The sequence below is a fragment of the Meles meles genome, chromosome 7 (genome assembly GCF_922984935.1).
Source record: "Meles meles chromosome 7, mMelMel3.1 paternal haplotype, whole genome shotgun sequence".
Taxonomy (NCBI): domain Eukaryota; kingdom Metazoa; phylum Chordata; class Mammalia; order Carnivora; family Mustelidae; genus Meles; species Meles meles.
Genome location: NC_060072.1, coordinates 124936781 through 125057867, shown reverse-complemented (window position 1 = coordinate 125057867; position 121087 = coordinate 124936781). Strand labels below are relative to the sequence as shown.

The 121087-nt window shown below is 38.4% G+C and overlaps 5 protein-coding genes across 12 annotated transcripts; 1 reads left to right on the top strand and 4 right to left on the bottom strand.

Moving 5' to 3' along the window:
* Positions 1-1862: 1862 nt before the first annotated feature.
* Positions 1863-25388, bottom strand: SUV39H2 (SUV39H2 histone lysine methyltransferase). 7 transcript variants are annotated; one of them, XM_046012173.1, is made up of 6 exons: positions 24805-25388; positions 22403-22548; positions 8661-9332; positions 6507-6653; positions 4979-5108; positions 1863-4180 (listed from the first exon to the last, which is right to left on the bottom strand). In XM_046012173.1, exons 1-6 carry the CDS (start codon positions 25235-25237, stop codon positions 4074-4076), a joined length of 1635 nt encoding a protein of 544 aa, XP_045868129.1. In that variant the 5' UTR covers positions 25238-25388; the 3' UTR covers positions 1863-4073. The 7 variants fall into 7 exon arrangements, with proteins under 7 accessions (XP_045868129.1, XP_045868131.1, XP_045868130.1 ...); XM_046012175.1 differs by having other exon boundaries at positions 9201-9332; XM_046012174.1 differs by having other exon boundaries at positions 25207-25388.
* A 5499-nt stretch (positions 25389-30887) lies between these two features.
* On the bottom strand, positions 30888-73167 carry HSPA14 (heat shock protein family A (Hsp70) member 14). Of its 2 annotated transcripts, none has more exons than XR_006819645.1 (14): positions 73010-73167; positions 71591-71671; positions 71435-71517; positions 63071-63119; positions 62830-62935; positions 61935-62025; positions 60842-60946; positions 59600-59761; positions 57679-57834; positions 55646-55748; positions 38151-38363; positions 37367-37491; positions 33405-33475; positions 30888-32560 (listed from the first exon to the last, which is right to left on the bottom strand). XR_006819645.1 is itself a non-coding variant. In XM_046012313.1 (14 exons), exons 1-14 carry the CDS (start codon positions 73064-73066, stop codon positions 32482-32484), a joined length of 1530 nt encoding a protein of 509 aa, XP_045868269.1. In that variant the 5' UTR covers positions 73067-73164; the 3' UTR covers positions 30888-32481. The 2 variants fall into 2 exon arrangements, 1 of the variants encoding a protein (XP_045868269.1); XM_046012313.1 differs by having other exon boundaries at positions 37367-37540; positions 73010-73164.
* LOC123946670 (zinc finger and SCAN domain-containing protein 20) lies at positions 64791-71643 on the bottom strand. Its single transcript, XM_046012314.1, has 4 exons — positions 71591-71643; positions 71435-71517; positions 68683-69388; positions 64791-68169 (listed from the first exon to the last, which is right to left on the bottom strand). The coding sequence occupies exons 3-4, from the start codon at positions 69380-69382 to the stop codon at positions 67646-67648; spliced, it is 1224 nt and encodes a 407-aa protein (XP_045868270.1). The 5' UTR covers positions 69383-69388; positions 71435-71517; positions 71591-71643; the 3' UTR covers positions 64791-67645.
* Positions 73168-73476: 309 nt separating the features above from the next.
* On the top strand, positions 73477-97489 carry CDNF (cerebral dopamine neurotrophic factor). Its single transcript, XM_046012558.1, has 4 exons — positions 73477-73684; positions 89911-90038; positions 91328-91469; positions 96835-97489. Exons 1-4 carry the CDS (start codon positions 73570-73572, stop codon positions 97011-97013), a joined length of 564 nt encoding a protein of 187 aa, XP_045868514.1. The 5' UTR covers positions 73477-73569; the 3' UTR covers positions 97014-97489.
* On the bottom strand, positions 78854-89152 carry LOC123945918 (protein SET-like). Its single transcript, XM_046010897.1, has 2 exons — positions 89148-89152; positions 78854-80241 (listed from the first exon to the last, which is right to left on the bottom strand). The coding sequence occupies exons 1-2, from the start codon at positions 89150-89152 to the stop codon at positions 79374-79376; spliced, it is 873 nt and encodes a 290-aa protein (XP_045866853.1). The 3' UTR covers positions 78854-79373.
* Positions 97490-121087: the final 23598 nt, after the last annotated feature.

The following is a 121087-nucleotide window of genomic DNA, read 5'->3' as shown; positions in this document are numbered from 1 at the left end:
AAAAAATCAGCCCCTTATTTATCTCAAAAGACGTATCACTTAAGAATGCTGGTGTGAATACAATGACAAATGTAAGTGGAAAAATTAGGACCGGAAAGAAAATAATTAAATGGCAAAAGCATACGCGTGTTCTGGGAGTCGTTTGATTTCCTTCAAGTCCATCAGTGGGTTACATTTTTGCATAGTTCCCTGTTTCACACAGTCCTAATAACAGATTTTCTCCAGCACTTTGCGGTATGCTGGCATTTTACAGACTAAGGAAGCAAAGGGAGAGATGGCATTTAAAACGAGTTTAAGTGGCATCTCTAAAACAGTTTGCAGATCCATTAAACTAAATGATATGCAGTACCGCTAGGCTGCACTGATCCTTTTTCTAGCTCAGCAGCTACTCCCAGCTTTTGATGAAACACATTCCACAGATTCCGTATGTCCGGAGTAAAAATACGCGGATCCCATTTTGCCCCTCTCTCCTATAAGTACTATACCTAAATGCCAATGAATATAAAATCACTAAAGACCAGTAGAGGTTGCAGATCATTGGTTGAATATCACCTCATAACTACAACAGGCCTAGTACAAAAACCCAGAGACTTCATTTTTTATTTACAGCTCTAAAAATTGGTTACACTTCATTGTTACAAATCATATAATTGAATGTAACTCTATGTTCACTGACACCAAAGACTTCATCTTAACAGTCTAGCTTATAACCCAAGGTGGGAACTCAAAACATGCCTGGACACATTCTGCTGAAGTTTTTAAGCACTTTAGAATCACAGCGCCAGTTTACATTACACAGTGCTATGTTCTCACTGTTTTCTAGGTCAACCTGGCATAATAAATGCCAGCTGAAGGAATTTCAGGGTTAGGAGCACTCGAACAAACTTAAAAAACACCACCACCACCTTGTAGTGCTCACCCAAGACTGTAAAGTACAGGCTGGCAGTACAGAATAACTAGCAGACACATACAGCGCTTACTCTGTGATGATGCTCCATTCTCTTACACACTGGATATCAACTCCTTTATTCCTCACCAACACCCTTTGAGGTAGATAAATTTATTCTCCCCATTCACAAATGAGGAGGCTAAGGCACAGAAGGTTAGTTCACACAGCTGGGAAAGCCGGGACTGAAAACGCAGGCAGTCCAAGCTCAGAGTCTGCACGCTCAGCCGCTGGGCAATGCCTCTCAGAGAGAGCACAGGACTGGGCAGGACTCAGTATAGTGGCTATTTGATTTTTACTTTAAGAACTGTAAAGTAGAAAAGACAATGTGAAAAAAAGTTTCAAAATGCCAAAATAGTCCTAGAAACAGTGCTGTGGCTAGACATTTGCCTTACAGAGGAATCCAAGAGTTACATGTTTGTTTAAACAAATGGTACAGAATTGAGGACCTTTTAGTCAGGTAGTTTACTGGCCTGGAGCTGGGTGATCTTGGGCACGTTACTGTTACCTAACTAGTCTAGACCCCCTTCCCTCTGCTGTGGTCCAGAGTTGAGAGCACCAGCCTTACCAGTTTATGAGGAGCTCAAAGAATAGGAGCTTTAATTGAAAATTCCCTTACAGTTCCAGGCAGTTTTTATTTAGCACAATGTGTTTAAGTAACCTGGTGACTAATAATGCTCAAGACATTTTACAAGTATCCATCCATATCCATTTTAGGCTATGTAAAATCCTACTATAATAGTCAAATGGATTAACCATGACCATGATAAACTTTAAAGGAACGGTATAAAAACCTTTGGCTAATCTCAAAAGCAAGTAGTCCGGAATGCACCAGTGTTTTTTGACCCTTTTGTACAAAGCCTTACTGGAAATGACAGTAAAACAGAAACAAAGCTAAGCCACGATAAATAGAAAATCAAATGCCAAACTAAATTTATTTCGCTGAAGAAAAATGAACTGTAAAAAAAATAAGTGCAGTCTAGATTTTGCACAGAGGGGGAGAAGACCCTGAGATTACCAACTGTTTTTCATGATCCTTGTGTAGGTTCTGAAAACAATATCAATAAAACTCGCACAGTGGATTTACTCAACCTAAATATTACCCTTGAATATTGGCTATCTATATTTATACTGAGAGAACAAATTCTGACAACTTGGGAAACTAAAAAAGCTAAATGTTGACTTAAAATAGTTAAAGGCTTTTAAGAGCTGCATGTAGGGAGTTTCTATTTTACTGACTAGGTCCAGCTTTTTAATAACGGTAACACAGGTAATTAAACTCTCAAAGACCCATTAAATTTCTAGTAATACGGACAAAATGAAACAGATTTACTGAAAATAGCCATTCCCTTTGCCCTCCTGTTTTACATTTGTTTTTACCACAAGAAGTAGACAAGAATAACTGGATAGTAAAACACAGACTTCTTAAGACGAATATTAAAATTACATCTTTAAATCTGTGAGAATTATAATTCAGAGTAAGCTTGGCCATTGAAGCACCTGTAAATCTGTGATGCTTTCTTACCACAGACACCATGTGACTATTTTCTCATAAAGAAAACCTAAGAAATGGCACCCAAAAAAATATTTTTCCTTGACACCTGCAGATTTTGGTTAATACACTGAGACTCCAAACATGTAAAAATTTACCCTATATTAAAAAGTCATGTGGTAGCAGTATAATGCATAATAAAGATGCATTCTCCCAAAAAAGAGGCTCAAGGTTAAGAAGATATTTGAAGTGCTGCATTCTTGAAGTCAGATCGATTTTACCCAAACTTATTTTAGGTCATTAAAGCAATGGGGCAATGAGCTTAGGTATAATTTATTTAGGAATACTGAAAGCCAGATTTACTTGCTGCGCTTACCTTTATGTTGGACACCATGATTACAAATGCCGCAATGAGAGATGAAAACACATTTTTTCCCGATTGAGGTTTTACTATGCAGGAAAATAAAAACAAAAACCAAACAAGGAATATATTCCATTTCAGTCTTCATAGTTCAAGTAAAAAAAGTTCTCATTATTCAGGTACATACTTTGGCCAAGCCAAGTTTAGCTTTATCACATTTAAAAAATTCATGTATAAAAAATAAGTATCAGTTCAAAATATAGATTATTTTAAGAAGGGCCTGCAGGAAATATAAAAATAATTAAATTTGGTGGAAATGTTAAAACTGCCTGAAATTCAGAAGATGTAATATGAATGTATTATATGAAACATTATTGTTACGTGCAACTGCACTCAGGGGTAGCTCGTTTTACTGTTTATGTTTAGACCAGAGGTACTCAACATGGATCTCTTAATTCATGTCACTAAGAAGGGCCCTTCAAGTGCTCCCTTTCCTCTGCCTGGCACTCCAAAAAACCCTCCCGTGGTCCCATTGCCCCATCCTTTCAAAGCGGCATAATGGTCAGACATGCTACAATTTGAGAGCTTTTTGGAAATTTTTCTTTTAAGGGAATAAAAGTCTTTAAGAATTATTGGTTCAGACATACATGCCTCATTATAATAGCTTAGATTGCTTCAAAATATAAAACTGAGCTGTAATTAAATTCTTTTATATTTAATTTTAAACTTAAATTTCTGTATCAGCAAGACCCAATATTTTCATGAAAGTAGAAAAATAGTATAATTTAGTATCATCTGTTTGTCTCAAATACAAGTACAGTAAGTGATAATGGGAATGACAATAGAACAGAAATAACACTTGTATATATTTGCCCAAACTAGATTACCTTTCCCTAAATTCAAGGTGTACGCAGGTTGAATGTTTGATCTGAGTGACTGTTCACTATCAGTTCACTATCAGTTCAATGCTTAAACACCGAAGGAGGCATTTCTTTATTCCCACAGACTTTGTATGTATGTATATGCTCATCTGTAAATAGTTTTCATGTTTGGTATCTCATTACTAAATATGTGTATTTCAAATTAGTCTATGACCCTGTGTTGTTCTCGTCAGAAGCATCAGTAATACATTTGGCCAATAGTTTGAAACATGAACTGTAAATTAACAAAGCATATAGTCTTGATAATATGAAAAAAGTCCCAAATACAATTTTTTGAAATGTCAACATTAGAAAAAAACAAAACTACAATCATCAACTCTATTTCCTGAAAATTCAGTTGAGGTAACCTCTGCAAGTCACAGCTCCACACTTGCACACAGTTCTGATCCTCTTTTTGGCTGGGCTGTGGTCAACAGAATCTGAAGATATATCTCCAGAACCTGATTACATAGAAAAAGAAATACGGAAATAAGAGTTAAGACAATTCAGAAGGAAGTTCAAATTTTCTATCACAGTTTTAAGTAAATGTGAATATTCAGAAACAAATCATTGAACTATTTTCAAAGGATTGTGTGGGCTAATAAGAGATAAAAGCATACGCTATTAGCCCATATTTCTAAGAATAGCTTTTGGAAATGATGGGAATTAATGGGAAAATCTGATACACATTTAGTTTCATACATAACTATACATGTATGAACATACATGGCCATACAGATATGTATGACATACATGGCCATAAAGTGAGGCCAAATAGCAACAACTTGCAATTAATATTTGGAAAAAAAACAAAGGAAAGAAAAAACATATTGTTACAATAAAGCAAACAAAAGTACCATTTTTCTTTTTTTTTTAAAGCCAAATCCAAGTAGGAATGGATTAAGTTCACTTGTGATTTAAGTTGTATTTTCAATCTTTTGAATATACATCTCTTAGTAAATATTCAGAAATGTATGCATTACAATTTTAAAATACAAGTAATATTGAGAAAAGATGTATAATAAGCTCTCATAATAGAACTTATGAAAAAAGCAGGTGGCAACGTGATACAGAGAAAAGAGCATTACTCAGCTTAAGGTCAGGCAGACCAGGATTCTAGTTCTACCTCTGTCAGAATAGCTTTGTGACCTCGTTTTTTCTCTTCTTTAATATTTGCTTGGTTCAGATCTTTTGGTTCAGGTCTTTTACTACTCTGATTCTTCAACAACCGAACACCAAACTGTACTTAAAAACCATACCTTTCATTTGATAATCAAAAGTGAGCTCTTCTCCAGCATATATAGTTCTTGTGGAAAATAATGCTATTCGGGGAAGACGGGTGTCAAGGTTGTCAATGAAAACATTGAAAACCTGAAGATTTGGGTCACACTAAAAAGGAACATTAGAATCAATTTATGTAAAAAATGACGTGAACAGGCTCTTCTATGTACCATATAAAATATTTAATTTCTTGACTATTATTTTAAGTTCTATTAGAAATTACATTATTGTTCAGCAGTCTTTGAGGCATGCAGATTAAAAAATACTGTTTTCACTTATAGAAAATCTCAGACATACACAACACTAGTAAAAATAATCCACATATATTCACCCTGCAGCTTTAACATTAACATTTTTACCAATCCTGTTTCATCCAGTCTCAACTTTTTAACTTCTCTGAGGACTTGTCATACAAACCCTAGATAACATTATCATTTCACCTGTATGTAGTTCATTTCAATAAGGCATAAAGGAATAGGATATAACTATTTAAAATATTTAAAATATTAAAATTTAATAACTATTTAAAATACAACTATTTAAAATATCAAAATATCAAAAAAAATTCAGTCAGCATTATACAACTCAAATTTCATACTGCATACAGTTTCATTGCTTTAACTTCTATTTGGAACTCTTAAACATTTTGAAAATTCTACATTAAATTCTGGATAATGCAAGAAGAAACATTTAGTGAAGCATCCTAAGAAATCAAAGTTAAGTGTTTACCTGTTTAGAATACATCTATTTTGAGAGTATCTCAAATTTATCATTAGGAAAAAAAATTAAAGCAAAAGTTTAAGTCAATCAAAAAAACTAACAACAAAGGAGTCAGAAGGTCTCTGACATTTCACTATTTAAACATAAACTAGTTTCTCAGTATAAAATCCATCAAAAGTTTAGCATGGCCTACTTCCTTAGATGGGCAGCTACATAACCTACTCTTATCTGTGGGCACTTAGTAGGTACCCAGTAACTATTCATCTCCCTTATTTTTACAAATAGTTTATAGAGTATAAAATTCTACAGTTAGAATTCCAGCTGTATTCTAAGTTCGTTTCAAACATGAATTAAAAATACATAATTTAGAAAAACAGCCCTAAATACTTAAGTACTCTACCAGTTCTTAAATTTTAAATATGTATTAACATGTTACATGTTAACCTCTCCAGCTGCATGTGATTCCTAACCTTTCTACCTGCTTAATTCCTCCACTAACTTCATCCTCTACATTAAGACAAAACCTAACTTACGATGTTATGGAATGATTAAATGAAGTAGCATACATAAAAACTCTGCAAAATGCATGGTATTTGGCAGGTACCTCAGTGAATTTTCCTAATACAGCAATAATACCATAACCTAACCTAAGAGGTTTTTATATTAAAATACTCTGGAAATATTAAAAGGGTAAGTAATTTAAAGATAATTATTCCTCAACTATGGAAAATCATTAAAAACAATGCTAAGTTGATTTGTTCTGTCTATTCTTTAAGTGTCACTTACACTGTGATTCACAAAATGAGAGACATTTCCATATCGGGCTGCATCCACTGTGAATTCATCAGATTCATAATCCAGATCAAAGAGATATGTGATTCCCTTGTTGTCATATAACTGCCCCCGTCTTTCAGCTTCTTCACTTGTGATTACCTAAAAAGAAAAAACTATAGTATATTATATAGCTATTGTTGAACTGAAGAAACACTCATCCATAAATTATTAACATACTAATGCCTACAAAGGTTTAAAACGAAATTAAAGTGTCATCAAGACAAATATTCACACAAACTAGAAGAGCTGGATGAAAAGATGTGGGAAACTAAGGGTAGAAATGACTGCAAAAGAATCAAGGCTGTTTAAGACAGGAATTAGGACAAACCACAATTAAGACAGTACTACTTTCATTCCAATGTATTCAGATTTTCAAAACGCTACCCAATTACAGCTTCCATAGGACACGGAATGTAAAAGACTAAAATTCACAAGTAAAGATACTCCTTTGCAACGACACAGATGGAACTATATGCTGAGGGAAATAAGTCAATCAGAGATCTCACTGATACGTGGAATTTAAGAAACAAAACAGAGGATCATAGGGGCAAGAGAGTAAAAAATAAAACAAGATCAAACCAGATGGGAACAAACCTTAAGAGACTCTTAATCAGAGGAAACAAACTGAGGGTTGCTGGGGGTGAGGGGGAGGTGTAGAGGGATGAGGTAACTGGCTGATGGACATTAAGGAGGGCATGTGATATAATGAGCACTGGGTATTACACAAGACTGAAGAATCACAGACGTGCACCTCTGAACCAGTAATACATTATATGTTAATTAAAAAAAAAAGTAAAGATACTCTAAAAGGTTATTTTTTCCTGGAACTAATCTGTGCAGTTACAAATGTAAATTTGTTACAAATATAGGAAAGAAGGCATGCTAAATTTGCAGTCAACTGTATGGACAAAGTTTAGTTTTGCTGAATCAGCTGTTTTAATGAAATTCTGTAGCTCAAAACCATCATCTACAGTTCTGTTCTAAGAACATAGCTTTACCAGATGCCCAGCTTAGGAAACCAAAAATGTCTAAAGTGATTCATGGTGTCAACCAGACTTAACCACTGCATTCAGTAAGCCAAAACAGAGAATTTGATTATACAAGATCTGGTATACAAGATCCCGAATAGTGATTTACAATAATCTGCTGTTGTCTAAAAACTGAAGGATCGAAGTAGGGTTCCAATTTAATCTCAGGATTCTAGATGAATACAGATAATTATACATGACCTAATTCCACATAACTTTTAAAATGTCAGATGTGACAACCGGGGATACATAAGTCACACTTGTATTTTCTAGTCACAACTTAATCCTTCACCCAGTTTGAGGAAGTGTAGCGCAGGGGCAAAGCACACTCATCTCAGAGACTTGGTTTTGAATCCTGGCTCTTCTTCACTACAACGTGACCTTGTGCAAGTTGTTCAACTTCTCTGTGCCTGTTTCCTCATCTATAATAATGGAGATAACACTACTACCTCCCAGTTATTGAAAGGATTAACAAGTTAAAACATAAGGTGCTCAGAATAGTATGTGGTACATACAAATACTATTTTTTCTACATTTACATTATACATACAATAAATTTGTTCAGTCTTTAGCAATTTAGAGAAGAGTCTCTTGCTGAGCTACAAAGAATTTGGATTTTCTGGTGGATGCAATAAATGCTTTTAAGTTTTATTTTACAACACTTGCTCAGAGAGCATTTGTCTACAGTATCTCTCATGTTGATATGTTTACTTTTGCCAACTACACTTAACTGTATTTAGTCAAGTGGATGAAATATAATCTAAAAGTTTTCAAAGTCAGCAGATGTTTAGATCTGATTTTCTTCTTAGGGCTGTTATGTAAAATTGTCATATTTTACAAATTCCAGTCTCAATGACTATTAATGGATGGTTCTGAAAGAACCAATTTTTTCATTATATATATATATTTTTTGTTCATATACAAGTTTGTATTTCTAACTATGCCAGTGAACCCTTCTCTCAAACCTGAAATTTTTACATACTTGCAAATGGTAATATAAAAATATACCAATATTTGTTACTGATGTTAAAAAAAAAAAGCATAAAACCTTCCATTGTTTGTTATAAGGTGAACATACCTCTCCAACATATTCCATGACAAAACTCATCCTTTTAATCTTCACAAGGGTTTTTACACCCCAGCCACAACCATTGCTAGTTCGAAAGATGCAAAGTGAATACTGGGTGCCTTTTTGTACAATCCTATTGGGACAATCAGGTCCACATTGACACCTTGAGTTGCATTCATAAATGGGGGTACCAGGTGGGATTTTAATTTGCTGGTTTTTATTATAAGCCAAAAGAACTCCAGCTTCAGCAGGACAACATTTCTCAAAGAAGCAATCTGTACATGAACAACCAAAGGTAGCTTCATTGACTAAGCTGATTCCAGGAGCTGGTTTGTATTCATTAATGTAGTAGAAGTCTGAAGGTGGGCCCTCTAAGTCAACAGTATTTTCAACAAAAATCATTCCTTTATGATTCTTTCTTCTGTTGAGTTCATCTTGCCATCTCTGCAGAGCTATCCTTTGTTTAGCCTTCTTTACAATGTACTCAGCAATGGCAGGTTTCAAAGCTTTGTTATTGTCTTTTATAGATATTGCTTTGCCTTTGTTTACCTGAGATAAATAATTATGCTTGTCATTAGAGAACTGCTGAAGTAGTAATGGGCACTTGAGATTTTGCAAAGGTTCCCAAGTATTTGTAGAATCTGGCCATCCTTTCCATTTTACAAGATAATATTCCATATCCTTAAAATATAAAAGAAAATTAAAATCAGATGACAGTCCTAATTAAAATAATTTAGTATCTTAAAGAGTAAGGTAGCCATTATTCTTCTTCTTAATAAAGCTCAGAATATATTAAGTCAGAGGTTTCTAGTGGATGAAATACAAAACGTAAAACATTTTTCTTTATATCACATAAATTATGTACAGAATTTAGTTGTGGCATCGTATGTTTGAAAGCATAGGTGAAAGAACTGTACATGAAGATAAGAGTACTGAAATTCACAAATATGTTACCAGTCATTGTTAAAGTCATATTTCTTATTTATCTTGATCCTGGAAATGGTATTCTCAAAACTAATAATTTATGACCTACAGTAGTGCTTTACCCGGCCACCACAGATGGAGGCATCCTCTAAGGTAGGGAATTTTAATATTTTACATTGGATATAAGGCAAGTTCTATTTCTCAATATCATGGGCACACATCCCTTAGATATTCTAGAGAGACAATGTCCAATACAGTCATTCCTAGCAGCATGCAGCTATCAAGCACCTGAAATGTGACTAGTCCAAATTGAGGTGTGCTTTAAATGCAATACACACTGAATTACAAACACTAAACACACAAAAAACTAGAATACTTCTTAATGTTTGAAAAATATTGATTACATACTGAAAAATATTGCTTTTACTGGATTAAATGCATTATATTTTAAAGACTGAATTGTTTAAACAACTCTCTGTGCCCAACATGAGGCTAAAACTCACAACCCTGAGATCAACAGTCACACACTCTACCGACTGAGCCAACCAGAAGCCCCCAATTAATATATTACTGAAAGCAGTCTCACCTGTTTCATTTCACCTGTTTAATGTGATTACTAAAAATTTAAAATTATATTTATGTAGCTTATACTATTTTACTGAACATCATGAATCCAGAGAATTCTTACCTTATTTAGACTCACCCGTGAATGGAGAAGGTAGCAGGCACTCAACCCACTAAAGATCAAACATTTTGATCTAGCTCTCACACTGCTGTTGGTCCCTAGAATTTTGCCTTCCTACCCCAGCGACTTGACTAGGTTCTCCTCCCTTAAAATCAGGGAATGCCATGCTAAGTTCTTTTTAAAAAGGTAGTTAAGTGTGTATAATAAACAAAATTCCAAAGTCCTTCAATTTTTTCTTTGTCCTCCAGAATAACTCACATATATCCACATTCTAAAATATGAAAGGGATTAAACTGTATATTCTACAGTTTTTAGTTATTTTAAACCATGGATGTGGATTAAAAACCTAATTGGGATACATCTGCTTTTCCCTGAAATTTTTATTAAAGAATTTTAATTTTTATTAAGTTTTTACTATAACGGATACGTATAACACTTGTTTTACTATTCATAATTTATTCATGCCAAATAACCTGGAACATTTAGGAAATGCTGCTGAGCCACAAACTGGGGTACAGGAGCCCCCAGGTAGCTTTGCTGAAGCAAGTCACTCAGCCACTGAGTTAGCTTATTTTCTTCCCACTGATCTGTCTCAATGTTTTAGCATATTCTACTCAATAAGCAATACTGCTTGTGAGTTAAAGGAACTTTCCTTCTTTATGAAAATGGTCAAAATATGCCTTACCGGTTTAAAAAATGTGGTTAAATTAAGGTGTGAGGATATGCACAAAAACTGTACTCTTTTGAAAATACATATTCTGGGGCGCCTGGGTGGCTCAGTGGGTTAAGCCTCTGCCTTTGGCTCAGGTCAAGATCCCAAGGTCCTGGGGTTGAGCCCCGCATCAGGCTCTCTGCTCACAGGGAGCCTGCTTCCTCCTCTCTCTCTCTGCCTGCTTCTCTTCCTACTTGTGATCTCTGTCTGTCAAATAAATAAATAAAATCTAAAAAAAAAAAAAAAAAATACATATTCTGATTTCAGGGAAAAAAAGGAAAAGCTTAAACATATTGAAATGTTAGTCAAACTGGCTTACTAAGTGTTACATAGACTTCTCCCTCCTGTCAGGTAACTACTACAATTTAGGATTTATGTTAGTAGGTATCTGCTCAACAACAATGTGACCCACATAGGAGTATCTAATGTATTTTTTCTACTTCTTAACTAAGACAATTTTTAATTTTTCTGACTCTGGAATAAAGCAATGCAACTCTGACTTTTTTTTTTTTTTTTTTTTTTGCTACAGTTTTCCTACCATAACCCTGGATTATGCCAAAAGTTTTCAGCAAATAATGGAAGAAAGAGAAACACTGGCTTCAAATCAGATTAAGCTAAATTATCATTCAGCAAAACCAGTAACATCATGACACTGAAGTCAGGCTCCAAAGTAATATATCATATTGTTTAGTAATGAGCCAGCTGCATTGTTAGTGAATAAGTTTTGTATGTTAACTCCATCAGTACCTACTTAATTTACAGATGGTAAAGATGTTTATAAAATGTGAGTGCCTTTGGCAAAATAGTATAGAAATACTAGTAATATTTATTTCACTTGTAGACTTATTTTAGTAAGTGCATTTTACTTTAAATCCCAAAAAAGATATTTCCACCTTGAAAAATTAGTTTGGCCTAACAAATTTAATTAATTCATTAAAAATTCCAAATAAAAGCCCAGAAGTTCCTAAGCCTCATATATATCAGTATTTTATTCTGATATTCAATCAACTCTTGATTACCCATAGAAATGGAGTACGGCTGTAAAATGATCCATCAATCACTCCTGTATCATTTAGAATGCATCATAAGAATTTTTTCTTAAACACATTTCCCCCTACTATATTTGGCTTAGGTTAAATTCATTCAAATATTTTAGTATTTAAAATAAGTCCATGAAAGCTCAGCCACTAGGGGGTGTGATGAGATGTAAGGTACTGCTAGTCTTCAGGAGTAAACTCTCACTGGGAAAAGGCGACAATAACATATAAAGTAAGTAGCAATGCAAGGCGGTACAATTTTAAATGACAAAACAAGACAGTAATTACCACTGATATAAAGGAGGAAATCAATATAGCTAGAAAGGAGCACAGAGAAAGCAGAACAAACTAAACTGTGAAAGACTGCTAGGATTTGTTGGGGAGGGACCAGGGCAGGCAGGATGAAAAATACCAGCAAAAGCGTGGGGCTAAGATTTGTATGAAGTATCCAGAAAACAGTGAAGAGATGGCTTTGGCTCGTTCCGAATATTGAAGCGAGAGGTTAAACTGTAACAGCAAGGCAAGAGCAAATTTTAGCCCTGAACACTCGACAGAGGCATTTGAACGTTTTTGTAAGCCAATGGTTTTGACAATTCTTAGAAAGCCATGGGGGTTCTGTGGGAAGCTTCATTACATACAAATACATCTGATTCCATCTTGTTTATTAGAAACAATTTACAATTTTTCTAATTGCCAAGCCAATGACTCTTCAGTCTACATGTTACTTGACTTGGACTTTGACATCACACTTTTCTCTTCACTCTTGTTCCTTTACTGCCTTCTTGGCTGAGACTACTATCACTGCCCATCACTTAATGAAGATACTCGGGGCTCTGTCCTAGGCCCCTTTTCACACCAAGTAAGTATTTATTGCTTTTGAGAATCTGAAGAAAGCTGTGGACCTTCCCCTAACCAAAGTCACTATTTATACTATTTTGGATAATGGAGAATATTTGGATTCCAGAAGTTAAGAATCCTTGCTCTAAATGCTCTCTGGGCAACCTCATCACTCCAGTGGTGTTAATTAAATACTGATGATTTCCAAAATTTTATCAGCACACCCATGCATCCAATAGCCTACTGGGGTCCAACAGGTTCTTACATCCATCTCTCTCCATGGAACTCACCACTGTCCTTTCTAAATGGATTTCCCCCACTGTTCCCCATGAAGGGTAATCTTACCCATCATCTACCCAGTCACATGAGTCACAAACTAGGAGCTCAATATAGATTCTTCTTCTCAATCCGTCACCGAGTTTCTTCGGATACTTATTACTGTCCATTTTATTACCACAGCTCTAATTATTTCAGGCCTTCAATTCTTTCTGGGATTACTGTATTAATCTTCTAATTTGTTTCCCTACCTCCAAACTGATGACACTCTAATTTATCTTTAAGTTTTCTTATAAAAATAAGAAATCCATAGCACCAGTCATTCTGTAACTTTCTTAAGAATTTTAATGGCTCCCCCACTGCCTAAAAAATGAAGTTCAAACTTCCTGTTATAACAAAGATCATTCTTGATTGGGTCCTTGATGCCTAACACAGTCTTCCGTCATGGCCCCATTCAGATAACCCTCTCTAGCCATACTGAACTATGGCTGCTAATATTTGAACTTGCCAGGCCTTTTCACCCCTTTCTCTACAAAGTTCTAATTAAAATGGCCTCTTACATTTCCTAATGAACTTATTTTGGTCTCATTTTTTATGTATGGAAAACTTATTCATCTTCAGAAGTCAGTTCAAATGTCACCTACCCTGTGAAGTCTTTCCTGTCTCTCTTGCCCAGGGAGAACTGACTACGCCAATCCTCTTGTGTTCCCATTTCTAAACTTAACCAGAGACGAAGAGGGATGAAATCTTATTCTTCACAGCCCCCAAACCAAGCACAATTGCCTACTATATCCTAGGCTTTGACTAAATGTTTCTGAATGCAAAACAAAAAATATGACTACCAACATGTATGCAATAAAAAAAAAAAATCACAACAGTAACCATATTGATTTTTAAAAGAAATACAACCTGTTAAGTTTGATCTGGATAGTAATTCGTGTTTTTTTCAATATTTATTCTGTCATCAGCGGTTTATAGCCAGTAAGTGGTAGCAAGCACAAAAACCTAAAATATATATATCCCATATATATATATGGGAGAACAAAAAAACAAAACTATCTTCCTGTTAGCTAATTTTCCGATCCAGTTTTGAAATCATCTTTTTCAGTATTAGTGGTAGAACAGCCTGAATCTAATTATGAAAACACTAGGGTTCCATGGAAAGTCACTGGATTTTCAGGCCAGTAAACTGACCAAGTAGCAATTCTGAGAATTGGGCTAGTGGCCTAAGACTGACACAACTGAGCAACATGACCCTGGAAAAGCCCTTTCTTGGAGTTCTCTTTTCCTGATGTCTAAAATATGGATTTTAGCCAAATGATTTCTATGTTATTCTAGTTCTTAACAAACGCTTCTAAGTGCAATCAGTCTTTCAGGAATATTAATCTATGTTAGATGTGGACAATTCTCCCAGTATGTGCCATGCTCTGTGGTGGTTCTAGAGACACAGAACTACCTGGATACTTTATAAACTCAAAGCTTTGGTAATATTTCTTTCTTCATATTTGCTTATTAAGGGAGAAGACTTACCAATGTGCATGGGGGTTCTCGTTCTTCACTGATGAGCTAAGTACGTTAATAAAGAGTATTCAGTTTTGTCAGAAATGTTTCCGTATAAAAGGTGGATATGGCAAGAACACGGTGCAGAAAAACCATACAGCACTGACACTATCACAAATTGTTCAAGTGGACCCCAACATGAGCTCACAACAGTAAGAGCCTTGCTGTTCCTCCAGTTAGCGTTCATTCCATTTCCCAAACTGGCTATTTCAGAACTCCTCCATTTTGTTCAAGGTCACAATCCCACTACCTCCCCTGTTATTTTCGGTAGCACTAGACCTCTGTTCCTAATGCAGAGAGAAAAGAGAAACTCCCTTAACTTCCACCCTTCCATGGATGTGTAACTAGGGAAAAGGTGGATGCAGATACAAGAGATGTACTTCATCAATTATCCCACCTCTCCTGTCTCTTCAGGTTCTCCCTACTTGTTCTCACCAGCACTTAAACCTCCCTTTTTTTTTTTAAGATTTTTTTTTTTTTAAATTTGACAGCCAGCAATCACAAGTAGGCAGAGAGGCAGGCAGGGAGAGAGGAGGAAGCAGGCTCCCCACTGAGCAGAGAGCCTGATGCGGGGCTCAATCCCAGGACCCTGCCATCATGACCCAGAGATGAAGGCAGAGGCTTTAACCCACTGAGCCACCCAGGCGCCCCTTAAGTCTCCCTCATTTTTTAAAAGCAATATTAAACTAAACCACCTTTGAGATATAAATGCTGGAATATGTAAGGAATTTCAAAAATATAGGATCAATTACTAAAAGTTGAGAGATGGGAGACTAAAGGTGACAGGGGTAGAAGTTTTCTTTTCAGTGTAAGTTCACTTTCTATAACATTCGATTTCTAAAATCACATACATAGATTACCTTTGCAAATTTTTAAATATATAATTATAAACACCTTTAAAACTTGCATAGCCCTTTCTCCCTTTCTTCAAAGCTAGAATTCTTCAAAGCATAGTCCATACTACTTGACTCTATTTTCACTTCTAATTTCTTACTTTTCTTTTCTTTTCTCTTTTTTTTTCCTCTTTCCTTCATCCCTTCCTCCCTCCCTCCCTTTTTTAAGATTTTATTTGTCAGAGAGAAAGCACAAGCAAGAGGAGTGGTAGGTGGAGGAAGACGCAGGCTCCCCACCGAGCAAGGAACCTGATGCAGGACTCATGCCAGGAACCCTGGGATCATGACCTGAGCCGAAGGCAGACACCTAACTGACTGAGCCACCCAGGCATGCTTCACCTCTAATTTATTCTTTAATTCATTCTATTTTGACTTCTATCCATGCACACACACACACACACACACACACACAAATATGGCTCTAACAGCATCAATGACTCTTCCATTGCTCAATCCAAGGGGTCCCTCATGGTTCTTTTGTGACCCATTGGCTTCTTCCCTCTTGTGCTGACACTAACTCTCCCTCAGGTCTCATGATTGATTCTTCTGGTTTTCTTCCTACCGTTCTTGCCAGTTTGTCTCAGTTGCTTTTATAATTCTTCCCATGAGAACCCCTTCCCCCATCCTCCCCATACTACTCATCAGTCCTTGTTCTCTTCTCACATTTTCTTTGCTTGATACTACAGTAGCCTCTAACCATTTTCAAATCATTCATGGCCCAAGAGCCAGAACACCATCTTCAACACATCCATTTCATTATGTCATTCCCCTGGTCAAAACCACTAAATGTTTCCCTACTGCCCTTAAGATAAAGTCCAAATTCTTTTCTTGGAGTGTAGGGAGCTGTGCTCTCTCGGTCCTCCACATCCTTCTAGCCTCCTTTCAATCCCTCTTGTTGACTATGTTTCACTCACACTTTCTACTCCCTGAAGATTTCAGGTTCTCTTCTGCCTTAAGACCCTTCCCTACTTTTCGTCCCATCCTTTGGGACTAAGTTTAAACACCATTTCTTAGGAACGGCTGCCTAGTTTCTCCAGAAGTTACAACCTGCTGTTACATTAGCACTTACCTCAACCATAAGTACATTGTACAATTATATTTTAAGGTTTTCTATCCTCACTAGAAGATCAACTCCATGTATCAAGGGCCATACTGCTGTGTCATTAATTGCTGAGATCCCTAGTATCTAGCATACGACATGGCAGATGGCAATAAATATCTGTTAATGGGTAACTGTATCCATTCTCAGAGCTTCAACTGCTATCTTTTTGCCAATTACTTAAAAATCTGTTTCCAGTTCTCATTCTGACTTAAAGCCACATTCTCAACTATGTACCAATCATCTTACACTTAAATGTTCTCAACCTTCACCTCCAAACCCAACATGGTCCTTCTATCTTAATCCTCCTATATTGCTGGGTCTTGGTAGGCAGTATTATCTACACCACTACACGTCAGAAGCCCATGTTTTCATACATGTGGATTTCCTCACTGCTGGATTTCTACCCAATCCTAACCACTAAATCATAGACTTGTACATTTTATAACCATAATTTTTTTAAAATTTACCTATTTCTCTTTATCTCCTTTAATTTAAACATTATAATTTCTTGCCCAGATAACTGGGCAAATGATTCCCCCATTACTAGAGAATGTTGTGAAAATTCCTTCATTCATCTCTCATTCTTTCCCATTCCCACATTCTAGCACTCCATTCTCTGTAGAAAAACTATGAGTGACAGTGTACCTGTCTTTTTTTAGGCCTCAGTGGGATATCCCCTCTTCTGGGAAGCTTTCTGTGACCTGGCCCTGGTGCACCTCCCACAGATATATAATGAAGTCTGCTACTGTGCTTATTATACTATACTGTAGTGGATGGTTTACTTATCCATCTTTCCAGCAGGCTGTGAGTTCCTTAAGGTGAGAGACAGTTTCTGATTAATCTTTATTCTTCCCAGAATCTAATGTTGTACCTGACACACAAAAGAAACCAAATGTTTATTGAAATGACAGTAAGACGATATAGGAGTTATTAGTCAATAGATTGCTGCTGTAATCTAAATATGAAGCTAAGAAGATCTAGTGTACTGGTGATTGTGAGGATTGGAGAAATCACTGATGCAAAAGCCAATTCAATTCATTAAGCACTAACTAAATACCCCTTATGTACTAGAAACTACAGTAAGACAGAGTCCTAGCCCTAAATGGTTGCCAATTTAGCAGAGAAGATATGAAACCAAGCTATAAAATGTGTCAAGTTCTAGAATAGTAAGAACAGTGCTCATTAAGTCCTGACTATAAAGCAATTAATTTTAGGGAAATGGGAGAGGGAAGAAGCCTCAAAAATAGGTAACTTTTCAGCTCAACTTTCCAGGCCAAAGAGAATTCTGTCAAGGAAAGAAGGGGAACAAAAGTATTCCAAAGAGGGAATTGGATGAGAACAGCAAAAGGGTACAAGGGTGCCTAGCTCAAAGTAGGTGCTCATTAAATGTTAGCTAAATGAAAGAATTTATAAGTATTTCCGTGTGGATAAAAAGTAGGAGATGAAGCTGGAGAGGTAGCTGATGGCCAGATAATAAAGAACCTCAGTACAAAAGGTCTCTGCTTAGACTGGTAGCCATTGAAAGGTCTATAGCAAGGCTCTAATGCAATCAGAACTGTGTTTTAGAAACATCTGTAATGGCTTTGAGGAATGGTATTGAAACAGTGTCTCTTTTTTTTTTTTTTTAAGATTTTATTTATTTATTTGACAGAGAGAGATCACAAGTAGGCAGAGAGGCAGGAGAGAGAGAGGAGGAAGCAGGCTCCCCGCGGAGCAGAGAGCCCGATGCGGGGCTTGATCCCAGGACCCCGAGATCATGACCTGAGCCGAAGGCAGTGGCTTAATCCACTGAGCCACCCAGGCGCCCCTGAAACAGTGTCTCTTAACAAGCTAAATGGAGAGGTACGTGCCCTGAACGTGAGAGGGAAGAAAGAAAAAAGGGAGCGGTATATTGAAATAATACCAGCTTATAAAGTAATTTGTACTAGAAACAAGAAGAAATGAGGAACCGAAATGTGCAAGTAAGGGTGCTTATTCCAAAACAGAAGCCAAAAGGACTGATGAGAAGAACGAAGAGGAAACCAAAGAGCAAAAGCTATCTAAAACCTAACTACAATAGTCAGAATCCTGTATAAGAATAATGATAGGCGCCTCCAATGTAGGCACGGACCCTGATGTAACTAACTGTTCAAGTACAGCAAGAATGAATAGGAAAATACAAAGAGAGGGGAGGTAGAGGGTAGCCTCTATCCTATCAGAGGGTAGGTAGAAAGGAAGAACTAAAAATGTCTGAACTTAAAAGTGTTAGGTAACTGGAGGTATTACAGTTTTGTTAGCTTAGATAGGGAACACTACTAGATCACGATGCAGATTTGAGGGAGGAAAACAGGTACAGTTTTGAATATGTTGAATATGGGAACCTGTACAGTGTCCAGTTTGAAATGAAGTCCATAAAGAGGTCAATGCCTCACAAAGATTTGACAATCATGAGTCAAACAGATAGAAGTAGAAACCAGGGGGAAAGAGGTCATCTACAGAGTCACTTCAAGGTGAGAAGAGGGCCAAGGACAGAGTTGTGGAGGTTATCTACTTTCAGAGGAAGGAGACCTAAGAGACAAAAAAGGAGATTCAGAAAGAATAGTAAGAAAAATAGGTAGAAAAAGGAGGGGAGCTAGAGATGAGTAACAATGATGGGCAACACTTCTAAAATATGACTATCACAGGTCAGTCTCTGTTGTAAGCATTTATCTACATCAACTCATTTAATGCTACTCATAACCCTATAGATGGGTACTACAAATATCCTCACCTTGTAAGTGATGAAATAGAGAGGCTAAGTAATTTGCTAAAAGCCACTCAACTAATAGATGGTAGATATGGAGTGTGAGCATAGACAGTCTCTCCTTGGACAAGAGAATTTCAAAGAAAAGAGAGGCCAACAGTGTCAGACATTGCTGAGGAGACTAAGATTTGAGGTCCTCATATTTGGAATTAGGAGGTCACTGAGAGGGGTATAAATCAAAATAAAATGGGTTAAAAAGTTCCTGAGAAGTGAAGAGACAACCCCAGGAGAAAATTTTTATAAACTGTGTATCTCATGAGGGACTATTTGGCATGTATAAAGACCGATTACAATTTATTAATTTAAAAAAACCCCAATTTTAAAAATTGGGCAAAGGCTTGGAATGGACAGTTCTCCAGATATACAAATGGCTGAAAAGCACATGAAAAGATGCTCAGCCTCATTAACCATCAGAGAAATGCAAATCAAAACCACAAGGAGGTACTACTCCACACCCACTAGGAGAGCTATAATCAAAGAGTCAGATAATAACATGTGTTGGTACGGAGGTAGAGAAATTGAAACACTTGTAACACTGCTAGTGGGAGTATCTCTTTGGAAAAGTTTGGCAGTTCCTCAAATGGTTAAACACAGAAACTGTATGACCCAGCAATTCAACTCTTAGGTATATATCCAAGAGACATGAAAACATGTCCGTACAAAATTCTCTACATGAATGTTTATAACAGCATTATTTATAATAGCACCAAACAGAAACAACCCAAATGTCCAAGTACAGAGTAAATTATGTATGCCATATCCCTATAATGGAATAGTTGGCAATAAAAAGGAATGATGTATTAATACATGCTATGACATAACAAACCTTGAAAACACCATGCTAAGTGAAAGAAACCAATCACAAAGAACCACATACATATTGTAAGCTTCTGTTTGTGTGAATTGTCCATACAGGCAATCTACAGAAATAGAAAGTAGATTACAGTTTGGCCAGGGCCAATGGGGCAAGAAGACTGAGGAGGTTTGGGGAGTAGTGGCTGAGTGGTGCAGAGTTTCTTTTTGGTGTAATGAAAATGTGCAACCATCACCACAGGCAACTTTAGAATAACTCTGAGAGCATGCTAAAAGCTCTGAATTGTATACCTTAATTTAAATTAGTGCACGGTATGTGAAATACATCTTGACAAAGCTATTTTAAAAAGATAATTGGAAATGAAGTAGAAGATAGGAATGCGTGAGTGGGAGATAAGGTCGAAGAAAGACTGGGGGAAACCTGAATAGGTTTCACTGACAGAGAAGTCCAGTGGAAACACACACACACACAAAAGCATCAGGGATTAAGCAAAATCCTAACAGGGATGGAGGAAGAACACCAAAAAACAGGGACAGCAAAGATAGAGATAACTGGTGCAAAAGTAAATTGAGAGTTCATACTTGAAGGAACCTATTTTTCACAGAAATAGAAGAAAGGAAGTAAATACTTCCCTGTCTGTGGCTGAATGTAAAGATGAAGGATAGAGTAAGAAGTCCAAAAAAGTAATAGAAGTTAGAAAAATTGCTGACAAGAAAAGGAAAAGAAAGCAACAGATAAAAACCTTATGTAGAACTAAGTGGAGTGAGATTAGAAATAAGCTTTAATGGTGTCAGTATGTGATTATAGGATATTTTTGGCTAGATTGGTCAGGCCAGTTTATACACCAAGATGCCAGTTGACTGGGCTGTTTTGGGGTTGAAGGTTGCTGAAGAGTGTAGTGAAATGCTTGATCATAAAATCCCATTGAGTGGGGAAGGTAATTAAATGAAAAGATGATGGATGTTTCAAAGGAAGAACTGGATTTAAAAACTCAATCAATATGGAAGCCAAAGAGGAGGATTTCTAATTCACATGTCTGGTAGAAATGACAACTAAATGACCAAAAAAGAGTTCTTGGAGAGGAACAGGCAAAAGAAAGATGAATTACTCAAAAATATATCATAAGGTTTAGATTGAAGAAGGTTCTTAGGGAAATAAACCTGTCATTTTATTTTATTTTTTTAAGATTTATTTATTTGACAGAAAGAGAAAGATCACAAGTAGGCAGAGAGAGAGGAAGAAGCAGGCTCCCCGAGGAGCAGAGAGCCTGATGCTCTGAGCCGAAGGGGGAGGCTTTAACTCACTGAGCCACCCAGGTGCCCCAAACCTGTCATTTTATTTATTTATTTATTTTTTTAAGATTTTATTTATTTATTTGACAGACAGAGATTACAAGTAGGCAGAGAGGCAGGCAGAGAGAGAGGAGGAAGCAGGCTCTCCACAGAGCAAAGAGCCCGATGCGGGGCTTGATCCCAGGACCCTGGGATCATGACCTGAGCTGAAGGCAGAGGCTTTAACCCACTGAGCCACCCAGGCGCTCCCAAACCTGTCATTTTAAAGAGAAACAGGAATCAAGTGAGGCCCAAAGACGTTAAATGACTTTGATAAAGCCTCAAAGTACCAATCGAAGATCAGAAATGATTTCAAACTCCAAGCCATCCTACGGCACCACAGAACCTCCCTAATATCTGGAGTTTGACATGATACAGGACATATAAATGGTAATGCTTCCCGAGGAGATTCAATAGCACTAAAACTGGGTTTTGAATTTCTAGGTTTATTTCAGATGATAGTGGGGAAATATGATTCAGGAACAAAATGAATGACAGGAGAAGCCAATATGAGATAAAACATTTGCTCTGGTAATCCACATGGAGATAATCAAGAGTTGGATGTAGAATGATATAAGCACCTTAAAATATTCTAATGCGAGAACATTTAATGCTTCAAAATCCTCTCAGTGTTATTTGGCAATATAGATGCTAGGACATATAAATTTATTATGGCTTAGAATTTTTAACATTAAGAGCTTCTGCTTACTTTTAAGGTTCTTTTTAGGTTACAGAAATATGAAATACTGAATTGAAGTCTGATTAAGTCTCTTTTAAGGGGCTAGATATTTGCCTTACCTTTACTACCTTGTAGTCACACAAGTATTCCACCTCATAATTGTTTAGATTCCTTTTGGTGATTCCAATCGATTTACATGTGAGTTTTTCTTTTCTACATAATTCCTGAAGAGTATCAAGTGAAACTAGGCAAGGCACACACCAAGCTACAATAAGAAAATAGAATTCTTTACTAATGAAGTAGCTACTCAATTAAAGCAAAAAAAAAAAAAAAAAAAAAAGAAAAGAAAAACTTAAGACCTCTATATCCCACCCTTCAACTGGCAATTTTATAGGACTGAAAATTCATATGACAAGGAACCATTTATGGGTCTTCGAGAAAAAGTTAAGCATTAAGGAACTATTTTGATAAACAGGTCTTCTTGGATTTTTTTTCATAGGTCTCTATCCTACTATGCTTAACTAATGTAGATTAATTTCTACTAAGCCACCTGAACAAAAAGTTTCATGTCTATAAGCTTTCTTAAAATTACATATAGATGCAAAGGTCAACAGAGATAATGTTTTTACCTTTTCCATTATATTCTGCATAGAATACAAAGAATATATTTGGTTTTAATAAAATGTAGCTCTCTAAAGAAAACTTATTAAAAATATCTTAAATATATTTTAAAACATCCTTACAAGTTGATAAAAACAACTTTCTCCCTTTCTCTTAGTTGGTCAATAAGAAATGAAATCTAATTGAAATATAACTCTATAGTATAGTTTTACATCAATCACATGCCCTACTTTTCCCATTCTGGAATGCTGAAGGAAATTTTAACTCCATTTATTATTTTGCCTATGTTGTATTATTATCAAGGTAAATAAGCCCAAGAGTTATAACAAATAATGAAGAATTTATTTTCATAATACTCATTTCCTGTACTGTTTTTAAAGCCAAGATTTATAAAACAGAGTAATCAATTTACATAATCCATATACCAAACTTTAAAAAAATCAGACACACTCATACTTAACCTTAGAGAAGCCAGTAACTAAATGTGCTGAAGATTTTTACTCATAAATTTCTGTAAACAGTGTGCTACCATATGGCATATAAAATATGTTACGGCAAACTGATGTTTAGAAATATGTAATAAACTTGGTTTTATTGCTAGTGTTATATGGTAAGCACTCCAGAGAATCAAGGGTCCTCTGCCCCAGCCTCTGCTATCTGCCCACCTGACGTTAGCAATATTTCCATCTTTCCAGATTTCAGATTCACTGAAAAAATGTGAGGGTGGGAGTTAAGTGGAATTAACCAAACAAAATCTAGCAGTAAATTCAAGCTTTACTTGGTAGCTCTCCAAGGTAGTTCTGATAACCTTTTGTTTTGAGGTAAATTTCCAAGGAAGAGAGAACACACAGCAGCTCTTACTATATCCTTCCCTCACCCTCCCCAATTCATACCCGGGCTTCACTGTCAGAAACCTTGAAGCATGATTTTCACCACCCCGCTTCCTACAAAAGATTAATAATTCTAGACCACAAAAATGAAAGGTATTTTCTCCAAAAAAATATTTGGGGGAGTAACTGCTTACTGTGGAGTGGTGGTTTGGGAGAGTGGTATAACAGAAATTACCACTTAAAATGTCTTTCATTTAAAAAAACTTCGAGATGCTTTGTGTAAAGTTATCCTCACTATGCTGATCACGGGCAAAGGAGGTTCCTCTTGGATATCACCCAAGCTGTGTGTGTCTTGTGTCCCTACCATTTTTATCTAGTTTAACCTGAGGTTCAAGACAACCCTGAGCGGAAACGCTATTTTTGAGAAAAAGACTGTAACATAAAAAACCACAAACCCTTGGTTAACAATTCCGATTATCTATAATAATGTAGAAGATAATTCATTTGGAAGATTAAACATTTCGTTACCACTACAAAAACCTTACACTAGGTTCACACTAACCTCTAGCGGAAGAAAAGTCTGGGGATAATAGGCTCATAATCTAGGTGGAGAGTAGTGCAAGCAAACACTTTAAATTCTAGAGTGCCTTGAAAATTCCAGTCTTGCAGGGGTGCGCGCGGAAGGCAAGTGCACACACACAAGCACTACACGCTAGGTATCTAATTCTCTGGCGTCTGCATAAGTAACACGCAAATTCCCGGTGGGTATAAAAATTACCTTAAGCCAGAGGCTACGTCTTCAAACACCCACTTACTGGGATATTCTCCGACGGGGAATTTACCCTTCTAGTGCGTCCATACTGAGGCATATGCTCACTTATTTCCTGAGGGTTCACACTTCAGCCCCAATTTCTTTTTTCCTCTGATACTGAGGTCACATTTACACCACCGGGTACTTCCCGCTCCCCAGTTAAAAAGCCAGCCCGAACACAAAACGTCCCGCCCAAACCACCACAAAGGAGTAAACCACACCCGTGCCCACAGGCCCTCGAGCACCCCCCGGGGATTACCAGGAGCCGCGGCGGCCGCCCGAATACCTCCACACGGCGACCAGGCGGGGAGGGGCCTCCGGCCCAACGGGCAGCGGGGGCCGAGCCACGGAGTCCGCGGGACCTCCGCGGAGCGAGAGACAGCCGACCTCGGAGCAGGGCGCGCGGACCGGGCCCCGCGGAAGCGGGGCGCAGGAGGAGACTGCGGGGAGCGAGCGGGCCGTGCCGTGAGAAGGGTCAGGGACCGGGGAAAGGGTGAAGCCCGCGGGGCGCCTTTAGGGGCCAAGATGTCAGCAGAGTGGAAGGCGGCGTTTCGCCGCGTCGCGCTCTGGCGGCCCCACGGATCTCGGCCCCGCTTCCTGGGCCTTGGGAGTTTGACTGGAGAACGGGGGATATTGAGGGGTGCCGCTCTCCAGCCCTCACCTCCTCGCGCCTCGGCCCCGGCCGCCGCCATCTTGAGGAGCTTTCATTCAAACTGGCGCGGTCTGACGGGATAGCTCAGCTGGCTTGACGCCCCGCCCCTACCCGACCTGCGCGGGAGTCGGGGGGCCCGGGCTGGGGGCTGGAATCTGCGACGCTTCGTGACGTCACCGGAGGCCGACCCCCGGCCGCAGCGGCGAGCGCGCATGCGCCCCAAGTTCCATCCCTACGCGCGGGAGGGCGAGTGAGCCGCATGCGGGGGTAGGGGGGGCGGGGCGCGCGCGCGGTCCCGGCCACGCGGCGCAGTCTGAGTTAGCAGCCGGCCTGTTTCGGCCGGGTGGTGTAAATCCTAATTTGGGAGCATGCATATGCATCAGGCCTTCCCACGCTTTTTAGTTCTTCCACATGATGCAAAAATCCAAAATGTAGAACGGAGCTGTATGGTGCAGAGTAGGTTTACCACCCATGCCTGTTCTTCAGCCACCTGAGCCCAACTAACCATTGTTTCTACACCCCTAGATCAAAGGTTCTCAAAATTGGTTGCATGTTGGGATCACTTGGAAAGGTTTTGTTTTTTGGTTCCACTCGCTGATACTGATTTAATTGGTATGCGGTGTGACATGAGCTTTGGAATTTTTTAGAGCTCCCCAGGTGATTGTAGTATGCAGCAGTTTGAAACCGCCAGTCTCCATCTGTGCTTTTCACACTTGAATGGCCATAGGAATCATCTGGGGATCTTGTTAAAATGCAGATTCCAATTAGGTAGGTCTGGGCTGGGATCTGAGGTTCTGCCGTTTCTAACAAACTCTTCGCCTAATGTTTCTTGGTGGGGGGCGGGGGGAGGGCAGGGTCGAGCGGAAGGGAAGTTTGCTAGCAAGGCTGCAGGACGACCGGTCTCTGCTGGACAACTGCGTAAACTCCTAAAAGTCTCCCCTCTCCCCACCGCCCCGCCCCCATCCACTCTTCACACCGCTTCCATGGTGATTGTTCTAAACAGTCTAACGCAGAAATCTTAGAAGAGTCAATTGGGAAACCCTGTGTAGAAAGCCGTTTGACGTTGACCAAGGATTTTTGTAATTTTTTGGTCAAAAATTACAAAAATCTTTCAAAGCATCATGTATAAATTTGGAACACTGTAAACACAGAACATTGAAGAAATTAGTTTGATTCCATTGTGAAATACTGTCTAGCCACTTAAAAAGATGCTTATGAAGCCTTTAGTTTCGTAGGGGAATGTTTAACATGTTAAGCAAAAAAGCAACAACAAAAACCTATAAAAGTTTCAACTACATAAAAAGGCATAGGAAGATAAATGTAAAATCTCTGGGGGGTGATTTCCTTTTTGATTTCTCTTTACATATTTAACCATTTTCTATAGTGAGCATCTTATTTCCTTGGCAATAAGGAATAAAAAATCCTATCCAACCCTATTGCCTGGAAGCCCTGTTGAGGCATAGTGGTTCCTGTCCACATCTCAGGCCTCACTGCTCATCATCGTTCCTTCTTAATTTGTGAGTTCCTCAAATATTCCCTGCTCCGTGTTCCCAGGACTTCTTCAATTCTGCTCTTGCTGCTAGAAAATGCCTACTTTGCCCCATCTTTGCCAGGACTACTCCTAGAAACCCTTTAAGATTTAGATGCAGCTTCACTGCCTTCCTCCTCTCCCCAAGTGTATTCACTGCCAGTCCTATATATTCTTAGAACCCAGGAGCATCGATCTTTAACTTTTTTTAAAAAAATATTTTATTTATTTATTTGACAGACAGAGATCACAAGTAGGCAGGGAGGCAGACAGAGAGAGAGGAAGGGAAGCCGAGCAAAGAGCCTGATGTGGGGCTCAAACCCAGGACCCTGAGATCATGACCTGAGCCAAAGACAGAAGCTTTAACCCACTGAGCCACCCAGGCACCCCTATCCTTAGCTTCTTTCTAGGTTTTTCTTCTATCTCATTGCCCTCTACACCTCACTGACCTCTCTTCACTCCCTCTTTTGGCTCCCTTTATGTAGCCTAAATGCTGAGGTTCCTCAGGGCTTGGCCCCCAAGACATCTCTCTTAGGCTCTCTCCCTAAGTGACTGCCTCGAGTTCCCATGGGTTTATATATCATCTTTATGCTAAAGTTTCCCAACTTTTTGTCTCCAGCCTTGACCTCTTCCTTGAATTCCAGATCTGAATATCCATAGTGCCTAGCCGACATACTCTCTTAAGTGTTGCACAAATATCTCAAATTGATCACACTCGTAAGAGTGCCCTTCATTTTTACCTCGAGACCTGCCTGGTCCTCTCCACTGCAGGCAACCCCACACTTTCTCATTTCAATACACTGGCACAACCATCAACTCAGGGGTCCAAGAAGGAAACCTAGGTGTCATCTTGATTTCCTCTCTCCTCATTCCATAATTTCATTAGAAATTTGTGTCAATGCTATGTCCAAAATATACCTTGATACTGCCTCCTTTCTCCATTGCTGCTGCTATGCCCTTGAGGCCACCATTTCTAACCTGCAGTCCTACAAAAGCCTGCCTGGTGGCTTCACCTTCACTATTGCTTCTCCTCCAATCCATTTTCCATACAACTCAAAGAGTCACCTTAAACATAAAGTGGGACATGTCCTTCTCCTGCTTTAAATACTTCCTGGAGTACCTAGAATAAAATCCAAACCTTCTGCTAGCTTGCTAGGCCTTAAGTGATTGGAACCCTAACGCCCTGACCTGATTTTGTGCCACTCTTTTTTTTTTTTTAAAGATTTTTAAAAAATTTATTTATTTGACAGACAGATCACAAGTAGGTGAAGAGACAGGCAGAGAGAGAGGAGGAAGCAGGCTCCCTGCTGAGCAGAGAGCCGGAAGCAGGGCTTGATCCCAGAACCCTGGGATCATTACCTGAGCTGAGGCAGAGGCTTAACCCACTGAGCCACTCAGGAGCCCCACCACTCTCCTCTTTATTCACTGTTCTCTAGGCTCTTTTGCACCCATTCAGAAATCTTTTATGGTGTATCTCCTATGTGCCAGACAACGTATGAGGTGCTTAAAGTACACAGGAAAGAAAAAGACCCCATCCACATAGGGCTTATAGCAGGAGAAGCAGATAATAAGCAAGTAAATGAATATCTTAAGGCAACTCTAAATTACTTCCTGGAGGAGTGCTTGAGTCTCCACTTCTTCCATTTCCTCAGAGGCCTCTCCGGGTCACCCTAACATGGGTACTTCCAGTCTTTCATTCTTTCTCCTTGGCAGTAAATGCACTTCCCAACGTTTGCAGTTACCTTGTCTGTTTTTTGGGTCTTGATCAGTTTCAGCAAAAATTTACTGAATAAATTGGACTCTTTTTGTAGATCAACTGTTTCCTTTGTCTTTCGTCTTTAACCCCACTAATTCCAGGGGACAGATAAGACCTTGTCTCTTCAACAGGTACTACTGTGTAACTAAGTGAAGCGGCAACGCTCAAAGTATGGTACAGAGACCCCAAGACCTTCATAAGTTCACAACTTTTTCATAATGATACCAAAATGTTTTCTGACTTCTTTACTTTCCTCTCACAAGTATGGAGTGAAGTTTTTCAGAGGATACACAACTTGGATATTGCAACAGATTTAAGAAACAGAACACAGCTATCTTCTCAAGGCAGACATTAAAGAGATTTGAAAAATATAAAACATTCCACACTTAACACTAAAAATCTTTGTTTTTGAAAAGTTATCTTTCATAAAAATGTTACTTAACATATAATTTTTTTATTTAAAAAAATGAGTGATTTTGAAAATCTCTGGGTTTTCGGACTAACCCAATGGAGGATAACATTTTTCATAACATTCAGGAGATGAGGGGGAAACGCACTACTGTAATCCTCAGCTGTAACTCAGGAAGGTTAGTTCTGAAAAGTTCTCTCCCATCTTCTCCATGGCCTGGCTTCTGAGGATGGTTCTGACCTTCCCTGAAAAACCAGAGCCATGCCAGACCCTTGGCCCCCAAAGTTATTCTTGTATCTCCCAGCAAAAAAAGCTCAGACTGATAGCAAAAGTTCACATAGAAAGGAGGAAAATATGAGTCAAAGGGCCTACAAGTTACAAAAGGAAGGAGGCTGGTTCAACAGACAAGGAGGTGCAGGAGTGATGGGGCAATCAGAGACACATACATATATATATATTGAACCAATATAGGGGTACCTGGGTGGCTCAGTCAGTTAAACATCTGCCTTTAGCTCAGATCATGATCCCAGGGTCTGGGATCGAGCCTTACATTGGGCTCCCTGCTCATTGGACAGCCTGCCTCTCCCTTTCCCGACCCCCACTTACACTCTCTCTCACTGTCTCGTTCTATCTCAAATATAAAACCAATATAAATAAAAGCTCCTTCCCAATAATTTTTAAGAGTGTAAAAGAGTCCTGAGACTAAAAAGTTTGAGGATCTTGGTAAATCCTGGCTATAAATGGAGAGGGAAATCAAAGCCAGACGCATATATCACTGGCCTCAAGGGAAACATACAGAAGTATGCCTCCACCCCCCAGTTTTTTCCCACAAAGACCCATGCAAACATGATTTCTGGAGACCCATGGAGTGTCCCCTCTTTCATTTGAATGTTCTTTGGGAATAGAATGGACAATGTGAATTTAAATGAAATAATGCACAGAAAGTGTTTAGAATAATAAGCAATCAAGGAAAATTGTTTAAAAAAAAGCATGAGTATTAGTTCAAAATTCAAAACTGACACTTACTGTCAGTTCTTGGATAAATTAACTTCTCTCAATCTATTTCTCTTTGTACATGTAGAACACAAATAATAGAGGCTAGCTTACTCTGCATATTGCAACTATGCTGGGAGCTATGGTCATGTTACAATTTAAAAATGAGATAAAGAATTAAAGCAAACAAACAGTGGTATTGTTATGTTACATGGTTACTCACTGCTATTTTAGAAATCCTCACATTTTCCCACAGAATTTGTTTTGTGCTGATTTTAAAAGATTTGAGAGAAGTGAGAGAAAAGAGAGGATGCTCGTGCATGCTGAGCAGAGGAAGGGGCAGAGGGAGGAGGAAAAACAGCAGACTCATGCCAACTCCCCCCTGAGCATGGAGCCTAATGTGGGGCTTAATCTCAATGACTTGAGCTGAAGTCGAGTCAGATGCTTAACCGACTGAGCCACCCAGGTGCCCCTTGCTTTTGCAATTTTAATTTTATAATGAATGTGTATAGTTTTATAATTAGAAGAATGTTGAAGCTATTTTTACCTTGAAAAAGTAAAACATACAAAAAGTTAATTGGCAAAACTTCCCCACATTCAGAAGAAAAAAACCTTGTCAGATGAGGATGCAAGACAATTTGGAGTACATTCCACTAGGCAACAGAGCACACTCAGTGACAGTTTCAAATTTGGTATGTTGGGGGAAAAAATCATGCAAAGCTGACTAATAAAGCCAGAAGCAGCAGTATTCCTTTCCTCCTTTATTGTGTTTCTAAAGAAGTCATAAAATATGCAAAAGATGTACTTACTGGCCATTGTCCTATAGAATACAAAGAGGACTTATTCGATAGACACTGACTGAACACCTATGATGAGGTTATGTGTTCTGGGATCTGGGACATAATGATGACTAAGAGTGTCTCTGCTCTCACAATACTTACTAATCTAGTGGAGAAAGCAGTCAAGTAAGTAAATTATTACACAGACATGGAAGGAAAGAAAACTCTTGAATAAATCCTTATGATATTTTATTCTACAGGTTTCATTAATCTACTTCAGGGGTTGACAAACATTTTCTGTAAAGAGCCAGACAGTAAATATTTTAAAGTTTGTGGGCCACAGAGTCTCTGTTGTAACTACTCACTGCCATTACAGTGTGAAAACAGCCACAAACAATGCAGATACCAATAAGCCTGGTCATATTCTCATAAAATTTTATTTACAAAAATAGGAATGGCATAGAACTGACACACTGGCGATGGCCGGTGCCTCATCTAGTTTAAAGAGCTAACGGTAACTACGAAATAAAATCCAAAAGCACTTTCTAAAGCATAACTGAAAGCTGTTCAACTAGTTGAGATGTTACTTTCCTATTTCCTAAAAACATTTAATTTATATTTATTTATTTATTTGGTTTAAAAGTTTCTAATAGGAAAAGATCCTAAAAAATAACTAAGTACTCAGCCTTAATCAAAAGGGTATGCCTTTGAGTCTGCTTCTTTGTGGACTCAGAATCATACTTGAATTCTTTTCAATTTTGTCAGTAATCTGATACAGAATAATCATGAAAAAATTTAAGTTTGGTTTCTGTATCTTTAGAAATAGAATATTACTGCCACCTAGCTCCATAAAAATAAACTATAATGAATAAAGCACATCCACAAAGCCTGAACAAGATAAAAACAGCACAAGTTTTAATTTTACCACTGGGTAAAGATACTTCCTCTTCTCAAGTCTCCTGGGAACCAAGGAAAGAAATGAATGGAAAATCCTCCCTTAATAATAGAATCTCATGTGCACTGCTCACCTTCCAACTCTCTTTTCAATATATACAGATTAGTTGTCTTGTTTTAGTGAATACGCATTTCATTAGTAATCCACAGAGTATCTCAATGCATTAATGAATGATCTCTGATAAACAGAATGTGGCTAGCCTTCTCTTCAAAATAAAAAAAGGTCATTTCATTTCAAAAGATAAAACGTATTTCTTAGAGAGAAAAAGTCACACTAAACAAAATTGTAAAAAGGAAAAGTGAAAGTGCCACTCTATAATATTTCTGTCCACAAAAAGGCCACTGTTATAAGTTTGGTGGGCAGTCCTCTAGACTTTTGTTTTCTATGCTTGTCACACACATATCTATGCACAATTGTTGAGTTTGTGAATTTTTTTTCTTTTAAAGCAAAAATCGTTTCTTACTTTGCACATGGCTCTCCAATTTTATTTAATATCAAACACTTGTAAATTGTTCCTAGTTCATTATCTAGTAAGAATTAATGAGACTTCTTCAAATTTAAAGTTATAGAACAAAATTTAAAAAACATTGTTAAATTTCCAGTAAAATTTCCTTCAATTCACTCAATTTTATTCTAAATAGCTTCATGATAGAAAAAGTTCCTTATATTTCCCACTAATAAAGGACCTTATATTTCCCATCTTAAATGGAAAACAAAAAAAGTTTGCAGCACTCACCAATATATTGTATTTTAATAGAAACATACAATTCATTCAAAAAGTATTTTAATATAAACATCACTTGTAAACAAAACCAAATAATATTGATAGTCTAGTTCTAAAAAACTCCTGGTTTCTCTAGAGCACTAAGATGTCACTTCAATAGAGATTGCTTCACATTTTCCAGTCTCTTGATCTGTGCATGTCACATGTAAAGATCCATCCCTAAACAAACAAAGTATAACATTTCATTAGCTCATTTCATAAAAGCAAAAAGTCCTTAAGAAATAATTCGAAGACTTAGAATAAACGAGATAATTTTAATTTTTGAAAGAAGAGTATTAAGATAAAGAAGAAACACAATTTCAGTGTCTAAACTTAGTGTCATATGCTGTAATTAGATACCCGTTCTTAAAAATTTCTTTCTAGATCACTGACACAGAAGTTGTATTCCTTGAAAACCAGGAGGAAGATCTCAAGTTTAAGACTTAATGCATACTGAACATGAATCATGCCATCTTTAGGCCTAGGCCCAGGCAAACCCACGCTAATGAATTTGACATTCTTGCTAAGTATGGTTATGGAATGAATTGTCCCTAAAGTCAATTTGGAAATGATTTACTTGCAAGACACAGTCTTATGGATGGCCAATTGTTAGTGCAGTGGTAATAGCTGGATTTAATTAGTAATATATATCCTAGAGCTTTTCTGTAGCAATATTGAAATAAACTTATCCTTTCACAGGATAAATAATATCAACATAAACCTTAGAAGATTACATTTAAGACTGATAAAAATTATATTTCAAACTTCATGGACCAGTTTTTTAACACTGACCACATCGAAATAATTAGAGTTCATAAAAAATGCAGAATGCAAATAATTTGAGATACACTTTCTTTGTAAAATACAGCAATTTTGTAGAACAAGAAATGTAATTCACTGATAAAACCTTTACAAGCCTTAATACCAGATTTTCCTAGAATGGCAATGCATGAAGAAATCAAACAAAAAAGGTCAAGCCTCACAGTGAATTTTCGGAACATCAGAAATAGTTTTAATTTTATACCTTTTCATTGTAAGAACAGCTAATATATCGCGTAATCCATTTTCTTTTTTATCTAGATCCTGGAGTACAACCTGTTTATGCAAAAATAATATAAAGATGGTTCAGTACTTTGATTTATTAGTAAACTGGTGCACCAGTTATTCCAATGGACCAAATCTTACTGAAACCTTTTAAAATAGGGCAGTTTTCATTCCAATCAAAATTCCACTGATATTTTTCAAAGAGCTGGAGCAAATAATCCTAAAATTTGTATGGAATCAGAAGAGACCCCGAATTGCTAAGGAAATGTTGAAAAACAAAAACAAAACTGGCCGCATCACGTTACCTGATTTCAAGCTTTACCACAAAGCTGTGATCACCAAGACAGCGTGGTACTGGCATAAAAACAGACACATAGACCAGTGGAACAGCGTAGAGAGCCCAGATATGGACCCTCAACTCTATGGTCAAATAATCTTCGACAAAACAGGAAAAAATATACAGTGGAAAAAAGACAGTCTCTTCAATAAATGGTGCTGGGAAAACTGGACAGCTATATGTAGAAGAATGAAACTCGACCATTCTCTTACACCGTACACAAAGATAAACTCGAAATGGAGAAAAGACCTCAACGTGAGACAGGAATCCATCAGAATCCTAGAGGAGAACATAGGCAGTAACCTCTTCGATATCAGCCACAGCAACTTCTTTCAAGATATGTCTCCAAAGGCCAAGGAAACAAAAGCGAAAATGAACTTTTGGGACTTCATCAAGATCAAAAGCTTCTGCACAGCAAAGGAAACAGTCAACAAAACAAAAAGGCAATCCACGGAATGGGAGAAGATATTTGCAAATGACAGTACAGACAAAAGGCTGATATCCAGGATCTATAAAGAACTCCTCAAACTCAACACACACAAAACAGATAATGATATCAAAAAATGGGCAGAAGATATGAACAGACACTTCTCCAATGAAGACATACAAATGGCTATCAGACACATGAAAAAATGCTCATCATCACTAGCCATCGGGGAGATTCAAATTAAAACCACATTGAGATATCACCTTACACCAGTTAGAATGGCCAAAATTAGCAAGACAGGAAACAACGTGTGTTGGAGAGGTTGTGGAGAAAGGGGAACCCTCTTACACTGTTGGTGGGAATGCAAGTTGGTGCAGCCACTTTGTAGAACAGTGTGGAGATTCCTCAAGAAATTAAAAATAGTAAAAAAAAAAAAAAAAAAAAAAAATAGAGCTTCCCTATGACCCTGCAATTGCACTGCTGGGTATTTACCCCAAAGATACAGATGTAGTGAAAAGAAGGGCCATCTGTACCCCAATGTTTATTGCAGCAATGGCCACGGTCACCAAACTGTGGAAAGAACCAAGATGCCCTTCAACGGACGAATGGATAAGGAAGATGTGGTCCACATACACGATGGAGTATTATGCCTCCATTAGAAAGGATGAATACCCAACTTTTGTAGCAACATGGACGGGACTGGAAGAGATTATGCTGAGTGAAATAAGTCAAGCAGAGACAGTCAAGTATCATATGGTTTCACTTATTTGTGGAGCATAACAAAGAACATGGAGGACATGGGGAGATGGAGAGGAGAAGGGAGTTGAGGGAAATTGGAAGGGAAGATGAGCCATGAGAGACTATGGACTCTGAAAAACAACCTGAGGGTCTAGAAGGGGCAGGGGGTGGGAGGTTGGGGAACCAGGTGATGGGTAATAAATAGGGAGGGCACGTATTGCATGGAGCACTGGGTGTGGTGCAAAAAACAATGAATACTGTTATGCTGAAAAAAAAAACAAACAAACAAACACCAAAAGAGGAAAATAAGTAAATAAATAAAATAAAATACAGTCAAAATTGTTAAAAAATAAAATAAAATAAAATAGGGCAGTTTTCAATGACCAGAATCAGAGAATAGGATTAAGCTTTCTTAACTAAGAAACGTCGCCTCTAGAAGGAGAGCATATAAGTAATAAATTTGTTCCTCTTAAACATCATATCCTAGGTTATGAAGTATAGTCTGTCTCAGAAAATAAAGACTGCTTTCCTTTTTGGTAATGAAGCCATTACCAGTAACATGTAAATTATATTTAGGTATGTACTTCTATATAAACTTCTAAAAATTCTAATATTTTACATACACTTGGAAAACCAATTTGAGGAAACACATGACAAATTCTTTTGTACAACTAAGATTGTATTTGTACATAAGAAATATTAATGAATTTACCAAAAAATTATTTAGTTTCCTAAAGAAAAGTATACCAATAAACCAAGTTTGGAAGTGACTTTTCAGATTTGTCTAGTATCAAGTCTTATGACCTTAGGGAAGCACTAAGTACCTCTTTTACTCATTTGTAAAACACAGAGATTAGAATAGATGGGATCTTTACAAGAGTAGCTCCCAAATTCAGTATTAGGTGACTAACTCTTCTCCTTCTGGCATCTGTAACTTAGGATATGGGGACAGTAGCTGCAGCAGAGTCTCAGAGCAGTGTATGAGGAGAAAAGGTAATAAATGTACAAGAGAGAGAAGCTAAGGGAATCCTAAGACAGCCAAGTAAGTTTAAAAATACAGTACACAGAAAAGTGCTTATATAGTAATCCACGACGGAAACATCTGGAGGAGCTTGTGAAAACTTTACTAGTTGAAGGGGCCCTATTCCCCTAGATTCTAAGATGTTTGAGGTGGAGCCCAGATAGGTTTTGTATGCGTGTTTTCATTATCCTTTTGTTGAATTAGAAAACAGATACAAAGCAAAAGATACTATGGATTCCCTTTCCTTACCTACATTTGTTTTATTTTCACTGTGAAAGTATTTCATGCTCATCTCCTATGCTATTTGTTAAAACTTCAGTACAAAGTGTTAAAAAGTAAAAACAAAACAATTCTTTTGGTACCTTCAAATCTACCCACTGTTAAGTTTCCTAAATATATTTTTCTTTTCTTTTCTTTTTTTTAAAGATTTTATTTATTTGATAGAGGGAGAGGGATCACAAGGAGGCAGAGAGGCAGGCAGAGAGGTGAGGTGGGTGGGGAAGCAGGCTCCCTGCCAAGCACAGAGCCCAATGTGGGGCTTGATCCCAGGACCCTGAGATCATGACTAAGCCGAAGGTAGAGGCTTAAACCCACTGAACCACCCAGGCACCCCAATATATTTCTAATACCTACAGATATTTTCTGTATCCATGCATGGATATTTATATACCCACACCTACCCAAACACTACCTCCCTCACACACACCCAGCTCTCAAACTTTTTATTTAAACACAAATGACATCATACTGTAAATACAGCTCTGCAGTCCCTGTATATGTGTTTTAATGTAATTATATTTCTTGGGCATATTTCTAAGCAAATAAAGTGGCTCCACTTCATTTCTTTTAAAGGGTGCAGAGGACTCTGCAATATGAAATAGAAATGTGGTATTTTGAAAAAGTAAAAGTACCCTGTATGAGAGACAGTATAGTGTAATGGCAAGAGCAAGGGCCCAGGAGTAAAACCAACTGAGGATAAATTATACCTCAACAAGGAAAATAAGGTACTTACTGCCATGAACCTGTTTCTCGATCATCTATGAAATGATCATAATAATGTCTACCTCATGGCACTTTGATGCATTTGTAAGTTGCCTGGTTTAGCACCTGGCATATAGCAAACCAAAAACTGTATTTTCCCTGCCACTTACATTTTACCAAGGAGAGTCAAGAGCACAAGACAAACAGAAAAAAAAAAAACCAACCCAACTACACTGTATTTTGTTTTTGTTTTCCTGTAACTCTTTCAAATTAAAATTGCTTATTCCTTCTTTTAAAAGTAGAAGTAATCCCTTCATACAAATGTGTTAAATAGGTATCTTATAAACATTTTATATTGATATTAAACTGAGTCTAATGAAGAAAGAAAAGCTAAACAGTCTCACATGACTAATTCATTGTCCAAATTTATGTATTCACCTGTGCGAACTTGTCTTCCTCTTTTGCAGAGTTCTTCCCCTCAGACTCATAGAGTTCAAGGCATACTGAAGATATACTTCCAGGGGCTTGTAATGTGTGTTGTCTTCGAGCTGGCAAAGGAGTCCCTGATGGGAATAATACTGTGAAACTGTTGGCTCCTGATTCATCAACTCCCTAATAAGCAGAAAAATAATATGCATATCCTTTGATATTTATCATTACAATTATAAAGTCACTCCTATTATAAATATAATACTTAATCCTTGTTGATAATCTAGAAACTACAGATAGGCAAAGGAAACAAATGTGACCCTTGATCCCAACTGACTTCATTTAAAAATAAATTGAAACATGTATCTATCTGCATTTGAAGCTTATGATTAAAAAAAATTTTTTTAAAGATTTTATTTGTTTCTTTGACAGAGAGAGAGACACAGCGAGAGAGGGAACACAATCAAGGGGAGTGGGAGAGGGAAAACCAGGCTTCCCACTGAGCAGGGAGCCTGATCCTGCGATCATGACCTAAGCATCTGCCTAATGACTGAGCCACCCAGGTGCCCTTATGATTAAAATTATAAGAAATTAATATGTTAGACAAATACTAACTGAAAGAAAACAAGAAATTCATTAAATGTAAAATTATAAATCCAAATTTAAAATTTTTACCAATATACAAATTTTCATTGTAAAACCATGGTATGTATAAAAACTTATGACAATAAGTTTATGCTACTTTTATGGAAAAGTAAAGAAAAAAAAAGAAAGAAAAAAAAAGTAAACCAACCTTAACTAAAATATCTTTGGCTGAGCACTCTATCTTAAGGGAGTCTTCCACTAAAAGGTTTTCTTTCCCAATAAGAATCCCTGCTTCTATAGCTGCACCAATAGGGATGACCTCATCAGGGGGGATAGAATTCAGAAGCTCAACAGTTGGGAAGAGATCTTTAATCAGTTGTTGTAGCCTTGGGATTCGAGAAGACCCTCCACAAAGGACAACCTAGAAAGTAAAAATAATTTTCAGTTTTTTACTTTTAGAACAATGGCTGTTTCTCAAAATCAAGTATTAAAAGTTTGGCCATCTTTACCCACGTAATGATAAAATACAAGAAGCCCTATTGTAACGTTATTATATGTTGCACTTACCATATATATAAAATATATATATTTAACACATTTTAAGTATTTAACATATTCTTTACTCATAAAAACAAAATTTAAAATGAAGAGATCTTACCACACAGTAGAAAAATACAATATAGCAACAATGTGGCTTATGATTAATACTGGGCATATGCAGCTTAACCATAAACAGGCATCTGAATAGGAAATATATTAATACTTTATACCATTCCAACACTTCTAAAAGAAATGTTTAATACATCTTATGGCATTTTTATGACAAATATAAGCAATCTCACTATGTGAAGACTATGCCATAGATTTTTATCTTTACCATGGAAGAACACTGAATTTTCTGAGGAAAAAGATGTTTTACAAAACTACATTTTATGCTCTTGGTCCATCTAGTTAAATATCTTGTCTCTCAAGAATTTCATATAAAACTACTCCTTTACAAGCTTATCCACACAAGTGCCCCAGCTTTTACGGTTGCCACCTGAAGGACTGGGGCTCCAAATCACCTAGCTCTGATAGTTAAAGTACTGGCATTCATGAGTCCCACAGGACTATCACAATGAGACAGTTTTTAAATGGTTAAGGAGCACCCCCTGCCCAGTGGCTATATACCTATATACCTGGGCTCAAGACAGAGGGAGCCAGGCAAAAATGCCCATTTCCCAGTTTATCCCTGGAAGAGGTCTGACTGCCCCAGCTGCTGCCTGAGAGTCTGGCTTCCAATCAGCTTGTTTCTTCAACCCTCCTCTTTGGGACACTGATGGTCTTGGCACACTGTCAACTACTGAGAGCCACTAAGAACAAAGATGGCAGCTTAGGCACACAGATTTGAGAGGCAACCAGAAGCTTGGGGCTGGGGTGATTGACAAAGTTAATTTCTTATGTAAGACCAGTGTGTCAAGACTGGAAGATGTGGTAGCTATATGTGATGCGCAGAAACCAACATGGAGAGTCAACATATATATTCCAAACAAAATAACAAAATAAATTCTCAAAAACTGATCTTAATGAAACAAAGATAAGTGATTTTTTCCAGTACAGTTTATAACAATAACGCTGCTTGCTGGAGTCAGCAGAGTAATGTGTGAATAAAGTGAGAATCTCAACAGAGATACAGAAAATATATATATAAAAAAAAACCAAATCACAGAACTGAAGAATGTAATAACTGAACTGAAAATTCAGTAGAGAGGTTAAACAGCATATTACATGAAGGAAAAGAAAGGATTCATGAACTCAGGACAGGACAGAGAAATTCATCTAAAGATAGGAGTAAAAAGAAAAAAGAATGAAAAAGAATTAAGATGGCTTAAGGAACTTACGGGACAGTAGTAGGTATACTAATGCACATACTATATAAGTCCTAGAAAGAGAAGAGAAAGAAAAAAGAGGCAGAATGCATATTAAAAGAACTAATGGTTAAAAATTACCTAACCTGGGGAAAGAAACAGATATCCAGATCCAGCAAGCCCCAAAAATTACCAAGTAAGATGTATAAAGGGACCGACACTGAGAAACATTGTAATTAAAGTGTCAATGGGTCACATGGGTGGTTCAGTTGGTTAAGCATCCCTCTTGATTTCAGCTCAGGTCACGATCTCAGGATCATGAGACTGAGCTCGGCATCAGCCTCACTGCTGGGCATGGAGCCTACTTAAGATTCTCTCTCTCCCTTTCCCTATGTCCACCCACCTGCTCCCCTCTTTGAAAAAAAAAAGGCGTCAAAAGTTAAAGACAGAATGTCAAAGGCAGCAAGAGAAATGCAACTTGTTACATACAAGTGACCCTCTTATAAGATGATAAGCAGATATTTCAACAGAAATCTTACAAATTAGATGTGAGCTATCCTAACTGCTGAAAGAAAAAAAACCTGTCAGCCAAGAATACCTGACAAAGCTATCCTGCAGAACTGATGGAGAGATGTGTTTTACACACTAATGAAAGCTGATGGAGCTTACCAGCTTAAGCAATGTTCAATGGAGTTCTTCAAGGATGCTAATTAGTAACTTGAAAACACATGAAACTGTAAAACTCACTGGTAAAGGTAAATATATACAGTTGACCCATGAATAATTCAAAGGTCAAGGACACTTATTCCCTGCATAGTTGAAAATCCATGTATAATTTCTGACTACCCCAAAACTTAACTATTAATAGCCTACTGTTGACCAGAAGCCTTATCAATAACACAGTCGATAAACACATATTTTATATGTTATATGTATTACATACTGTATTCTTACAATAAAGTAAGCTAGAGAATAAAATGTTAAGAAAACCACGAAGAAGAGAAAATCCATTTAAAGTACTTTATTGTATTTATTGAAGAAAAAATCCATTTATGAGCAGATCTGTGCAATTCAACCTGTGTTCTTCACAGGTCAACTGTAGTTAAATTCAGAATACTCTAATATTGTAATGGTGGGGGGTGAGCACTTATAACTCTAGCATAAGGGCTAAAAGAAAAAAACCATTAAAAATGACTAGAACTAGAAGAATTTATTAATGGATACACAAAACAGAAAGATGTAAATTGTGACATCAAAAACAAAATGTGAAAAACAGGAGTGTAAAAATGTAGAGCTTTGGTATGTGTTCAAAGTTAAGCTGTATTGGTTTCAAATAGGCTATTATAAGATGTTTTATATAAGCTTCATCATAACCATAAAGCAAAAAACCAATAATAGATATAACAAAAGATAAAAAGAAAGATATCAAAGCACATTACTATACAAAAAAATCAACAAATCACAAAGGAAGAAGGAATAAAGGAACACATGAACTATAAAACAGAAAATTAGCAAAATGGTTAGAGTAAGTTTATGCTTATCAAAAATTACTTTATTTTTTGTACCCTAACAACAAATTATTGAAAAAAGAAATTAAGAAGACAATCCTATTCACAACAGCAAAAAAAGAATAAAAGACTTGGGAATAAATTTAACCAAGGAGGTGAATGATTTATATACTAAAAACTATAAAGATATTGATGAAAGAAATTGAAGAAGACATGAGTAAGTTGAAAGATATTCCATGTTCATGGATTGAAAAAATTAATATTGTTAAAACGCCCATACTACCCAAAGTGATCTAGAGATTCAATGCAATCCTATCAAAATTCCAATAGCATTTCTCACAGAAATAGAAAAGACAATCCATATGGAACCACAAAAGACCCAAAACAGCCAAAGCAATCTTTAGAAAGAACAAAGTTGGAGCATCATGCTTCCCGATTTCAAAACATATTACAAAGCTATAGTAATCAGAACAGAATGGTATTGGCAGAGAAGCAGACACACAGATCAACAGAACAGAGAGCCCAGAAAAAAGCTCATGCATAAATGGTCAATTAATTTTCAACGAAGGAACCAAGGATATACAACATGACCCTGAGATCATATAAGGACAGTCTCCTTAGTAAGTGGTGTGGGGAAAGGTGGATATCCACAGGCAAAAGAATAAAACTGTACCATTATGTTATACCATATACACAAATTAACTCAAATTGAAGACTTGAATTAAGACCTGAAACTATAAAACTCCTAGAACAAAACAGGGGGTAAGCTCCTTGACATTACTAGTCTTAGTAGTGATTTTTTTTGGATTTGACACCTAAAGCAAAAACAATAAAACCAAAGATAAATAACAGTAAACTAAAAAGCTACTGAACAACAAAGGAAACCATCACCAAAGTGGAAAGGCAACCTGGAAAAAGGGAAAAAATATTTGCAAACCACATATCTGAAAAGGGGTTAATATGCAAAATATACAAGGAAGTCATACACTCAAAAGCAAAGAAACCAAACAACCTAATTAAAAAGTGGGTAAAGGCCTTAAATAGACATTTTTCTGAAGAAGATATACAGGTGGCTAACAGACACATGCAAAGATGCTCAACATCACTCATCATGAGGCAAATGCAAATCAAAACCACAATGAGATGTCGCCTCACCCTTGTTAGGGTGGCCCTCATCAAAAACACAAAAGAGAACACATATTAGCAAAAATATAGACAAAAGGGAACCCTTGCACACTGCTGGGAATGTGAAATGATAGAGCCACTATGGAAAACCATATGGAAATTCGTCAAATTAAAAATAGAACTGCCAAATGATCCAGCAATCCCACTTCTGAGTACATAGTCAAAAGAAATGAAGTCACTATCTCAAAGAGGTATGTGTACGCTCATGTTTATTATAGCTTTATTCACAATACCCAACAGATGAAAATATCCTTAGTGTCTGTTGATGGATGAATGGATAAAGATGTGGCATATGTATATAGACACAATGCAATATTATTCAGTCTTAAAAAAGAAGTAAAACCTGTCATTCGCCACATGCATGAATCTGGAAGGCATTATGCAAGGTGAAATGAGCTAGACAGAGAAAGACAAATATGGCATGGTGTCACTTATATGTGGAATCTAAAAAAAGAAAAAATGTCAAACTCATAGAAACAGAAGGTAGAAAAGTGGCTGGAGCTACGTGGTGAGGGAAATAGGGAGAGGTTGATAAAAGGGTACAAAATTTCAGTTGTAAGTGAATAAGGTCAGAGGATCTAACATATAACATGGTGATGATAGTTGATAATATTGTACTGTGTAATTGAGATTTGCTAAGAAAGCAAGCTTAAGTGTTTTTGCCTCTGGCCCAAAAAGGTAAAAATACAGATGTGTTAATTAACGCCATGGTGGGAATCCTATCACAATGTATATGTATATCAAATCCTACCTGTACACTATAAATACTTTACAATTGTATTTGTCAATTACAGTTCAATAAAGCTCAATAAAACTGCTCCTTTATAAAGACCTTCATTTCCTAATTCATACATTTAACACTTACATCTCCATAGGTACAAAGGATATTGAATAAATAGGTAGCCCAAGAAGGGAAACCATCAATAATCACTTCTTATTTCACAGTCTTTTTATGGATATTCTCAAAGCTCAATGTGTTAGAGAAAAAGACCAACTGATGAAAACTAGGTCTCTTTAACATTAGATGTGAAATGAGGAGTAATATCATACTGATCTTCAGGTGAGGGCATGAGGAACTCAGCTGAGTGAAGCAGAGAAAAGGAAAAGCAGGTTTGCCCTGGCAAAGTTCCCTAAGACCTCCCTAAAAGGTCTGTTTTGGAGGTAAGTAAAAATAAAAGTCTTCTCTAAAATTTTACGATCCCATGTAAATACCATGAGGATAAGAATGTAGATTAGAATACACCACTCAAGTTTCTCACAGTCAACATCAAAAAGCTTTATCAGGAAGCAATTAAGTGATACTATGCAAACAAACAAACAAACAAACAAAAAAACCAAAAAAACCCCAACAAAACAAAAAACTAAAAAGTCTTGACTTTTGGAATTTTCATTTAAAAAAGTGAAAAAATAACAATGTGTTACCATTAATGCTGACAGTAACCACCAAGTTTTAATTTAAATAAATTCTTTAAAGATCTAGTCTGTACTATAAGATTTGTTTTGTGGTTTAAATTTTAATAGAGTATACATATTTTGAACATAAATAACTTACTAAATAACATACTAAACATAGATAACATACTAAAGGATTTTCAAATATAACTTTCACAGTAATTTCATAAAACTTCTGTTAAAAAAATCAAACCACCTTAACAACTTGGGTATTAAAAACATGAATCTAAACAACAAAAAGGAAAAAATATATTACAGATTATTCTAAAAATACAGAAAATAATAAAATCTAACAAAGCTTATGGAATAAAACCAAAGCTATTAAGAAGTGAAACTGTAGTTAATTTTTTTACTACAGAAAATAAATGAAAAAATAAATTGGCATTCAATATAAGGATTTGGAAAAACAAAGAAAGTGTCCTGGAAAGACTGGAAGAAATAAGGAGAAAATCAGAAATAAACCAATTAAAAAAGAAAAGAAAAAAAAAAGAGACTTAAAAAAATCTGAAGTTTTTTTGGGGGTAGTAGTGGCAGGAGTTAGAGGCAAAAAAGTAAAAAACAAACAAAAAGATCTGTCAAGTCTAGCAAAGGAAAAGGAAATTCCAAAAGCAAAAAATAAAAAGAGAAATTGTCCAGATTTCAAAAATTCCTTTATACTTTTAAATTTTAATATCAAAAGATACACAAAAATTAAAAATTATAAGATTATACAAAGTCAAATGTTAAAAATTGAAGAAATCATCATGAAGTAGGTCCACAAAATAATTCAAAATTGAGGCAGTAAAGAGAAACCATGAAAGTTTCTTTAGAGCTGAGGAACAGAGAATATCCATAGGATACTTAAGAAGATAAAAATATATTAAATTCATCTTTTTTTTTTTAAAGATTTTATTTATTTATTTGACAGAGAGAGATCACAAGTAGGCAGAGAGGCAGGCAGAGAGAGAGAGAGAGAGAGAGGGAAGCAGGCTCCCTGCCGAGCAGAGAGCCCGATGCAGGACTCGATCCCAGGACCCTGAGATCATGACCTGAGCTGAAGGCAGCGGCTTAACCCACTGAGCCACCCAGGTGCCCTAAATTCATCTTTTAAACAACTGATAACTCAGGAACAAAACCACAAGAGCAAACATCAACGAAACAAAAACCCTCTGGAACAGAGGATGCAAAGTAGCAACTTGCAAATTTTATCATGCAAAATGTTTTATCTCTTTACACAACATTCTTTTTTTAACTTTTTTTTAAAGATTTTATTTATTTACTTGACAGACATCACAAGTCGGCAGAGAAGCAGGTGGGGGGTTGGGGAAGCAGGCTCCCTGATGAGCAGAGAACCTGATGTGGGGCTTGATCCCAGGACACTGGGATCATGAACTGAGCTGAAGAAAGAGGCTTAACTCACTGAGCCACCCAAGCGGCCCCTTTTTAAAAATCTTTAATTAAAATTTTTTTGTTGTTGTTTTAGGCTAATTCTTTATTTTTCTTTATTTTTAAAAAATTTAAAAATTTCTTTATTTTTTAAATTAACATATAAATGTATTATTTGCCCCAGGGGTACAGGTCTATGAATTGTCAGGCTTACACACTTCACAGCACTCACCATAGCACATACCCTCCCCAGTGTCCATAACTCAGCCACACTATCCCTACCCAACACCCCTCAGCAACCCTCAGTTTGTTTCGTGAGATTAAGAGTCTCTTATGGTTTGTCTCCCTCCCAATCCCATCTTGTTTCATTTTTTCCTTCCCTAGTCCCCATGACCCCCTGCCCTGTCTCTCAAGTTCCTTGTATCAGAGAGATCATATGATAATTGTCTTTCTCTGATTGACTTATTTCACTCAGCACAATACCCTCTAGTTTCATCCATGTCACTGCAAATGGCAAGATTTTGTTTCTTTTGATGGCTGCATAGTATTCCGTTGTGTGTGTATATATATCACATCTTCATTTTTAAAAAGATTTTATTTATTTATTTGACAGAGAGAGAGATCACAAGTAGGCAGAGAGGCAGGTAGCGAGAGAGGGGGAAGCAGGTTCCCTGCTGAGCCGAGAGCCCTATGTGGGGCTCGATCCCAGGACCCTGAGATCATGACCTGAGCCGAAGGTAGAGACTTAATCCACTGAGCCACCCAGGCGCCCCAGATATACCACATCTTTTTTATCCATTCATCTGTTGATGGACATCTAGGTTCTTTCCATAGTTTGGATATTGTGGACATTGTTGCTATAAATATTCATGTGCATGTGCCCCTTCAGATCCCTACATTTGTATCTTTAGGGTAAATACTCAGTAGTGCAATTGCTGGGTCATAAGGTAGCTCAATTTTCAACTTTCTGAGGAAACTCCACACTGTTTTCGAGAGTGGATGCCCCAGCCTGCATTTCCACCAACAGTGTAGGAGGGTTCCCCTTTCTCCACATCCTCGCCAACACCTGTTGTTTCCTGATTTGTTAATTTTAGCCGTTCTTACTGGTGTGAAGTGGTATCTCATTGTGGTTTTGATTTGTATTTCCCTGATGCTGAGTGATGCTGAGCACTTTTTCATGTGTCTGTTGGCTTTACACAGTATTCTTAAAAGTTCTGAATTAGTTACTAACATTTAAACAGTAAATTAAAAAAAAAATCAAAACACTATGTAAAAACATCTCTAGAAGGACTAACAAAAAATCAGTAGCATTAAGTTACCTCCAGGGAGGGAAAAAGATTGGGTGGTTGGGGGGTAAGATTTTGCATTTTGAAGTATGCAAATATAAAGCCAATTCAAAATAAACAGTAAAAATTTTTATTCAAAGTCCCTATTTGAGAGTCTCTTAAAAGGTCAAAGGCTTCAGTAGCGCTAAACTGCATCCCTGAGAGGCAGTTTAGATGGGCAGCTGCTACCCCTTTTGGACTAGGACAGGTCGTGTCTATGTGGCAGGTCTACCACCACCTCCTGTGGCTCTCACACCAGCTAGTGGTCCCTTGCCATATAATCACATATTTACTTTTGCTTTTCTTACAGTAAAGAGTTTAATGTGGAACTTTTCAAAATCTCTAAACCCATCTCTCAATCTCGTAGGAAAATGAAAGGACGACTAAAAGGATTATGTGTTTCAAGGAAAATGGGGAATGTATTTCCTTTTTGAAGAATGGCACGCTACACTTAGTGCAGCTCTTATGTGGCTGCCAGGCAGCTTAACTGTGATGCAGGACTTAACATATTCACATAGTTCATGTGTAGAAAAAAATGGACTTTTTTTCGTATCATCTGAGGGAAAAATTTCAGCACTGGTGCATCAGGTATGATGGATCAAATGTTGTCCTTCAGACTGACATTATATTCTGCATAAATACTACCAATACTTCTATCCCTGTAAAAGACATGACTTGCTCACTCCTAGAGAAATGAAATGAATACTTTGGAAACTCACTTGACAAGGATCTGGCACACTTTCTTATGTTGAACTTAATTTACAGATATGTAAATCATACCTAAAATCACATTCCCACATTATATTAAACACTCACTTTAGAATTCTACATATATCTTTGGAGGAGTTAAACTGAATATATATTTAAAAACCACCATACAGGGGCGCCTGGGTGGCTCAGTGGGTTAAAGCCTCTGCCTTCGGCTCAGGTCATGATCCCAGGGTCCTGGGATCGAGCCCCGCATTGGGCTCTCTGCTCGGCAGGGAGCCTGCTTCCTCCTCTCTCTCTGCCTGCCTCTCTGCCTAGTTGTGATTTCTCCCTGTCAAATAAATAAAATATTAAAAAAAAAAACAAAAACAACCATACAAAGGTTCTGTCCTTGGTTAAAGAAATGTATTTTTTTTAAAAGATCGTATTTAGGGGTGCCTGGTGGCTCAGTGGGTTAAAGCCTCTACCTTCGGCTCAGGTCGTGATCCCAGGGTCCTGGAATTGAGCCCCACATAGGGCTCTCTGCTCAGCAGGGAGCCTGCTTCCTCCTCTCTCTGCCTGCCTCTCTGCCTACTTGTGATCTCTATCTGTCAAATAAATAAATAAAATCTTAGAAAAAAAAAGATCATATTTATTTGAGAGAGAGAGAGAAAGCATGCACATATGCACAAATTGGGGGAGCGGCAGAGGGACAGGGAGAGGGATAAGCAGATCCCTGCTGAGCATGGGCTCAATCCCAGGACAATGAAATCATGTCCTGAGCCAAAGTCAGATGCTTAACCCACCCAAGCCATCCAGGCACCCCTACAGAAACCTCTTTTGTGAGTAGATACTTTTCATGACGAAAATGAAAAAAAAAAAAATTACTTCTAGTTAAAGAGTTTAAAAAAAATTTTTTTAAAGATTTTTTTTTTATTTGAGAGAGAGAGAGCAAGCATGAGCAGGGGAGGGGCAGAGGGAGAAGCAGACCTTGTGAGCGGGGAGACCAACTCGGGGCTTGATCCTGGGATCATGAGCTGAGCTGAAGGCAGATGCTTAACTGACTGAGCCACCTAGGTGCCCCTCTAAAGGATTTAAGGCTGAATTCTATACCAAACATAACCCAAAATGTTAAGATCGGACACTGACATGGTGGAACAGAAGAAAAGGGGTTTCAGGTTCCAAATCTGGAGAAATTAGCTGTGAAAGAAACATTAATTACTAAATATTTCTATTTGTCAATTTGTTATTTTTTTCAAGCTGGAATTTAAAATGTAACCTCCACTATCAGGCATTTTTATTTTTATATTGAGTTCAGATGGGTATTTTCTGGCAGCTGTTGTTTTCCTATACCTGACAACTTCATTCACGTTCACGTCCCCTACAACTAACTGCTAGAGCATGTAACCTCTCCCACACGGTGCCTCCGGCTATGAAGAAAAGGAAGGTAATATTAATCTCTTTCCGAGGAACACTGTGTATGATTACATTACCGTGAAATAAAGTAGAGTTAAAGTACTGGAAGTTTTGGTTTAGAAGGTATTATTCTGAGTAAATGAATCAGATACACTGTGGTATTTTGTCATCTATGTTCAAGCATTTGAGACAAAAAGGAATAATGCTCTTACTTTTTTGAGTGTGTCTCAGGAGTTGTTTTTTTTTTAAAAGACGGAGAGAGAAGTAGCCTCTGCTTATGAAATTATAACTTTGGACAAGGTAGACCATTAAGGAAGGGCAGGTCATGCTGCTGGACTCAAAAAGAAGGGAGGTAGGAGCAAGAAAGACGAGAAAAGGACCAAGTTGTGCCTCTACCTTATAATACGCTTCTTATCTGAACAATGCTTGAGACTCATCCATACTCCTCGAACTGTCCCTAGACAGAAGCCTTGAGGTCCTACTGATAAACAATGGTTCAGGAGACGCCACAGACAAGTCATCATGCAGGGAAGAGAGAACGAGTTGGGAAGCCAGTAGCTAAGGCACTTCTATCATTCTTTTTTAAGATTTTATTTATTTATTTGAGACAGAGAGAGAGACAAGAGCAGGGGAGAAGGCAATGGGAGAGGAAGAGGGAGGAGACTACCCAATGAGCAGGGAGCCAGACATGGGGCTTGATCCCAGAACCCTGAGATCATGACCTGAGCCAAAGGCAGACGTTTAACTGAGTCACTCAGGTATCCCTCTAACGCACTTTTTAGACCAATGAAACCAAAAAGCAGAACCATTCTCCTTTAAAGCATCTGATATCAAAAGGGGTTACTTTGTTCAGACAATATGGTTAAGGTAGAGAACCTTGAAATAGACCATTTACTCTTTCCTGCTAAGCCACATAAATAAGGTGAAAATAATAAATTATTACAGAAAATATACTAAAAGAATAATTCTTCATAACGAAGTGAGGTCTATCTCAGGAATACTGTTCCACATTAGGAAAGTATCAGTAATTTATCACACAACTTAAAGACAAATATAAAGGAAACCATAAGCCTGCCTTGGAAGTGTCCAGAAAATACATTTGTAAAGACTAACCACCTATTTCATATTAACACAGGAAACGTTAGGAAAAGAGAATGCTCAATATGAGAAAGAAAATCTATTTCTTTTTTTTTTTTCAAGATTCTATTCATTTACTTGTTAGAGCGAGCACAAGCAGGCGGAGGGCTCCCTGCTCAATGCCATGTGGGACTCGATCCCAGAACCCTGGGATCATGACCTGAGTCAAAGGTAGATGCTTAGCCGCCGACTGAGCCACCCAGGCGCCCAAACCATTTCTACCCAATTATCAGTAATCACATTTTTTGTTAAAACACTAATAAAATATTCCTCTAAAAAAGAGAAAAAAAGAAGGAAGTTCTGACCAACAACACAACCAAATATATATAAAAAAGTGAGGGATACATATTTGAGAGAGAAGTATCATCACTCACATATAACCCTCTCCCAGAACTCACAGCCCGCCCCAACTACCACTCCATTTTCCCGCCGTCCTTATAGCAAAACTTCTCAAGAGAGTTCTTTGTACTCTCGTGTCCACGATCCTACCTTCTATTCTATATTTAACACACTCCAGTAGCATGTTTCTCTCCATTACTCCACTAACACCAACCAGGTAAGCTCAGTGGTCAGTCCTTGGGCCTCACCTGCTGGGCCTCTAGTAGCAGAGGGCAGGTAATCTTTCCCTCCCTAACGTGGACCATTTTACTGGCCTCCTGGTTCTCATCGTTCCTCACTAGCTAGTCCTAAATCCCGTGCTACGTCCCCTTTTGGCGTGTACATGTCCAGAGGCCCTGGACCTGTCCAGAGGTCTCTTCTCTGTGTGGCTCTATTTCATGCAGGCACGGCTCTAAGTGGCATGCAGGCACTGACGAAGGTAGATCTCCAGCTCAGAACTCTCTCCTAAAATGTGGACTCACATGTGCAGCCACACTGTACTCCCGCCCCGCAGCCAGAGGCATCCATGCTGTGTTCTGATTCAGTCCCTAGCTCCCTTACCACTCTCTCCCTGGTCCACTCAGTTCCACCCACTACCCTCACTCCTGCCCCTCACGCAACAAGCATCTGGCACACTGCTGTTCCCTATGTCTGGGAAACTGGCAGATAGGCACACAGCTGGTTCCACCACTTCATTCAGGTCTCATCAAAAGCCACCTCCTTCTATGGGTCTCTTATCTGAAAAATCACCCTTTGTCACTAGCTGTGCCCTGATCCTGCTCTTTTTTCTTCATAACAGTTATCTTAACTGGGCATTATTTTCTTTGTATGTTCCTTTATACATTACCTGAATATTCTTACTAGAATGTAAGTTCTATGAAGACAAAGCCTTCATTACATTTAGTGTTGTCTCCCAAGTGCCTAGAACCTGCTTGCACAGAATGGGCGTGCTCAATAATTAGTTGTGGATCGATTAGTAAATTAATTTGAGTACATTCCTAGGAAATTCAGAAGACTCCATGAAAACTTATTAATAGCAAGAATTCATGAAACGGCAAAAATATAGGGGTGCCTGGGTGGCCCAGTTGGTTAAGTGTCTGCCTTAACCCAGGGTCCCAGGGTGTTGGGTTTGAGCCCTGCATCAGGCTCCCTGGTTGGCATGGAGTCTGCTTCTCCCTCTCTGCCCCTCACCCTGCTCATGCTCTCTCTCTCTCTCAGATAAATAAATAAAATCTTTTTAAAAAGTGGCAAAATATTAGATAAATAAGCAAAATCCAGTAAGTATTCCATTTATCAGTGGAAACAAACTGGAAAATAAAAGTATAAATAACATCTCATTCACAATAGCCATAAATCTGACAGCAAATATAGCAATAATTTAATATAGCTACTAAGAAAACATGTAACTGAAAGTACTAGAGAATATCTGAACAGAGAGATATCAACTTCTTGGTCAGGAAAACAATACACGGGGCGCCTGGGTGGCTCAGTGGATTAAGCCGCTGCCTTCAGCTCAGGTCATGATCTCACGGTCCTGGGATCGAGCCCTACATCAGGCTCTCTGCTCCGCAGGGAGCCTGCTTCCTCCTCTCTCTGCCTGCCTCTCTGCCTACTTGTGATCTCTCTCTCTGTCAAATGAATAAATAAAAATCTTTAAAAAAAAAAAAAAAAGGAAAACAATACACTGTAAAGTTCCTACACCATCCCAAATTATTTTACAGTCTTAATGAAACTAACAAAATTATAATGGGATTTTATATAGGAAGCTGAAAAATAATTCTAAAGCTCTCTTGAAAAAGAAGTATGAATAAAGAGAATTTTTTAAAATTGCTATGTTAATAATGATGACCTGAATAATACCTATTCAGAAAGTAAATTGTTTTCTGGTGAGCAATATGGCAATAAATATTAATAATGACTTAAGAATTACTATTAAAAGTTTTAAAATTTGGGATTTACTCCTAAATTTTATTCTAAGGAAGTTAAGGATGTTCACAAAGCCTCAAAGACTGCTTTTTATAAAACCAAAATAACTTCTACAACTAAAATAAAGAACTGGTTTTATAAAATATGTCAATACAATCAAATACCATGCAGCTATTAAAATTGCAGCTGTAGAGCCTGGGAACTTGGTTAAAATGGAGGGATTAATCATATCAACTTATCTACGTGTTCTTCCAAAAGCCCACTAAAATGACAGCAAAGAAATTTAAGACATAAGTAAGTGCACAAGGGCAAAATAAATGGGAATGAAATCTTGAGTTTGAGATTTCAACAATTCTGGAAGTTGGGAAAGACAGGTAACTGTCTTAAAGCAGATGAAGTCGGAGATAACCAAGGAGGAAGAAAGGTGGTCTGACGTACAGAATCCCAGTGTGGCCCAAGCCTTGGAAGCACCAAGGCCCACGGAAGGGAGGCTAAAGCAGAGACATGAAAGCAGGGTGACTGACAGAGAGGATACACGGAGTGATTGGACTCCCCAAAGCCCTCCCCTCACCCAGACAGAGGGCTACCAGCACCTTCTCCACACTCAGGGCTGGAGGTCTGGACATGGGATGTGGGCACGACACTACAGCACCGGGCAAGAGCAGGCATGGTGCTGAAAGCAGGTGGAATAAGGGCAAGTGCGCATATTAAGGAATAGGAATGGTGACGCTCCTGCTCTCTGAAGGCCAGAAACCAGACATGTCCTTCTTGAGCAAGAGGTCAGAGGATTTTTCTGGAAAAAAAAACAAGGCCAGAAGTTAAGGTGAGAAAGGCAGTGGGCACAGCCATGGGTGAAGAAAGAGCCGGGCTTCCAAAGGCAGACTGCCCAAGCGCCAGCCCCAGCTCTACGGCTAATGCGCTTCACTTCTTGGGAAACCTCTTAGTTTCCTCATCTGAAGATGGAGATCATGGTGCATACCTCACGGTGCTGTTGCATGGATTAAACATTTTAAGGCAAGTAGAAGTCCAATTATTCCCTCCTGCTTCCCTGTAAGAGGATTACACATCCCCACCCATGGCCACTGGCCCGACTGTGCCTCTCTGAGATGCAGCAGACTCCCTGGCCCCACTGTCAGGCCTGGCCCTGTGTCTAGTTTTGGCAAACGCATGTACGTGCACTGAAGTGCACCGTATCGAGGCTGAAGCTTTTTAAAGCCACGCATGTTCTTGCAAGCTCTCTCCTCCTTTCCCCTCTGCCATAAGAAATGCATGTCCCAGAGAGCTGCCCCTTTAGCCTGGGTCCTAAAAGGGGAAGCAGGGAGAAGAGAGCCAGAGCCAATAGACCTATAGTTATCTTCAGCAGCCCACATGAAAAATGAGAAAAGATTGCCTGCTGGAGAAAACCACTGAGATCTGGGGCTTGTTACTGTAAGAAGGTCAACAAACTACAAAGACGGCTCTGTTTTTAAGTTCTCAAAAGTCTATACTTTAGAAATATCTGGGAGTGAATCTTTAACAACATTCTTATCCTAAGAATATATTTGACCTAAATTCAAGCAATTGAGAATTTTACCACCTGTGATATCTAAATGTCCGGGCTCTATGACCAGTTAATGAAGGAAGAGAACTTTCTTGTGCTACACATGACATTTCGCTTCATCCTTATAACTAACAACCCTGTAGAATAAGTTATAATACTCACTTACAAGGTAAGTATTTTCACCCTCCTAATAAGAAGAGTTAGAGAAGGCTCAGGAAATTAAGTGATTTGGAATTAAGTCTACTCTGGAACTACTGGCCATGAGACTTCCAGTTCAGGTGGGTCTGTCTCCAAAGCCATTCACTTCCCACCACAGCCTTGCAACCATTATACCACATCTCATTCTCCATGATCCATCCCCAGCCCTCAAGCACTGAGCACAATGCCTGGCATATTATACATGTTCAAAAAAAACTCAAAAAACAAAAAACAAAACTTCTTGAACGAAACTGCAAAGAAAACCACCCAAAAACAAAAATACCCCAATTTCCACTGTATAGTGTACACCAAAATAGTTAAAATACAAAAACTTTCAAACCATAGATAATTTAAAAGAAAACAGCATTAAATGTCTGTCAGACATCTGAACAGAGATGGAATTTATAAACTTAAAAGCAGAAGAAATCAGAGTGACAGACCAATAGATTTAAATAAATAAAGGAAATTTCTTTATATCAAGTACCCTCCCCTTCCCTGAGGACCAAAAGTAAACAGTAAACTACGTGCCTTAGAAGACTGCAGTAAATTACAGTTAATATACTGATTATGTAAAACATCTGTACAAAAAATTTTTCTAAATACTAAGGTGTAAATAATTAATAGGCAAAGAATATGAAATGGTTAGTTACACAGAAGGAAATATAAGATTAAATAAATATTTAAGAGCTAATCCTCTACTAATAAAATACTAAAATATCAATTTTCAACAATTTAATGGAAAATTTATCTTTGAATAAGACTCAGAGTTGGCAAGGTAAAATGCATATCTTTAGGTATTGCTGATATAGTATTAGTGTAACTCTTTTAGAAAGTAATTGAAGAGGGGCATCTGGGTGGCTCAGTCACGTCTTTGGTTCAGGTCATGATCAGAGGGTCCTGGGATCAAGCCTGCATTGGGCTCCCTGTTCAGCAGAAGCCTGGCACTCCCTCTTCCATCCCACTGGTTGTGTTCCCTCTCTCACTGTCTCTCTCTGTCAAATAAATAAATTAAATCTTAAAAAAAAAAAATTGATGGTAAAAAATAGTCTAATACTATTTATACTCTTCAAACCAACAATTTTACAATGGGAATCCATCCCAAATATGGTAAAAACTGATGTCCAAAGATGGGCTTCACTGACTACTTATTATTATTGTTAACAGTGAAAAAAATATACATTTTAAAGGAGTAGAAATAATCTTGGGGGGAAAAAGGAAAACATTAATAATTTGAATATTTTTGAAAAGTCTCAAAATACTTTGCTACATGAGCAAAGAGAAGCAGAATGGTGTACCAATTAAGAGCAGACTCAGGACCTACAGGGAGTTAAATCCTGGCTCTACTGCTAAGCACACGATCGCCAGGAAATTACTCATTTTTCTGTACCTTGGTGTGTACACTCATAAAATGGGGATAGATAAAAGCACCTGCCTCATAGAGTTGTTGGTGAGTATTCAATGAGTTAATTCATGTAAAATACTTAGAAAACAGTGCTTTACACATAGTAAACATGTAAGTATCCATCAGCTTTTGTTTACATCTCAAAAAATATACTGAAAAGAAACTATTCTTTTTTGCTAGGAAACTGGACCCAATATTAAAAAATTCAATTTTCCTTATTCTTTGACACAATCTCAGAAAATATTTAAATTAATAAAAATATTATTTCAATACAAGGGGCTATTTCCTGAATTCCAAGACTGATACTACTCCTAAAATAAAAATATAAAAGCATTACCTTGTTGATATCATCTGCTGTAAATCCAGTTTGTTCTAAGAGTCCTCTGATTGCTTCTATACATTTATTAAAAAGTGGAGAACAGAGAAGTTCAAATCTTGCTCTGTACACACATAGGAAAAGACATAGAGAAAAGGCTTAGTACAATTAAGACAATTTTTCTTGTGAAGAGTAATGCCCAAACCTAGTATAATGGTTCTCTTAAAGATAGGTTTATGATCAGAACAAGATATTAAACACCTAACAGTGTAATACCATGGTGGGGAGAGGACACCTACAAATGTATGAATTCAGTCAAATTCAGAAGATTCTTACCCATGGCTTACTTGTAAAAGCTTTCAAAAAACCTAAAAATAAATACTCAGTGTATGGTATTTCCAGCAAAGCCATAGATTCAAATTCAAACTCCATTTAGAAGCTTTCGCTATTTTTATACATTAAAGGTTTCAAAAATTATCTCATTTTTTTTCTTTATTAATCTGAGACTACGCTGTACGTTTTAGTTCTCTTACTCTAAGAAGCCTGAATGCTAACACATAATTTTAAGATCTATGATTATGAAAAATGTGTTCCCTAACTTTACACTAAACTTAAATGCAGATGACTGATTTTTAAAATTATTTGTACTATGTATACATATAGTTGAAATCTTTGTGATAAAGGCAAAATTTCCTTAATGAAAAATTACAAATTCTATTTCATTCCTGACAACCATGCAATAATACGCAAGCATATACTGAGTACTTGGACAAACTCACCATTAAGTTAGGAATTCTAGAAACAGAAAAAATACACAACACTCTGCCCACAAGGAGATTTCAATTTAACACCTTTCAATTTTTTGGGTCATAGTTTGAAATCTCTCTTGAAAGCTAACAGTGCTAATAGAATTTTCTGTGAGCCACCAGGCTTCTGAGACTATTGAGCACTTGAACTGTGGCTAGTGCTGAGGAATTCAATTTTTTATGTTATTTATATCTAATTAATTACAATTTAAGTAGCCATAGGTGGCTAGTGTCTATTGTATTGGGGACACAGAGGTAGAGTCTTCAGGAAAGCCCTGGGAAATGAGGAAGCTAAACTATAAGGACCAAATGAAGAGTGAATTTAACCAAATATAGTCAGTAGAATCCTAAAAATAATACTGTAATTCTGGAAATTATTATTATGTTTCCAAGTCACCTATTAGGTTGTTGGGAGGTTTAAACAGCGAACCACTGGTAGCTATTATTAGTGATAATAATATGCAAGGCAAAATGATAGGACAATGTCCTCCCTTTGGATTCTCTGAGTATAGGTGTAATCGCCTGTAACTGACATTTTGGATTATGTAAGATTAGGAAATTTAAAACAACTTTATGTAAATTAAACCTGTGTTTACTAAGTAAACACTAACAAAATTTAAAATGCTGACAACGGATGACAGAGGCAACAAAACCAAGATAGACATGAATCTTTGGTATCAGAATGTGACAGAGAGCATGAATTCTGGAGTCAAACTTGTGGGGTTTGAACCCCTGTCCATCACTAATATTATACATACTTACCCCATAATCCTGGGCAAGAATGAAACTTCTCTGATTCTGCTTCCTCGTGTGTAAAATAAAGAAAAGAATCCTACTTACCTCATTGGGTTGTTATGGGGATTTGATGAGTTAATATACATTATTACTTAGACTACAGCCTGCCACACTGTGTTAACTATTTAGTTTGACTAAGGACCGTTGAAACATGTGTAGCTCACATAAACTTAACCAACAACAAGCCTTTCTTTCAAAGATCTAGGATTCCTTTTTCACACACTGTTCTTCGTAGCTGTCGGTAATAGGGCAAGCAATCACATTACACTGTCAGTAGCTTTGAAGCAGTAACTTAGTCTAACAAGAACTCGACCTTGGAATAAAGACAAGAAAGCTCTCCCTTTACCGATGGCTAATAAATCTCAAAAGAACAAACAAAAGCCCTAAGTGAGAAAATTACACCTAAAAAAAAAGTCTTTGGGATTTTTTAGGTTTTTTGAATTTCATTTTTACCTGGACACATTGCAGTCAAAATCTTGACCTTCATACAGTGAGTCAAGGAAACAGTTGGCGCTTCCCAAGGTTGACAAAGAATGCTTTGCAATGTCAGCACTGTTCATCAACTTCATCATGGCTCGGGCATTCCCTCTCACATCATGTTTGAAGGATCTAAATGAAAAATACAGTCTTTGGAGCTTAAAAATTCCTGGGCCATTTATATATAAATTCTAATTATTAGATTCTATACATTAGAATTTATAAAAACTCAAATCTGGATAATGCCTACTAGGACAATATAATAAATTCATATTAATATCAGATTTTAGTAACTAGCTTTAAAACCCTTCAAAATGTCTGAAGAAATTCTTTGCAATTAAGAGTCTCCTCAAGAAAAAGAAATAATGAGTATTTTTTATACTTGGAATTGCTAAATTCTGTGACCATAATAACAGACTGTCCTTTGAAGAAGTAGAGTAGCTACCATCTTTTTGCAGATGCAATAAACAAGAGGATGACGGAATCTACAGTGACCAGGTCAAGTCTCCTATCTCTCTCCCTTTATAAATGCAGCACAATCATAGTTTAATGGTATAAAATGATCTGTCCAGCACTAAAAAAACAAAACAAAACAAAACAGAACTAAAAGGGTTGTTTTTTTTTTTTCCCCCTAAGATTTTATTTATTTATTTGACAGAGAGCGAGCACGAGAGAGAGCGCACCAGCAGGGAGAGTGAGAGAGAGAAGCAGGCATCCCCACCAATCAGGTAGCCTGACGTGGGGTTTAATCCCAGGATTCTGGGATCACGACCTGAGCTGAAGGCAGACGCTTAACTGACTGAGCCACCCAGGTGCCCCTAAAAGGGCTTCTTTAAAGAAATCTGACACATATAAAATATGTAAAATTACTATTTCTCTATCCCCAACACAAGTTAATTGTTAAAATTACTTGGCTCTGTCTCTAAACATGTGTAATAACTGGAACTGGTAGTCAAATGAACAACGTCTTACCCTGGAGTTGAAGCATCTTCATAACAAAAAGCAGTATAGGTCTTTACAAAACAAGTGAGAACCTACCTCTTTTTCAAGATGTTTTTTTACCCAGTCAGTTTAATCAAACTGATGAAAATACTGTTTTTGGCACTCCCCACGCCCCCAAAAAATTTTTTTTAAGAGTGGCAGTGTCTAAAATATAAGCTTTATTTATTTGGCTCATGATTTTGAATGGAATAATTACACCTAGAAACAAAATGGAAATAGTCCTTGTGACAGCAGGTTGGTAATTAAATAAACACTCCAAAGACACTAGGATGTGACCATGACGTAATGTAATCTTTACCAGCTCTAACCTTTTCAAATTTGTTTAGAAGTGAGCCCTCAGTGCCTGTACCCTCCATTAGATAATGTTATGTCTAGATAGACATAACAGCAGCACCTGAGGAATTAAGAATTTGAACTTGGAGACCCAAGTTCACACAGTTCAACATCTGGTGGGCCCTCACACTAAGTGAAAAGTCTGAGCACACTGTGCTGCGCAACTTGGCCTCTGCTTCCCTGCAAATGCTGGGAGAGCACAGGATAACACCGACATGAAAATATCCAACGCACTGGAAAGTAAAAACAAAAAACAAGTCCTCCTTCAAAGCAGTGCAATTTAAAACAGAAAAAAAAGCAGAACAAAAACCCTGAAGAGAAACTTCAATCACAACATCATCAAGGGCGCCTGAGTGGCTGAGTGGGTTAAAGCCTCTGCCTTCGGCTCAGGTCATGATCCCAGGGTCCTGGGATGGAGTCCCACATGAGGCTCTTTGCTCAGCGGGGAGCCTGCTTCTCCATCTCTCTCTGCCCACTTGTGGTATCTGTCTGTCAAATAAATAAATAAAATCTTAAAAAAAAAACAACACAAAAAACCGTCATCAAGTCCATTAATACTCACCTCTGAAACTCTGAAGCTAGGTACTGTGCTAAGGTTTCTGTGAAATGTGTACCTCCGATGTTATCATCAGTGTTTGTTGAAAGAACACGGTATATTCCACTGTTCACTTCCATGACGCTGACAGATAAGGATGTTCCTCCAAGTTTAAACACCAAAATATTGCTTAAAAGAAAAATAACATGAGTAAGTTATGAGAGAATCACACCGTTTTAAAGGTAGGTTGGACATTAGAAGTTAACTTAGTTTAATCCCTAATCATAATAAGGAAACTGAAAATCTCACGAGTCAACTTAGTTGTCCAAGGTCATCACTTAGTGCTGAATTAAACCTAGAACCCATAACCCGTATCTTCTGATTCAAAGTCAAAGTTTGTTTTTACTTAGTTGTACTGGTAAAATTTGATTTTTCTGAGTAACCAGAGTTCAAGATACTTTTCTTTTTAATTCCAGTATAATTAACATACGGTGCAAGATGCTAACCTTTCCAAGCAGAGATTTGTGATTATAACAAAACATAAGAGACTTAAATATAGAAATTTTATGTGCTAATATTGACCAAGTAACCACTATAATAACACGTTCTATAAAAAATCAAACATATGTAAAACTAAAAGCTAATTTCTGATATTCTACGATTATTTAGTTCACCTAAAACTGATTTCCTACTGATATAAACATATTAGTTTTTTTAGCTGTGAAATATGAGTAAGGTGAAACAACTAGGGAAAATTGGCACATCCATATTAATTTCCCTCCCTAAAGGTGTCTGTGTCTGTTCTATAAAGACAAGTTTTGACAACTAAATTAGGAGTATGTCTTACTATTTCATTACTAAAAGACGTCTCAAATCCTATGCTGGACTCTCCCCATCTCCTGCCAAGAAAAATGTATGTAAAAGTACTCACTGTTTCTAAACATGTTTAATAATTGGAATTGATGGAAAAATTAACAGTGCCCTAGCCGGAGCTAGAATTTGGTTGGGCTTATAAATTTCAAATCTTTCTCCAATAAAGATAACATGAGTGATAAGAGAAGGATAGGAAAGCTCAGTCTTCCCTCTCGTTATGTCCTTTTTCTGCTCTCCTAGGACGTCTTTCTCATCTATTTGAAAATCTCCAATGCAGTTTCAGGATCTTTTTATTCATGAAGGCTTTATTTATATAACAATCCCTACTGATATAAATGTAGTAATCTAAAATATTTTCTGCACTGAAAACCTTAAAGCTGCAAATATGCTTTTTACCTTTTTCCAGTGGGGCAGTCTTGTCCAATTCCATAAGCCAGAAGAGCTGCAGATGGTTCATGGATTAACCGCAAAACATTAAACCCAGCAGCTCTGGCTGCTTCCCTGTGGATGATTTGCGTTCAATAAATTTAATATCAACATGTTCATCAATACAACACATTCAAGTACTTTCTTAACAAAGAAAATAACGTGTGCATAGATGAAGTAAGGAAAAGGAAAGCTTTCAAAAATGCCCATGCTTATAAACTTTAGAGATTAATAATAAACAAATTTAAGTAATAATGTAATTAATTATAACATAATAAAGATACATAAATTAATAAACAAATTTATAATACATTTTGGAACTCTGTCCAGTTTCTTTAACTTAGGGTCACAGTTTTAATATCCCACAAGTTCAAGTAAATAACGCAATTATCTGTCCCAGAAGCAAGTCAGATGCTTGCCAAAGTCCCACATGAGACTCTATCCTCAAGGCAAAGGCATGCATGGTTGCCAATTATACCTGAATAATGACCCATAAAAACTAAAAATAAACCCAACTTTTTTTTTTTTTAAGATTTTTTTATTTGACAGAGAGAGAGAGAATGAGCAAGAGGAGCAGAGGGACAGGGAGAAGCAGATTCCTTGCGGAGCAGGAGCCACGTAGGGCTCAATCCCAGAACCTTGGGATCATGACCTGAGCCAAAGGCAGATGTTTAACTGACTGAGCTACCCAGGCGCTCCCCCCAACTTTTTGTTCAGATGTAAAGATTGAAGGTGAAGAAATTATTGCAAATATTTTCACTGCAAAAAACTGTGATTTTTATATAATTTCCACGTAAACCACTTAATCTGGTAATTAAAAACATTTCCAAATGAAACAATTAATAAGGTACATCTAATTTTATGTTCTTTTGGCATTTCATAAAAGACAGGAAATATTAATGATCATTACTAGACTTTTTACCATAGTAATTATATATGTAACTATAATCATCTGTTTACAAATACAATTTTATCGCCAAAGGTATTTTCAAATACAATTTTACCTTTTACTATGTTATGATATGAAATCTATATTTCCCTTAAGCAAATAAGATAAACTTACCCAAGAGCATTTTTTTGCTTTTCTCCAAAATCAAATGGAACAGTAATAACTACATCATTTGCATCTGAGCCCAGTACAGAATGTGCTGTTTCTGTGTATTAAAAAAATATAAAAATAAGTCACAATACTTTGCAGTTTACTAATTTGTGCCAAGGACCTTCTCACTGTAAAGATTTTCCATTTCACCTGATTGCCCACCCCACTCATTTTCTTCCCTGGCTCTCTTAAATTGTGAAGAACTTTCTGTGGTTTTGGAAGTTTGTGGACATGGAACTAGGTACTTTCCAAAAAGCCTGGCTCTTAGGCTTCAAAAATGGCAATTATCTCCCAAATTAGACTGGTTCGATTAAGAATGAGCTGCTAATCCATGAGTGTGAAGACAAGCAGCAAATTAGTTCAACACATTAAAAAGCTGCCTTCCATCCCAAAAATTTATAACATAATTCCAGAGCTGAAGTGAGCCTTATAAATACTCTACTCCAGAATTTTCCAAACTGTTCCACAGCACGCCACTCAGCTTCGAGCCTTTGTCAGAAGTGGTGGTAAGCCAGACCTGCTTCATCTGCCTAAATAACTGTTCAAGGAGCACTGTTAATCTTGAGCTAAATGTTGAGCTAAATCTTGAGATAAAATGTTCATTCTTCACCAAACTTATTTGGTCACTTTACTTTAAGAAGCTGTGAAAATGCCAACCTGGCCCAATCCATAACGTTACTTCTAAGGCAACCGAAGTCAGGGAAGGAAGTCAGTTAATCAAGGTCACACGGTTGGGTAGTGGCCCAGACAGATCTAGTGTTAGGTCTCCATCTGTTCCATCACCCTGCTTCTCTCCAGATCAAGAAACACCTCTAACTTTTTTTTAAGGTCAACTTTTAAAAGATCTTTTGCTCAATACCTTTCATCTTACTAAATATCAGTCTGGCAACATCTTCTGGGTTAACAAACTTTGTTCCTTCTCCGGTATCTACTTCGTATCGTAACTTTCCATTTTTTTCAATGACCTATCAAGGAAATTGTTAAGTGTGTTAGATGAGGAATAATTTTAATAAAAATACAAAATTTCAAAATAATATTATAGGTTATGGCTTTGGCAATTACTTTGTGTAATAGAGAGGTAATAATAGAACCATACTCACTAAACATTTACTTTCCTTGATGTATTTCTGAGCCTGTGGATCATCAGAGCTGTGCATAAAGATAAAGATAAATATTAAAATCAGTATTGTTGGTGTGTAATATTTAAAGATTATATTTTTCAATACCACTAAACAGATATAAAAATACAAGCAATTATTAAGTTGCCTAATATTAACAAATCATGATATAGAGGCTAGGATTAAATGGATATAGTATTTATAATGGTTAGTGATTCTATTAAAGTGTTAATCTTTACATTTGAAAGTAAATAGCTCTTATTTGTTCTGATCTTGCTATTAACAGATGCTATACATCTCAGGGCAATTTTTCATAATATCAGTGATTTTATGTCATATACTCTTTGGCCTATGATCTTGAAGACCCAATCCCTGAGATGAAAAGGGCAAGAAAATATTTCAAAGTAAGGGCAAACCAGAACACCTAGCACCATCTTTGTTTCTTGGCTTCTGAAGATGAATCAACACGCAACGTCAAAAAAGTTGAGCAAAAGTACACACGTTGTAAATGGAAAGGTGCAATATACTGCAGGTACATAGATCTATAATGTCCTCTACAAATTAAGTAGTAAATAAGTGTATGGAAATGAAAAAAGTAACAATGGGCATAATGTTGCTCAAAATACCAATTTGTGCAGACTACAAAAATGTTCTTACCTATTACCTCACTTGATCTTCACAACACTTAAGTGGGGTTAATTCGATAGGTATTATTTTAGAGAAAAGAGGTCCTTAGAGAATCAGTGACTTATAAGCTTCTAAGGGGTCTTCTCTAGTCGGTCTTCTCTAGCAGGCTAGTGCTGTTTGCACTTCACCAGCTGCCTCCCAGTAAGAAGGAAAATGCCTTAAGTACTCCTGCCCCTTTGAGCAGTGATAGGAGTCTCTCATCCTTCACATAATTTCATCTAGAAATTAAAGTCAACCCTTCCAGTTAACCTTTCTTCCAAGGTACAGCTGTTCCATCCAGGGATCAGTTTTAGCAAGAGGAGTTGGAAATGAATAGGGACTATCTGCTGCAGTTACTGAACACCTGAGAACCCTAACCTGTGTAAACAAAAGGAAGACAAAAGGGGTTTCCGATGGACTCATACAGCTCAGAAATCTGTCTAGAACCCTTTGATAGAGAGGAAAAGAGGTGAGGAGTTGCCCTAAGTCACAGGGTTAATTCATGGCAGAAGGGACTGGAATCCAGATCTTCAATACGAAGTTTAGTATTCTTTTCACCTAAGTCCTCCATCCCTTCCTTCCTCTAAATCCAATAATCCAGTATTTAGACTACATCCTGGACAACTATTTTAAGAGTAAGAAAAAAAGATGAAGTCTACCCATTGTAATTTTTTTGCACTGATGTAATTTCAGCATGACACTTAACAGTTGTTTTCTTCAGAAGAGAATTTCAGTCAACCAGGACAATTTACCCTGTTATCTGTAAACTATCTGTGAGCTATCTTAGACAAGGTAATTTGCCAGGAAAGCCTATAGGAATTATGGAATTTTAAGAACTTTTAGAAATGGAAAATTACTTCTCAACTGCCCTGCAAAGAGGGCCCTTCTCGTGTGAGGACAGGAAGCATAGAAAGCTCTTAGAGCCAGATACAGGCGAGACCCTGGGGATTAGCTGGTAAAGAAAAAGAAAGCAGAGCATGGGCGTGACAACACATGGTCATGGATATCGCCAGAAAGTAGCGGACTGACCCACAAGTACATACAAGTGAAAACTTTATTTGTCCACACCAGGATTAAACCACTTAACAGAAACACAAAGGACGGTGGGAAGTTGGCATACACAGCACCGCATTTACATCATGGTCTTTAGGTGGCCCGAGTGTTAATCCCACCACTGTATCACCACCTCTACAAGCAACGCCACTTTCTCTTCCTCGTCCTTCCTTAAATGTCTCTTGCACCGTCAGCAGGCTGTCGGACCTGGCACACGCAGCACTAATGTGCCCCAGGGTCTTCTTCCCCGTTACTGTCACAGCACGGCGCCTTCCGTGTCTGAAAGCGTTTTTACATTCATCTGTTCAATTGGCCCTCACGACATTCCTGTGAGGTAGGTAGGAGGGTCATTCGTTTCTCCCTCTGTGGGCGAGGAACCTGAGTCACAGAATGGTAAAAATGATCTGCCAAAGGACGGGCAGGTACGAATGGCTGGGCCTAGAGCTTAGGCAGGATTTCTGAGCTTGTTCTCACTCAGGGGTTCTCCCCTTAACACTATTTCGCCTCTTCTTCTGTTTATTTCATTAAGAAGTTTCACTTTAGTTTTATTCTCACGTGGTTATTTCGCCCAAAAATTTTTTCACAATACTACCTTCCAAGTTTTACTCCACTTTTGTTCTTTAGCACTTCTCTTATCTCAAATAAATCCCTGCCTATGTACCTTGCTACCGTTAATAGATTAATAGAGTACAGGCCTAACTCTCCTTCAAGTACTGCCCTGTTTTTCCAGAAAGTCTACATATCTACATTAGTGTTATCCAGTTATAAATGACACACATCCCTCCATATAAAGGCCTAAAACAATTTGAGAAAATGCACATGTACAGATATATACCCATTTCACTGCCTTAGTATATGCTTCTTTAAAGCAAGGAACCTATGTATGGTGTGATGCTTATTTAAGCTGAGTATATTAATAAATACTAGTATCACAGAGTGCTTCCTTAAAATACAATTGTTACCAATAATTCAAACATACAGTATGTGGCTGTAGCTGAAAACACTGCAATTAAAATTTCACTTCGCCTTTTTTTGTTATGCCACTTAAAACAATTTTTTTTTAGAACTGGAAGGTACTAGAAAAGTCATCTAGTACAAATCTCTCCTTTTAGAGAAACTGAGGCACAAACAGGGCAAGTCATCTGCCCGATGTAACAAACTGTGACAGGGTTAGAACCCAGTTCTAACTGGAGTCCAGTGTGTTCTACCACACCAGCTGCCTTCCACATTCATCTCCCACTCAGAACAGCTTGCTTGCTTGCTCTCTATTCATGGTTCCAGGCATATTCCCACTATTGTTTTGACTATTTCTCTATGGATCTGTATTGCCAGCTTTTAGGTAAGCACCTAAGCCTACAAAATATAAAACAGAATCTCTTCAAACATGCCTACACTTGTTTTGTTTACTTAATTTATTCTTAGCCTGTAGACTGGAGGAAAGCCTTTTAAATTCCAAGACTCCTATTTGTATCTCCTGAAAGTACTACCTAAACCACTTAAAAGCTTTAAGTTAGTTTAATGATGACCAGTAACAGCATTCTTTCTAAAGTAAACTGGAGTATGGCTCAACACCTTCCTATCTCCTAGAGAAGTATGTATGTTTTGGGAGGGAAGGGGATGTGTCTGTTGAGGGCTTTGTGCTTAAATGCAGTTAACTCTGCAGGCAGTCTTTATCCACACCATCCTCAATTGTTCCCAAAGCTGTCCTCTTACACCATATGCCATTAACAAGGTGAACGTCTGTTTAACACAGTATGAGGAAAAAGTGATTTTGCAAAGCTCCCTAGAAGGACAGTTTTCCAGGGCTTGCCCTCTGTAACATGTGAGACAGAAAAAAGGCTAACAGAAAACAACAAAAAGCTGAAAAATTCCAAAGCATTTGGAAAACAGATTCTAAATTGTTTTCATGTGTTGTTCAAATGATACCCAACCCAAAGACACGGAAGTATGCATATAAAGGAACCCAAAGGATATGGAATGCAAAGAATTTACTTACATTTAATGGTTTATAAAACAGCCAATACCTCATTAGAAATTATCAATATGAATCATAACACACAATTGTGGGTCCCTATCCATTCTGAATTATATCTTTATAGTGATAAGACACTAAGAACTAGTAAAATGGAGGGAATGACGGTTTGACCACAGAGTGCTTACTAGTAGGTATGTCACAGACACAGCAGTGAAAACGTAAGAGATAAAGGTACAAATACATGTATCTATATTAGCCTAATGAGCTACATAGAGGAATTAAAAAAATGAAGATCTTACAAGATGCAGTCAGGTTAAACTAGTAAAGATTCAAGCAATGAGGTCATGGTATACACCATAATTCTGTATCTTGTCAACTAATGTGCCTCACCCTAGCCTTACCTCGGCCAAGGTCATATGCATTAATAACTTACATGTATATAGTGTGTAGTGCTTTTAAACTTTCAAACTCTTTCACATCTATTAGCCATTTGATCCTCACAACAACCCTGTGAGGTAGGCAGGTCAGGAGTTATTACCTAGCCCCCATTTTACAGATGAGGAAACTGATGTAGAGGTAAACTAAACTGCCTCGCGTCAGAGGGAAAGCCACAGCTAACTAGCTCTCTGGACTCGGCTCCATCTGTTTTCTAGGAGACTGCTCCTCACACATCCGAGAGGTCTTTCACTTAGTGGAGAAGCTTGGGGAAAGCAACTAGCGTGGATCTTCCTGCCACCCTGCGTATTAACGGTTCATCCGCTCTTTTTCCCGAAGGACCTGTAAAAGGAGCCAGGATACCAAAAGGCAGGTGTTGGACCTGGGCTTCTACCAGTTTAGGAAAGAGACTCCTTTGCAATCAACTCCTAACTTTTGGTATTTGAAATTAACCTCTGAAGCAATTTTTCAAGCCCTAGCTGAAAAGCACCGGTGGCCTCTTCCACTGCCGTTGCCAAGCGTCTGACTGCGATCACGGCATCCCTGCGGAGCTCGTTGGCAGTGTCTTGCTGAGCACTGGCCTCCTCACCAATAGCAATCAGCCTGTCCAATTTTTCTTCCTCACGCTTTGAAAGTTCTCGTGCCAACCTCCTGTTTTCTGCCAACTCAGCTGCAATAGTCCTGGCCACTGACCGCCTTCTTCGCCTCGCCCACCTTGGAGGGGGCTCACTGGTCAAAGGCCTATCCCCACCAGAAACAAAAGGAACTCTGGAGGAGATGACCGGAGGCCGCTGTGTGGAGGCCACCCCAGGAGTGTTCCGGCTGGTACTGGCGCAGGGACTGGGCTCACCGGACACACCCAGTCTGGTCATGGGGCTGCTCTGACAGGGAGCAACTGCACCTCTGAAAAGGTGGTGGGAACTGCTGTAGCTGGGGGTCCCTTGAGAGCACCCTGAAAAACAAAGCAACAATGTTGCAAAGAGGACATTCCTGCGAAGGGAATGCTTGGAGCCAGCATTGGAGCTGAGACAATTACAACACTGTGGTAGTTCCTGGAAAGGCCTCTTTCCACAAGGGATTGGGAAGATTTCAATGCCTTGGTCTGGACACTTCCGCCGACCATTATCTTCCCTCCAAAACCTCCCCGCTGCCTTCCTGAACCCCTTTCCACGTAGCCAGCCAACCCAATCTCAATTCTCACGTTCCTATGCACCCACTATAAATAATGCCAAACGAGTCTGGTTCTACAGAGTACTTTTTCCACATTTCAAAAGATCTAATACCTTATATACCTAGGGCATTGCTTTTGAAGACCTGGAGCCCCTTACCTTACGAGAAGGCTTAAAAAAAAGAGGGCATGGGTCAGAAATGGAGACAAAGTTGAAGAGAACACCATCCAAATATATACTGCTGTTTAGAACCAAGTGACTCTGGTACCCCAATCCTTCACATGCTTGGGAGTTACCTGCACCCGAGGATTCATCCCAGGAGTCCTCGAGGTCACTGGTTTCTCGCATCTGGTCACTGATTCTCAGTTGACAATCCTCATCTGATTCCTTAACTGTTTTCAAGATAGGCTGATGATCTGCTGCCTGAGTCCTTTTTGCTCTGAGAAGGCTGGTGCCCTCCTCCCCTGGGATGTCAGAGGCCACTAGGTTCTGATCACAGTGCTTGGCCCAAGCAGCATCCTCCATTAAGTTGTCTGGGTCAGTCACTATCTGATTTCGGAGAAGCTGATCCAACGTATCATAAAACGGACAGTGCGGCGGATCACCCATACTCGTGGCATGGGCAACATACGCCTTTAAATACAACGCCTTCAGAACTTTAAACTTGGAGCGGCACTGACGTTCGGTACGGCGGAAGCCTTCCTGCTGCATTCGCTTAGACACAGCCTGATAGACATCCGCGTTATGATGCACAGTCTGGAGGCGCTGGATATACTCTGCCTCGCCTAGTATGGAGAGAAGAGTTCGCGTCTCCTGCCGGGACCACCGGATGCCAGCACTGCTATTGGAACTGGCCATAGTGGACCGGGACCTGGGCAGCAAGGTGCAAGTCTGAAGGTGTGGGGAAGCTGTGTGTGCTCTGAGTGTACTTCCAGGAGCCAGCCGATTCTTCCCTCTCAGGGCTAATTGTTGAGAAGCCAGGTCCAAGGACCGCATTTCTGGCTGGAAGGCCATAGGGGAGTGAGAGTTACAGGGAGGGCGTAAGGATAACTGTGGCAGCAAGTCAGGCAGTGCTACCTGTGAGTAGGGTGCAAACAGGCAGGACGCCAAGACCAAGAAAGCCCAACTGTGAGGGTTCGCCCAGGACAGGTACTGGACCAAGGGCTCGAAAGGGCCTTACTGGCTTGGTAAAAGGGGATTGACTTCTCCACAAAAGAGAGAGTGCTTCTGAGACCAAGACCTGGCACAACTGTGTCTATCTGTAAAAATCACACTGTCTTTTAAGTAGGCTAAGGGGGGAATACCTGGGCCAAGAGACAGTTCACTCTAGAGAAGTGCCAGCGGGACCACGGTGGACAGCAGGTCTGAAGAGCACTCATCCTTTACCAGCCTTGGCCTCAGCAGCCTGCTGTGGTTACATATTACATCTGACCGTCACCATGGCACTTTGTTAAAAGATAACTTTTGGGGCCAGAAAAGTAAGCTTAATTTCTTCCTGATAATACAAAGATTTTGCATGGTATGGCAGAACACAACCATATCATTACTATGATCATCTGCCCTAAAATAGCAAAATCCAAGAGGGCCACCAGGAGCTAGATCTACAGAAACGTTCTGTATTTTGACTGTATCAATGTCAGTATCCTGGTTGTGATAATATACTCTAGTTTTCCAAGGTATTAGCCTCCAGAGGAAGTGGTAAATCCAGTAATACATTGGGTCTCTCTGTTTTATTTCTTACAACAGTATGTAAATTTACAATGATTGCAAAATAAAAAGTTTAATTGAAAAAAAATCCATACTGTCGGCTTCTTTTAGTGAATATAGCTTCAAAGCTAATCCAGAGCTTTTGAGAGATTTTATAACCTGCAAATTTTGACACCAATTGATTTATTTTCAATATGCGTAATACTCAGTTTTGTCAACACATCAACGGAGAGGGGAGTATATTTATCATCACAAAAATTTAAATTCTGTCCAAAATATCATTTTTGACTTAGTGCACAAATACCCTAAGGAAAAAAATAAATCAAGTTCAATTTAACTAAATACAGGTAAGGGATAACAAAAATATCTGTATGTATAAAAGAAATAAATATTAGATTTATCCATAACCCCCAAATCCCAACATCAACATGGGGCTTTTATACTTAAATTCTCAACTGAACAAAGCAGAAAGGGAAGATGAACTTGGGGCTAAGAGTTAGAAGTCCTGAACTGCAGTCCTATCTAGCTCATCCCCCTACCTAACCAAGCAATTCCGTAACTTCTATGTGTCTTGATTTTCTCATCTACAAATGGGGAGGAATAAAACCTGCTTTACCAATCTTTTAGGGATTTGAGAGGATTAAATAATAGATGTGAAAGCACTTTGAAAATTTAAAAACACTGTATGAAGTATTACTACTCCAGTGAAAATGAAAACCCCTAATTATTATGGTAATCTATAATTTGAGGAGACAGAAGTCTGGAGAAGCAAGCCTCTTTAATCTTTTAATTAAAGATACAACAGATGATTAACCTGATTCTTATTTAAGATGTTAATTAAGCTGTTTCTCTAATGATTAAATTTGTAAGCCAACTGGAAAAGTTAGTTCCCAGAAAGTGTCACAAAAGGACCTGAGAAAGAAAATCAATAGCTTCTATATAAATTATGACCAATTGTAACAAATTTTGCAAAAGTCAGCTACAGTGCAGAAAAGACTTCAACTTCCCACAAAATCTTTCAAGTTCCCTCTGTCATGTAAAAAGATGAAAAGTCCAAATTACCACTTCTAAATGAAACATTATCAAGCTATACGAATGTAGCCATTTATCAATAAAAACAGATCTCTGAGCAAAAAAACAAGTATCTGAGTGAATCCCATCCCTGAAAAATACAACACTAATCATCAAAAGAAAGAGCCTACTGGGATAATCTCTGAAATGATTCAATCATAAAAAGCAACAAAAAAACCAAACTGATGTTTCTAGTTTCATTTCACATTATGCTTAGAATGTATGAACACATTTTATTTCTATATGTAAAAGTATTATTCTATTCCATACCTTCTGCCAAGGATCTGCTTTACTTTCATTACTGTATTTGAAATATTTCTTATTCTACTCTGTTTTGCTGCCAATCCAACAACCTGAAAAAGAACAACATATTACAATGCATGTAATTTTACTTATTTCAAAATACAAACATGAGGGAAATAGTACCTCTTCATTTTCTGTGTAAGCAACAACAGCTGGAGTAACTCTGTCACCTGCATCATTTGCAACCACATCAGCCCGGCCATCCTGGAAAAAAAAACACACAACTCTATTAGATCTTGGGGGGGGGGGGGGATATAGACACACAGACAGACACACACACACACACAAATAGTCTCATCAGACATATGCGGGTCAGTTTTACCTTGCCATACCTGTAGAAAAAAACCACTGTATCAATACTTTAAACTTGCAGATTTAATTGCCACTATTAATTTCCTAGATTTTATATAAGGTCAACATTTCACAAACAACTGCCTCATTTTTTCAATCTGCTCTAGTCAATAATTGGATCAAACATAATAACTTTCCTGTATACAATAATAAGACTTATTATATCACCCTTTCCAGTTTTCTCTCTTTCCTGACAAATACATCTTTCTTCTTTTTTCCATGTACGATGAGGTAGCACTAAATCCCTTTGGTTTTTCCTTCCAAATCACTTGACATTTAAATGCAAGACTAATATCAGGGGAGTTCATTATTATTGTTCCTTCCACCTCCCTACTGATGAGAAGCAGACTACAATTCCTTGTTACCCCTCACTCACGAAAGGTCAAGTCAGTAGAGCATGCACCACCAGCTCGCTTCATAAGCTTCACGGGATCATCAATTCCAGTTCCAGATCTCGACCACCCGGCCCTTTCCTGGCAACCTTTGAAAACCTCCGGGTCGGGATGTTCAGGCCCACCTCCGGGCCAGCAGCAGCCCTGCGGTCCCCGGGGCCCATCCCCCTCCGGGCGTCCAGCATCCACGAGGTCCTCGAGACCCCTCCGGGGCCTCCTGCCGCTCTGACATCCTCGAGACCTCCCAGGCCCCTGCTGCCCAGACAGTTCCACCGACCGCCCCTTCCTCAGACGTCCAGCGCCCACGAGGTCTTCGAGACCTCTCCCGGCCTCCTGAGGCCCTGACGTCCCCAGAACCGCCCCTCTCCCGGCCTCCCGCATCCCTCATGTCCCTGAGACCCTCCAGGCCTCCTGCTGCCCTGACGTCCCCGGGCCCGCCCGACTCCGAGCCTCCAGTGCCCACGACGTCCCCGAGATCCCTCTGGGCCTCCAGAGGCCCTGACGTTCCCGGGACCGCCCCCCTGCAGGCCCCCTACGGCCCGGACGTTCCCGGACCCCGCGCGCCCGCGTCCTCACGACCTCTGCCAGGGTGCAGCAGCCTTTCCGGAGGAGCTGCGGAGGACCAGGCCGGGTCCGCCCGGTCCTTCAGCTACAGATTCCCCGCTATAATGCCTTTCCGCACGACATTCTTAGGCCGGCGACACGCTGTTCACAGCCCCACAAGAGACCAAAGGACTTGCCCCGCACCCGGAGAACTGGGGGGCCATCAGGCGGGAGCCCAGCTCCCCCAGTCCCTCACCTTATAGACGGCCACGCAGGCTGATGTACAGCCAAGGTGAACTCCGATGGCCGCCATGAGGCGGCAGAGAAGGCGGCAGCAGTAACGAGTGGTCTCCCCGTGGCAACAGCTTTGGGCCTCGGAACAGCCCCATCAGGCACCGCGGAAACTTCACGTTCCCGCCCGCCCACTGCGTCCGGTCCATCCGCCGCGGCCTCCCGCGTCGCCACCAATCAGCGTGAAGCTTTCGCCTTTCCTTTCCGACTGCGGGCGAATAGCTTTACTGCGTCCTCCCACCCCAGCCCTGCCAGAATCGCAGCGCGTGTGCGATATTGCGCACGCGCCAGTCCGGGAGGGAGTGGAAGGGATGTCTTCGTTCCCCCCCTTCTAGTTCCTCCTTACGTGAAAGCCAATGGAAACTCGTGATTGAATTGCGTCATTTGGCTCAGCAACTCCCGACAGATTCCACCAAAGGCTAACCCCTCGCTCTGCCCCTCCGCGTCCTGTAACAGCCGCGGGCGATAGCTGCGTGGCTGTTTTGGTGGACGCAGGTGGCAGGCGTCTGGAGCGGCTGGCTCGTCATGTGGTGCATGGGCCCAGCCGCAGTGGTGGCCTTTTGTGCCGGACTTTGGGTGTCTAACCCAGGGGCGGCGATGGGCCAGGAGGCTGGGGAAAGGCCAGGGGCCGACTGTGAAGGTGAGCGGTGTGAGACCCGCTTGCATGGCCGTGGCACCGCGCTGCAGCGCAGCTGTTGTCGGCTTTGGCTTCTCCCGGCGCTGGCTATAAATAATATTTAACTCAGGAAATGCAGGTCCCCGTCCCTGGTTTCCCATCGCCTTCTCCCAAGCCTGGGAAGTTCGATCCGCGTCCAGTGACACCTTGAGGCCGCCTCCCTTCCCGTCTTGTACTATTAAACGGCTGTGGTCAAGGCCGGGGAGTTTGGATTTGGATTAGATGTTGTGTAAACGCGACTAAGCTTCGAAGGACCCCAGCGCTCCATCTATGCTGCCACTGTGAATGGGCGAGTCTGGCCTCTCCTAGCCCAGGGGAGGTCTTTCAAATTTAAATTCGTTTGACTCCCCAAAGAAAAAACAAGTTGTCTGAAATTGAGTTGAGGTGGTTTAAACCAGAGAACGAAAGTAACGTTTGTTAGGATTTACAGAGTAAAGTTGCTTTACAAAGGCGTACATTAACTCCTTTGGAGGAATACCCAGGAATGATTCCTTTTCTGTTCGCAGAACCTGAAGCTATGCACTTGAAATCAAAACTCGTGTGGCTAAGGTTCCACCAACCCTTGTGCTCTGAGCCCCCGTACCCCTTCCTTACAAAATCAGCGTGATAGTACCTACTTCAGAGGGTTGTTAACAAGATTAAAGAAGGAAATTGGCTATGCTAGCCCCTTCCTCCTGGACTGCTGTAACAACCATTTTTCATAGACCAAAATGATTTATGTAAGTGTATATCCTTCTCACCCTTATGTGACCTTGGGACTCTATCCCTGCCTAACAGGAAATTGTAGATTCACAGCATACATTGAATAACCAGATGAGTGTAGTTGAGTGTAGTTTGTATAATAACGTGATGAAATGTTAAGAATTGGAGTCCAGTTTTCTACCAGCCCTGCGATAATTAACTTCTCTCCAGAAATTTGAAATATCTACACGATATCATTTTTAAACTTTCTATAGTTATATTTGTTCCTCTAAGTTACAATTTTGTTAAAGAATCTTACAACTGCATCCGTGCATTTAAAGCAGAACTTGTGAGGCATAAACAATAGATTTGATTACTCATTAGTAATTTAATTTCTGGAGTGTCTACCTGAAAGCAGTTTAGAAAAGCCAGAGCCCCTCGATTCATTAAATGCGAAGCTTATGCCATTTTGTCTAGATTTGTTACAGCATATTGTAATTATTGTGTGTTTGACTGATTTTTTTTTTATTGTCTTCCCTCCTCTTGCTCACTCTGCTCCCATTACCCTGTTTTTGGACCCATCAAGGACATTCCTGCATTAGAGCCTTTGCATTTCTTCCTTTTGTGGGGAGAGTTCTACCCCCAAGTAGTCCACTTATAGTCTTCTCCCTTTCTTAAGGTTTCTGCTCAAATACCACTTTATCCAAGAGGTTTTCCTTGGCCGCTCCATTGAGAATAATACTATTTACCTTGTCACTTTCTACCCCCATTATCATGTTTCTTTTTCTTCACAGCCATAAAATACTTTTATTTCTTAACATGTAATCCTTGAGGGTAAGGACTTTGTTTTTCAACAGCCTAGAACACTGTCTGATACTTACTAATTGCTCAATGAATATTTGTTAAAAACACAAATGACGGGCTGTTGTATTTAATATTCTGTTCCTATTAATAGGATTAGGAGTGAATAGGACTTGGAGCTCTAAAAGACAACATGACTGATCTTCTAGCTGAAAACAGCTAAAAACACTGGATAAAATAAAAATGTAAAAATATTTTTTAAAGATTTATTTATTTATTTGAGAGAGTGTGTGTGGGTGCGTGTGCTTGGGAGGGGTGGGGGATGGGCCCAGGGAGACAAGCAAACTTCCTGATGAGTGAGGAGCCCGCCTCAGGGCTCCATCCTAGGACACCTGAGATCATCACCTGAGCCAAAATCAAGTGTCATGCTCAATCAATGAGCCACCCAGGCGCTCTTAAAAATAATTTTAAGAGTAAGTTAGTAAGGCACAACCAGAGGCCAAAAATCAAGGTGAAAGTGGACCAAAAGAGGTAAAAGGGATGGGGAAGGTAGCTTTTGCCTTGAGGGCACTTGTTACTCAAGCAATCTGAATTTAAGTTTTCACGGCTTTGGTAAAATAAAGAGAATAAACACAAAGCTCAGGACCTTCCCAAGTTAGGAGTACAATATGAGGTCTTCCCCCAATTAATTTGAAACCCTAAAGAGCTAGACCTCCATTATAAAATGTGACCTGGAAATAACCACAACTCTATCCCTGTCTTTAGAGACTGAAAGCAATTGTGGTATTTGAATTTTGTACCAAAGGGAAAACAAAACTGTCTCCAGATAACTCCTAATCACAAGATAGCCCACATATGCACTGAGGCCCAAATGCACACAACCTGGATGGTCCCAAGCATCTCAAACTGAAATTTTAGTTTAAAGGGGTTTTAGGCATCTGCAAATGGTGATCTTACCTGTAGGAATCCACCTTTAGCCCAGCCTGCAAATAGTTCTCATAGTTAAAGTCTAAGAAATAAAGGTTACATTCAGAAAGTCTTGCACCCATGGGGAAGCCGGGCACCATAAGTGACAGCCAGTTGAGACAGGTGGCAGAGACCAGGCAGAGACTAGCGGAAAGCTTCAGGTACTGGAATTACCAGGCACAGAATAGAAAATACATTTATTATGTTCTAAGAAATAAAGGAAGGGAATGAAAATATAAAGGGCAAAAGACTCTTAAAAATGTCCAACCATATTTGGAAAAGAACCAGATTAAATGACTACAAATAGATAACGGGATTAGCAGCAGATGAGATACAGCTGATGAAACAATTAGTAAGTAAGAAGATTGAAGAAATTGTCAGGAATGAATCACTAGAGAGAAAGAAGAAGGAAAAAAGAGAAAATCTTAAACACAGCCCTGTGTTTAAGTCTAACTTTAGAGTTAGACTGTCAGATGATTCAACAGTGAAAGGTCCCAAATCACAAAGGTAGTAATTGGTAAAGCTGGGATTGGAACCCAGAGAGTCTGGCTTCAGAGTCTAATCACTGAATTACTACTTATACTACTTTCTGAGTATAGTGTTGGGGACCAAATTATTTAAGGAAATATTAAAAAATAAAATCAGAACAATGAAGTAGTATACAAATTATTCAAGAAGTTCTGGCTACTCTTTAGTCCTAACTCCTTATAACTTGTGTGTGTGTGTGTGTGTGTGTGTGTGTGTGTGTGTGTGTGTTTAAAGATTTTATTTATTTTTTTGACAGAGATCACAAGTAGGCAGAGAAGCGGGCAGAGAGAGAGGAGGAAGCAGGCGCCCTGCAGAGCAGAGAACCCGATGTGGGGCTTGATCCCAGGACCCTGGGATCATTACCTGAGCTGAAAGCAGAGGCTTAACCCACTGAGCCACCCAGGTATCCCTATAACTTGTGTTCTATTCTTAGGTAGCAATTCTCCCCTAGTCCTAGTATCACCACGATTGGTGTCTTTTTAAAATTCTTCCTTGGGGCAACTGGGTGGCTCAGTGGGTTAAAATTCTTCCTTCAAAATCAAGCAGATAATGTGGGACTGACTGCAGGTTTAGAAGGTGTGGATGGATCTGTTGAAAATAATTTCTAGCCCATTGCCAGTTTAATTATTCCACTAACCTAATTTTAAGCATTTATCATTATCTTTTTGAAAAACTTATAGCTCTTCTCCTGCAGGGGGCATTCTTATATTTCCCAAATACTATTTTCCCCTTTTGGACTTTGGCTAATAATTGCTTAATTGGTGTATGATTTCACCTTAAACTTTTAAATTCAGTTTCATTAATGTAAGGGCCTATTTAGCCAGAGCGATGCCATCCGGTTAAACAGTGATTTTGTTGTTTATGCAGTAAAACTTAAACTGTCCCTGCCTCCCCTCCCCGCCAGGGGACTTACTTAAAAACAAGTCCCAGAAACCAGTCCCAGGTAATAAAGCCCAAATACAAGGGTGGGTCAGACCAGGTGGAGGTATCCAATCGGTGGGGGTGCATACTGTCTCCCTAGCTACCAAGGAGTATGGGCCCCGCCCTTTGGGCACCTTTTGGGCGCCAATTCTGACCAAGGTGATAGGCTAGTTCAAATATCTAATAGGGTAAATTGTAATTCAATGGGCCACCTGTGTGTGACCTAGCATGACTGTACAGCTTTCTCTGTGTGTTGCAATCTCATTGGCCACCTGTGTGTGGCCCACATGGCCTTTGCTCTATAAAAGTTATTCTGTGAGGCTGGGGGGGTGGTCGCCCTCTCTGTAAGAGGCGGCCCCAACCGGTGGGTTTGATTCTTGATGCTTGGCGCCAAATAAAGCTTTGCTTGACCTTCGCTTTGTATCAGTCTCTCACTTTGTATCAGTCTCGCTTTGATCACGGACCTAACAATTACCAAATATTTTATTGAGCTTATTGGGGATTTCTGTGATGGTCAAAGATATTGTGGTGAGTTTTTAACATCAGTTAGGAACTACTTCAAACAGGAAAATTTTTTATATGACCTATACCTAGCATCTAGATTCATTGTTAATATTTTGCTATTTCTGCTACCATTCTTTCTCCTTAAAAATTAAAATAACACACTTGCAGCCACTGTTTTCTCTCTCTTTCCAGGAGAAATGTCTGTTCTAAAGTTAATGTGTGCTTCTTTTCCATTTTTAAAGATTTTATTTATTTAATTGACAGAGAGAGAGAGATCACTAGTAGGCAGAGAGGCAGGCAGAGAGAGAAGGGAAAGCATGCTCCCTGCTGAGCAGAGAGCCCGATGCAGGGCTCGATCCCAGGACCCTGGGATCATGACCTGAGCCGAAGGCAGAGGCTTAACCCACTGAGTCACCCAGTTGCCCCTTCTTTTCCATTTTTAAAGAACTCTTACTATAAATGTGTGTATCACAAATAACCTACGTAATTTTTTTGATCTTAGTTCTATATAATTGTACATTGTACATATTCATTTGCAACATTTTCATTCAACATGATATTAGGGCACTTATGTACATTGATAACTATAGATGTAGTTCTTTTTTTTTAATTTTTTTTAAAGAAGAGCCAAATAATTCCACGGCCTAGCTCCTTCAGAATATTTCTTACCAGCCTTTGGTTTTGTGTTTTGTTTTTTTTTTAAGATTTTATTTATTTATTTATTTATTTTTTAAGGATTTTTTTCTTTTTTTTAAACAAGAGAAAGTAGACAGGTACATGTTGGTAAATGCTAACTGTCCATATTCACATAGAGACACAGTGTAATCTCTGAGCCCAATATACAGAGAAAGGAGGAAAAAAGTTAGAATTCTATGCACTACTACACAGAGGCCTAGCACCCTCCAGCTTCCAGCAGAGCTAAGGGAGCAGAAGGTTTTCTTTTTTCCCACAGAGCACGGTGGTGTTGATTCCATAAAGTTTTTGTTTTTGTTGAGACAGGAAGGGACAAAAATGAATTTGGAACAAAAAGGGGTAGAGATTCTTTTCCCACTGTATTCTGCTCAAGGTATTTCCCCCCAAATAAGCTGAGAACCATGGTATAAAGGGAGAGAAAAAGGAGACTTCAAAAAACAGGGCGAATGAGCACGAGAGGAGAAAAGAAAAAGAAAAAGGAAAAAAAAAAAAGACGGCAACTTGCTCCCAGGGACTGAAGAAAATTGAAAAAGGAAGGTTGGAATCCATCAGTGTTCCATTAGTCATCTTCTCCTTCATCCTCCTCTCCTTCCTCCCCCTCATCATCATCTTCATCTTCTTCACCTTCATCCTCATCTCCTTCATCAATATCTTCCAATCCTTCTTCTTCTTCATCATCATCATCTTCTTCTTCTCCTTCCCCTTCTTCGTCATCCATATCGGGAACCAAGTAGTACTGTAATGGATTTGGCCAAATATCATCTTTGATGACCTCTCCTCGCTCACCTGCGCCTGCATCAGAATGGCCAGTAAACCAGGTGACGAAGCTCTCTGGCTCCTCATGCTGTCTCTTCCTGCTGGCTTTATTCTGTGTTTGACGTGAACGTTTCGTCAAATCCTTTCCAGATTTCCATTTGATTTCAGTGGACCTTGAAGATGGATCACCACTCTCATTCAGATGAAATTCTTTGGAGAGAACTTTATTTTCGAAGTAAGGCTTTTCATCAAAATAAAGATCTATTCTGTAACCTGATTTAACATCTTCAAATTCTGTCACTTCGAGTCGTGTCAGATAACGCAGCGCCTCTTCATCCTCCTCCCCAAGCAGTGCAGACACTTGCGGATGGTTGACAAATGTTGTTACCCCCAAATTGGGGATTTTGGCGATCAATTCCGACCTCTTCTGAAAAAACGGTTGGCGGAGTTTGTTATATTTCTGTTCTACTTTCAAAATCTCCTCACTGGCTTGTTCATTAAGTCTGTCTATTTCATTTTGTACTTCATCAATATGTTCAGTTGCTTCTTGCTGTTCTTTTTCTCCCTTGTGCAAGTGCTGAGATGTTGATGTCTGCCCTGGCTTGGGGGCAGGAGGCAGTCTCGGTTTCTTCGTTTGAGGCGGGAGTGAAGACTGGCGTTTGGGGGCCCTGCTGCGAGAGAAGTCCAGGAAACCAGGAGAGACGCAAGTCTGGAAGCTCTGATTGCTCTTTATTTATTTATTTGACAGACAAAGATCACAAGTAGGCAGAGAGGCAGGCAGAGAGAGAGGAGGAAGCGCGCTCCCCGCCGAGCAGGGAGCCGGATGCAGGGCTCGATCCTAGGATTTGAGATCATGACCTGAGCCGAAAGCAGAGGCTTTAACTCACTGAGTCACCCGGGCGCCTCTGTAGTTCATTTTTTAAAATTGCCTATAGAATTCTACTTTCTGAGGGAAATACAACTATTTTATGTAACTATTCTCTCTTGGAGTTTTGGTAAGGTTCTTCCCACTTTGACATAGTTTTCAACAATGGTGCTCTGAGAATTCTTATACATATCTCCTGGAGCACATGGGTAATGATTTCTCTAGGTCATAGAGCAAGAATATCTGGGTGGTAGATTATATGTGTTTCAAACTTTTCCCTGTTGGACTGCGGTTTTCTTACAGATATGCAGGAGCTCTTTTATTCAGCCAAAAAATACATATGTCACATCCAGTCTAGGTTCCTCACTGAGGACAGAGCAATGTAGCTTAAGTGGCAGAGGTGACAGACACTGAGGCATGAGAGGCAGTGAAGAGTCAGGTCATCAGGGACTTCGGGACAATCTAGAGACTGCATTAGACTCTGAGTGATATGGAAAACCACAGGAGGCTGTTGAGCAGACGAAGTAGCGTAATCTGACTTTCATTTTCAAAGAATCTGGTTAGGATGTTGGGAACTTAGTGGGTGAGATTATAGCAATCCTCTGACCAAGAAATCCTAACGCTGCTGAAGAAAATATGAAAACATCATAAAGGAACCTAGAGCTGACAAGACAGAAAAATTTACTAGGCCCAAATTGGAAGGGGAAGGAGCAATCCTGAGTGGTAAACTGAATTTACACTCATTTTTGCCCAGATGACACTGGCCAAAGTAAAGATGATCTTCCGTGTGAGGGAGATGGAAGGCAAAGCCCAAGACTTGTTTTAAGTAGGGAGTCTACTAGGACACTCTTCTTAGTTAATCCGGGATTCCCAAATCCCAAATACTCCCTGAGAGCTGGTTGAATGAGCAATAAACTTAACCCATCCCTACACACAGAGATCTCTAAGGAAAATTTCCTTGACACTGTGCAGAATAAAAGAAAGGAATAAATACATTTCTGAGCGATTATAACCACAAGATGTCCTCACTTGGATTTGCAGCTAAATTTCACATCAGGGGTCCAAGATAATATCAAGCTCTCAATTTAGTTTTAAGTATTCCCTGGCTAGTAGCCCCTGAGCCTGATACATACAAACACAAATCCTTTATGGAAATAAGGCATCATCATTTTAGGCTTCAAATAATCTCCACAAATACATTTCAAGTGACTATAAGTATCATGCAGGACAAAATAAGGAAATACACAAAAGAAACAAATAATCAGGTAACAAGGGGAGGCAAAGGACTCTGTTTTTCACAACAAACCTTTTATAACTCACTGGCATTAAACTAAGTGTAGGGGAGTGAAGGAGAGAAAGAGGAGGGAGATTAGAAACCACAGCATTAAAAATTCTTTGAGTTTTTTTCTTGAAGAGGAATGGGGAAATGGGGTTGTATTTGGTGGTGGGGGGGCAGGTTGTGGTCTTGAGAGATCTTTCTATTGCTTCTAAGATGTGAGAAGTAACACATGCATGTTGCAGGCTAACGGGGAACGAGACAGGAGGGAGAGCGCGGAAGTGGAAGAGCAGGGAGTTAATAGGCTCTCCTTAGCAACTGTAAGGGTTGTCAAAGTTCATTCATAGAATAAAGGTAGAACATGCAGGTACAGGTGTGGTAGCTAAAGATGGCGGGACCAGGGGAATGTTCTCTCCTGTAGCTTTTTTCCCCTCAGAGACATAGGATGCAGGATCATGAGGTGGGAGTGAGAACGAGGTGGAGGTGTTAGACTAGGTTTGAGGAGAGAGCAGTTTTGTAATTGTCATTTGGGAAGTTGGATATAGTGCGAGTGTGGCCAAAGGAGTAGGGTTGTCAAGCAACCCTGATGGCTCACTGGAAATTCGTGGTCATGAATTTGAAGTGAGACTAGTGAGCACCACTGTGTTATTTCCTCCAGTTGTGCTCAGCGAGTATAGGTACAAACTGGGTGGGGAGTTGGTTTTAATTAGGGTTAGTGTCTTTCCAGGTGCATACAACAAGGGAGGAAGATGCAAGAAAGTTGAGTTTATGTTCAAAGAAGTGACTATAGTGTAGAACGTGGAATCTAAACTGGACAAGGAAGCATGGTTAAAAGGTGGGAAAATCAATGGATTGTACAAAGGTGGGGTTGGGAGAACTTGGACTTTGGGTTTTAGAGGAGGTGAGCTGGAGAGATAGGAGGTGATGGTCAAACAATGGGATTTCAACTGAAATTATAGAGAGATTATGGTCATTGGTAATGATTGGACTGAAGGGTATGACCATAGCAATTTCTCATGTATTCTAGATAATAATCTTTAGTCAGTTATATAAGTTGTAAATATCTTCCTCCAGTCTATGGCTTGTCTTATCTTTTGTTTATGATTTCTTTGGCATTATAAAAGTGTTTAATTTTGCTGTAAGCAAATATCTGATCTGTATTTTGGTACCTTCTTTACGAAATCTTTTTTCTCTATCCTGACGTCATGAAGATGCTTTCCTGGGTTTTATTCTAAAAATTTAGTAGTGATGGTCTTCCCATATAAATCTTCACCAGCGATTTATGTTTGCATTAGTTTTAGATAGAGATCTAAGATTATCTTTTTCCGTGGTTAAGTTGTCTTAATATCATTTATTACCTAGTAATTTTTATCCTCCATTGATTTTTAGCATCACTTCTATCCTTTACCAACCTCCTCTAGATTTGTGCATTTGCTTTATACTCTATTTGTGCATTTGTTTCTAGATTAATTCTCCTAGTCTATTCTGTGCCATTCCCATAGTGTTTTCAATGCTATAGCTCCAGAACCAAATCTTGATATCTGATAATGTCTATTCCTCAAACTCCTTTTTGTTTTTTTTCCGTTCTTCTTCTTCTTCAAACATTTCTTGGCTTTCATTTGCTCTTGTTTCTTCATATGTATTTTTGGATCAGGTTGTAAATCTATAAAAGTCCTATTTGGATTTTTATTAGAATAACATTATTTATTTGAGAGAGAGAGAGAGAGAGAGATTGAGCACAAGGCAGGAGGAGAACCCAGGGGAGAAACTGACTCTCCACTGAGCAGGGAGCCCAGGATTATGATCTGAGATCATGACAGAGCTTAACCAATTGAGCCACCCTAGGTGCCCCTGAAATAACATTAAATGTATAAGTTTATTTAAAAATAATTATCATCCATAATATTGAAACTTCCCATTCATGAACATAGTTTATCTTTTCATTTCTGAGGTCTACTTTAAGGTCTTTTTTTTTTTTCCCATTAATAAATAGCTCACATTATTAAGCAACTACTATATGCCAGACTGTGGGCTCTACTTTTTTTTTTTTTACATTTTTTTCCCATTTTATTTATTTTTTCAGCGTAACAGTATTCATTCTTTTTGCACAACACCCAGTGCTCCATGCAAAACATGCCCTCCCCATTACCCACCACCTGTTCCCCCATCCTCCCACCCCTGACTCTTCAAAACCCTCAGGTTGTTTTTCAGAGTCCATAGTCCCTTATGGTTCGCCTCCCCTTCCAAATTTTTTTTTTTTTTAATAAACATATAATGTATTTTTATCCCCAGGGGTACAGGTCTGTGAATTGCCAGGTTTACACACTTCACAGCACTCACGATAGCACTTACCCTCCCCAATGTCCATAGCCCCCTCCCCCTCTCCCAATCCCACCTCCCCCCAGCAACCCCCAGTTTGTTTTGTGATATTAAGAGTCATTTATGGTTTGTCTCCCTCCCAATCCCATCTTGTTTCATTTATTCTTCTCCTATCCCCCTACCCCCCCATGTTGCTTCTCCATGTCCTCATATCAGGGAGATCATATGATAGTTGTCTTTCTCCGATTGACTTATTTCACTAAGCATGATACGCTCTAGTTCCATCCACGTCGTCGCAAATGGCATGATTTCATTTCTTTTGATGGCTGCATAGTATTCCATTGTGTATATATACCACATCTTCTTTATCCATTCATCTGTTGATGGACATCTAGGTTCTTTCCAGAGTTTGGCTATTGTAGACATTGCTGCTATAAACATTCGGGTACACGTGCCCCTTTGGATCACTATGTTTGTATCTTTAGGGTAAATACCCAGTAGTGCAATTGCTGGGTCATAGGGTAGTTCTATTTTCAACATTTTGAGGAACCTCCATACTTTAAGGTCTTTTGATCAAATTTTGTAATTTTTTCTTCCAAAGTCTTGATATATTTCATTAAATTTATTCCTGGTTATACTAGAATTTTTGTCATGACTGTAAATGATTTCTTATTTTAAATTTGCAGTTTCCTCATTATTTCTTTGTAGTAATCTGATAGTCAGTGATTTTGCATAATGCTCTCCTTATTAAGAATGTTTTTCTACCTAGACAATCATATAATCTGCAAATGATAAAAATTTTGCTTCCCCCCCCCCTTTTTTTTTCTGAGAGGGAGAGATGAGTGTGAGCTGGGGTTGGGAGGGGCAAAGGGAGAGGGAGAGAATTTTAAGCAGGTTCCATGGAGCCTGATGTGGGGCTTGATCTCACAACCCTGAGATCATGACCTGACCCGAAATCAAGAGTTGGATGCTAAACCTACTGAGCCACGCTTTTTCCTTTCTAATAAACATTTGTTCTATTAGCTAACACATCAGTTCTGTACTGAATATAAGTGGTGACAAAAGATCATTTTACTGCTAATGTCGGACATTTGCTGTAGAGCTTTTGTAGATATCCTTTATTAAGTCAATGCAGTTCTTTTCTAGTCTGAGTTTGCTAAGTATGTGCATATGGATGCTTGCTTTAATCATGAACAGAAATTTGATTTTATTAAATATGTATACATCTACGAGATGATCGTATGATAAATTGCATTAATAGCTTTTCTGATTTTAATCATCTTGGTCACTGATGTGATTCTATTTTGATTCTGATTTTTTAATGTGCATTTTATTTTCAAAACGTGAAATTGGCCAATAATTTTTGTCTCATATTGTCCTTGCCTGGTTTTGATGTCAAGGTTTGGCCAATCTCATTAAAGATTGGGAGCTTTTCTTTCCTTTCTTTCTTTTCCTTTGCTATCCTTGTCTCTGTGACAGTTTATATAAAATAGTTCTGGTAGTGGGTTTCTTTTTTTCCCTGGTGGATTTTTAATTATTGCTTCATTTTTTTTTAAATGGTTTAGCTCTGTTCAGGTTCTTATTTCTATGTAAGTTATTTTTGTTAAACTTTGCTGTGATGTTACCTATGCTATTTTCAAATTTATTGAAATAAAACTTTCTTACAGTGTTTTCTTATGATTTTAGAGTCTCTGTTCTCTCTCTAGGTATGCCTTCTTTTTTTTAAATCAATGTTTGATAGCTTATACTTTTTATCAAATAGTTATGTATATGCATAAATTTAAATTGTAAATTTTTTCCCCTGGGCCTATTGAAAAATGTTAGACCCCTATCCATTCTTCTCTAGATAGTGCTTTACTCTGCAGCTACTTCTAAGTAGTTTAGCTGCTTCATCTGACACATATCTTTATTAATCTCAATAAACTGATTAAAATGCTCTTTTTCAGTTTTTCACTTTTATTATCTTTGGAAAATGAATTTTTAGATCTATTACACCCACCCACACCTGTCTCCTGCACACCCATTCTCTCATTTAACATACCTTTACATCACCACTTGGGGTAAAAATAAATCTCAGGGTTTATATTGTTGTGCCATGTAAATATTATTCAAAGGTGAGTTACCTAGTGCACCAGGATTTCATTTTTCATGCACATCTTTCTCCCCTTGAATTAAAACTTGCCTCAATTTTTCCTTGATCAGTTTTTGTTCTAATCATTAATTTATATCATATAATTTTTTTATCTTTATTTTTTATTTTATTTTATTTTTTCTGGCAGAATTGAAAATCATCTCTGAACAAGCTGGCCACATCAGGTAGTCTATTAGTTTGATTTTCTGCTTGGTGGCCTAATTCCTGGGTCCTGCTCTAACCTGGACACTCATCTCTCCAGCCTGTTGTCCTAGGATTCCCTTCCATCCTGGGAATTTCCTTGGTCTCTGCTGTGTTTGAGCCTTTGTTTCCTGGAACCCAAAGCATTCCTTTCATTGGTTCACTCTTCTGTTTGGGTGAAGACTACTGTCCTGAAAAACATCACATGATAATATAATTTTGAGATCTTGAATGTTGAAAATAACTTTATTTACTTTGGCATTTTAATTAATAGCTTGACTATTTATAGAATTCCAGGTCAAAACCATTTTTTCTCTAGAATTTTGATGACATTAAGCCATTTTCTTATCGTTTCCAGTGTTAGGAAATCTAATGACACCCTATTTCATAATTGTTATTAGAGCTAGTTTAGATTTCAGCAGAATTATAGAATCTTTTCTTTTTTACTGGTGTTCTAAAGTTTCTTGATTTTTGTGTTTTGATAGATCTTTTCCAATTTTGTGGATCTGTCAATCCAGATATTTATGTCTTCTGCTAAAAAGAATATTCCCTATATTGGTTCTTTGACAATTCCTTATTCTGTCTTTTTGAAGCTCATTACTTAGGTATTTGTCTTCCCAAATTTCTTAAATTTTATTAATCATTTTCAGTCTCTTTGTTTTTTGGTCCACTTCCTGGTGATCCCCCCCCCAACCTAATTCCCTAAATACATCTGGTTGACTTTCTCCTTTAATTTCACAATCATATTTTAGTATATGTGCTGCCAAAGCAAGCACTCACAATCATATTTTTAATTACCAAGAGTTCTTACTTGTTATTTGGTTGTCTGAATATTATTTATCACTTAAAAAAATTCTTTATCACTTTTTACCTTGCTAAGAAATTGTCTGTCCTTATTGGCTATTATTTGCATATATCCTTATTTTTTCTACTTAATTTATGTGATTTTATTATCTGATAGTTTCTATATTCTTCTGGTTTATATATTTATACTTCTAAAAACTTAAGTTGAATGCTTACTTATTTATTTTCCATTTTTTCTTTTGAAAAATGCATACTTAATGTGATGGATTTCTTGGTAAGTACTGCTTAACTGTAGTCCTTAAGTTTTATGTATAGCATTTTTACTGGAATTGAGTACTAAAACCTGTACATTTCTGTTACTACTTTTTCTTATTTAGAAGTGTGTATTTTAAAAAATTCAGGCACAAGGAGGGCAGACACTGAGTTGGATCATATTATTTTTGTTACTCTTTTCTAATTATATCCGGGGAATGTGACCTGCTTAATGCAGGGTTTCTGGTGCTTGTTGAGAACTGCTTTTTGGCCTATGACCTGGTATATCAATGTAAATATCCCATATTTTCTTCAAAAGAATGTGGGTTCTCTAATTTGGGGGAGAAGGGTTCTTCAGGTAATAAGATCAAACTTGTGAATACTGCTCAAATGTTTAATGTCCTTATTAACTTTTGGTCAATTTGATCAAATAATTGCTGTGAGGGTGTCCGGCCATCTATTGTTATTGTGAATTTGTTGATTTCTTCTTATAATTCTTTCAGGATTTTCTATATTATTAAGCTATGTTATTGGCTGTGCATTAGTTTACAACATTTATTTTGGTATTTCTGGCAAATGGTTCATTTTATGGTTAGTAGCAACTGTTGTTATTCTCAAAAATGTTTTACAGAACTTAAGCAGATTTTGGTTAGCATTCTCTAGGCATAATTTTTTATTTTTAAAATCTCAGTTTTTTGGTTGTTGTTTTTTTCAGCCTTTTGCTGTAGTCTCATACTTTTTATGTGACTCTTATAAACAGCATACAATTGAATTTTTGATAGTTCTGCTCTGAAAAATCCTGTTCTATAATTGCAAGTCTAATACATTCATGCTTATTGTAATTAATGATATATTTGGGTTTCTTTTTCCCACTCAATTTTGTGTTTTTAAAAAAAAAGTATTGTGCTTTTTTCTTTCTTTTTCTTTCTTTCTTCTTCTTCTTCTTCTAAATCTTTTCTGTCTTCCAGCAGACTGATAATAATTGAACAATCCCTCCCCATGCCTAGCACCAATACAGATCCAAAAGTAATCTATTCATATTTTTTAGTTATTACCCTTACGTTGTTAACTTGAGAATTGGCTAAAAATTATTATAACTTAACAGTAATGTTTCTCCACTCTCTTCTGGATGATCAAGGATCTTAGGAAGTTTCAAGTGAATACTCCTATATTTCCCACCTTATGTGTTAGGATTGTCCTGTTTGGGGATTTTTACCTTATGTTTATACCCCTACATGTTTATTATTATTGTTTACACAGTTAATCTTGATTTAGATTTTTCTCCCACTTGCAATTTTTTCTTCTCACATTACTTCTTGCAACCTGATTCTCCTTTCTGGATCTTGCCTCCTTCCTGAAGTTTATCTGTTAGTAGTACCTCCTAAGGTGTTTTATACATAGGAAGTGCTCAATAAATGTTTATTAAATAAATTATTTTAATCAGATGAACATAGTTTAAACTACAGCAGGTGCCTAGTTTGGGCATTAGGGTTATCAGTAGACCTTGCCTCATTTACCAGACAAACAGATAAGACACTTGAACATTGGGGATGGGAGCGCATTCCCTGGTTTTAGTTAATACCATAAATCAAGAGTAGGGATAGAACCAAGGGCCAGCGCCCTCTCCACTCTTCCTTAGTATGTTTCTCTAGAATTCTCTCTCTAATAGTAGTGCCACTCTTTTCCAGTTTAAACTTCTGGACTCCAGTTCCTTCCTCCACACACTCACCCCATCTGGGAAAGTAACATGGGAAAGCAGCATCCTCCTACTGCAGAAGTACCTAATGGATAAGTGTGTAGGGCCAGGGTCAGATGACCTGGGATCTAATTCCCTCTCCAGCACTTATTAGGAAAGTTAACTGGACTCTCTTTGACTCAGTTACCTCATCTGTAAAATAAGGATGGTAAGCGTCTACAGCATCGCTTTGTTCTGAGACTTGAATGAGTTAATAACATACATTAGAACGGTGCCAGCACCTGTAAGCACCCAACAAATGCTGACTCTGGTTATTGCCTGAGCCACTTCGTAGCTCCTTTGCCTCTTTTCTGACTCTGGATGCTGGGATTGAATATGATTGTTCAAATTTGGAGTTTCACTTAAGTTTGTGATGATAGAACATACAGACATAGGCAGACTACCAAGGGCTTTCATTTAAGATATGTATTCGGGTTTTTCTCTGTGCTTTAAACAAAGCTGTCCCAAGCATCATATCCTATATAAAGCTATATTCTTTTTTAAGATTAATCTTTGTGGGAGAATTCTCATTTTAGGTTCAACTTGGTTCCAAAGGTTGATTGATTGGATAAATTCATACTATTCAGGGCCCACTAAGCGAATTGCTATAGACCCCAAACCATTCTTACTTATAATTTGAATCCATTGTAAACAATGTGTTATATCATATTTGACTTTTTTATTTGGTGAGTGGGGCATACACATTGTGGTCCAGGTTATACTGTACCTAACTATACAATTTCTTTGATCCTTTTAGTTTGTAAAGAATTCTTGAACCGATTCTATAATTCCTTGATAGCCAGGAGAGTCAACTTTTCCCTGGACACCATAGAAAAAGAATTGGTCAGCTTTTGCTTGGATGTCAAAGGAAAAGAAAACCGCTTGGTATGGTAAATTTTCCCTGTTCATTTTTCCCTTATGCTTGAAGAACTTGTTAATAGTTTCATTTCTCATCTTTGTCTTAATGTTCTCCTGTTCAAATGCTTGCCTCAAGCATGCTCATTGCAGATAGCAAGCAGAAATTGACCTTCCAGTGAAATGTAGTCCGATGTATTTTCATTTAGAATATATCTGGATTCATTTTGCTTTCTGAATAGACAAGCAATTCCATGTTTTAAGTAAAGTTACACAAATTCCTAATGAGCATTTTCTGCCCTGGGTTAAGTGTGGGTAGACTCTCTATTTGTTACCAAGACTATTAGTCAAACCTGTCAAAACATTTTTATCAAGTCATTTCTACATAACTAATGAAGTCTTTATGTTCTCTTATAATGGTGTTTCCTGGGTTTACACAGATGACTTTCAATACAGTGTTTTATTTATTTATTTATTTTTAAGATTTTATTTATACATTTGACAGACAGAGATCACAAGTAGGCAGAGAGGCAGGCAGAGAGGAGAGAGAGAGAGAGAGGAGGAAGCAGGCTCCCTGCCAAGCAGAGAGCCCGATGCGGGGCTCGATCTCAGGACCCTGGGATCATGACCTGAGGGAAAGGCAGAGGCTTTAACCCACTGAGCCACCCAGGCGCCCCCAATACAGTGTTTTAATTCACTACAGATAATTGCCGGCCAATTCATTCCGCCTAAAATTTCGATGTTCAGTTTGTCAGTTAAAACTGCATTGTTGACTGTTCACCACTGACACACTGTAAAAGTCTCAACATTCATTTGTGCCATGAAGTTTCATATTTTTAAGTGTAAATTGCCTCAGTTAGGCAGCTGGAAAGACAGGATAGCATGATGGAGAAGGACACGGACTCTAGAGCCAAAATACTAGATTTTAAAATTCCATCTCTTCTGCTTACCAACTGGTGACCTTCAGTTGACTTGGGTGTAAAATGGGGATAATTACAGTACTTACTTCACAGGACTGTTGTGAGAGTTCAGTAAGTTAAGATCTTTAAAGCCCCGAGAGCAGTGCCTGGCACAGAGAAAACACTTAGCAAGTGTTGGCTCTTAATAGTCTTTGCGCATCTTGTGAAGTGTAGGGCGCTTCTAATTAACATGATCACGGGGATGGAACAATTTGTTTCCTGGTGTCTTAGTCAGCAGGAGTTAAAATTTAATAGCTGGGCCATGAAAATTAGGTTAACCTCTTTCTCACTTTTCCAAACTATATTAGCTACTTTTTTTTTCATCAGCCAGGACACTAAATTCCCTTTGTACTCCTTCAGTGTTATTATCTAGGTGCAACGAAGGACGCAGCCACGAAGATCCTCGGTGAGGTCGCTCGCCCAATGAGTGTGCATATGCCCGCGGCAAAGATTTGCGAGAAGCTCAAGAAGATGGACAGCCAGATCTGTGAACTGAAATACGGTATAATGGAGACAGATGTATTTTTCCAATATGTCCAGAGCATTGCCAATTCTCTAAACTGAGGTCCCTGTTTCTAAAAAGTTGGTGTGAGAAGGGAAGAAAATCTCCACTCACCAGTAGGTTCCGGGGCTGCTGAATGGTGCCTCGTGCCATCTGAGCTCCTCTGGGGGAAGAGAAATGAATACTGACACAATCAGCATTTGGTAAATCTGCCACTTTTAAACTCTTAAATCACCAAGGCAATGTCAACTATGTATGTCAAGGAAAAATCCCAAATGTAAAGGGAGGAGCTATTCATGGTGATTTAGGTCTTGGTGACCTATTAAGACAAAAGTTGCATCTATTCAAAGGCGATGTCAGGACTTTGAAGTTTTAAGGATGGACTATACCTTTTTCCCCTAGATTTGTCTACCATCCTGCCAGTTTTAAAATTTAGGAAATAGGTTATTCACATCAAGTCAGGTTTTGCTTGATGAAGTAAGCTTATCAAGGGTGCCTAAAATAAACAGTGAGGAAAGGGAGGAGCTGTCCTATTTAAAACATTGTCCTTGGCCTTATGAATTTCACTGATATGGATCTTTTCCTATATAGTACAGATGATTTGCATCTGGGCCAGCCTTTTGGGTAGATGGGTGGAAAGCCTGGGGCGTCCCTCCCTTAGCCTGTCCTTAATACCTGAGATTTTACCAGGAAAGACTCATTTCTTTTGCTTAAGTCATTGTTTTATGTTACAGACCCATGTAGCATTATAAACTACTTAAGTAATTAGCACCGAACTCTGAATTATTTCAGTCTTATTTTCCAACCTAGCTGTGTAATATGCCTATGCACCATAGTGACAAAGCTGGCTTTAAATAGGTTTAAAGTCAGAAGATACCAAAGACAAATCTATTTCTTAATTTGCCAAGGGCAGGCCCTGATCTCCAAGGTAGTGATTATGGGGAAGGCATCTGTTTTTATTGGCTTCCAAGCAGTGAAGTAGAGGCAGGAATCACTGAGTTTATATAAACAATAGTCATAAAAGGAACAAGCCTGTCTTGATTCTTTTATTTGACAGATGTATTTGGAATAACATCTGCTATATACAAGGGATCCTACTTGGATCCTTGAACAATAGAAAAATTATTCAGATATTATTGAAAAGAAATGCAGAGTTACTCATGTTTTGGCAATGCTGGCCACTAGAGGCCCTTGGGGAGCCATGAACCAGTTTTAATTTTGGGATCAATGTTTTCCTTACAGTTTTGGGGTTACAGAGTTTTTCCTCTTTTAAAATTAAAGCCAGATGCCAAGTTCTCTAGAAAAACTCGAAGACACTACCGACACTTGCAAGAAAGTGGTTTTTTTCTTTTCTTTTTTTCCTTTAAGCATTTATCTTGAATAGACCAGCAGTTCTTAATTCTCCTTCCCTGCTTATGGTTGGCAGTAAAGTTGAGATTGAACAGGGTCTTCGACTGGTGGGATATTAATAATTTGAGCTATCAAAGCATCTACGTTTAAAGGTATTTTGTTAAGTCAGTCATGAAATTAACAAACAAGGGAAGTGCAGAGATGGATTATGTGTCATTTGGTTTTTGACCTGAAAGTACGTTTTTGCTAGATCTATTTTTTTTTAAAGGATGGAGATCACCATAAAAATTAAAGGGTCCCCTGAGCACAGGGTGTAGCTGACTGTCCAAATAACAAAATGGGTTTAAAATTTAACTTTTATTTTTTCCAGATTTATTGAGATATGATTGACATAAAACATTGTGTAAGTTTAAGGTGTATGACATGTTGGCTTGACACACTTATCTATTGCAATATTACCACCACTGTGTTGGTTAACACCTCCATCATGTTTTATAATTACCATATCTTTTCTGTGATGAGAACATTTAAGACCTCCTCTCATAGGAACATTCAAGTATATAATACAGTATTAACCATAACTACCACAGCGTACATTAAATTCCCAGAACTTGTTTTGTAACTGGAAGTTTGTACCCTTTTGCCAACGTCTTCTTAATTTCTCTATCCACGAGCCCCTAGTAATACCATCCTATGCTCTGTTTCTATTAGTTTGGCTTTTTTAGATTCCATGTATAAGTGATATCATACAGTATTTATCTTTCTCTGACCTATTTCACTTAGTCCATTCTTCTTGTTGCAAGTGGCAAGATTTCCTTTCTCATAGCTTAACAGCATTCCATTGTGTGTGTATACAAGTGTGTCACACACACACGTGCACACACACAAACATCACATCTTTGTCCATTCATCTGTTGATAGATACTTAGGTTGTTTTCATGTCTTGCCTACTGTGAATATTGCTGCAGTGAACATGGAAATGCAGGTATCTCTTTGATACCCTATTTTCATTTCCTTTCAATATATACCCAGAAGTGGGATTGCGAGATCATTTGGTAGTACTACTTTTAATTTTTAAAAGAACTTCCATACTCTTTTCCATAGTGGCTGTAATAACTTACACTGCCAGCAACAGTGATTTTTTTCTAAATTGTTTCCAACACTTGTTATCTCTTAAGTTTTTGGTGACAACCATTCTAAGAAATGTGAGGTGATACCTCATGGTAAGGCTGTTTTGCATTTCCCTTATGATTAGTGAGGCTGAGTACCTTATCAAGAACCTGTTGACCATTTGTATGTCTTCTTTGTAAGGATACCTATTCAGTTCCTCTCCCTATTTTTAGTCAGATTGTTCGAGATATTTTTGCTATTGGGTTGTATGAGTTCTTTATATATTTTGCATATCAACCTCTTATTAGATATATAAGTTTCAAATACTTTCTCACATCCCATAACTTGCCATTTGTTTTGTTGATGGCTTCTGTGTTGTGAAGAAACTTTTTAGTTTGATATCACCCCATTTATTGGTTTTTGGTTTTGTTGTGCTTTGGTGTCATATCCAAAAAATCATTACCAGGACCAATGTCAAGGAGCCTTTCCCTTTGTCTTCTTCTTGAATTTTTATGATTTCAGGTTTTATGTTTAACTTTTAATCCACTTCAAGTTAATTTTCCTAAGCGATATAAGATAGGGGTCCAGTTTTATTTTTTCTGCATGTGGTTATCCAGTTTTCCAAACACCATTTATTGAAGAGACCGTTTTTTCCCCATTGAACATAATGGGTACCTTTGTCAAATACTAGTTGACCTTATATGCAAGGGTTAATTTCTGGGCTTTTGATTCTACCCCGTTAGTATATGTGTCTGTGTTTATGTCAGTACCACACTGTTTTATTATAGCTTTGTGGTACAGTTTGAAATCAGGAAGTGCAATGCTTCCAGCTTTGTTCTTTCTGAGGATTGCTTTGGCCATTCAGGGTCTTTTTTTTTTTTTTTTTTTTTTTAAGATTTTGTTTATTTATTTGACAGACGGAGATCACAAGTAGGCAGAGAGGTAGACAGAGAGAGAGGAGGAAGCAGGCTCCCCACTGAGTAGAGAGCCTGATGCTGGGCTCGATCCCAGGACCCTGGGATCATGACCTGAGCTGAAAGCTGAGGCTTTAACCCACTGAGCCACCCAGGCGCCCCGCTCTTCAGAGTCTTTAGTGGTTCCATACAAATTGGGGTTATTTTTTCTTTTTTCTTGGTGAAAAACGCCATTGGAATTTTGATGGGGATTGCATTAAAGCTGTAGATGGCTTCGGGTAGGGTGGGCGTTTTAGCAGTATTAATCTTCCAGTCTACAAACACAGGATGTTTTTCCATTTGTGACCTCTTCAATTTATTTCATTAAAGTCCGGTAGTTTTCAGTATATAGACCTTTCACCTCCTTGGTTACATTTATTCCTAAGTATAAAATCCAACTTTTAGATTTGAGCACACATACTAGAAATTTTTGGTAAGTCACTTGATGACCATGTTATGGTTGTTAAGAGACTTTTGTTTTTAAAGGATTTTATTTATTTATTTGACAGACAGAGATTACAAGTAGGCAGAGAGGCAGGGAGAGAGAGAGGAGGAAGCAGGCTCCCCATGGAGCAGAGAGCTTGATGTGGGGCTTGATCCCAGGACTCCAGGGTCATGACCTGAGCTGAAGGCAGAGGCTTTAAACCACTGAGCCACCCAGGTGCCCATTAAGAGACTTTTAAATGCTGTGTTCTATCATTCAGGGGAAAAAAGGAAAGGGCTCCTCAAGAGAAATCAAGCTGCAAAAGTCCCGGGCTGCCACTAATTATTAAATAACAAACTTCAGTGTTGTATCCATGCTCAAACACACAACTGGTCATGGGGATGGGGGAAGGAAAAGAATTTCCCCTTTCTGACAGGGAAATTACAATCATGCGTATGTTATAGATGAGCTTTGTTTGTTTATTTTTCCTGTTTTGGGGTTTGCCGATGGAGAAGTAGCTGCGTTCTCGACACTGTCTGCAGATAGTAAACGGAAACAGTAGTCTTTCTAGGGGAGTTGGATGTTAATAACAAGCGTTATTGGCAAGAAGGTTAGGAGCCAGATCGGCTGGCACCAAAGCGCTAGCATTAGAGAAGTGGATATATCCCAAAGGACTACCAGTGAATGCTATGATGATTTTGTAATCCCAGTAGGGACAGAGGATCAGGTGAGTTCAGGCAGATATCCCAAACAATCAAGGACCAATAAGAATGCTCTTCATTTCACTCATGTATTTGGTGTCTTTACATTTGTTATTTAAAAACTCCATAGGGCCTTGTAATAGGTATGTCCATCTGTTTTTTTTTTTTTTAAAGATTTTATTTATTTGACAGAGAGAGATACAAGTAGGCAGAGAGGCAGGCAGAGAGAGTGAGAGGGAAGCAGGCTCCCTGCCGAGCAGAGAGCCCGATGCGGGACTCGATCCCAGGACCCCGAGATCATGACCTGAGCCGAAGACAGCGGCTTAAACCACTGAGCCACCCAGGCGCCCCAGTCCATCTGTTTTAATGCAGACATGTGTTCTTATAGAAAGCGAACCATTACTTTCTAGTTAATTACAATCTAGGGCTTTCAGCTGGCCACACTCAAGGCCATCCCAAAGCACTGCCATTTATCAATACTCTTTTCTGTATTTTAAGAGCAGCAATTAAGATGCAGTGTAGTCATTTTAGTCATTATGGTCTTGAGAAGCCATGGAGTGGTCACAAAATCCTGTAAAGCTACCGAGGCCCCTGTTTTGAAGCAAGTATAATTCCATGAAAAGTAAATTGAATAGAACACTAATGATCCCAATAGCTTTGTACATAACACAATTTTCTTAGGTATGTCTTGGTTTCCATAGAAATTGGAACTGTTCCCCACTTTGGAACATAAGGTAGTTGGCACCAAGATAAGTAACACCACCGGCCTGTTTCACAGTTTTTTGTTTTTTTTTTTTAAAACGGTGCTTTCCCTTTTTGTTGTTTAGAAAAGAAATTGGACCTGGCATCAGTGGACCTGTCAAAGATGAGAGTAGCAGAGCTGAAACAGATATTGCACAGCTGGGGAGAGGAGTGCAGAGCCTGTGCGGAGAAAACCGACTACGTGAATCTCATTACTGAACTGGCACCCAAATATGCAGCGGCCGACCCCAAAACAGAGCTCTGACCCTCTGAGGCTGGTGCACCACTAGTGAAAGACACAGTGACTCACCAGGAAAATGACTTGTTGGTTAAGAGTAACTGGGAGTTGCTCTGTATGTGGTCTCATTATTTTTGCTTTAAGAAAAAAACCAACCAAGAATTGATTACTCGGATTTACAATGAAAACTGCTGATATTAGTGGTGTCTTACATTTGCAGTGGACCCAAACCCAACAGTGCCTTTCTCATAATTTTTGTAAGGATCACATATATTGTCTTCATCCATGTCCTTAAAATCGAGAAATGTGAACTACTGCGAAATTGATGGAGTAAGTCTGTTCAAAGAAGGAAGACAGTGCTCAGAGGCTCCTCTCTGTGCACTAATTTTTAATTAAATATATTGGTTTAGGGAAAAAGAGACAATGTTTTGTCTACCTAACTCCCACCTTCAAGCCAAAACAATAACATGTCATAATCAAAGGTTTTAAAAAGTAAACTTTGTGCTTTCAACTGCAAATCACTCTATGTTCTGGCTCTTTCTGGCATCTGGTATGGGAGGGCAGGAGGCACTATTTGAAATTGGGATTTTCCCAAAGAAGGAATACTTATTTAAAACCTATTTATACCTACTTAAAACAGATCAAGAATCCACTTAAGGAGACTCTGTGTTTTAGCAAATTGTATCAGCATTCACACTGTTGACTGAACTAAGCTCAAGGTGTTCTGTATTCCTTGCTACCACACATTAGACAAGCGTTTGTTGAAGATTAAAGCATGGTAAGAGCACCTGCAGGCAAGAAAAAGCTCTATGGTTCTTAATGCTATTTTATCTGCTTTAAATTGTAGAATCGTTCTTGGCTCCATTTTCTGGTCACATCAGGGGGAGAACCCCCACCCCCACAAGTGGCTGCCTCTGGTGGGATGGCAGAGGTGGAAAAGGCTTGCAGAGCAGCTCAAGGGGACTTTCTGGGGGGCTAGGAATGTCTTATACCTTGATTGGGGTGGCGGTGACAGGGTTGGATAGGACTGAAACTCATCCCTCAGTACAGTTAAGATCTGGTCATTTTTAAAATATACATTTTATTTAAAATACTGCTATAGAAAAATTATTTGGAAATTAACTGAACTTCATTGATTCAAAACATCTTGTACATGTAGAGAATTATATTTGCTGATTGGGAGTCCTTTTGGGGAGTGGAGGAGAAAATTTCCAGGTTGAATGTGTATGCTGAAAGTACAATTTTCACATTAAATGCCATGGAGGTAAATTAATTTTTAGTTAGGCAGTTGGGATGTCACCAAACTTATCAGAGAATTGGTGGTGAGTAACATAAAAATGAGAATAAAAAAGCTTTGGTGTAATAAATGACCGAAAGGGTTATTGTTTCTGGATTTGAGCAGCTTGATCATTGTGTGTAAAGCACTCTAGTTTATTACAAATTATATCTTTAGAAGTCCATATTTAGTTTAGTTGTTTTTACTTTTTATAACCTTTATATTTGTTTTCTTTTAGTGCATTTTGAACCTGTTGAGGAACTTAACATTTGAACATAGTATGTTTGATGTCTGATCTCAAAATCAGGTCATATTTTCTCAGTTGTGTTGTTGTTGTTTTTCTTCAGGATAGAAATCTAGGTCATAAAAGCACTGCCCAGAAGTTCATTCAAATCCATGATGCTTGGTCTGGATTTTCATAGAGCTTTCACTCTGTTAGTGCCACTGAAACTTTTTAAAAAATTATTTTTATTAACATACAATGTATTATTTGCCCCGGGTTGCAGGTCCGAGAATCATCAGGCTTACACACTTCACAGCACTCACCATAGCACATGCCCTCCCTCATGTCCATAACCAACCATCCTCTCCCTACCCCCTTCACCCCCCATAAACCCTCAGTTTGTTTCGTGAGATTAAGAATCTCTTGTGGTTTGTCTCCTTCCTGATCCCATCTTTTTTCATTTTTTCCTTCGCCACCATACCCACAGGTCACCCGTGAATCTTGTTAAAGTTTGGATTTTGATTCAGGAGGCCTGGGTGGGGCCTGCGACTGCTTTTCTAGCAAGCCCCTGAGTGAGGCCCGTGCTGCTCTTGCAGTTTCCACACCTGGAGTGGCAAGGGAGGGCCTGAGTCCTGGATCCCGCAGTTGATTTATTTTCTCCAATTGTCGGTCTCAGGTTTTTGATAGAGCTGAATGTAACCGTAACAACAACAACAGCCACAACAACAATAAAAACAAACAACAATAAACACACAAGAGTTGCTTCTGTCATGTAAAAGTAGTCCAGAGATAGCCAGTCCAGAATAAATACAGCAGCTCCACAAAGTTATTAGGAGCTGAGTTCTCATTTTTTTTGCTTTACATCAGGGACTTGCTCCATTCTTACCTCATGGTCCAAGTTGACTCTGGAGCTCCTTATTGCAGAAGGGACAAGGCATGGAAAGCAGAGCCCGCCGCTTTAGGGCAGCCTTACCCCCTTCTCTTCTCCTTATCCGTCCCCCACACTCTGCTTACAGATTATCGATCAGAACTTAATCCCATGCCAAACTTAGCTGCAAGGGAGTCTGGGAAAGAGCATCTTTTTGTTGAGTTCATTGTTGCCGACATAGGAGGAATGGAGAAATAGTTTGTGGCTACAAGTCATCTCTGCCACACAATGCCAATTTTTTATTCCCATGAATCTTAGTTATAATTCCTGGTTATTTTGCCCGAAATAACTCTTCTTCCTCCTTATTATTTTCTTCTTTTGTAAATGTAGGCAATTATGTCTTTCTTTTTTTTGTTTTGACAAGAAGTAGCTACTGTTTTCCTATTTTCTTTTCTTTTAAGATTTTATTTATTTGTTTGGCAGAGAGAGAGGGGGAACAGAGCAGGAAAAGTGGAAGAGGGAGAAGGAGACTCCCCACTGGGCAGGGAGCCTGATGAGGAGCTCAATCCCAGGACCCTGGGATCATGACCTGAGCCAAAGGCAGATGCTTAACAATTGAGCCACCCACACGCCTCCTATTTTATTTTCATTTTAAATGCTTCCTCACTCATTGTGTGTGTGTGTGCACGCACACACATATGCAATTTTTGTTGTATTTTTACCCACAATCCATACACACACAAAATTTACAACTCAGGCATTCTGACAGACATGAGAGAACTCTGGGCCAAACACCTACATTTAAACAGCAGCAGCTGGGGCGCCTGGGTGGCTCAGTGGGTTAAAGCCTCTGCCTTTGGCTCAGGTCATGATCCCAGGGTCTTGGGATCGAGCCCCGCATCGGGCTCTCTGCTCAGCGGGGAGCCTGCTTCCTCCTCTCTCTCTCTCTCTGCCTACTTGTGATCTCTGTCTGTCAAATAAATAAATAAAATTAAAAAAAGAAAAAAAAAAGAATCTGTAAACAGCAGAGGCTGGGGAAGACATTATTCCTGATCTATTTTATATTTCAAAAAGTCAAAGTGATGATGTTTTAATCTGGTGCCCAAATACCCATAGGAGACTACATATAACATTTAAAAGTTGGGGGCGCCTGGGTGGCTCAGTGGGTTAAGCCGCTGCCTTCGGCTCAGGTCATGATCTCAGGGTCCTGGGATCGAGTCCCGCATCGGGCTCTCTGCTCAGCAGGGAGCCTGCTTCCCTCTCTCTCTCTCTGCCTGCCTCTCTGTCTACTTGTGATCTCTCTCTGTCAAATAAATAAATAAAATCTTTAAAAAAAAAAAAGTTGTAGGTCCTTGAGTATGGATATTTGTCATCCACATTCCACTAAAGAGTGTTACATTTGGAACAAATTAGCTTGGCATATAGGACAAGAAAATATTTGATTATCAATCCTTAAAAAACAAGCAGAGCATTTTGTGATCCCAGAGGCTCCACCTGTGGGTTTGAGCTCTTAATAAGTGTTTTTTCTAAGCAGATAGCTGAGTTCTTACCTTCCAGACTCATCCAGAAGTAATGATTGCCAAGTGCCTAGTCTTTCACCGTGTGTTTGAAATAGAATGATTCCACCAAATATAAAGTGGAAAAGGGGATGAGCAGTATATATTAAGGTTTTTGTTTGTTTGGGGGTATGCTTTTCACGGATGAAAATTTTCAGAATTTGGGATCGTGCAGGTAGACCTGGTGCGGAGATTCTTTTTTTTTTTTTTTAATATTTTATTTATTTGACAGAGAGAAATCACAAGTAGGCAGAGGGGCAGGCAGAGAGAGGAGGAAGCAGCTCCCCGCGGAGCAGAGAGCCCGATGTGGGGCTCGATCCCAGGACCCTGAGATCATGACCTGAGCCGAAGGCAGAGGCTTTAACCCACTGAGCCACCCAGGTGCCCCTGGTGCGGAGATTCTAAACCTCACCAGGATTTAAATGAATGCGATAATGTGTGAGACTGATAAATTAAAAATTTAAATGTGAGAGTTCACAGAGGTAAGGTTGTTAGTTGTCGCTGAAGTGGATCCATTTTAGGGTAGTATTTTTTAAAGCTTCTCAGGTGATTTCTTTGTGTGTGAAGCTGTCGTAGTTTACATATATTCCTGGAAGGTCCTTCCCAGCCGTGGTCGTTTCCTGGTGTGGAAAGCTCACCTTCTGGGCTCTTCCAAAGTCTGGTGGCTGACCTTGCAAGCTAACATACATGGTCTGGCAAACTGTGCTTATTAAAATACTGCGGACTAGTTGCTTATACTGTGTGAAACATGACTTAACCTGCATTTAGAACAAAAGAACACATAAAGATACATAATACAGGTCCACAATCCACTACCAAAACACCTGGAGGTAGGTATTCTTGGAATTCACAATGTTTCAGATTTTGGAAAGACAGTGTGGTGCATACACTAAATATTTCATAATCACCTAGGGGCTTGGGGCAGCACCTTCTAACACTCTCTCTTAAATCCAGGTCAGGTTTGGTCACCAGAAGAAGCTGGATCAGGTTTTGCTTATCAGATGAGTTACAAAAAAAGAACCTTTTATTTTCACAGCACTTTGCATTTCTGAATCTTGGATGAGAGACTGTGGTACTGTAATTCTGTGGCGACTCCAATCTAGGCATTATTAATCATTAATTAAGACTCTGGGTCTTCTTTGATAAAACTTCCAGCTCCCATAGACTAGTCTCTCATAAACAGAACTTGTTCTCCTAGGAAGGAGTTGAGAAGCACCCGAGAGTCTCAGAAAATTAGGACTCCGGACCCCTCGCTTCTTTCTTTTGGCCACACGCCTTTGCGGAGCATGGCACGGAGTCTTCATTAGATACCCATCGAGGAAATTTGCTCACCGTGTTGTCTTCCTTCTAAACAGGTGGGTCAGCTGTGGTTTCTCCTCCTCAGGTCATGAGAGCCAAGAAGCCAAAAGGAGGAGCTGCTCTTCTTCCGGCAGCCCCCACCCTCAAGCCTTCTGTCTCATCAGACTGAAGTCTGTTTGGACTTCGGAAACAACTGTCTGCCATTCTCTCTAGCGGCCGTGTTTACAAACGGCGGCAGAAGACGTTGTTTACAGGGCTCTTGTCTTTTCCTTTTGAATTTTTTAAAACCTATTTTGGAAAGAACAGATCAAATGTTGGAGCGTTAGTGACGGAGCAGCTATAAATACATTCCAAGGGATCTTGGGCTGTGCAGTTTCTAGCAGGCAGCAAACTTGCTCACCGGCTGGGTATTATCTAAAAATGACTGTCCCAGGAATTCAGGTGCCCCCCTCATTTCTGAGTCTTCCATTGCTATTCAAATATTACTTCTCACATACTTCTATTCTTCCTCAAGCCTAAATTAATAAATTCCTTGTTTCTTTCCTAAAAAAGTCTGGAGTTTTCTCCTTTCCAGATTATATTTATATGTGTATATATATCCACACGTATATATGTGTGTGTATATATATCCACACGTATATATATATGTGTATATATATATATAAACTTTCCCCAGAAAGTTCAGTGTCACAGCTCCTTGACCTTGGGATGGATGCTTTCAAGAGTCTGACCTAAAAAAAAAACTCCAAAAAAAAAAAAAAAGAGTCTGACCTAAACTTTACAAATGATCTTTGGAGCCTTCTTTGTTTTCTCCAGTAGTTTATTGGTGGTTCCTAAAAACTTCATTCTACTGGAAAAATCTTATTACTGTGATAGTATCTTGACTATACAAAGATAGAAGTAGAAATAAGAAGAGGGAAAGAGCATCAGATTGAAATTTAAATCCTGTGTTTGCCTATGGCTAGTTGTACTGAGAAAATTAATTCACCTTTTCTGGCCCTCACTTTTTTGATCTTAGGTTGTAGTAAATAACATCTACCTAATTGGACTATTTCATTAAATGGAAGAATAGAAGTAAAATACCTAACAGAGTGTCCAGCTCGGGGTGGACACCTCAATAGACAAAAATTGAATCTGAATGGCATTTTTCTTTTCAAGAGTTCATTTACTGTCACAGTGTTCTACATGAAGGTATGATGATCACTGGCCCATTTTATCGATGAGGAAGTAAGGCAAAGGAGACGTTTAGTGACTTGTCCACCGAGGTCAGGAAATGAATTTAGGTCACTTGACTTCTGGAAATAAATTTTAGGCTGAGAAATTCAGGGGTGAGTTTTATGATTTGAAGACTATGACTTTAAAGTGATCTTTAGGAAGTGGGCACATTCACATGACATAATTTGGGGTTTTAAAGACATTGCAATAAATAATCAAATAGCAGTAACCTGAAGTGATTAGAACTTGGTAAATCATGACCATAATGTGTTCTAGAAGGTGACCTGTGCTCAGTAATGGGCTATCTCTTTTATGTGGGGTGACTCGATATTTCTGGAGCATCCTGTAATTCTACATATCTCCATGATGCTATTGCTTCATGTGAAATGCAGAATTTAGGTCAACTGTCTTGTCCAATGACAAAAAGCATGATGAGTATGTTCCTGCACTTTTTATTGCAACCTCGTATACCAGTTGTCTGGAAATGCCTGAGACATGGACTCAATCAGCATATCTCTGGGATGCCTTTAAAACTCTTGAAACTCTGCAATCTCAGATGAAGCACTTCAGAATTGTGCTTTATTTGTACTAGTTTGACTATTAGTAATTTTCCTGTCTGTCTTCCCTTTTGTATCAGACAAAAAACACAATATACTATAATGTGATACTTTATCATTCTGTTTTGAAAAGTTCCTTCTCACTTGTTTCAACTGTTAGAAAATATAAGGTTGATTTTCTTTTTCTGTCTTCATAGTAGTATCAATTATTTTCATCTAACCTATGCTTATCATAACACACTCCAATTCATGTAACTCTCTTCTGGGGGTGGGGGAAATAGGTAATATAGTGCTTGGGAAAATCAATGAATATCTATGAATGTGCTTTGGTTAAAAACCTACTTGTGCCTTAATTTTAAACCTAGACCTTCATGAGTAAATACTATATTTAAAAAGACAAAGGACACTTAAATGCTTTTATTAATCATTGTAGTTAACTCGAATGGATTTCCCCCCCGGCTGTAAAAATGATGATGAATTGAAAATTTAATATTTTTAAAGATTTTATTTATTTATTTGACACAGAGAGATCACAAGTAGGCAGAGAGGCAGGCAGAGAGAGTGAGAGGGAAGCAGGCTCCCTGCCGAGCAGAGAGCCCAATGTGGGACTCGATCCCAGGACCCTGAGATCATGATCTGAGCCAAAGGCAGCGGCTTAAACCACTGAGCCACCCAGGCGCCCCGAAAATTTAATATTTTTAAAGTGACTATTATGTGTGGTTTATGTGGAAGGGTGATTGTGGCAGTGGCTTTTTATAAACTTTTCACTCCTAAGATCATGAGTCCTTTTTTTTTTTTTTAAACAATTGATAGTTTATTTAAAAGATTGATTAAGCATCTGCAATGGTGACTTCAACCTCAACTCCTGGCACAATACTGATGGAAGTGATCTACTTAGGAATCTCACAAGAACAGTGCCAGTTGATGAGATGCTTGTGGAGCCTCATCCAAAAATGATCCCAAGTCTTAGAACCTTCACCTCAAGGAGTTTTTCTTGTAGTGATTTTCAGAGTCTTGGTAGGCATCCGAATTGGTCCTTTCACTTTGAGATTCTTTTCCTTTGTTCCTCTGATCAAGTCAACATGTACCTTCTCTAAAGATTTTACACTGCAGCTGGTGAGAATATTTCTAGTTCTGTGAAACGCCGCCTCTGGTCCCACGGGAGTCTCCACAGTGTCTTTAAAAGTCATGGCTGTGGCAAGGCTTCCTGACCGACTTGCTCTTGGGTGAGAGCAAACAGTGGTGAGTCAGGATCAGGAGCTGGTGTCTGAGGTACCTCTGTAGCTGTGACCACATCTTCCTCAAAGAGGCAGATCTTGAGTCTTTGGTGACCATGTCACTTCTTAGGAAATGGAAGCAATCAGGAAGGACTCCTAGGATACCCTTTCTTTTAGCTTCACTGGCCGCACTGAACAAAATCTAAAGCCTCACAAAAATAACTACATGCAAACTTATTTTCTGTTTCTGCACAGAAATTGCACCTTGTATTTCTAGCAATTCCTCAGTGTTTGGGGGGTCAGTTTTGCAAGAGAAATGTCCAAGTCTTTGAATGCTTGTTCGAGGCCAACCTCTGCTTCTACTGTACTTGAGGTTCCCCCGGGATGTTGCCAGGGTGGTGGTGCTGTAGATTCCTCTGACCCAGCCTCATCTTGCTTTGGGAAGCTTACATTCTTTCATGTATGGACCCTTCCACTTCCCTATTCTCATTACAGAATCATGACGTGTACCCAGAAACTCTGTCACCCCAATGAGTACATCAAGGGAGAAGGGTTCTTTAGCAACAAACACAGAGGACAAAATTGTTTCCTCTGATTCTGTTTTTGCTGATTATCAATGTGCCTGAATAATTTCACATGTGCAGGCATTCTGAAAAATGCTTATAGCTGTAGGGTAAGGGTAGAAATTGCAATGCCATTTCTAAGTAGACTGACAAAGAGGCCTCCTAAATCAAAATAAAATAGAGTTCTAAAAGCAAGTAGACTAATAGAAAAAAAGATGAAGAGACCCTTGAAAATTTGCCAGTTGCACTGCTAGACAGTGGGCATGTGAGAAATTTAGGCCCCGTTGAAGAATCTTATTGATTTGTCCATTGACACTAACCTTGCCTTGAACTTATCATTATTATTGGATATTTGTGTGACCCAAGTCTGAGGACTTTTTTTCCCTCTCTGTGACATGCAGCAGTTCACATGCTGACTTTTAACCATATGATCTGGTAGTAAAACTATAAGTTGAAAATAAATGTTTTAGAGGATATGAGGTAGCAACTTAAATATCTTCTGATGGGGAATTGGTTAAAAATGATGGACTAGCAATATAAGTCAAGTCTATGCAGTAATTAAAAAGATTGAGGTAGATTTAGCTTACTAATCTGGAAATATTGCTAAGTTATATTTTTAAGTGAAAAAAGCAAGTTGTATTTGTACAGTATGATCTTATTTTTAAAAACAGCAACAAAGCCCCTATGTATGTACATAAATATAGAAAACTGTCTCAGACAATGACTTTTTCTCCCTTCCCCCATCTCCCTGAGTCTGTCTCTCAGCATGCCTTGGTCTGTCTCTCTCTCTGGATATGTATTATTTGTTTACTTTGCTAACCTAAAAGTTGGTATTGAGTTTTATCATATACTTTTTGGGGGAGCTTTTACTTTGAAATAAATTTAAACCTACAGAAAATTTTCAATTTCAAGAGCAGAACACAGAAGTCTTATATACCCTTCCCCAGATTTGCCAATTATTGATATTCCACCATATTTTTCATCTCTCTCTACGTACACATATTTTTTTCTCAACCATTTGAAATTATGTTGCAAATGGTGCAATGTTCCATTACCTCTAAATGCTTCAGTGTGCATTTCCTTCAAACAAGAACATTGCCGGGCGCCTGGGGCTCAGTGGGTTAAGCCGCTGCCTTCGGCTTGGGTCATGATCTCAGGGTCCTGGAATCAAGCCCCGCGTCAGGCTCTCTGCTCAGCAGCGAGCCTGCTTCCCTCTTTCTCTCTCTCTCTCTGCCTGCCTCTCTGTCTACTTGTGATCTCTCTCTGTCAAATTAATGAATGGGGTCTTTAAAAAAAAACAAACAAGAACATTGCCTAGATAGCCACAGGAGGCCCATCAAAGTCAGGAAATTGATTATCCCAGTGTTGATACTTCCAGAATCGCACACTGCACGTAGTTAGCATGTCTCGTCAGTTGTCTCCAATCTGGAACAACCTAGTCTTTATCTTTCATGACCTTGATGTTTTTGAAGTGTGTAAGTCAGTTACTTTGTGTCCCTCATTTGGATTTGTCTCATGTTTTGTCATAATTAGATTTAAGTGTATCTTGAGAAATAACCACATGTTCTTCTCAGTGCATATTATCAGCAGATATATGATGTTGATTTACCCTATTACTGGTGAGATTGACTTTTTTCATTTGGTTAAAATGCTGTCTGTCAGGTTTCTCCACAGCACAGTTAATTAATGAGTACTTTGTGATGGGGTATTAATAAGTATTGATAAATATTCATTGAGATGTTAATAAGTATTTTGTGGGGAGATACTTCAAACTATATTAGTACCTGATTCCTTATTAAAACTTTACCCATTATTTGTGGCATCCACAGAAGCTACTCCTGACCCAGTTACTATTAACAGGGTGGGTAAGTAATTACATAATGTTACCATTTCTTCTACACATGTTTGCTGGCATAAGGTAAAGTTTCCTCTTCTTATTTATTTATACCAGTCTGGTATATCCATGGACTCCTGTTTTATTGAATGAGTTATAATCCATTACTAGCATTTTTTTTTCATTTAAATATTTCATTTATTTATTTGACAGACAGAGATCACAAGTAGGCAGAAAGGCAGGCAGAGAGAGAGAGGGGAAAGCAGGCTCCCCACGGAGCAGAGAGCCCAATGCGGGGCTCGATCATGAGCCTGGGACCCTGGGATCATGACCTGAGCTGAAGGCAGAGGCTTAACCCCACTGAGCCACCCAGGAGCCCCCATTACCAGCATTATTTACTACGATGCTCAAGCTGGCACAGATTTAGCCAGTGAGAGCCTTTTTAAGGTCCTGTGACTTTTGACAGTTACCACGATTCTTAGAGAACTTCCTTTTTTCTGCCCGAAGAGATTTCAGGCTGATCTGATTGATACTTTCCCTGCCCTAGCCCTGGAGTCAGCTATGTCTACAAGGAACCTTCAGTTCCTTTCAGTTGAGAATGTTATCTAGAAATCAAGGGTTAAGCATTAAAGGTGCTCAGTGCTACCAGAGTGGCATCAACTCTGGCTGGGTCCTCTCGGTGTGTAGTTATATGCTCTCTACATCGGTAGCCATAGCTCTCTATAGTTTAGATAGCCTGTGTTCAAGCCAATGCCCCTGATTACAATCCAATATCACATGAGTCTTGCCTTTTCCATGTTTGTGCCTCCCTTCCTCAACAGCGAGAAGACTGGCTTCCATTATCTTTAATGTATGTGATTAATTCATTTCCATGTGACCAATCTCCCATTCATGCTGACTGTCTTCTTATCTCAAGTGCTTCCGACTCACATCGACTAGTGCAGGTCAAGAGCAGAGAGATTACCCCCAGCTCTGGTGGTATGCCCACGGAGAGTTCCACATCTATATTGTTTTGAATGAATCTTGACTATTTTATTGAGGAGCTATAATCAAGTAATTAAGTGTGAGGTCTCTATAGTCAGAATGTCAGGTCTACTTCGTAGCTATGCCATTTGCTAGCTGTGCAATCTTGGGCAAACTAGTTAACGTCTTCTAGTCTCTAAGATTCCAGTCTTCAAAGGGAGGTCATAAACAGGAGAAAACAAGCCACACTTCTACTTCTTGGTCACTGGGTATAGGTCCTGAGTCTCAGAATAAAAGGTGCCCCCTTCTCTGGTCAAGTAGCCAGTGAGTGTAGAATGAGCAACAACCTTCAGCAGGCCACAGGGGGTGGGGTGGAGAGAGTTAGAGGGCTGCAGGGGAGTGGGTGGTTGTATCAGCCATCAAAAAGGGGGCTTGCCTATGACATCAGCTCACTTGGGATCAGTATAGCCCAGTGAAGAATGATGAAATTCAGGCCTCAGTTTCTTTGTGAACTTAAGATGGTGATGTGTGCTAACCTACGTTAGAGCATTGTTGTGTAAAGGTCAGCTGAGCTAATATTCTCCAGTGTGTGAAGTGGGAGACATTTAGAGAACATTTTCCACCCCCTGCCCTCTTCTAAAAATAACACATATTCACTGTAGAAAATTTTTTAAAATTCATGTAAGCAAAAATGAAGTAACCGCTATCACTGATAATTCCATCAGGCAAAGATTAACACTGTTTACATTTGGGGATGGGTCCGCCCAGTCTTACTTCTAGGCACCCCATGTCGAAGTCACTAACATGGAGTTTTCATTTCCCTTCCTTTTCCCCTTCCATTTCCCCTTCTCTTTTCTTTTCCCTTCCCTTCCCTTCCTTTTTCCCTACATGAGATGAGGACCAGATTCTCTCCAGGCACGAATTCCTGATTCCCCTGAGCCTTTTGCTGACTGGACCCAGCAGTACAGTACTCCATAAAGCAGAGGCAAGCAGGCCTGGGTCCGTGCGTGCCCCCTGTGGACAGTGCACCACGCACTCCTCCTGGTGGGCACTTCTGTCTGTGGCAGCATCCTTAGATGAAGTTCTTCTTCCTTCCCAGGTGCAGAAGGCCAAGGAACAGGTTCCCTCACTCTTTCATCATAATGACTTCTCTACTGCGGATGCTGGCTGCGGTCCAGATTCTGGGGGAAACAGCAGGGCAAGCATTTTCTATTCAAGGGCTACTCCCTTGCAGGCTCTCTGGGCTGAGGTGTTTGGGAGAACAAATGCGGCTCTAGAATAGATTCAGAGGACGTGGGGGATCATCTCGTCAGGAGATGTGCACACACTGACTCATAACCTTCCCACCCCTCCTGTCCTTCCTTTGATGTTGGTGTCAGCTTATCTGGCTGATCCTCTGACCATATGCTTGGCCATTTTATAAACATTTCCTCAAACATTACATAACACTATGTTTGTGCCTAGGGATAAATGGGAGGAAGAAGGATATGTAAAAGTTAGCTTTTTTTTCCCCCTCAGAAATTTTACCACATAACCAGTGAAAGGATACTAGTCCAAGTTCAAGATGGCTCTGTGGAAACTTTTGAGGACTTCCGCTAATGACTCACTGATCTTCCCATCAGCTACACCCACCAGCACTCACCGCTGTGAGGTGCTGCTCTGGCACCGCCATCTTAATATTTTCTGTCATTTAATACACATACTCATATGTGCTAGGTATTCCACCCAAACTTTGTTCCTCACTTCCTACAGTGGTTTGGAATTTCACCCTTAGAGATTTGAGACCTTTGAGTCTGGAAGATTTTATTCCCCAGAAACGAAGGGTCTGATTAAAACATAAGTAACCTCTCCTCTCTCAAGCTTGCTCTCTCTCTCTCTCAAATAAATAAAATCTTAAAAAAATAATAAAACATAAATAACCCCTGAGCTGTTTCAGTGAATGCACTGCCGTCTTAGTTGATACAAGTTCTGTGAGGGAAGGGGGAGAGGAACATACCACAGGAGATGGTAACAACGGACCTAGGAGGTCCTAAAGCCAAGTATCATGTCAGTATGTTTGAGGAGTTTGCTGGTTTCATCATTTAGCGAGCATCTGGATATAGCTCATTTCTTTCCCTTTTTATTTTCTTTTTTGACTCTCAGAGGAATGGGCTCAATCATGACACTTCGTATGAACAGCATTCACGGTATCTGTTGAAGGAGTAGTTCTGGGAGGAATGGCACATTTTGGGAATCCTGTGATAGTTGATGGTAATTTCTTTCTTTCTTTCTTTTTTTTTTTTTTAAAGATTTTACTTATTTATTTGTCAGAGAGAGTGAGCACAGGCAGACAGAGTGACAGGCAGAGGCAGAGGGAGAAGTAGGCTCCCTGCTGAGCAAGGAGCCCGATGTGGGACTTGATCCTAGGATGCTGGGATCATGACCTGAGCCAAAGGCAGCTGCTTAACCAACTGAGCCACCCAGATGTCCCTTGATGGTAATTTCTGAGGAAATGGATAGGCCTCTGATCCAGGGAATGAAAAGGCTCTCATGGGTCTTTGGCTTTTATGCTGCGTAAGCAAACTCTAAGACACGAATTCTTGGATCTGCCTTCACACCCTCACAGGAGCCAGTCCCCAGCGCCATGACAAACCCTGAGAAGACAGTAGCAGGAACTATTCCTGATAGAACGAAATTTTATGAAACCATCTACAGAAGGACTAAATTCAAGAAATTGTATGTTCGATACTTTTTGATGACAAGCAAAATTAGTTCTTGTTAAGAGGTTACAAATGGAACCAAAACAATTAGTATGGAATTGAAAAAGAAGACAGATATTGTTCCTAAAAAAATCATTCACATTGACTGGATAATAATTCACTTTTCTGAGCGACGATATAAATATATGCTGATGGTATGTATTGTATATGTAAATCTAGACTGGTGATACATACAGTATTTTTAAATACACAATAATTGCAAAGCACATCACTTTAGAAGCAACGAGTCATTGAAGAAATACAAAAGGATAAGGAAAATGTACATTGGAGGATTATACAAGCGAAGGTTGTGCATAGGCTTATATTTTGAAAAAAATTAATTCACAAAAATATTATATTTTAAAATATGTCTTTTCTACATCTCTTTATTCTTTATTCTGTAAGTCTTAACATTGTTGGAATTTGCTTTCTGGTCTCCACTTCTCATAACCCACATTTCACACTGTATTTCTTTGTATTTCTGTGTGGTGAGTTTTGGATAATTTCCCAAAGCTCTGACTTTCAGCATTCTTTCTTTCCTCAACTATATCTAACCAACCTGTGATGTTGTTTAATCTATCAATTATGTTTTCAAATATGTATTTAAATAACAGCCTTACTGAGATATAACTCATCTCACAAAATGTCACCTGTTAAATTACACAATTTGGTGCTTTTAGTGTATCATGGAATTAGATAACCATCACCACCACCTCACCTTAAAACATTTTCTCCACCCCCAAAAGAAACCCCGTACCCGTTAGTAGTCATTTTCTTTCCCCTTGACCACCAACCCTAGCAAACACTAGTTTCATCTCTGTCTCTACGGATTGTCTATTCAGGACATTTCCTACAAACAGATTCATCCCATACATGGCCTTTGGTATGACTTCTGTCACTTGACATACTGTTTTCAAAGTATACTTATGTTGTAACATGAATCAGTACTTAATTCCTCTTGTAATATTCCACTCTATAGACATACCACTTTTAATCCATGCATGAGTTGAGGACATTTGCATTATTACAATCTTTAGTCTCTCATGAAGAATGCTGCTATCAACATCTGTGTACAGGATATTAAAAAGTCTTTTACTTAAATTCAATTTAGTTAACATAGAGTGTATTAGTTTCAGGGATAGAATTCAGTGATTCATCAGTTGCATATAACACCCAGACCCCATTACATCAAGTGCCTTCCTTAATGCCCATAACCCAGTTACTCCATCTCCCCATGCACCACCCCTCCAGCAACCCTCAGTTTATTTCCTATAGTAAAGAGTCTCTTATGGTTTGCTTCCCTCTCCGTTTTCATTTTATTTTATTTTTCCTTCCCTTTGTACAGGATTTTTTTGTTCATTTACTCGGAGTTTTGTACCTTAATAATAAATATATATTTTTTTGTATACAAACCTTAGGTCTGTATATAAAACTTAGGTTTGTGTCCAAACCTAAATGTGGTACAGGATTGGATTTTATCCTCACCCAGAATTCTTGGCAGTGATGATTCTCTTTTGAGCTTGTAGGCCTGTGAGAAGAGTTCTTATGGGTCTCATAGAGGACACTCTTTTCAAGCTTGTCTCAGGGCTAGCCTCCTGCCTCATATGGACCAGGATACCATTCTATGCCCATGGGGTTCTAATCACTGACTCCTAGCTGCTGAAATCTTTTTATTTAAGTCCATAGCTGTGTAAATCATTATTCACCAACACTAGATTTTATTGGACTTGAAAATTTTTTTTTCAGTATGATTGAATGTGTTATGGACTATTATTATTAATTTGTATTTTCTACTAGGCTAAATATCTTACTGTTATGTGTCCTATTCTGTGAATTTCTTGATTTTACCTCTTGTCTCTTTTCCTATCTTTTCATTTCCTTAGTGATTTGGAGAGTTCTTTACATAATTGAAAATTTATTTATTTGTCAGTTGTATGCATCGCAGGTAATTTTTTCCCTGATCTCTAGCATTGCTTTTGTCTTTGTGCAGCCTTTTGCTATACAGAAAATTTTTCCTTTCAATGTAATCACATTTAGCAATGTTTTCCTTAAAGATTTATGCATTTCCTATCATGTTAAAAAATTCTTTCCTGATCTAATATCATACAAATATTCTTCTATTATTCTTAAAGAATTAAAGTTTTCTTTTTACTTAAAATAACTTAATAAGCCAAAATTTTTGATGATGTGAGGTAGGGATTTAATTTTTATATTTTTCTACATTATTTTCTGGACAGTTTTTTCTTTCTCTACTAATTTATAATGTTCCTTTATGATATACAACTGTCTGGGTCAATTTTTAGGCTTCTATTTTCTTCCATGGGTGAAATAATTGCTATTGTCCAATCACAAGATCTGATATGGGAATATATTTAGTGTTATTACTATTACTTTAAAAATATTTACATGGCTTTTCTTTGTACTTTTCCATGTTATATGAATTTAAGGATCTCCTCATTAAGTTCCTTGGAAAAAAGCAATTGGAAGTTCTATTTGAATTGCAGTGAATTTATAGATTATATGGGAAGAATTAGCATATTGCTGTTGATTTTTCTATAGTAACATTACATTTCTCCATTTGTTTAGGTCTTCTTTTATGTCACTTAATAGTTTGTTAATATTCTGCCTAAATGTTTTGCACAGCTTTTTTTTAAAAGGTTTTATTTATTTATTTGAGAGAGAGAGAGAGAGCGCGCAAAAGAGCACAAGCAGAGGGAGCAGTAGAGAGAGAGGGAGAAGGAGGCTCCCCGCTGAGCAGGGAGCCCAATGCGGGACTCAATCCCAGGACCCTGGGATCATGACCTGAGCCGAAGGCAGACGCTTAACCATCAGAGCCACCCAGGCGCCCTAGCACAGCTTTTTAAAAATTTAATTTTAATTTATTATTTTTTGCATAGCTTTTGTTAGATTAATTCCTAGGGCTTTATCCCTTGTAATTTTTTAGTCCATTTTATTTTATTATTTATTTATTTATTTTGGTGGGTTTTGCCTGTTAATATCCTGCATTATTTTGCCCATCCTCCTCAACTTTCTCCTCTGACAGGCACCAGTTTTTTCTCTTGTATTTATGAGTCTGTTTCTGGTTTTTTTTTTTTTGGTTGTTGTTGTTTCTGTTATGTTTTAAAGAGTCCACATATAAGTGAAATCATATGAATTCTTTATATATTTGGGATATAAGTATGTTATCAGATATACGGTTTGCAAAATATTTTCTCTAATTCAGTAGACTGCCTTTTCATTTTGTTGGTAGTTTCCTCTGCTGTGAGGAAGATTTTTAGTATGACGTAGTTCATTTATTTGTTTTTGCTTTTATTGCTTTTGCTTCTGGTGTCAGATTAAAAAAATAATTGCCAACACCTATGTCAAAGAGCTTACTGCCTATGCGTTCTCTTAAGAGTTTCAGGTCTTACTTTCAAGTATTTAATCCATTTTTAGTTAATTTTTGTGTATGGTATAAGACAGAAGTCAAGTTTCATTCTTTTGCATGTGGCTGTCCAGTTTTCTCAACACTATTTATTTAAGAGACTAGCCTTTCCCCACTACATATTCCTGGCTCCTTTGTTCTATGTTAATTGACCATAGATATGTGGGTTTAATTCTAGTCTCTCTATTCTTTCTACTGATCTATATGTCTTTTTATGCCAATGTTATAGTGTTTTAATTACTATAGCTTTGGAATATAGTTTGAAATCAGGGAGCATTATGCCTCCAGCTTTGTTCTTTCTCAAAATTACTTCAGTGTTTGGATTGTGTGTGTGTGTGTGTGTGTGTGTGTGTGTGTGCGTGTATGTGTGTGTCTTTGTGTGTATCCGTACAAATTTTAAAATTATTTGCTCTATTTCTTTGAAAAATGCCACTGGAATTTAGATAGGGATTGCACTGACCCTGTAGATTGGTTTGGATAGTATGGACATTTTAACAACATTTATTTTTCCAATATAAGAGCATAGAATATCTTTTTATTTATTTGTGTCTTCTTTCATTTTTTAAAAAATATTTTATTTATTTATTTGACAGACACAGATCACAAGTAGGCAGAGAGACAGGCAGAAAGAGAGGAGGAAGCAGGTTTCCTGCTGAGCAGAGAGCCCGATGCGGGGCTCGATCCCAGGACCCTGGGATCATGACCTGAGCCGAAGGCAGAGGCTTTAACCCACTGAGCCATACAGGCACCCCTTCTTTCATTTTTTTTATTACTATGTTGAAAAAAGATGGTAAGAGTAGGTATCCTTGTCTAATTCCTGACTTTAAGGGAAATACTTCCAGCTTTCACCATTGAGTATAATGTTGGCTCTGGGCTTGTCATATATGGCCTTTATTATGATGAGGTATATTCCCTCTACACTCAATTTGTCTACTATTTATTATAAGTGGATGTTGAATTTTGTCAAATGCTTTTCATGCGTCTATTGAGATGTACATATGATTTTTATCCTTCATTGGTTAGTATGATATATCACACTGGGTGATTTGCAGATCTTTGAACCATCCTTGCATCCCTGGGATAAATCCCACTAGATCATAGTGTGTGATCTTTTTAATATATTGTTTTCAGTTTCTTAACATTTTGTCAATTATTTTTGCATTTATGTTCATCAAGGATATTGGCCTGTAATTTTTTTCTTCTGGCATTCTTGTCTGGTTTTGGTATCAGGGTAATGCTAATCTCATAAAATGATTTTGGAAGCATTCCTTCTCCTTCTCCTTCTTCTTCTTTCTTCTTCTTTCCTCCCCCTTTTCGCCCCTCTTCCCCCCTCCTCTCCCCCTCCCTCCTCCCCTCCTCCTCCTTTTGGAAGTGATTGAGAAGGATTGGTATAATTTTTCTTTGAATGTTTGGTAAAATTCACCAGTGAAGCTGTCTGGTCTTGGACTTTTGTTTGTTGGGAGGTTTTTGATTATAGATTCAATCTCCTTACTAGTATTGGTATGTTCAGGTTTTCTATTTCATCATAATTCATTCTATGTAGGTTGTATGTTTCTAGGGATTTATCTATTTCTTCTATGTTGCCTATTTTGTTGGCATATAGTTATTTCTATTTGTCTCTTATGATACTTCGTATTTTTATGGTATCAGTGAACATTGCATTTTTTATTTCTGATTTTATTTCTATAAGTCTTATTTTTTCTTAGCGAGTCTAACTAAAGGCTTACTAATTTCATTTATTTTTTCAATGAACCAGCTCTTAGTTTCATTGATCTTCTGTATCGTCCTTTTAGTCTCTTATTTCATTTATTTCTACTCTGATTTTATTTCCTTCCTTCTACTAACTTTGGACTTTGCTGTCTCTTCATTTTCTATCCCTTTAAGTTTAACATTAGGTTGTTTATTTGAGACTTTTCTTGTTTTCTGAGGTAGACATTTATCCCTCTGAACTTCCATCTTAGAACTACTTTTGCTGCATCCCACAAACGTATGTTACATATGTATTTATGTTTTTCTCAAGGTATTTTTAAATTTTCTGTTTTTGATTTCTTCTTTAATCCATTGGTTGGTCAGCAGCCTATTGTTTAATCTCCACATATTTGTTAACTTTCCAGTTTGCTTCAAATAATTAGTTTCTACTTTCATAACTTTATGCTGGAAAAGATGCTTAATATGATTTTAATACTTTTAAATGTATAAAGATGTAGCCTAACACATGACCTATCCTGGAAAATATTCCATGTTCATTTGAGAAGAATGTGTGTTCTGTTGCTTTTGGATGGAATGTTTTGTATATTCCTGTTAAGTCCATCTGATCTAATGTGTCATGTAAGGCCAATATTTCCTTATTGATTTTCTGTCTGGATGATCTATCAATTGATGTAAGAGGGATATTAAAGTCTCCTACTATTATTGTAGTGCTGTTTATTTCTCTCTTTAGGTCTGTTAATATTCTTTTTATATGTATGCATGCAACCTTCTGCTTAGATGTGTGGGTTTAATTCTAATCTCTCTATTCTATTCTTTCTTAGCCAGGGAGTACTGTGACTACTATTAAGAAGAAATAAAATTCATCTTTCAGGAGAAGATTTAACAATTTCAAGAACCATGAAAATATTTATATTATTTGTGCTCTTCTTCTAGTAGGAAAATCTAAAATATAGAGAAAATGCTGTATTCATGAAAATTCTCCTAGTATGTTTATTTTAGTGAAAAACAGAAAGTAGTCATTCAACATAGAAGAGATAGCTACTGGAAATAAGACATGAAGACTTCTTGGCAGTATGAAGTACATATGCTATAAATAAGTGAAGAAAATAGGATTATTAAATGATATAGAGTCTATGATATAGGAAAACATATTCAAATAAAAAGACTAGACATTATATTAGTCTTAGGGTGGTCAGATCTAAATCTTACCAATATCTATTTTCCTAGACTGTATAACATTAAATACATAATCAATAACTTAAAAATTAATTAGAAATAACTAATTCTTCCCACTGAGCGGGGAGTCTGCTTCTCCCTCTGCCCCTCCCTCATGCTCTCTCTTGGCTGCTCAAGCATTCACTCTCTCTCTCTCAAATAAGTAAATAAATAAAATATTTAAAAAATTATTTTAGTGTTTCAGGATCAGAGAACACAGTGCTGCTTCTTCACATTAACCTCTAAAGAGTAAGATTTTTTTGTATTTTTAGTACAGTTTCTTATCATGGATGAAAATTAAACTGGGAGTTGCCAGCCTTCCTTTGACTTGATTATTCTTTCCCTTCTCTTGGTCACAAGAGGTAACATCCGAAATTAGGTCTGTTAATGTGTGAGCAAAGATAAATTACTCTAACCTAGATGTAAGATGTAAGATGATGACCAAGATCTAAAAAGACTAAACTAATGGAACACTCTATGAGTGAGTTTTAGACACAAAAATAATATATTTAAATCCTGGGCTCCCACTAGATATTTAGGCTAAGATTTTGAGTTCATTCACTATGGGAATATTTTGAGAACTTTTTTCTTTTCTTTAAGCAGGCTTCATGCCAAGCATGGAGCCCAATGCAGGGCCTGAACTCACAATTCTGAGATTAGGACCTGAGTTGATACAAAGAGTCAGATTCTTCATTGACTGAGCCACCCAAGTGCCCCAAGTTGAGAACTTTCAAATGGTGGTAGGAAATGGCCAGTGGAGGGTGAGAGGAGAGGTGGAGTGGCAGGGTGAGGGGAACATGGATAGAGTGGTAAGTTTGAGGAGACAGAGCAGCACAGGTGGAAGCGTTTGGTGGGAGGCATCATTATATTATGAAAGAGGTAGTAAAGAAACGATGGGTAGCATTTTGATTTACTTAGTGTTTAAAGCAAGTTGGTTAATTTCTGTTTCATTTTTTAGTTGTTTTAAATTTTTAACTTTAACACTCATGCTCATTTTTTTTTTTTTTTTTAATTAGTGACAATTTATAACATAATGCAATGTTTGGCTATGCCCAACAGAAGTGACTACATGAACTAGAATGTTCATAGCATAACTATTTGTAAAAACCCAAAATGGGAGCTACCCAAATTCCCAGTAGAACAGATATTTTATTGTATTGACACCATGGGGTACTCGTTACACGTTAATGAAAATGATCAACCTATGGTTACACACAGCAAGATGGATGAATCCAACAGCATGATGTTGAGTGAAATAAACCAGATTATTCACTTACACTTAACATTAAGTTAAAAAAAATAGCACTCTTACGCTGTTGGAAGTCAAACAGTGTTTATTTTTGAGGAGGTATTAAAAAGAAGGGGACACAAAGAGATCTTCTGCAACATTAGTAATATTTTTTTGATCTGGGTGAGTTACAAGGGTGTGTCCAATTTATAAAAATAGATTAAACTGTACATTTATGATACATACATTTTCTGTATGTATATGATGCTCCATAAAAATTTTAAAAACATTCAATTAAATAAAAAATATTTAATTTAAAAATTCTTAATTCTAATTAAAAATATTTAATTTGAGTATTGGCCAAGAGTCAAAAATCTTAAGTCTTTATAAAATCTTTATAAAAATCTTGAGTCTTCTTGTAAAGCCTGATAAGCATTACAAGAAAAAGAGATCATAGTCCCATAGCCTTCATAAACAGAGACAAAAAAACCTGGCAAAATTTTAGTGTGTCGATTTAGCAGATTATAAAATGGATAATACATACATCTTGACCACTTGGGATTTTTTCCAGGAATGCAGGGTTAATTTTCCATTCAAAAATCAACGTTATCGGGGCGCCTGGGTGGCTCAGTGGGTTAAGCCTCTGCCTTCAGCTCAGGTCATGATCTCAGGGTCTCTGGGATCGAGCCCCGTATCGGGCTCTCTGCTTGGCAGGGAGCCTGCTTCCTCCCCTCTCTGGCTGCTGCTCTGCCTACTTGTAATCTCTCTCTCTCTCTCTCTCTATCTGTAAAAAAGAAAAAAAAAAATTTAAAAAAAAAATCAACGTTATCCACCATATTAATAGAGTAGAAAAGAATGATTAGATCATTTCAATACATGCAGGAAAAAAAAAAGATTCGACAAAATTCAACACAGACAACAAAAACTCTGAGAAAACTATGAATAGAAGGGAACTTTCTCATCCCGATAGAAGCACCAATAGAAAACTTGCAGCTAACATGATATAATATAGTACAGGTCTGGATGCACACTCCCCTGAGATCAGTAACAGGACAAGAATATCCATTTTAACACTTCCATTTAATGTTATACTATATTATACTACATTTCCTGGCCAAATCAATAAGGAGTGAGGGGCAGGAAAAGGGATGGCAATTGGATACAAAGAAGTAAAATTTTTTTATTCACAGATGACATGCTTATTTAAGTATAAAACTCTAAGGAATCAGCAAAAAGAAATCTTCCAGAACTAATACATATGTTTATCAAGGTCACAAGGTACAAGGTTAATACGCAAAAATGATATTGCTATGGGCTGGAAATAAACAATTGCAAGTTGATATTTTTTAAATATTTACAGTAGCCTAAAAAAACATGGAAGATATTGGGATAAATTTAACAGAATATGTGCAAGATTGGTGCATGTAAAACTATTTTTAATTTTTTTGGAAAATTTAAATTGAAAGAAGTTGAAAGAAATGAAAGAAGACTTAAATAAATGAAAGAAGGGGCCCTGGGGGAAAATAACATCTTGATAAAATTGAGCTTTCCAATCCATGACAGTGAAATACAATAAAAAAATTCACCCCTGGGTGGCTCCAGTGGGTTAAGCCTCTGCCTTCAGCTCAGGTCATGATCTCAGGGTCCTGGAATCGAAGCCAGCATTGGGCCCTCTGCTCAGCGGGGAGCCTGCTTCTCCCTCTCTCTCTGCCTGCCTCTCTGCCTACTTGTGATCTCTCTCTCTGTCGAATAAATAAATAAAATCTTTTTAAAAAGGTGTTAATTTTCCGTGTATTCGTTCTCTATAGCTGCTATAATAAATTACCACAGACTTGGTGGCATAAAACAAGAGAAGTTTATTCTCTCACAGTTCTGGAGGCGGGAAGCCTGAAATCCATTTCCTGGGGATGAAAGCAAGGTGTTGTCAGGGTCACACATCTTCCAGAAGCTCTAGGGAAGATCATTCTTTGCTCCTCACAGGTTCTGGTTGCTGCTGTTATCTCTGGGTTTGTGGTTCCATCACTCTAATCTCTGCCTCTCTGGTTACATAGCCTTTCTTTTCTTCTGTCTACAGTCTCCCCCTGTCTCCCTCTTGTAAAGATACACCTGATCACTTTTAGGGCCCACCAAGATAATGCAGGATAATCTCTCCATCTCAAGATCCTTAATCACATGCAGTCTTTGCCATGAAAGGCAACATTTACAGGTTCCAGAG

Excerpts from the sequence above, each read along its gene's own strand:
- SUV39H2 (XM_046012173.1), bottom strand. The coding sequence starts at position 25,237 with ATGGCGGCGGCCGGGGCCGAGGCGCGAGGAGGTGAGGGCTGGAGAGCG. Across the intron at positions 22,549-24,804 it reads GGCGGCCGCCGCGGCTCCTG|CTTGGTGTGTGCCTTGCCTA; the intron begins GTAATCCCCGGG and ends TTCTTATTGTAG. Across the intron at positions 4,181-4,978 it reads TTTTGATTATCAAATGAAAG|GTTCTGGAGATATATCTTCA; the intron begins GTATGGTTTTTA and ends CTATGTAATCAG.
- LOC123946670 (XM_046012314.1), bottom strand. The coding sequence starts at position 69,382 with ATGCGGTCCTTGGACCTGGCTTCTCAACAATTAGCCCTGAGAGGGAAG. Across the intron at positions 68,170-68,682 it reads GGATGAATCCTCGGGTGCAG|GGTGCTCTCAAGGGACCCCC; the intron begins GTAACTCCCAAG and ends TTTGTTTTTCAG.
- HSPA14 (XM_046012313.1), bottom strand. The coding sequence starts at position 73,066 with ATGGCGGCCATCGGAGTTCACCTTGGCTGTACATCAGCCTGCGTGGCC. Across the intron at positions 71,672-73,009 it reads CCTGCGTGGCCGTCTATAAG|GATGGCCGGGCTGATGTGGT; the intron begins GTGAGGGACTGG and ends TTTTTTTTCCAG. Across the intron at positions 62,026-62,829 it reads GATATTTAGTAAGATGAAAG|AAACAGCACATTCTGTACTG; the intron begins GTATTGAGCAAA and ends TTTAATACACAG.
- CDNF (XM_046012558.1), top strand. The coding sequence starts at position 73,570 with ATGTGGTGCATGGGCCCAGCCGCAGTGGTGGCCTTTTGTGCCGGACTT. Across the intron at positions 73,685-89,910 it reads GCCAGGGGCCGACTGTGAAG|TTTGTAAAGAATTCTTGAAC; the intron begins GTGAGCGGTGTG and ends TGATCCTTTTAG. Across the intron at positions 91,470-96,834 it reads GATCTGTGAACTGAAATACG|AAAAGAAATTGGACCTGGCA; the intron begins GTATAATGGAGA and ends TTTGTTGTTTAG.